Source organism: Mesocricetus auratus, unplaced genomic scaffold, assembly GCF_017639785.1.
Source record: "Mesocricetus auratus isolate SY011 unplaced genomic scaffold, BCM_Maur_2.0 Super-Scaffold_100008, whole genome shotgun sequence".
Lineage (NCBI taxonomy): Eukaryota > Metazoa > Chordata > Mammalia > Rodentia > Cricetidae > Mesocricetus > Mesocricetus auratus.
Window position 1 is genome coordinate 60,203,737 of NW_024429192.1, and position 143,404 is coordinate 60,347,140.

At 46.4% G+C, this 143,404-nt stretch overlaps 3 protein-coding genes and 1 pseudogene across 9 annotated transcripts; 2 read left to right on the plus strand and 2 right to left on the minus strand.

Moving 5' to 3' along the window:
- Window positions 1-32,472: 32,472 nt before the first annotated feature.
- Fam43a (family with sequence similarity 43 member A) lies at window positions 32,473-35,610 on the minus strand. Its single transcript, XM_005071578.4, has one exon. The coding sequence runs from the start codon at window positions 34,572-34,574 to the stop codon at window positions 33,300-33,302; it is 1,275 nt and encodes a 424-aa protein (XP_005071635.1). The 5' UTR covers window positions 34,575-35,610; the 3' UTR covers window positions 32,473-33,299.
- Window positions 35,611-47,994: 12,384 nt separating this feature from the next.
- Window positions 47,995-75,241, plus strand: Lsg1 (large 60S subunit nuclear export GTPase 1). Its single transcript, XM_040750980.1, has 14 exons — window positions 47,995-48,164; window positions 49,794-49,920; window positions 54,984-55,104; window positions 55,668-55,754; window positions 57,203-57,289; window positions 62,733-62,793; window positions 63,944-64,108; window positions 65,913-66,305; window positions 67,821-67,922; window positions 68,005-68,148; window positions 68,802-68,925; window positions 71,429-71,508; window positions 71,974-72,147; window positions 74,793-75,241. Exons 1-14 carry the CDS (start codon window positions 48,060-48,062, stop codon window positions 74,970-74,972), a joined length of 1,950 nt encoding a protein of 649 aa, XP_040606914.1. The 5' UTR covers window positions 47,995-48,059; the 3' UTR covers window positions 74,973-75,241.
- An 8,979-nt stretch (window positions 75,242-84,220) lies between these two features.
- Window positions 84,221-119,042, plus strand: Tmem44 (transmembrane protein 44). Of its 7 annotated transcripts, none has more exons than XM_040750982.1 (11): window positions 84,221-84,449; window positions 86,962-87,088; window positions 88,782-88,875; window positions 89,830-89,996; window positions 90,155-90,241; window positions 92,482-92,652; window positions 93,780-93,923; window positions 95,916-96,020; window positions 108,072-108,230; window positions 113,823-113,852; window positions 118,177-119,042. In XM_040750982.1, exons 1-11 carry the CDS (start codon window positions 84,313-84,315, stop codon window positions 118,285-118,287), a joined length of 1,332 nt encoding a protein of 443 aa, XP_040606916.1. In that variant the 5' UTR covers window positions 84,221-84,312; the 3' UTR covers window positions 118,288-119,042. The 7 variants fall into 7 exon arrangements, with proteins under 7 accessions (XP_040606916.1, XP_012970020.1, XP_005071636.1 ...); XM_013114566.3 differs by having other exon boundaries at window positions 84,222-84,449; window positions 113,820-113,852; XM_005071579.4 differs by lacking the exon at window positions 113,823-113,852 and having other exon boundaries at window positions 84,222-84,449.
- Window positions 119,043-132,424: 13,382 nt separating this feature from the next.
- On the minus strand, window positions 132,425-132,852 carry LOC101824614 (annotated as a pseudogene).
- Between the last annotated feature and the right edge of the window lie 10,552 nt (window positions 132,853-143,404).

Sequence of the window (143,404 nt, forward strand, 5' to 3'; positions counted from 1 at the left end):
TTCAAGATCCAAAGCCTAGCAACAGGGTTGTGCTGAGCTGAGGATGAGGAGTAAAGAAAAATCCACCAGGCTCTGCTCCCAAGCAGCATACCTGTGGGGCTCTAACTTCCCAGAGAAGGTGTGTTGGTCAGATGCCCACAAATGTGTGGTGTGGGCTGGTGCTGACTGCGCAGCATCTGCCAGATGGTAGAATATATGAGGGCATTGACCCTGTCACCTGAAGCTTTCCAAAGAACCGTTGGACATAGAGCTGAGGATGCATATTGGCCATTGTTCTTCCAAACACTGATTTCTTGCATGAGGCTCATAAACTCTTCACATACATCACAGTTTTTTCTTGTGAATGAATATACATAGAGTAAGTTGATGAGGGATGTCCTTCTGTATATGTGTTTCTCTTATTGGTTGGTGAATAGAACACTGTTTTGCCAGTAGAGACAGGAAGATAGGCGGGACTAAGCGACGAGGAGAATTCTTGGGAAGGTAGACAAAGAGAGACCTCAAAGAGACGCCATGTAGCTGAGGAAGGAGTAACAGGTCCGGACCCTTCTCCCCTAAGAAAAGACCATGTGGAAATACATAGATTAATAGCAATGAGTTAATTATTAAGACAGAGCTAGCCAATGAGAAGCCCAAGCCATTGGCCAACAGTTTTATAATTAATATAGCGTCTGTGTGCTTATTTGGGGCTGAAGGGTGGCTGTGGGGCCAGGTGGGACAGAAACTCCAGCAACAGTAAGTGGCAGTGAGTGAGGAGCCATAGCTAGAGATGATCGTGCTGGCTTTAGCTAATCCCAAAATAAATATGTCTCCATATTAGAGAATCTCTCGACTGGGCTTCTAACCAAAGGCTGGTCAGCTTTGTACAAACAATGAGTTTCCAACATGGGCATGGTTGCTTAGAAAGTAAATAACACTTCCTGGGTAGAACAAAGACAAAAGGCTAACTGTAGTGGCTGTTCTTGGTTGTCAACTTGACTACATCTGGAATTAACTAAAACAGCTGTGTACACCTGTGAGGGATTGGTTTCTTAATTAAATCATTTGAAGTGGGAAGACCAGCTTTTAATTCAGCTGTTTTGAGGTGGGACCATCCACCTCTAATTTGGGTCACACCTTCTCCTGGCAGCCTGTATAAAGGACATGGAAGAAGGAAGCTTGATCTCTTGGCCTGTTTGCTCCCGTTGGCAAACTTATTTCTTCACTGGCATTAGAGCCTACTTCTTCAGAATTCTAGTATATACTAAAGACCAGGTGAGACACCACCTCATGGACTGAATTACTACTGGATTATTGAACCTTCGGTTGATAGATATCCATTGTTGGACTAGTTGGACCACAGCCTGTAAGCCATTCTAATAAATCTCATATGTATGTATGCATGCATGGCCAGTTCTGTTCCTCTAGAGAACCCTATACATTAACCAAGGACTCATTTTTCCAAAATAAGGGTCCAAGATCTCAGAGCATAGTTGGCATTCTTGTTTTCAGTTCCAACTTCAGTGTGATGCAAGGCATTGCGACTCAATCTTGGTACCCTTCCCCTTAATGTGGACTTGATCTCAGAGCCATTTTCAACCCAGTGATCCAGGTAGCCACAACCCATTTGGCATACATAGTTAAATATAACTGGCTGCCCTTCTAACTAGTCTCCCACCCTTTGCTTATATATAATCAAACGTGCATAGTCAGAAACAGGAAAAACACAGTATCAGAGATGCTACATCATGGAAGTGAGCTTCAAAACCCACTTACCTCCTTCAAGACAGTGGGTGTCTTACCCAGCATCCTCCCCTCCCTTAATTTGTGTTCATGTAGCTCCTAACAGTTCTTGTGAAGATGGTCAATTCCTACCCTTTTACTAAAGTACATTGCTAAAATGTGTCTTAAGTGGATTGTTTTCTTTACGTAATGATGGGATAATCAGAGGTTTTGTTACTAAGAAAGGACTTGGCACCAGATAAATCACAAAGATTGACAACAGTTCGCCATGCAAGCAAAATCACCAAGCTTAACTTCTGGAATTAGCCAGAGCATAGAACTTTAAAGGCCCCCACCAAAATGGATCTAAACACACCACACACATGGATTATTCAGTGCTAATATGATGCTTACGCCCCACTAAAAGCAGTCAGTGCCACTGATTCACTGGCTAAGCCGCCTGAAACAAGGGTTTCTGTAAATGCTAATTAACTAATTAAAAAGAATTGGGCTTCCGTGGGAATTAAGAAGGTTTGGGGGATAATGTGATGATCCAGATTTATTTAGAGAAGGGAAGACCTTGCCAAATGTATTCTGAAAAGGGTGGCACTGGGTGGTGTTTCTTAAAGCCTGCTATGTGTTTGTTCATGTGCTGGGGGTTCCAGTGGACAAAGCCAGTCAAATTCTCTCCACCCATCTCAAAGCTGCATGGATTGGGACCATCCCTTACAAAGGCACTGGCATGTTTTTTTTATGTATTTGAACATCTCAGCTCAGAGTTTAGATACAGCCTGGTTGTCACCTTTTTATTTGTCTTTGTCTTTCACACGTATGTTAAGATTTTTGTTAATTTGTGTTTTCATTCACACGGTCATTTGAAGGTGTCATGCCAATGGCCTGCAATCCACACCTGTCCATCCCGCTATACATGGATGTCTGTTCATTAGAGTCACCTGATGGCCAGTGACAGTCCACAGGTTAAAACAGGATCCCTGTTACTCAACCAAGGCATCAGTAGATTTCAAATGTCCTTAAGTGCCTGCACTGTGACCCAACTAGACATCACTGCCAAGCTCTCTTTATTTAATAGAGGCAAGCAGGTATCTCTCCTGACTGTCCCCACCTGAAGGAAGCTTCCTTGTGCTCTGCACTCGCCTGTCCTTTCGTCCAGACAGTACCACAGTGCTTGAGCCATTGACAGATGGGAGGCTGACTGAAGTCTTCATCAAAGCGTACCTGAGGAAGTACGAAGAAGAAAAGTCTATCCCCAAATTCCTTCCCATAGGAACTCCCCAGAAGGCTGCACAAAGTGCCACACACTTGGTGGCTTTAAACAACACAGATAAATCTTTTCCATCCATCTGGAAACTGGAAGTTCAAAATGAAGGTGCCAAGAAGACTGCCATTCCTTCTAGAAATACTCAAGGAAAATGCTTCGTTAGCTCTTCCAGCTTCCAGTGGTGGCCATTGACCTCTGTCACTCCTCAGTTTGTAACCTGACCCTCTGCCTCCTCTGGCAGGTGACTTCTCCCTGTGTCTCTATGTGTCTCACTGTCTATGAGGATACCCAATAACTCGATTCAGGATTCCCCCAAATCCAAACAATCTCATATTAATTTGATTCCATTTGCAACAAAACTATGAATGAGAAATAGCCCCCATAGGCACAGGCTTTTGAACACCTGTTACCCAGCTGTTAGCACTGTTTGCGAGCATTATAGAAGTTTAGGTGGCACAGCCTTGCTGGGGGAAATGCATCCCCAGATGCAAGCTTTGAAGGTTATAACCCAACCCCACTTCTAATTCACTCTCTACCGCTTGTGTGCAAATGGAGCTGCGATCGTTCGGCTTCCTTCTCCAGTGGGCAGCTGCCGTGCCTCCCCCAGCATTATGGACTCCCCCTCTGAAACCATAAGCCTTAACAAATCCTTCTATGTGTTGCCCTGGTCGTGATAGCTTATCACAGATATAGAAAAGTAACTAATACAGATGCTCTTCTCCCAGATAAGACGACATTCACAGGTCCCAGGAGGTCACGTATTCAAGGGGACAGATTCAACAAGTCAAATGTAAGCCATCTGTGAGCAATTCTTTACTGCTGCTAGAGACGGTTATCTGAGGTGACCTGCAAATCTAGTGAGATATATAATCCTTCTGCAGGTTGGTAAAAGTGAAGTTGTCTATCTGTGGCTAGAAGGACATGGCATGGCTAATTAAACTTTCAGAAATGTTTACGACAGAGTTGTTTAGGGTTTTTGTTTGGTTTGAAGTCAGACGTTGTGAGGTTTGAGGTTTTTGTGAGGGAGGGGGTGTAATGGGATCTGCATTTTTATTTCATGTTTCTGGCCACCAAGGTAGTTCTGTATCTGTGTAGAAATAGCAAAGATTTGTTTAACATATAATCAGCTTTGGGTTTTTGTTGGTTTTGGTTTAGCTCTAATGAGGGTTGGCAGGCTATCTGGTGCACAGATTTGACTGAAAGTCTTTGGCTTTTTCTAGCTTAACCTTGGACCTACTGATGCAGGTGGCCCAGAAAGCACTGGGGGGAGTCCAGGCCGATGGTCAGAAATTCGTGTGAGAAGATCTTTTCATAGCAGCCACTTCCGCTTCCCCTACCACCCCTTTGTACAGAACATCAGGCAGCTTTCCCCGCATCTACTGTTTGTTGCTGTCGGTCCCGGGTGTATGTACAGACTTAAACCATGCTAGGCTTGGAGGAATAAGAAGAGGTTTTTATTTAAAAAAAAATCTTCCAAGTCCCCAGGGTTCCTCACTGTTCCTACTTCCGTTTCTTCCTACCATTTCAGCTGTCACCTTGGAGATGTCATAACCCATATGTGCTTCCTTCTGTGAAATGAGGCCCACGCTCATTGGCTGCGGAGCGCCAGGGGAGCAGCTAGAGCAGCCAGGGGATGTAAAATTACCCTCGCCCTCAAGCCATGCAGGTCTTCGCTAAGCAAAGCAGGAGGAGGCAGGTCACTGAAGGTGGAAAACAACACAAGGGCTGCAAGCACACTGCTCTGCGTTGGACCACCCGGGTTTAATCATACATCCCTCTTTGGGAACAAGAGTCTGAACTTCTTGAAGGCTGCTTGCTCATCTATAAAATAAAGATTTGACAGCATCTGCCTCAAGAGTCGTGTAGAAGAAACACAATAACAAACATGGTAAGCACAGAGCACACAGTAAGTGCTCAGTAGATGTCTGCCCTCACCGCCTTGAGTGACAGTTCTCTCCAGTGTTTGCAGTTGTCTGGACCTTCAGAGGTCCCACTCAGGCCCACTGGGAATTAATAAACAGATAGATTAGTGATGCCCACTGTACTGGCTGGTGTGTGTGTCAACTTGCCACAAGCTAGAGTCGTCAGAGAGGAAGCAGCCTCGGTTGAGGAAATGCCTCAATGAGATCCAGCTGTAAGGCATTTTCTCATTTAGTGATCAGTTGGGGAGGGCCCAGCTCGTGGTGGGTGGTACCAACCCTGAGCTGTTGGTTCTGGGTTCTATAAGAAGCTAGACTGAGCGAGCCATGAGGAACAACCCAGTAAGCAGCACTCCTCCATGGTCTCTGCATCATCTCCTGCCTCCAGGATCCTGCCCTGTTTGAGTTCTTGTCCTGACTTCCTGTTACCTACAAGATGTAGACTCTCAGCTACGTCTCCAGCACCATATCTGCCTGCATGCCGCCATGCTCCCCGCCATAATGATAATGGACTGAACCTCTTAAGCTGGAATCAAGCCACTCCCAATTAAATGGTTCCATTTATAAGCATTGTCGTGATCATGGTATCTCTTCACAGCAATAGAAACCCTAAGACACCTGCTTTGTATGTGAACTAGAAGATGGTTTCTACCAGAGCTGTATACAGTGGTAGCCATTCCTGTAAGAACCATGCTGGCTTCATTTCTTCTTCCCAAGATCTCATTCCAGGGTTCTCCACGTATAAGGCCCTCGTCAAATATGTGGTTAAATAACCTGTTAGAATTCTTGGTGGTTGATGTTAGGCAACAGGAGAAGGGGAACAAAAGAATGGGAACCAAAAGCAGCTTCCGAACCATATACAAAAATCCCTCTCATCTCCATGAGCTTGATATCACCCTTTCATAGACCAAGGATTGCCAGGACTGAATAATCTTAGCAGTGGGTAAGTACTAGCTGTGAAACTGACTGGGCTGGTAAGCACTAGGGAATGTAAAAACCCCAAGTGCCATGTCTGGTGCTAAAGAACTAGAGACAGTGCTATAGCGGTAAAGTAAGGGTCATGGCTAGTCCCAGCTGCTCAGAAACTCCGCCCACAGCCCATTGCTAAGCACCTCTCTTCCACTCAGCTCTCTTACCCATTATACAAGGATCATAACAGGCACCTGTGAGGCTTGAGAGCCGAAGACACAGCATTTAGCACAAAAGGTTATTCTGGAAGAGTAGAAAAGGAAGGAAATGCTACCTACTCACCAAGAATCTCAAGAAACATTAAATATATATCACAGTCAATTGTTTACATTTTATTTTTGAGACAGGGTTTCTCTGTGTAGTTGCTCTGGAGCTCATTCTATAGACCATGCTGACCTCAAACTCACAGAGATCCACTTGCCTTTGCCTCCTGAGTACTAGGATTAGAAGCTCGAGACCACTTCCCACCCTGTGCTAAGTTTTTCCATTGATAGTTGGTACTTCCCTGTCTCTTCTATCAAGGACTCTTCTGCCCCTATCTTTGGGATGAGTGGGTGTAAATGAAGATATGACTTTTCTTTTTTTGTTGTTTTTTGGGGGGGTTGTTTTTGTTGTTGTTGTTGTTGTTTGAGACAGGGTTTCTCTGTATTGTTTTGGAGGCTGTCCTGGAACTCGCTCTGTAGACCAGGCTGGCCTTGAAATCATAGAGATCTGACTGCCTCTGCCTCCCAAGTGCTGGGATTAAAGGTGTGCACCACCAACATCCAGTGGATATGACTTTTCTTTCACAGCCAGTTCTTAGGCAAATACCAATGTAGACTTAAGAATGTGACTATCCCATTTAACCATAAAACAGACATCAGCCATGCTGCACATTGATCAGCTAATGCTGAGGGAAGGGAAGTGACTCTAGACACAGCCTTGCAACCCAGATCTCTAGAGACATAGGAGCTGATGCCAGGGATTCCAAGCATTGTCTACCAGGCACAATTGTTTCTGGACTGCCTGGGTTCAAATCTTAGCTCCTTCCTTGGAGAACAAGACACCGACCTGTTCAGAGCATGGTTACTCCATGGCCACAGCTTTGTGATCTTGGAGAAGTTTCTTCTATTCCATCAGCAGAGAGCCTATTGTCTGGAGTTGGGTGCGCTAGCCTAACAGAAGACCACAGCTCCTGGATTTTCTGGATCCTGCACTGCTGAAGAGTCCACAGAGCTCAGTGAAGGCAGAGGAGGAAGATCATGGGCGAATGTGGAAGATTCCAGAAAGAACTGCAAATGCATGATGTTTACAAAGATCCACAGAATACCAGAGCATCATTTTCTTGAGCCACACTCATAGACTTTTGGGTGTGGAGAAACCCAAATTAACAGGAAACATCCCATATAGTCTTCAGAGCTAAGCTATGGCCATGTATAAATGGATTTGATTTTGTCTGTTCACTCCAAATCTGTGGGAAATGAACAGTGAGACCCCTTGACAGGCAAGATGATAACTGGGTCCTAAGACCAGGAAAATGGATGTAAATATGAGAACCTGGGAGGAAACCCCATTTTCTCTTCAAGACAGCACAGGGATTACTTTTTTATGCCTACCTAACAAATTGTCCAAGGTAAAAGTAGAGGCGGACTGAAAAGAACTTGTTAATTGGAAAATGTTTTCTAAGAAAGAATTGGAGAAATGGAATCAAGGAAAATGTGATATCTCTCATTGTTTTGTTTGTTTGTAAGACAGGATTTATCTACCTTTGTTGACCTCAACTAGCTTTGTAGACCAGGTTGGCCTTGAACTCACAGAGATTTACCTGTCTCTGCCTCCTGAGTGCTGTAATTAAAGGTGTGCTGTCTCTACTCTTTGTTAAGATGATGGGAGCAGTCCAAAAGAAAACTGCAGCACGCCCTGTCACTCTTGGGGGTGCAGTTGTATTCTCTGGAGATGGACTGGAGCCTAGAAGACAGAGGGTTTCGTTGCCTTTGCTGTTGAGATGATGTCTTTCTTTTTCAGCTCCCTGGGGTTCTGAGGTTCTGCAAGACTGAGCACCATTGGAAAGTCTTATCCGAGGTGGAGGCTGGGACTCAGGTTCTGTTGCAGGAATTGGGAAGCTCAGGGTAGTCTGGAAGAGAGGTTCCTGCAAGAGAGGAGTAGTGGAAGATGGGGAGGTGGCCAGGTGGGAAGAAACTACCCCGAGCCCAAGGCCTGATCATTAATCACTGAACTGGACCTTAGAAAAAGTGAGCAAATGCATTCCCTCATACTAGGCAAACCCAGCCGGCTGGTTCCTGCACTTGTAAATTTGATGAATGAGGTATGTCTTCTATAAACATGACATCACACCGACCTGAAGAGCTGTGGTAGCCCTTTACAGGGTTACGAAAGGCAGGTTTGAGAGTGGTGTGATGTGCCTCAAGTCATTTCTATTTGCTGGCTGGGGTTCTGAAGTCACTCTTCTGATGCCAGGCAAGGGCACCAGGGAGATAACTCAGTTTAGATTTTCTCAGAATCTTGGCTAGCCAGAACTGAGCACATTTTATTTTACAAAGATTGGAAAAGATGGGGGAGACAGATTAGTAAATGTAAAATAAAACCCAGAAAACAGAGGCTTCTGTGAACTGAGCATCTGGGTAAGCTTGAGAAAGATCAAACAAGAATCAGAATTTCCCATCTTTACGAAAGTGGTAGGCATGAGCCTGCACTGTGTGACACAAGCCCTGACACAGAAGGATTAAAAACCCCCGAGAAGGTACCCAGGAGAGGGCTGAGGACCCCTGCTCCAAGGCAGTCCTGGTCTGAAGCCTTCCGTTGTAGGGTGTGGTCAGTCCATCATGATGGGGAAGGCGTGGCTGCAGGGGCTTGAGCCTGCTGGCCGTATAGCATCATCAGAGGCAAAAAGAGGTGGATGCTGAGAGGTACTGCACTTGCCTTCCCTCATCTTCAGTGCAGGCTTCAAGCCCACTGAAGGGTAATAGTTAGTTGTCTTTTTTTCCTTCCTCTGTCCACAGAGGAAACAGCTCTCAGAAATTCAGTTCTTCTTGTGTACATGCATAGCAGTTTACAGGTACTGCCTCTGTAGAGATCCGTAAGTAATCAATACAATCAATATTAGTACAGTGTTTTTAACTTAATAGAATCATCCTGTAGGCCTGATAGAAATTCATATATTAATAAATGAAAACAATGTATGTGTATAAGAAAATGTGCTCATATGAAATATTATGTGATGAAACCAAACTGCTATTTACTGCTTACTTAGACTTTTGCCCATGTCTTGCTTTGGGACCTATCCATGCCAATGTCAGTTCACTTATGCATTCTACTATATAAAAATACAGAAATTCTCCTTTTGACAGATAGGAAATTTTTTCAATGTCTTGCCAGTTTTTTAGTGTAATAGATGATGTTTAAACAAATATTCGTGTGTGGTTTACGTTCTGTACCCAGGAGTGGAATTGCTGTGTTCTGAGCACTGAATCAGAGGGCCCCAGGCTCACCCCCAGTATTCGTGTCTTGCCTGTTCCCTGCTGTCACAGGGATTCCTCGGGTGTGGCCATCTCTGGAGCCCAGGGTGAGGTCAGAAACTACTGCCCACTGACATGAGCTGACAGACTCGAGCCCTCAGGAATAAGGAGGCTTGGTATACTTATCTGTGTGGATCAGCCAAACCTAACCCAGGTCTCCTAGAGATACACCAATAAATTAAAACAATATGTTTTATATTATAAAAGTAGATAAGTCAAACTGCAGAATTCAGGCCTACCAGTCCCACTGTAAAACAGGCCACTGCTCTGCCTTTCTTCGTTGTGGAATACTGAGTTGAAGATGTGTTACATTCATCTATGTGTGGCATATTTAATGATGCAATGATGTGTTGCATTCTTTTATGTGGCATTTGTTTAACTCTGTGAAGCTGTGTTGCTTTGCCTGCCTAAAACACCTGATTGTTCTAATAAAGAGCTGAATGGCCAATAGCTAGGCAGGAGAGGGACAGGCAGGGCTGGCAGACAAAGAGAATCAATAGGAGAGGAGCAGAAAGAGCACCAAGAAAAGAAGAGAGGATGCCAGGGGTCAGCCACAAAGTAAGAAGGACAGAAAAGTATATAGAATAGAGAAAGATAAAATCCCAGAGATACAAGGTAGATGGGATAATTTACTTTAAGAAAAGCTGGGTAGAGCCGGGCAGTGGTAGTGCATGTCTTTAATCCCAGCACTTGGGAGGCACAGACAGGTGGATCTCTGTGAGTTCTAGGCCAGTCTGATCTACAGAGTGAGTTCCAGGACAGTCAAAGATACACAGAGAAACCCTGTCTTGAAAAACCAAAAAAAGAAAAAGAAAAGAAATGCTAACTAGAAATAAGCCAAGGTAAAGCTGGGCATTCATAAGTAAGAATAAGACTATTTATTTGGGAGCTGGGTGACAGGCCCCCAAAGAGTAAAAATTTAAAAAAGCAACTACATTTCTTTTTCTTTTTTTTTTTTTAATTTCTGTTAGGAATGTATAATTTAGTTTCTCCCGTACTGTTAACATATAACGTGTTCTTCATGCACATTTTAGAAATTTTAGGGAGAAACATGGAAGAAGGGAGTTGAGACAAATCCTCAAGTATCCCAGGTTGGCCTGGAACTTTTGAACTTCCTGTTTCTACTCCCAGCATGCTGGAATCATAGGTGTGAGCCATACGGCTCCAGAACATTCCACTCAGAGGAGCTCTCCATTCACAGGTTAGTCCATCCTCTAGCTGTCTCCCTTACTTACTTGTTATGTTATACTTTGAGCTTTTTGTTTTGTTTTCTTAGTTCTTTTTTTTTTTTTTTTTTTGAGACAGGGTTTATCAGTGTAGCCCTGACTGTCTTGGAATTTGCTCTGTAGACCAGGCTGGCCTCACACTCAGAGCTGCCTGCCTCTTGCCCCCAAGTGGTGGGATTAAAGGCATGTGTCACCACCACCTAGCTTGTAACTATAGTTTTTAATGACTTCGGATAATTGTTCTGTTTTAGATTTCTGTTTCTACCTAGTTAACTATTTCTACCCATGGAATATCCAGACTACGGGTAATTTTGGTTCTACTGATAAAATAGAGTGGGTGTTTGGCATAAACCTTTGGCGGTCTTTCAGATATTAAGTTTATAATTCTCAGAGAGCATTTTTAAACTTTGATACCTAGGATTAAGGTGACTATAAAATTGTGCTGGCTAGTTCATGTCAACCTGGGGACACCTCAGTTGAAGAATTCCCTCCATCAGATCTTCCCGCGGGCATGTCTGTAGGCCATTTCTAATGATGGATGATGAAGATCCAGCCCACCCCACCCTCAGGCAGGTGGTCCTGGTTTGCATATGAAAGCAAGCTGAACAAGCCAAGGGAAGTAAGCCAGTAAGCAGTGTCCCTCTGTGGCCTCTGTTTCAGTTCCTACCTCCAGGTTCCTGCCATGAGATCCTGTACTGACAAGCCTCCATGATGAACTGTAACTTGTAGGGTGGAATAAACCCTTCCCTTCCCATATAGCTTCTATTCAATATCTTATCACAGCAATAAAACACAAGACAGGACAAGAATAGATGGCTGGCCTGCTTCCGCCCACCAGTGAATTGTGAGATCTCTTTGCACTGTGTCTCAGATGTGGAGAGGAAACCTTTAGAAGTTGGCTCACCCCAGAGAAGAATGCCTGGCTTCCTCCCAAGCCGTTTGCATGAAGCTGCTTCCTTCCATGAGAACAAATAGGACAGCAAAATAGATGGCTCACACTGTGGGAAAGGCAGACTTCACAATGAGACTCTTCGGGTAAAGATAGTTGAAACGGGCCACTGGGACAGTAGATGGTATATTGCTTAGCATTCTTCACATGGACCAATAGTAACAATCAAAAAGATATTGACAAATTTAAACAGAAAAAAGAGTCAAACTTACTAGGGATAAGGCTAAACACTTTGGGAAGGTTGCATACTGCACAACGGAGGCATGTGAAAACCATTCATTCCATGTGAATGGCACCTGCTGGCTCAGTGGAGCAGAACCCTGCCTGTACAACCACACATCAAGCCTTGTGGAGTATCCCATAAAGCCATCTCTCTAACTGTTTGTGCTGAAAGACCAAGTTTTTAGTATTGTCAGTGCTTGGGCCCATTGTGGCCCAGGACATTGGTTTAAAAAATAAAAAAGAAAGAAACACATTGCTAGAAAAATAAAATGCCGTTGACATGTCATCAGTGTGGGTCTCAGTTTGGAGAAACAGCCTTGATGCACAGACAAAACTCTGAATAGCGTGAGAGATCTTATCCAAACTGTACAGGAATGAGGGTGAAGGTAGGCACACAGAAAGAAAAGTCCATCACATCTGGACTCTCCTCTTCTCTGCCTGTCGGGACTCCCAGCCTCTGTTCAGAATAGGGATGGTAAAAAGTACGACAACGTGTTGTACTTTACAGCCTAAGTCAGGGGGAAACTATTGGTTGCAAACTTTAAAATTCCAGAGGAAGGGCTTAGTAGCCCAACCCAGGTCTGGTATCACCCTTAAGAGGAATGAGGGGGTAGTGTGAATCAAGGGCAGGATGCCAAAAACACCTCTAAGTTGGGGAGATGGCTCAGCTATTAAAGTGCTTGCTACTCAAGCAAGAGGACCAGAGTTCAGATCCCCCAAACCCACCCAGGACTTTCCGCCTTAGAAGGCAGAGATGGGAGCTTTCACCAGTCATGTTGGCTAGCTCTGGGTTTAAGAGACCCAAAAGATAACCTGGAAGAAAGATGAAGAAGAATTCCTCCACAGACACAGACTTGTGCATCTACATGCTGCGTGATATTTTGATTGAATTCTGACAGTAAAGCTTGTGTTGAATCAGAGGGTAGAGCTAGTCACTAGTCGACCAAAATTAACCATGGAGGCTTCAGAGGACTGAGGACAGAGAAACCGGAAGCAGTAAGTCAGGACTTAGAGAGGATCTGAGTCCGTTTGGATGGAGGAACCAAAGAGACAGGAGGTCACTGGTTGCTACTCTGCCACTTCTGTGGTCATTCGGGTTATTACCCTGACATTAGACTCCCGATTTTTTTATTGATAAAGAATAATTAGATAAACACATTATCCACACACATTTGAACACACCCACATACCACACTCATGAAATAAAAAACACCAGCTCCTTCAGGGACCGCATGAGTGAGGCTGGGTACACATCTCAGATGCGTGGTGTTACCAGAAATAAGCAGATCTCATAGGCAGATGAGACAGTAGGTTTCAAAATATTAAATCTGTGTTTTCTTACATCTATTTCCCAGTGACTACATCATCTGAAATATGCCTCCCCACAAGGTTTATGGATCAACTAAATCTGGGGAACAATTGATTTCACACTCCTAAGGAACTGGAAGGTATACTAGCATTGAAAGCTCCTGAGAGGCATGCAGAAAAGAAACTTGTTTTGCTGTGTTCAACCCAGTGTTTCCCAAGCTCACTTGGTCACTAAACCTGTTTTAATGTAATGCCAGTAACCCTCTGGGGTTTGTGTCACAGCACATTTTGGGAAAAAAACAATAAAGCATCCTAAGTAATAGATATTCTCCAGAAAGATTTGAGTCAGACTCATGAAAGAAGAAAGCAAAACAAACAAACAAAAAACAATCCCGAAAGCTGTCTATTTATAGAAACTTCTGGTAAGCTGTGTGGAAAGAGTTGTTTTAAAGTATAATTTTAACATCACCCAAGCTATTATTTTCTAGGCTCAGAGTTTTGGGTGCTTAGAGTTATGCTTGTTTTTTTGTGTTTTGTTTTGAGGGAGCAGGGTTTCTCTGAGTAACCCTGGCTGTCCTGGAACTCACTCTGTAGACCAGGCTGGCCTAGAACTCAGAGATCCACTTGCCTCTGTCTCCCAAGTGCTGGGATTAAAGATATGTGCCACCACTGCCAGGATCAGAGTTATGTTTTTTAAGTGGGGTATATCTATACAGCACCAAGTCTTCCCTTTCAGGAACATTCCTTTCCCAGGTTGCCCTAATACTTCATGTGATGTCTGGTACCCTGGTTCCTTTGGGATAAATTATATCGGTGTCATTATGTGATTGGCTACTACAGGTCACAAAACCAACCTAGTGGTATGGGGACATCTGTTCTGTCCTGTGTGTCTGTGTAATAAAAGGCCCCAGTAGGATGAGCAATGAGCTTGAGAACAGTGTTAACAGTGCCTCACATCTGGGGAAGCTTCAGGGTTGGGCCAACATTAATTAGTATAATGAAGGTCTTCACCTCTCTAATAAGGGCTTAGGATTTCATCCCAGATCAGTCAACTGGATTACAGGTCCAACTAAAGGGCACAGTGAAGTGCATGGGCATCTGAGAACAGGAGACTGATACAGGCTACCAAGTCTAGAAATACAGGCTATAATATAATAGATGGTTTATTGATATCACATTATGTATGGCAATATAATATCTATGTTTCCAGACTTCGTGGCCACGCTGTAGCAAACACTATTATTTACATCAAGCAGTCCGGTGTCATGGATTGCCATTAATGGTGCATTACATGCCCTACCTAAATGAATCCTTGAAGCCCTATGAACTGGAAACTGCCATCATTTCCATGGGAATGGGTCAGGAAACTGAGGCATAAGGAATTTAGTATCCAGTCCACATTCCTCTGTTGGTAAGAAGAAGAACCAAGCCTCCAGCCTGGAGAGACGTGGTCTAGAGCCCAGCATGCTTTAGCTGCCTTTTCAGGAGGACCAGAGGTCACAGTGCTTCATCAAAGAGCAGATGAGCACACATTTGGGGTGCTCTATCTTACTCTTTTTTTTTTTTGAGACAAGGTAGGTTTGGAGACTGTCCTGACACTCTCTTTGAAGACCAGGCTGGCCTCAAACTCACAGAGATCCGCCTGCCTCTGCTTCCCAAGTGCTGGGATTAAAGGCGTGCACCACCATCTCCCAGCTATCTTACTCTTTTTTAAAATCACACAACGTAATTAGCATCTGGACAGTCATCCCTCGGTATCTGAGGGAAGTAGTTCTAGCCTGCTCCTCTCTGGGTACCAAATGCTCTCATATGAAACAGCGTCATATTTGTATGTAAGCAGGCATATATCCTCTTGGGTGCTTTAAATTGTCTCTAGGAAATCTACAATACCTATTGCTATGTCAATTCTATGTAAATAGCTGTTGTGTCATTTATAGAATAATAAGGGGAAAATGTGTACATGTTTCACACAGGTACTTTTTCTGATTTTTCTTCAGTCTGTGATTGGTCATTTTGCTGGGATGGGATTGCAGATGTGGAGTTCTGACTACGCTGTACCAAGCAGCTGGCCAACCAGGCAAGGGCAATGACTCAATTTTATATGTGAAAAAGCTGAGCCTTTGACAGAATCCCTATCTACCAAATAACAGGGCCAAGTCTGCTGACTCAAGGGTCACTTGAATTCAACTCATTGCCTATGTTAGGCTGCATGAGAGCTAATACTGAAGAAGGTGCCTGATGCTCTCTGCCTTTTATATTACTTCCTCCTGCACCTGCTGTGACTTTTGTGTAATAATTTGACTCCATGGAAATTCTGATAGATGTCTTCTGCAGCTAGGTCATGAAAGGCATTAAAATTTCGGTCTGTCTTAATCTCTTGGATTGTCACTTGTGGGGAGCCAGCTATCAGGTTGTGAGGACACTCCAGCAGCCCATCAATAGGCAGTGAATACTTCTGTCAGCATACCTCAGCCAGAACTAATTTGCCAACCACACCAGCAAGTGCCGTTGGAAACAAGCCTACCACCCTCACTCAGATGATCGTGGACCCGGCTGACACTTTGACCGCAATTCCATGGAGATCTCAAACCATGTCCACTTGAATAAGTCACTTGTGAGTTTCTGACTGACAGATATCATGATATGGTAAATACTTAGAGAGTTGCCTTAGCTACTTGAAAGACTTTTAGCTGTCTGTTGTTGCTGCTGCTGCTGTTAGTCTGTTTTAATGGGAGAAAATTCATCATGGTTCCAGCTTCAATCAATGACCTAGGACTCTAACTGGAAATATGATCTTCAGAAAATCTTCAACACATCCTCTGGAACTCAGTTTACTTCCATGCTGAATAACAATCTAAGTCTACTTGAGAATCATACTCAAGGTAACTGATAAGCCATTACATCTGGGTTCAGAGAATGCCTGCATAAAAATGGACTCCTGGTTTATGAAAGCTCTCTCATTGATGCCCCTGGGACATGTGAGTATCCAAAGAGTTCTTCATTTGTGAATGTAGCCTGTCAAGTCATGAGGGCCTGATTTAGGTCCATGGTAACAACAGCCCCCAATGGTTACTGAGTATCACTTATGTTCCATGCCAAATTATCTCAAAAGAAGTGCCTTTGCAATACGCTGATTAGTTCACTAGCAATGCCCTTCCCTACTCCCACCCATCATCTTCATTCATCCCTTCCTTGTCCTAGGTTCACTTCATGCCACAAGACACTGCCCTCTGAACAACCCACAGTAGGAGTAGCTTCAGATAGCTGGCCGAGGTGTGCCGTCAAAAGTGTATTAACCAGCTCTCTATAAGGGAGCATCTTGGTCAGACTTTTCATTGTTACATTATAGACTATGACATAAGCAACTTGGGAAGGAAAGGGTTTATTTCAGCTTACAGTTCTACACGGCATCCATCGCTGAGGAACATCAAAGCAGGAACTAAGGAACCTGGAGGCAGGAGCCGACGCAGAGGACATGGAGGAGTGCTGCCCACTGCCTTGCTCCTCATGGCTTAACCACTCTGCTTACTTACAGTACCCAGGGCCACCCACTCTCCAGGGGTGGCAGCACCTACTTCAATCATCAATCAAGAAATGTACCACAGGCTAGCCCATCTGGTGGGAACATTTCCTTAGTTGAGGCTGCCCCTTCCAAAATGACTGGAGCCTGTGCGAAGTTGACATAAAACTACGAGCACGAGAGAGAACTCGTTATTTCTGTGTTGTCACTGCTTCCACCATCAATGATTAGATCAGCTGCCAGCCTCACGCCCTGAATACAGAATGGGGAAATATGTGTGGTCTGTTCTTACACCTCTGTTTCCAGCACTTCTCTCATCCTCTTGTCTTCTTGACTGTTATGAAATATCTTTGGGATGTGACCTCTCACCCACAGTGTCTCTCCTTCAGCCTCAACCTCCTCCACCATTGCTCGGTTATTGCAAGAGGCTCTACTCCTTCTCTGCAGATCCTCCTCACTCCCATCCCTCTTCCGCAGTCTCATGCACGCATAGCCTGCCATCATCTCCTGCCACAGCACCATCCATTCTGAGACTCATCTAAGCCCGAGGTAGTCAATGGAGCTGTCAAAGTTATTAAGTATATGATCTCTTGATGGCCCAACCCCTGTATACTTCACTCACCTACACACACACACACACACACACACACACACACACACACACACACACACACACAGTCCCAGCACACCTCTCTGATCAGTCATGCTTCAGCTTATGTCCCCATGGCAAGTTTATGCCTGGAAATCCCTTATTCCCAGTCACAAATCTCTCTCCCTTCTCTGGATGTGTCACTATTGTCTCCGTCCCTGCTAAGTACCACTTCCCCCAGTTTCCTTGTTTAATGATATGGTACAGGGGGTCTCAATTTCCTTGATGGGCTACTTCTCATGGAGTCCTGGCTGGTTCCTTCCCAAAGCCACAGACTCCTCCAGGCAGCAGGACTCTTTGATGAGTCTCCCATTCTTCCATGCCTAGCTCCATGCCCTGGCAATAGAAGAACCTATTTGGATCCAGAAAGGGCAGAGTTGTGTGAGAGGAGGACAGTGGGGTGAGGTCATGGAAAAGAAGTAGTCAATGTCCTACTCTGCCTAGGAAGTCAGAGAGGTGTGGGTGGCTGAGAGGGGGATGGGAAAGGGGACACTAAGGGACAGGAGCCCATCTAGAGCCCTCTACCATGGTTCAGACTCCTAGAACCACCACCTCCCCTCAATCCAGTTTCTCTGTTTGTCTCTCCAGAGTGAATGGCCTACTCTCAGTCGTTAAAATTCCACTCTCGAGGTTCTGTGTCTTATATTGCTTTAAACTGGATAATTATGGACTAGAAACAAGCTCTTGTTAAGGGCTGTGGTCTAGATCTTAACTCAGAGAGTGGAGGGTAGTCAGTTCTCTCTCCCCAGTAACATCGAAACTTAAGTCACTGATTAAATGGACCATGGTTTGGATCTCAACTGTAAGAAAATGCCCTTAACATGTTAGTTCTGGCCCACTTACTAAGGGCTGAGCAAGTCTCCTCATTCCGGCTAGTTTCTCTATCAGAAAAAAAGAAAGAAAAATCTGTGACCAGAAAGGTCACCGCTAGCTCTGAAACTGTGACTCTTAGTCAATAACCCCTCTTTGTAAATAAAAATAATTATCTCTGTCCAAAGCCAGGTGTGGTGGCTCATGACTATATTCCTAACACTAGGCAAAGGCAGAACAATTGCCAAAACAGTCAAGTCCACCCTGGTCTTCATAGCAAGTCATTGTCTCAAAATAATAACAATAATATAAAAATTAACTTCTACCCATCTCAAAAATGTATTTACAATAAAATGACATAATGGAAATAAAAATGCTATGGTAAGCTGTAACTTTGCTTTATTAGTTTTCATAAGTAAAACAGTATATGAATACTGTTTTATTGATGTTTCTGAGTTATCTAAGTCAATTTTACCATGATTACGGACATCATGGTGAATGTTAATTTAAGACAGAAGCAAGAAAATACCAAAGGCGTGTCCTCTGAAGTGGGTGCTGTTTTCGTGGCTGAACCAACTCAGGAATCACAGGCCAGGTATGGTGGCCTGCATCTTAACGACAGAGAGGCTGAGACACAAAGACCTAGAGTCTGGGTTGCATAGTGAGTTCTAGACCAGCCTGGCTTGTCCAGTAAGCCTTGTCTCAGAGACAAAAATCAAAGAAGCAGCAACAGGAACTAAACCTTGGCTAAGCTATGGACGGGCCACGAGCCAAGCCTGTGTCTATAGTTTTCTGATTCCTCTCTCATTCACAGAGTTCTATTCGAAGGACTGGCCAGGTAAATCCATGTTTATTCTTAGGCCATTTAAATGCATGTTTATTCTAAGGCTTGTCCTGAATGTTCAGTCAGCCTGTTAACAAATGTGCTGAGGGGAATTAAAGTAACTCATGCCTGTTTGCCTTTCCCAGGCAGAGCATAACTAGGCCACCGTGCTGTGTCAAAGCCTCTTGGCCGTTGCTATCACTCAGCTGCTAAAAGGCAAGGTCAAGATTCAGAAGTAAGACAGGTCTCACTTTGATCTTCAAGATCACGGCCACACTCTGCCCCAGAAGCCTGTATCCTTGTGTCTCCAAGCACAATAAAAATATGACTAGGAAATCTTTATAGTGTCCTTGAGCGTCACTATACCCAGAATGAGTGAAGCCATAAGACAATATAACTGAATCACTGCATTGCTTTTACCTAAAAATGGTTGCCCACCACTACTCTATGCTGAAGCTATGGAATTAGCCCCTCTTTGTCTTGCTTCATAGAGGAGCAGAGACCCAAAGACAGACCAGTTATCGGGGCAGCTTTTGTGGGTGATACTGGAGGTGCAGTTCTTATTTCAGGAGTGTCATTTGATGCCTAGACTGCAATATCAATCCCTGTGCGACTCACTCTTCATTAGCATACAGGTATGTGACCTACACAGGTGGACAGGAGCAGATGGGCAGGTGACCAAACCATGGGTGACATATCTATCTTGTAGTGACATGGAATCTTCTGCTGATGGGAGACCCTGAATAAAAAAGCATGGCTTACTTTTGTCCCCACCACAGACATAGTTAGCCAGGGCCACCACAGCCCAGGAACCTCTCTGTATCTAAAACATGGCCTGCTGGAAAATGGTATGAAAGCAAACCCACAGATATTTTGTGACCTAAATCACATTAACGATATCTAACGCAAAGCCCTCGATATTTCTAAATTAATTTACGGATAAAGATGTGCATTTCTCTTGCCTGCCATCTCCTAGGAAAGCCTTACTAATTAACATAATATTGAATTATTCCAAATCTGTTAGAAAATAGCCATTAGCCCAGACTCCTCCACAGCGGCGTCAGGCTACTGTGTCTCCTCCGTGAACCCTTCAACTCCTGCATTCACACACGCCCATGATCTAGCTACTGAAGAAGTAACACTTAGCTAAGCAGAGGACCCACGCCAGGACCCTGTTTGGGCCAATGACTGTTTAGACTGGGAGTGCCCACACTCTGCCGTGTGCCTAATCCTTGGCTATCATTGTGGTTTTCTATACTGAGTCACTTGCAGTCAGTCATTCAGGGCACTGCTGTTCACACTTGGGCCACTAGGTCTGGCTAGAAGGGATCCCAGCATAGGGGTGTAAGTCATGAGTCCCAGCATAGCCGCAGGGTAAATGCCCAGAGCCTAGGCAGGCCCTGCTTTAGCCCTAGGGTAAGAGTAGGAAATGGCCTCTGTGACTAGCACATAGTGTGGCCTCCTTCCCCTCAACTGTGCCCCAAAGCCCAGTGTGAGGTGCCTTTTAAAACCCAGAAATAATAACACCTAACAGCCGTATGGGCAAGTCCTTAACCTGCTGTCTGTGTCCACATTCCCTCAGCTCAGTCCAATGGAGAGAGGTAATGACCTACCCTAGGTTTAATTAACATCTGGGCCCTGCAGCTGGGAGAGTCCCAAACCCACTTCTCCCTGTAATTGCAAGTCTTTATTTATTTGGGCACTTTGATGACAGTCACACAATAGAAGTGATGGCCCCAACCCCACCCACTCCCTTGTACTCACCAGCTGCCATCCTCCCCATTATTCCCTTCCCATCTTCCCAGGGCTCCTTAGCCATCCCCTCTGGCCTGTGCCTTTTCCCCCTCATTGAACTCTTAGAAGCAGGAGTCTTGGAGTCCAAGCCTGGCTCTGAAGCCAGCAGTACTTTGCTGTGTACAGTATGTGCCACCTTGTTCTTTCTGCTGCTCTCTATTCTTTACTACTAGGTCTTTTACCCAAAAGTTGAGTTATTAATACTCCCCTGGCTGTGCGACTCGCTGGATGACTATGAACATCAGAGAGAAGTTAGCCAAGAGCATTGCTGTTAGGTCAAATGTACTATGCACACAGAAAAGTGACTTCCTCGGCATGGGGGTATGGATGTGGGGACCACTGACTACAGGATCTGACCTTTAATATCACAAGTTCCCAAGAAAACACTTCTTGGGACATTGTGGTTGCAGCAGGAACTGAATGAAACAGAGAAGATAACAGCGGTCAGAATCCCTCTCTGGCATCCTCTGCTCCCTTCCACCATGCTGAGTCACAGCCTTACCTGGCAATTCCATGAGATACAGCTTCTGTTCATGGTTTCCTTCGAACTGAACAATGTCACAGTTCTCCCTATTTACGAATGATCATGAGATAGACGCCTCAGAATTGCATCACTTGGGACACGCAGAGGGAGCCACAAACAGCCTCTGAATTGCTAGTGTGCTTCCCTTCTGGGTGTTGAGTACACCCAGCTTGTTTACTGGGTTTTCTTTATTCTTTTCTCACTTTCTTTTTGTCTCCTTCTTTCTTGACAATGACACCTTAACTTCAACTATTTACAGATTCATCACTAAAGTTATTAAAAGATAATAGCAAAAATCTCTTCAATAGTCAATTTCCCAGATATCCTTTAGGAACTATAAGCATATTGAAATATTGAAAAATATGCCAGGCTAAATCAAAGTATTCCTAAAGCATATTGTGTGGTTTATTTTTAAACTGGTGTTATCATATGCTAATAAAAAAACAAAACTCCAACCAACACAGCATAGTACGGTCAAATACACCAGATAATGATGTTTTAGTCAGTGACCAGGCACATTTACAAGTGACAGTATAGCCACCTGGGTTTGTGTAGGTATGTTCTATAACACTAACACAATGACAAAAACCTCCTAACACCACCATTAAGTGATGCATAATTATACAAAAGTTTCTTGCACACTCAGGTAAGTTCTGACTGAAGGCAGTGAGCTCCACATTGCTGGAAATTGAACATGGATCCTTGAGGATAGTGGGCAAGCACTCTAGCACTGAGCTACAGCCTCAGTCCAGTGATTAGACTTTTCCCAGACACCATGTGGGGTCATGGCAGGAAGTGGGATTTATTCACGGAAGTGGTTCACAAACTTCCAAATGCTGTGGCCCTTTAATACATAAACTATCTGCCTATCTCCACATGCCACTTGCCCGTTCCCTGACACTGTGCTAGGGGTTATAGGCATGAGACCACGCCCAGCTTTTTATGTGGGTGTTGGGGATGACCCAAATTCAGGACCCATGCTTGCTTAGCAGGAAATTTACTGAAGAAGCCGTCTTCCCAGCCAAGGAAGAGAACTTTTAATATTTGGACTGATTAAAGTCCTATCTTTCAATATTAAAATGTGATCATATGAACAGACTTGCAAATGGTTAGCCATGACCCCTTTCTGCATGTTATAGTCTCTGTCTGTACCTCTCTTCTCCATGTCCTTTTCTGTCCTGGTTTTACTTATTGTTGCTGTTATCAACTTGACACATGCTACAACTGGGAAAAAGAACCTCAGTTGGAGCAATGCCTCCACCAAGTTACCTACAGACACTTGTCCGTGGGGCATTTTCTTGATTAATAGTTGATATGGGAGGGTTCTCATCTGTAAGTTATGCCACTCCTGGACAGATAGCCCCCAGGCTATATAAGAAAGCAGACTCAGCAAGCCATGAAGAACAAGACAGTAAAAAACCACTCTTCCCAACCTCCGCTTCAGTTCCTGTCTCCAGATCCCTGCTTTGGATTCCCATCTGGCCTTCCCTTCACAATGGACTGAGCTGTACAATGAGATAAACTTTCACCCCCAAGTTGCTTTTGGTCGTTGTCTTTATCACAGCAGTAGAAAACCAAACCAAGACACTGTCCCTCATCTTCTAAAGAACACAGACTACTACCCTTGCACTGACAGGTACAACTCAGTTCTGCGCTCTAACCAAGGAAATGTGGCTTGACCTATTAGAGCCTTGTAAATGGCCATGACCACTATAGGAGGCTCTCTGCATGGATGCAGAGGAAAGAGCTCTTGCGTCTTGGAGTAAGGGTCAGAATCTTTTTATGTGAAGCGTAGGGTAGCAACCTTTCAGGCTGTGGGTTGCATAGTCGTGTGAGTTCACTTTCTGTCACTATAACAAGAAGAACATACAAGACAACTCATGAAAAGAAAATTTTTGTTTTATTTTGTTTTGAAGAGTCCACAGTTCACAATTTTGGAGAGTCCAGCCCATGCCACATTGTCCCCATCACCCTGAGTCTGTCATGAGGCAGCTCGTTGTGGCAGGAGGACATAGAGAGAAACCACTCACCTCATTAACAGGGAGGCAAAGAGAAGGGAAGAGTCCTGAGGTCCTACAGTCCCCTTTGTGACTCTGTCCCCAAGACCTAAGGACCTTTTACTATGCCTACCTCGTAAGCATTCCTCCAAAGCTTTACACATAGACCTTTGGTAGATACTTACCCAAATCATAGCAACAGTATTGCAATTATAGTCAGTCCTTTATATACTAAAGCTTCACATTTATAAATTCGACCTGCCATGTAAAAATGATAATAAATAATAATAATAATACAATCAAAATGCAAATTAAAACAAGCGTATGTCAACTACCACAGAATTTACATTTTAATAGTTACTATAAAACAAATACGGTTTAAGGTATACTAGGGGACCTGCCTAAGTTGTACCACAAGTAAATATCATTTACACAAAGGACTTAAACACCCTCAGATTTTGTAATCTGTGAGGGAGTCAAAAGGCACTCCCAGAACCAAGTCCCCTAAGATACCAAGGGATAGAATATGTTAGACACCACTTTTGTGGTGTACGAGCAAGAATAGGAAATATGCAAATGAACAGGTGTGACTGTGTTTTACCAAAACTTCACATACAAAAACAAGAGTCTTGTCTGAGAAAATGGTAGAGTCACAACGTAGAAGGAGATTGGGTCCCTGAATGGCTGACTCCCTGGCAACCAGAATTCTTCATATTTAATGTCATCTGACTTGTTAATGTAACTAGTATCTTTTACCCCATCGGTCTGCCATACTCTCTTTATAGATGCCATGTTTGTGGATGGAAAAGTGGAGCAAAGAGGAGGGAGAGAAATTAAGTGTTCTTCTGGAGAAGACCTTAGCAAACACTAGAGGGCCAGGAACTTAGCTAGAGGAGAAATTGCCTAAGATGCACCCCTGTTTGATCCCCAGTTCTGCATTGACTTGGTGTGGTGGCCCATACCTGTAATTACAGCACTCAGAAGTGGCCACATGGGGTTCCGAAATTCAAAGTTGTTGGGGAAGTCCTGTGTATATGTCAATAAATTACTGCTGGCCAATAGGAATCTAGATAGGTGGGGCTAGGAGTCCAGGAGGATTCTGGGAAGGAGAAACACAAGAGAGTTCGAGATGTAACGCCATGGGGTAGGAGCCCGGAACTATTCTCCGGTAAGAGACATACTTAGATTAACAATTATGGGGTAATTACTTAAGTCAGAGCTAGCCAGTAAGAAACAAGCAAGGCCAACAGCTTCATAATTAATACAGCATCTTGTGTGTTTATTTGGGGACTACAAAGCGGCAGAGCCCAGGCAACTGGCGGAAGATAAACCAAAGCGGCTAGCAAAGAAAAAGCTTCTCTTAACACAAAGTCAACTTCCTAGTGAGTTCAAGGCTATCCTGAACCACACAAAATCCTGTAAAATTTTTTTTCAATAAATTAGCTAGAGAAATACTTCAGTGGTACTAGCTCACTTACTAAGCCCAAAGCCCTGTATTCAATCCACAGCACAGAATAAACAATGCCTACATGCCTATAATCCCAACACTTCAAGGGTACAGCTAGGAGGAACAGAAGTTCAAAGTCATCTTCAACTACATTGAAGTTTAAGGCTAACCTGAGATACACATAAGACTCTGTCTAAAAACAAAACAAAACAAACAAAGACACACTCTGGTACCCAGGCTTGGCAGCAAGCATCTTTATCCCCTGAGCCATAACCCCCTCTCGTCTTGGGGATACCACTTTTCATGTTGAAGTGGTATCATACACTTGGCACACAACAAGTGTGCTTTCAGAGAGGGAGAGAACCAGAAAGAATGAAGGCCTGCACCCACTCAGATGGAAACGGCCTAGCTTGCAGATGGGCAGTAGTATCATTTTGAGAATGGAAGGTGCTTTCACTATAATTATGTGAGGGCACGTGGTACTTGCCAGGGCTGCCTTGAGCAAGCTGCAATCTGAGGCAAGTCTGATGATCCAATGCCTTTGGAGTCATGGTCTTTGGCCACCTAAAACATTCCCAGGGGGAACTGGTGGGTTTTGATCAGCACAAGGACCCCTTAATACTGAAAACACAAGTAGAAATTGAGAGCATAATGGAGGAAAGGGTGATGTGGTTTGAAGTTTTTCTTGGCAGGAATCTAAGAGAGATCAGCATGGTGCTCTCACTGCCCATTTCACACCGAAGCCAACCACAACAGCTGGAGTGTGCAGCTTGTGTTCTGAGCATCGTTCCGGCCATGCCCACCCACAGGGCACGCACATGTGGACAGGCATGTGTGCACACTTGTGCACACACACGCACCCCCTCCCATTTTATATTCACAGAAGAATCCTAAGAGGGCCTGCATGGACTCTTTTCCAGTATATAATGTCTCCGAGAAAAACCTCCGGCCCTCCACACTTCTGTGTCTCTCTCTTCAAAATTGCTTCAAAAGAATCTATGTGCATCTCAGAGACTTCTAAGAGGCAAATATTTATAGGAGGACAGAGAGAGAGAGAGAGAGAGAGAGAGAGAGAGAGAGAGAGAGAGAGAGAGAGAGAGAGAGAGAGAGAGAGAGAGAGAGAGAGAGAGAGAGAAAGAGAGGAGAGGGGCATTAATCACACCAGCAATATTGATCTAGAGCAAAAATCAAATGCTGGTACTGCACCCCATTACATGGAACAAATACAAATTCATCCAGAGAGCACAGAGCGGTGCTACACTCCTCTGCCACAGCTGATGGAAGTCACTGGTGTAGAGATGGCGCAGAAGCCATGTAGGCACCTAACATTTTGGGAGGAATGTTAGCCTGTAAACTTTCCCTGTGCCGTGTTAATACTTACCTACAGTTTCCTACTCCTAATTCATTGTGTCCTCATCTTCATACATTTGCCCTCGATGGGCACTGGAACACAGTCCATGGGAACTGCCCCTGTCTGTGGACTCACTTGGTGTGTGGGAGCCCCACAGAGGCGCTCAGGCCAATTGTCATTTCACCTGACTGCCATAGCAGCAACGACTCCTTCCCTACACGCACTTTATCCAGCGTTTACACAGCCACTGGTTAGGTTCCCAGCCCAAAAGCAATCAAAAGAATTTTCTGTCAGGTTTTAGTGTTTCTATCCCACATGAAGAGCTGCCCCAGTGGAAAGTTGCCCTAGGCAAAAGAGCTGTTCTGTGTAAAGCCAGGGCTAGAACTAGATGAAAAACTCATTTCCTCTTTAGCTATACTTTACAGCCTTGCCCACAGAAACACCCCCACCCAATCTGATGGCTAATCTTGGACATTGGCTAGGATCAAGGGAAGGGAATGGAAGGTTTAGGGCACATGACTGAAGTCATGTAATCTCAATGGTGTGAGCATGTCTAAAGGGGCTGACTGGTCATGGATTCTGCCAATTCCTTCACTTATGAGCTACCTCCAATGCGAGAATGGGCCACACAGGACGTGGTGTGTCTGTAAATCTCTTCTGGACAAGCAGTGTGCTTTTGCCTAGGCAAAAACAGCGGCTCTTCCAAAGAATCCGTGCTCTTCTCCTGGAAATCAGATGCACAGATGCCCCTGCCATTCAGGACACCAAAGTAGAGGTGACCCACAAAGGATAGATTTCCCTTCAGGGGAAGCCTCAGGAAAAGATACCAGCACTGTGGCTAACTACTGCTGGTTTTCTTGGTCTGTAGGTGGTGTCTGGGAGTCATTTGCAAGCCCTGACCTGTCACACAGAGCCCATAGTGTGCTGATGCAGGACCTGGTGGCCCTACCACCCTCCTTCTTTGAACTCATGTGACCTTGGGAACATCGCTTTCTCTTTCTAGTTCAGTGCAAGGCTGGCACCTTTAGGGATGTGGAATGTGGGTATAGGAGAACATCTGTGATGTTATGAGAACTCCCTGCAACAAAACATGCCCTAATACCCTCTCTGTTCCGCCTGTCCTTGTTCCTGAAATCTCCTTATCATTAGGAAAGAGTGCAGGATGCCCACTAAGCTTAAGGAGACCAAACTGGGTACTTCAGCAGTTGGAAGGGGGTGACACTCTTATCCCTGATACATGCAGCTGACACTTATTCTCAATTCCATGGGACTCCTCATTACTGCTGCAGGGTTCTAGAAGAGGGTTGTAAGACAACTTGGAAAGAGACTGGGGATGAAATTGCCCTCTGAACCCTAATCTGGGCTCTACTATGAACTTTTTGTGACATGTGTTTAAAAATCCTTCTTGGCTGGGCGGTGGTAGTGCAAGCCTTTAATCCCAGAACTTGGGAGGCAGAGGCAGTTGGATCTCTGTGAGTTCAAGACCAGGTTGGTCTACAAGAGCTAGTTCCAGGACAGTCTCCAAAGCCACAGAGAAACTCTGTTTCAAGAAACCAAAAAACAAATCCTTTTTGGCCTCAGTTTCCCCATTTATAATATAAAAGGATTAGAGTCTGAGGGTTGGTGTGACTCTCAGAATTAGAAAGGACCCTGGAGGTGAGCCTAAGACCTTGTCAGCCAAGGTTGGATCACGCTGGAATCCCAGCCAGGGAATCATACATTGCTGGGGATGCAGAGTTAGGAGTGGGTATGGATCCAGGAGAGGAGAGGCCAGATGTTAGAATGAACAATCACCAAGACAGCCAGATCCTATGTGTAGACTTGGCTGAGGTGGGTCATAGATTCTGCTGTGACCAAAGCACCCTGCTGTCAGAAGCCCTTGTGGTCCTGGATGGCATCTGTAGGCTTTGGTGAATTTCCTCAGACTGAAATCCAGCTGCTTCTGAATTCATGTACACTGTGATGTGTGTATGTAGTCTAAGACCTGGACTCAGACACTCAAAATTCTGTTCTAATTTACCAAGTGATCTTAGACAAGGATTTGAGCAGTATAATGCACAGAAGCAAGATACCTATTTGTATCAAAGCCAATTCCAAAAGAACCATCGTCCTCCGAGCCAGAACCACCACTCCTTGGATGGCTGAGGAAAAATCATGGGAGCCAAAGCTCAGGTAAAAGTAAGAAATGGAACCAACTTCCCACCTCACCCAACACTGGGCTCCGAAACTTGATTCCCCTGCCTAGGTGGTGACCTTGAGACTTTGCATGCTCTAATTCTAGCCTGGAGTGGAACGACATCTTCCCTCCCTTGGAGTATTTTCTGAGTACCTACTAGATACAAACCTCTGTGCTCTGTAGAGTGAATCAGAGATGCCTAAGACATGTGCCAGAGAGGAAGGATACAGGTGATTAATAACCGTGATGCCATGGAAAGAACTCCCCGCTCTTGCCTTAGACCTGCTCTTCCAGGGCGGGGTCTGGCTAGACCAGCTCTCAAGGGTGGAAGAGCAGATCAAGCTGCCCTGAGAACTGCCGGCCACCCCCCCCCCACCCGCAGTATTCTTCTCAGGAAGGCAGGCACTTGTCCCCTCTCACCTCACTGTGTATCTTGTTCATATTCGTTCACATACAGTGGTGGTATGCTAACCGACATCAAAGACATTTATCAGTTAGCGTCTATATACTTGAAGGGTGGGGAAGCTTCCAGTTCTTGCTATCCAGAGGCCAGTGACAGAACTTTGTCTTAGGACTTGGACCCTGGGGCCTTCCTGTGTGGCTTTGGCCAGGATAAACCCTTTATAGTCCAAGTTCTTCATCTCTTGAATGCAGGGCCAGGGTCACAGAGGGGGCTAAAATTTCATGAGTAGTGATGACTGATAGCAACATGCTTGCCTTGCTTTCCCTTTAACATTTGTGGGTTTTATTTTGCTTTTGGGTAACTGAATTGCTGAGCATCTCTGTGGAAAGATTGGAAATGAAGCCAGGACTGGGTTCAGACTGTAGCAGTAGAAGCTGTGTGTGTACAGTGGGAATAATGCATTCACAGAAGGAAGCAGGATTGGAGAGCAATAAAGAGGGAGACAGAAATGGAGTCTGTTGAAAGGGCCACTGTCCATGGCAGTTAGAAATAAAGACTTTCATTGGTGCCATTGGATACCCCAAGGCAGAGGAAGGAACAGCTGCCACCTAGCCCTTCAAACCAACAAAGTGGTGACTAGTCATGGCTGCTCAAGTTGGGTTACCTCAGAGCTTGCAGAAAAATATGGTGGCAGGGACCTTTGGACTATGAACAGAGGGGAGCCGGCAGGAACAGAAAAAGCCCTGACTCGAAGTAAAGTCAGATCCAGATGTGGCCATGTCCACCAGAGCCAGGAGCAGTGAGTTCAGCATGCCCCAGTCTCCACCTGCCTTCAGCTAAGTAGTTTCCCAGGCATCTGATGTGGCACCTGGCTCCTGCAGCCCATGTTCACCGACTGGCTCTGTCGCACATCCCCGTCAGCAGTTACTGGGACTATACTGATGCACATAGGCCACACAGAGGGAAAGGGCCTACTGATTAAATCAGCAAACCCTATTAGAAAACAGGCCAAGTCACTCCTAATAGAATTTTATGCTTCTCGTGATCTTCGATGACTCCTGTGCCAAGGTTAGATTCTTCCCAAAAGTTCATTCTCTTTCAGGGGCAGAACCCTCACACACAGCTGTGTCCTCTGGGGAGGAAATGTGCTCTCTCAGTAAACCAGAGCCTTCCTAATCTGCTTGAGAGTCACTGTGCTCCTGGTGGGGGAGTGCAGTGAGAGAGCTCTCCTTAAGGAGGCGCAGTGTGGGGGTGGGGTGGGTGTTCTCTGAAACTATTAGTTGAGAGTGCCTGTCATGCTATCATTTATTTTATGCCGTCCTACTCCTCCCTCATTCTCCCTCAACATATACAACGCATTACAGATACCAGCACGGAATGTTTGCACTGAAAGAAGCTGACAAATAGCCGGGCCGTGGTGGCGCACACCTTTAATCCCAGCACTCGGGAGGCAGAGGCAGGCGGATCTCTGTGAGTTCGAGGCCGGGCTGGACTGACAGCCTCCAAAACAATACAGAGAAACCCTGTCTCGTAAAACCAAAAAAAAAAAAAAAAAAAAAAAAAAAAAAGAAGAAGAAGCTGACAAATGCCTGCTCCAGGAACTCAGCTGCCTCCTCTCCCACAAGCTTTCCTGCCTCCAGAAGTCTCGAGTTTCATGCAGTCAGGATCGCACCTTTGGGCTTAGAGCAGCATGAATTCAACTGCGGTGTCTTGCTGCATTTAAAACACCACTGGCTTACATACATGGAGGAGAAACAGGCACCTCACCTTGCAAGAAGGAAAACGTCAATTTGATGACTAGCCCAGACTTTAGGCCTTTCTGGGTTGTATTTTTTCACCCCATGGTCTGAGTTGACTTTTGTCACACCATCCCAACACCCCCAGGTACCAGAAACAAATGAAGTGTTGTTTGGTTTTGTTTTCATTCGGGCATTTCTCCTTTCTCTAGTGATATCATCCCTGGAAGACCGAGATGCAACAGGAGGTGAGTCATGTGTCACTTTGCATCTCTTCTAGAATTACATCAGCCAGGCGCCCCGAGGAGCAGTGGCAAGAGCCAAAAAGCCAAGAAGAGAAAGAGTAAGGCAAGGGCAGGCTGTGGAGGAAGGGAGCTGGTTCTTTTTCTGTCTGAGTTTTTATTTCATACTCCCCAGACCATCCCCTCCCTGCTACTCACAAATCAAATATGAAGGAAAAACACCAAACTTTAAAGAGATAATTGCCTGGTACTTCTCGGTGGCATTGGCTTAAAAATCTTTGTCATGTCTACACCCATCACTGATGAGAGCCAAACTTGGTATGTTGTCTGGCTAACACTGCAGGCCCCCCCTCCCAAGCAGGAGCCATACCGTCTCCTCTGTCTTATGCCTTTATCTGTTTTGTTCGGCAGAGGAAGTGGGCAATGTGGAAATTATTAGAAATGTGAACTCTATTAGACAAAAGAATAATGGCCCACACAGCTACCTGCTGGGGGTGTTGACATGGAAGGTCCCAGGCTGGTGGAATGTCTTTCCTGACCTCTACCTGGACATTTAAAAACTTCATTCGACGATACACATCTGCTAGAGCGAACGAGAACTCTACCGAGTCAGAATAGAAGATTAAAGGGTGTGGCCTGTGACCTTAAGAGGGCAGTGAATATTTTAAAAAAATATTTCCCACCCCCACCTCTTTGCTTTTCTTTTTAAAAGATAGACTTATTGTTGAGCCACTCCCATTAATTAGGAAGAAAATTTCACCCTCCCTTCCTCTCTGGTTCCAGTGCATTCCAGTCTCCTTGAGCTCCTTGGGCCTAGCTGTTCAGAACATATTTATGAAGAAAACAAAGCAAAGCGGCCTCGGGACACCAGGGAAGGCCAGGATGAGATCCATTTCTACAGCACAGGAAAAGAGGCCCGAGGGGGCAAAGGGAGGAATAGAATGATAGGCAGAGGGCAGTTTGGCAGCATCGTATTACCACTTGCAGCTGATTGGGTGGAGCCCAGCCTGAGACATCTGGTTGGAGTTCACAACAGAAACAAACACAGAAAGCATGAACACTCCGCAGCACACACACCCACACCAAGTCAACAGCTCCTCTGCCTTCTTCCCTGACGGGTTCCCACTGAGCCAGGCTGGACTGTAAGGGAAGGAAACGGAACCGGGCTGCTAATGCTGTCTCCCCCAACCCCACCTGCACCATGACTCACTCCTGGGTATCTGGAACCTACAACTTTTCTATTCGCTTTTTTTTTTTTTTACTGAGAGAAAGGCAAAGCAGACCTCGCTCCACAGAGTCCCTTTTAGAGTGCTAGTCAATCTTCAAAGCACTGTGGCAATCTGCAGAGGAAAAAGATTATATACATTATGCTTATACTTGATCATTAGGCTGAACCCCAGGAGGTGGTTAAAAAAAATAGCACATATCAAGTCAACTCAGTAAACAGCCATTCCCATCTAAAGAGTGTGGGCAATTGAGTTTACTCTAACCTCTCCAAAAATTAACTTTAAAAAAAAATCCATATGGCAGCATAGTGGTTCACATCTTTGACCCCAACACTTGGGAAGCAGAAGCGAGTAGATCTCTGAGTTCAAAGTCAGCCTGTTGTCTATATTATGGAGTTCCAGGCCAGGTAGTGTCCCTGTCTCAACAGCAACAAACAAGCAAAACCCCACACATACAATGAGAATATGAAATATGCATAAGGCTGATCCAAAGCACTCTAGGAGATGGGTAATATGGTTTCACTGTCTCCTTTCCAAGCCCCATCAGGACCACACTGTGGGTGGAGGCACAACCCCCTGCCGCCTCACAGCCAGTCATCCTCGGCAGCATTTTCAGAGGCTGTTCTGACAGCTTTTCCTCTTTATTCTCACCCCACTGACATGCAAAGGGAGCCAAAACAAAGCTGCTCAAAAAATAACAAAATGTTTTATACACATTTCCGTATATACAACTGAACAACATTTTACAGCTATCTTTTGCACAGCAAAAGATATATAAACATTCAGCTCTGAGAACAACAGTTATGTACAAAAAAAAGTCAAAAATACTTCACAAAGGTGCAAAACTATTTTACACAGCATCATGGAGTATACGCTCTTTGGGAAAGGAGGAAGGTGTGTGTTTCTAAAGGAAAAATCCTTTTTTTTTTTTAGATATTAGATGTCTTTAACTGTAAACAAAACACAACTTTCATACCCTGCCCTCCCCAGTACAGTTATTTGAGAAATTTGGCATACTTTCAAGAGTTTTTAGTCTGAGGTAAACAGTCCGAGTTCTCATAATGAAAAGAGCTGGGGGCAGGCAAACAAGTGCCAGCAGAGCCTCCAATATTATCAGAGTGACTCTGTTAATGAGATATTGATGAGAGAGAGGCCTTCCAGTCAGGGGGTCTGGAGAGGAAGTTACCCCTCCTTCCCAAGCCCCAGCTGCCTCACAAACAGGAAACTGGCTGCTGGGCACCTCTAGCCCGCCCTTGGCCGTTTCCAACTTCAGCCAGCTTTCCCGTTTCCACAGTTTCACCCACCCCGAGGGCCTGTCTATCTTTCGATTGTAGTGCCTCTCTCTCCTGAACCATCTCATAGCCAAAAATGCTGGGGCAAGATGGGAGAGAAGCAGCCCCTGGGACCTCCAAACTCAGGTCTGGACCTCGGGTGCATAAATGTCCCTTTCCTGGAGGTTAGGGGGAACAGTACTAGACTGGGGTGCCAGGTGCACAGAGAAGTTTTCTGGGAGCTTAGCCGGAGTAGGGCTCATCTAGGCTGGTGCTATCAGCAGGACCCGACGGGTTGCCAGAGGTGGCAGAGGGGGCGTCCAGGCCTCCGCCCTCGATGGAGCTCTCACTGCCCGTGCTCTCGCCCGACAGCAGGCGTGTCACCCTTAAATCGGACTCCAGGGTGCGCACATCATTGCCAAAGCTGAGGTCGCCCAGGTCACTAATAAGCTGTGACAGTTGGGCCTTCATGTCGGAGGCACAGCCCGGCAAAGGAGGTGATGTCCCGGAGCTGGGGCCCAGCGAGACTTCGTTGCCCCGCAATGCCTCCTCGTGGCCATTCTCCAGCGGGTCCAGCAAGTCCCCACATTCCAAGTGCATAGCCACCACCAGCGCCCTCTGCGCCTCGGCCTCTTCCTCTGCTGGGTCCCCATCCCCCACATGGTTCTCTTCTTCCTCCTCCTCCAGGCAGTCCTCGAGGTGCTCCTCTTCTTCCTCCTGCAGCTCCTCCTCCTGCTGTTCCCCAAGCAGGTCCTCGGTGATAGAGCCTAGCTTGGGAGCGCTGCGACTGCGCTCCACTGGCGGCTTGTAACAGCAAGGTCCGTGCAAGAGCAGCTTACGCAGCGGCACTAGCGGGATGGTGTGTGCACCCACCAGCTCCTGCTGCTGGTGACGCGCATCGTCCCGCCGCTTTAGACGTTTAAACTCTGCCAGAGCGTTGGCAGACGTCTGGTAGAGCAGCAGGGCCATGGCCTGAGCCTTCTCGGGCTTGGATACAAGCACCGCGTGGCAGCGTAACATTACCGCCTTGTGCTTCAGCTCATGCCGGTACACCCAGGCGAAGACTTTGGGCAACCGCGCGTCTGCCACACAGTAAGTGACACGGTGCAGCAGGTAGAGGTGGCCCGGGCGCCGCAGCGCTCGCTCCTCGGCGTGCACCATGCGGATGCCTTGTGCGCTCACCGTCAGCTTCATCTTCGTTCCTTGACGGCCTGCCTCGCTCTTGCTCCAGATCTTGCCCACCGCTAGGTCCGTGCAACCGTCGCCGCGCGCTTGGATGGTGGTAGCATTACCCAGGTAGAGCACGGTGTAAGTGGGGTCCTCACTGGTGATGTGCAGCTTCTTGCGCTTGGAGCGGAACATGCTGCCCACCCGACTGAGCGCGCCTTCCGGGCAGGCCCTAGCCAAGGAGCTAAGTGCGGAGTAGTGCAGGCTCACAGCGTAGCCCTTAGGCTTGGACGCCTGCCGCGGCGGCGCCTCGGCCAGCAGCTCGAACTTGTGCTTCTTCCACGGCAGCATCTCCGGAGGACGCCCAGGAGCGGCTGGGCGGCGGCGGCCGAGCGCGGCGTGCGAGCCCCGCAGGGCCACCAGCCCCGGCTGCGCTTAAATAAAACTCGAGCTGGGAGCACAACTGGGACAGAGAGAGGGAGGCAGCAGGGGCCAGATAGTGTTTGAGAACACCGCAGTGGGTGTGGGAGAGGGGTATAGAATATTAGAACGAAAAAAAAATTCAGGAGAGAGAGAGAGAGAGAGAGAGAGAGAGAGAGAGAGAGAGAGAGAGAGAGAGAGAGAGAGAGAGAGAGAGAGAGAGAGAGAGAGAGAGAGAGAGAGAGAGAATATTTTTACAGAAGCCTAGATGAGGACCAGGACAAAAGTCTCAGACAAGCAACAAAATAAGAGAGCGGAGCGGAAAATATTTTAGAAAAAAGCCATATGAGTGCGTGCAAATAAATAGAAGCGGGGGGGGAGACGGGGGGAGCTCGGCCAAAGCACACAGGGTGGTTAGAGAATAAGCAGGAACTCTTCTTCAGCGAACGTGACACACACACAAGTCTTGGGCCAGGGCCAGGAGCCGCGGAAACTACAGCAGTGCGCCCAGGAGCCGGGGCTCCCCACCCTAGTGGGTGCAGGAGAGGGCGAGCCCCTCGGTTGGGCTGGTCCCGGAATAAGCAGCTTGCCCTAAGTGCTGTCCGAGTGGTCCGGCTGGCCGCGGCGGGCCAGGCACAGCAGTCCCGCGGCTCACTGCATCCTCGCTCCGAGGGGACACCCGGGACTAGCGCTCAGCCGGCTTGGCCAGGGTAGCGCGGGGCTCCGGGAGCAGGACGCGCGCATTGTCAGTTCCAGGGACTGTCGCTACCTCATTGCTTCCCTCCGGGGGCGTCCGACTCCGCTTCGGGGTTCTCGGCGGTCTGTAGCGCGCCCTCTGTGGTCGTACACGCGGTGGCCGGCTCGCTCGCCTCACATCATTGCGGTCCGGGAGGAAGATCTCGGGTTAATATAGGCCGGCGCGAACCATTCGCCGCGCGGACAGGGGAGGAGCACCGAGGAGGATCCACAGGGCTGCGACGCCGGACGCATTTCTGGCCTCTTAAAGGGGCCGGGTTACAAGCACTGGTCCAATCAGGCAATCCTGTCCCAAATTTACCAGCATCTCTTTTATGTATAGAAACTACAAAGACCTGGAGTTACCCGGTAGCAAAACTTTGACACTCCACCCTAGGCTAAATTGCAACTCACTGAATAAATGTATGTCTAGATCGAAACTTCTGGAGGAGGTGGTGGAAGATGTGATTGTAGACTAATTTCCTGTACAAAAAGGTTGGGGAATTTTTTTTTCCCTCTGAGACAACTTCAAGTGAATTTTCAGGCTCTGTTCTCTGATATTCTTTAATAATCGTCTATTAAAGGAAACACAAGAGTCAAGGACTTAGTTGTTATTGTCTTGGTTCCATCTGCAAGTATGAAGAGAAAGTGGCAAGATGACTGGAGGGAACGATGTTGAACACAATGGTGAGTGGTCAGTAAGTTATGGGCTTCCAGTTCCTATCGCGACCCAATAATACCCTCTCCTGCTACAGACCTTCAGGGTGTGGGGCACTTTTCTGAGATATACGACATTTCTAGGTAAGGCTGTGCTGCTGTTTGTAGAGCCATCGGTCTTATTAAATCACTCATACACTTTGGGTGAGAAATCTTAGGGAAAATTCAAATGACATTTTTCATGCGCTAACTGAACAATGTGGGGTTTGTTTGTTTCCCCCTCTTTCTATTTTTTTCCCCGTCCTTTGAGACAGGATCTTGCTTTCTAGATCAGGTTCGCCTCCAAGTGGGATCCTCTTGCCTCCAATTCCAGAATTACAGACATGCATCTCCATGCCTGGCTCTGGATAAGATAATTTTAGTCACCCACCAGCTTGCCCCTCTACCAGTAAGTTATTTGTGGGCCCTTGAAGCAACCTACTGACACTAGGGACCATTCAGTCCAAGCAAAACAACTTCTATTTGATGAGTGAGACATACGAGTGAACAGAAATATTTTTTGCAGAGCTAAATTCAGCCAGAAAAAAAAAAAACACCAAAGTCCCCTGAGAATCCGGGAGAAGAGTTCACTGTGACTAAGAAAATCAAAAAGACACACAGAGGTGTGATGTTTGAAAGATGATTTCACCAAACAGGAGGAGAATTGGAGGGCTTTCTGAGAGTGACAGCTTACAGAGCGAAGATGGAAGCACTTGTGTAAGATACGATGAGAACAATAAATGAATGTTTCCCTATCAAAGAATTTTCTGACAATGGATTAAAAACGCTTCTCCTCTCTGGAACAGTGGTTCTCAACCTTTCTAACACTACGACCCTTTGATACGGTTCCTCATGTTGTGGTGACCACCCCCACACCATAAAATTAGTTTTGTTTCTACTTCATAATTGTAATGAATTGCTACTGTTATGAATTATAATGTAAATATCTGGTATGTAAGACGGTCTTAGGTGACCCCTGTGAAAGGGTTCTTTCAAACCCCCACCCCAACCCTCCCAAGAGGTCATGGCCCACAGGTTGAGAGCTACTGCTCCGGAGAAAGGAATGACCCTTGCTGGCATGGCTGGCTGGGCCTGTGAAGCCTCTTAATTAGGGTCCTACTGCCTCACTTCCTGACTGTGTGGGGTTTCCAGACACCTCTTTGGAATGAACTACAATTATAATAAAGCATCAAACCATCACTGGCTTTTCTTTTCTGCTAAAATGGCTAGAATATCAGTGAGTGACAGTCATGATAGCTTACAATCCATAGGACAAAAAAAAAAAATCTAGAGGAAGCATACTGACATAGCCTCAGATGAGTGCTTTTTCCTGATCTATAATCCCAAAGTTTAGATTCTAAAGTAGACCCACACTCAAGCATTTCAACATGGCTGGGACATCTAAGGGCCAGAAGGGCTTGGGGGAAGAAGAAGAGGTCCAAGACGGGTCTCACAGCTCTCAAGGCATGGCCATGAACTACACACAGTGACCAAGAAATCCGAGAGATAGTAATAAGGAAGCTCCACTAGCTACCACAGCTCTTGGTAACAGTCAGAGTGTCAGCACCAGATGTTCAGGCTGTGTCATGCCTAGCTATCTAACAAGCTTCTTTTGATCTTGGGAGAGCAGAAAGGTTCTAATGAGAGTATCCCATGTGTGAGTCACATCACGGGCTTGTGCTCTAAGGCCCAGGAGGGAAGCCTGGCTATCTAGTTTCTCCAGGCCAGCCTCTGGGGCCTGCCTACCTTGCCTTCTGGAGAACCCAGCCACCCTTGCAGAAAGCACCCATCACAACTAGGCTACACCTCCTCCGTGGGAGGGGGGGAATAGGAGACAGGCCAGCATAGGATACATTGTAACATTTGAGATCCAGGGCAGCTAGTAGGAGAGTATCTCCAAGAGTCCATTGAGAAACTGGTTAGACACTACTACTGTACTTTTAATGACACTGCTCCATCTACTGGTGGCAGACGAAAGTGCCATTTTCTCCTAAAGCTGGACAAGCCAGTGATTGAATCAGTAGAGCCAACGCACAGTTGGAAGGAAACACTGCCCATAGGAGTGCCAGGCTCGCCTTTGGCATTTGAGAACCAGCCTTTTATCTCCTGGAGGGCTTTGGACAGGCTTTCTGTCACCTTGTGTTTTGCATAATGCTCCGCCATCGCTATCCTCCTCCCCTGATGGATTTCCCACTAAATGGATATTGACTTCAAGGGAGACAATGGTGAATCTGGAATCTTTGAGTCCTTCGAAAACTATTTGTTGAGAGTCTGCTGTGGTGATGACGTTTCTGGGAACGAAGCGGTAGAGACGTCTGGGGTGTTTGTTTTCCTGGGAGTGACAGCCTGCGGAGAGGCAGATAAGCAGCTAGTGATACGTCACTGGTGAGCAGGTGCACGACTAGGACTGAAAGTGGCCACTTTCAAAGCAGGAACCCTGAAACCTGAGAGAGCCAGGCACTCGACGGTGAACACTGACCTGCACCAGCCAGTAAAGTTGCCATATGGACCTGTTGAGCACCCAGAGGCAATTGGCTCAAGTTGAAGTAAGGCACTAGCATGCTTTTGATGACTCAGTAAGACAAAAAGTTATAATAGTTTCATGTGAATTTTATGCTGAATGACAGCATTTAGGCCACAGTGAATTAGATCGAATGCATTGCATTGAAGTTAGCTCTGCCTGTTCCCTCCATCCTCTCTGTGGCTATAGGATTGCACACAGGCAGTACTGGCCTAAGTAAAAGGCACAGCTCACACGAGGGCCTTTAGGATTTGAAATAAGATCAACCGACTCAAGGAATTCCAAGCTTCTTCTTCCCCTTCCGTAATCCTAACGTCTCACTCTTCAGGCCGTTTGTCCTTGACTTCTGTCACGTCAGTTTTCAGTCTTTGCATGGTCGCTGCCTCCTTCGCTAGCATTGATGAGAGGCCATCGAGTTATTGGAGTGCTGCCCTCAGAGAGGTTACCACGGTTTGTGGGGGACGATTTACTAACTTTGACCTCTTCAGTATTTTTAACTGCAAAAATAATATCTGCCCAGATCCATTTCTCTGGAAATATTAAAAAGTTAAAAAAATGAGGCTAAATATATAGTTTTCAAACAGAAACCTTGGATTGTAAAGACAAACAAAACAATCAAACAAAAAATCCCACATACTTTAGGTAGTTCTACTCACAATAATCGTAACCAATGATGACTAAATATGGTGGTTCATGTGATAAGAGAGCAAGAGATGGTCTTTTCAATTTACTTGGCAAAAGCACTGCCCTGTTGTTATCAGCCCAGGGACTCTTTCTGAGGCTGTCCATATGCACTCTCTGTTTTAGATCCTGGGGTATATCACAGGGTAGAATGAAGAAGGGCACCTACCAAGGTTAGGAGGATGCTGGGCACCTCAGGGGCCACTAGCCATCACCCACTCTGGTGCTCAGACTTGACCAAAAACACCCTGATGCAAGTATCTAGCCTTTGCTCAAAGGCTACTTCCTGTGGCAGAGAGCACACCACTTTCCAAACCTGCCCTTGTCAGCCTTGAGCCACTGATTGTAAGAAAGTTCAGAACAGGCTGGAGAGATGGCTCAGCAGTCAGGAACACTGGCTGCTCTTCCAGAGGTTCTGAGTTCAATTCCCAGCTGTCACATGGTGGCTCACAACCATCCATAATGAGATTTGGTGCCCTCTTCTGGCCTGCAGGCGTACATGCAGACAGAACACTGTATACATAGTAAACAAATAAATCTTAAAAAAAAAAGTTCAAAACAATTTAAACCTCAAACTGTGATTCTGGTTTCTACCATGCACTCTGGTTCTGTTGCCCTTGCATCCCCTTAGAACAACCTTCTTTCTTTCTTTATGAGTAGAAAAGACCATAAATAGAAATGGCCCAGCATGTCCTCCATGTATGGTCCTACAGCATAGACCTTTACCATTATCCATGATAGTGTATTTAGGGTGATTTAAAAGGAGAAGTCATGGAGACAAAAAGAAAATGCTGGTATGTAGGGCCTCTTGGTAGAGTAGGATCTACCTGATGATTCATTTTGTGGCTCCATTGCTGATTGCTGAATGATTGCTACTAAAATGAACACTCATTCAATCAGGAGCTTGTCCAAGGCTGACTGTCCAGGGCCTAGTGATCAATAAATTGATGGAGGAAATAAGTAAGTGAGTGGGAACAGCCTAGCACTTTCTATCTGTAAATTTTTGATTTGGTGATTACCAACCCTATAGCAGACCGTTCAACTTTGATTAAACTATTCTACACTTTCTGTGACTTTTAGATGCAGAACAATAGAACAATATCCTTCTTACCTGACCGCTGAACAGGGAAAAGTTAATTTTAAAGTCATTTGTGAGTAAGACCACAGATACTTCGCATGTAAGAGTTGAAGTTTTAAAAACCCATAGGTGTAAGAGCTGGCAAGATGGCCCAGGAGTAAAGGCACTGGCTACACAAGCATGGTGACCTGAATTGAGTCGTCAGAACTTTTGTAAAGAGGCAAGTAAAAACCCTACTCCACAAAGTTGTTCTCTACCCACTCCAGGAGTGCCTTGGCACACACATGCATGTGCACACTAACAATAAATGCTTGGGTTTTTTTAGATCCATAGGCATATACACAATTCACAGAGGATCCTATAGCTGTTGTTTACTATATATGTGCAAGAGATATATGTATGTATATACATATAATATCCTTTACTATAGATTTAATCAAAATAAGAGCCTCTTGATGCTTTTCCATGTATGTACAACTTACACAAGGCAGACAATCAATGTTTAATTGCAATGACTCAATCATTAATAATAACCACCAATAAATGTCTGCAAAATTATTTAAACTCACTGGCATGTGAGAACTCACCCATTTCCAACAAGGATAAACTGAGAATGACGGATAATAGGAGGGAGTTCCCCCACTGATTCATTGACACTCCACAGAGATGACCAGACTTCAATTTTCACAACTCTCAGGCTTACATAAACTGCTTTGCTGTTCCTAGCTGTGAGAGATGGAGAAATGGGGCTCTATGCTTACCTAAAGAAAGTGTCAGCCACTCACACATTTTGGGCAAAGCAGTGATAAAACTCAAATAGAAGCCAATCTGCTTTCTTTCTCCCTCTCTTGACAGATGTGAAACTCAGGAGTTCAGCAGCGTAGAGCTGGTTTGCTGAAAGCTATTCCAAGATTTGTTCCTGGGTGTGAGTATCAGGGCTTGTAACTACCGATTATGCAACACCCGGAATGAGGAGCACTCCCTGTGCTGCTATTTGGAAGGTACATACAGACTTCCAACCCCAAATCAATGCAGCCTTCTCCAGGAATCAGCCTCTCAGAAAATCTACGGAAGGGCTTAACTCTGGGAATTGGGAGACTCTGACAACTCTTCAGATGGAAGTCTGGCAGATGAGCACTTCCAGTGGCATGACAAAGCAGTGATGGAGTTTGGCTGGGCTGAGTTGCTCCCTAAAGTGTGTGGGTGGCATAGCTCCTGCAGTCAGAGGCCAGGGACCTGGGCTGATTCATCATTGCAAGCCCCTCCTCTGGCACCAGCCAGCACCTTCTCAGTTCTTCAGCACCATGATCATCTCTCCTCTCAGACTTGCACTTTGTTCTCCTGACTCTGGCTCCTATGCTCTTGCCTCATCAGCACCCTCGATTGCTTACCTCTTTGCCCTTGTCCCTGAACAATGATCTAGCTGGGTTCTCACGTATATTGCTCAGTTGGGCTTGGGAGATTCAGCTGTGCCAAATTAGAGTCTCCATAAACTTGAGGAGCCTTCTGGTCTCTGTGTCATCAATCCCAAAACCCTCTGCACATTCTCGGATACAGGCTGCGCAGCGGGCACGGCAATTGGAGGTCCCACCGAGATGTGAAAGCGAGGTAAGTGGACAGGGTCGTCCCTTTTGCCAGCCAGGGATGGATTGGGGAAAATAGGAAAAGAAATGATGGGAAATAGTCCCTGGAAGTTTAAATTACAGTATTAATTAAAGTAACCTTTTTACTTGAAGAACAGTCAAGGCTAAAACCATGGAAGGCTTTCTAAAATGGATTGAACGAGTGAGTCCATGGTTCATTACTGGGGGAGGCTTAAATGTCCCAGATTGAGAGGAGGTTTGCTATGATCTTCAGAGAGTCGGGTGTTGGTGGCATAAGCCTTTAATCCCAACACTCGGGAGGCAGAGGTAGGTAGGATCGAGGCCATCCTTGTCTATAGAGCAAGTTCCAGGACAGCCTCCAAAACGATACAGAGAAACCCTATCTCAGAAAAAAAAGGTAAAATAAAAATAAATAAAAAATCTCCAGCCTTTTGCCTAATCCACTGAGGTCAGGAAAGTAAAGGGGAACTGAGAGATCTAAAAGGCTGGCCAGCAAGTAAGGCTATGAGGATGTATTAAAAAGGGGTACCAAACTAGCAGTACCAGATTAAATCTCCAGGCCTTCTCCCGACAAAGGTCAGGAAAGAAAGGGGAACCTGAGAGATCGCCCTCAGTTGGTGGGTGGATTGTGTAAATCTTAAGGCTTTTGCCTGAGGGAACATCCTCAGTTGGAGGATGGATTGAAAATGGGTGAATAGCCGGGTGTTGGTGGCATAAGCCTTTAATCCCAGCACTCGAGAGGCACAGGCAGGCTGATCTCTTGAGTTCAAGGCCAGCCTGGTCTACAGAGTGAGTTCCAGGACAGCCTCCAAACAATACAGAGAAACCCTGTCTCAAAAAAAATATGGGTGAATCAAAAAAATTGGTGACAGTAAACAAGGTACTGGTATTAAGTAAAGAAAAAAGGAAAAGACAAAGGTATATAGAATGGAAAAATTTTGTTTGCATTTAAGTTCTATTTTGTGAGTCATCTCTAAAAACTTTTGGCCAAAAGCCTGACCTCTCCACCTTGCATCTACAGAGTTACAAGGAGTATGTACAGCTGTACCCCATGACTGTAACTCAAATGGAGGACTGATGAGGGGCATACAGGACTTTTTAACCTTTTTAGTTCAAGGATTGGCTGGAGTTGTTCTGTTACAGAGATTTCAATTAAGGAAGTTTCATTTCAACAGACTAATCATGACCTAGGGAAAAAGGATGACTGAAAGATGCATGTATGTTCTGAATGTATGGTGTGGCCACACCGGTATATATGAAATGTGATTGTGAATGCGTGAGTGTGAACTGCTTATATGATTAAAAGAATACTTAAATCCCTTCAAAAATAGTTAAAAAGCTACCTAAATTGCTTTAGATATAGCCAAAAGGAACATCCAGCCAGTCGGTTAATGTCTTAACAGAAAAGTTAAGATATAAATGAGGCCCTGTCAGCTAGTGAGAGCTCTACCAGTTAGATTGGAAAAGACTGCTCACAGACTTCAAATAATTTTCAAAAGTTATTTGGGACACAATATAGTTTACAATCTTTGAGTGATTTTCAGAAATTTTGGGGAAATACCTAATGTATATGTCCTTTTTAAAGAGCATCTATTAATAATCTAGATAGTGATCCCAATTCACCTAGATAGTTAACTAAGGAGGGTAGACAAATCCTTCTATTGTTATGGTCCAGCTTCAATAGTTCAAAAAAATTTAGAAAATAAAAAAGGGGGGAGTAATGTCCCCAGTCCCCACATGACTCATCAAATAATACACTCCTCATTTAAAAAATGTTTTAAATGTGAATGCCAGTGAGCAATCTGCTTCAGACAGACTCTGGCATGATGGAACTTGAGCAACTATTGCTCAGGTCAAATGGAGACATTCATGCACTAGACAGTGGAGAAGACCCTAATTTGGGGTCGAGATCATGTTTGTGTTTTCTTGCAGGAAAAGAGTAAAGTTTTGGCAGCTGTCAGAACATTTGGTGAGATGCATGGAGCAGAGAAAAACTGGACCTGAGACCATGGGAGCCTACCTAAGCCAGTTTGAGTGAGATCTCCTAAATCAGTGTTTCTGACCCTTGATGTCATCGAATCTACAGCCTGAGAAAGAAAGAAAGAAAACAGTCGGTTCGAGATTTCCAGTTTCTCAACAGGCCTGGTGCATCAACTTCCCGGACCTGTGAGTTTTCATCCCGAAGCCAACAGAGAACTGGAAGATTAACAGTCTGCCCTTGACACACCTTGAAACAACAGAATTCATTTTGCCAGTTTTTCCCTTTGGGAAAAAAAGGACCTATTTAAAACATTTGGACATTGGTATGGACTGTAATGAGTGGCAAAAGCCCCTTTTCAGTATTTGAACAGGATAAGGTCACTTGAAATATATCAGCCTTGGTGGCTCCTGTTTCTGGAATCGTGCCTATGCCAGTGCATTTTTCTGGAGAAATGCAACTTGTCCTAATGAGACAAAAAGGAGACTTTGGCTCAAGTCGCATATTCAGCTGACAAACTGCTATGTCAATGGGGGTCCTGGAAATGGTGGCAGTGGGGGGTAGGCATTCTTGCTTTATGCCGAGTTCAAACGTGCCTTGTTCCAGAGGCAAGAGATCCATCCCCAAGTATTGCTCAGCTTAGCCCATGGCAATCCCGGTAACCATGAAGTCTGGTTACAGATGATTTAAGGATGAGGTTCTTCGATGATGGGCAACCTGTGGGGAAGACCCCTCCCACCTAAGACAGGGGTCACCAGGTCCCCAAGGACAGACAAGGGAGGGTGACCCTACTTGACCTAAGACAGGAGTACCTCATTAGAAAATAAAAAAGGGGGAATTGTGGGGACAACAGACCTTGGCCAGAGACCCACTTCCCCATCAGCCTGGGAGTAGGCAGCTGTAAGACAATGTTTACTAAAAGCATGTTCACTAAAAACAATACAGTGCCCAGGGCAATAAGTTCCTGAAAAGGGCTCGCCCATGAGAAGACCCTGACCTCGACCTTTTCCAAAGACTAACTGCCTCTTTTAGAACCACCCACCACCGCCTCTGGTGTCAGGGTATATAATAACCAGCCAGAGTAGGAATAAAAGAGAGCCTTCTTGAGGAGCCTTCTGGTCTCTGTGTCGTCAGTCCCAACACCCTCTGCACATTCTCGGATACAGGCTGCGCAGTGGGTGCAGCAACGTTAGAAACCCAGAGTGGTGGGCGTAGTGCCTATGATTCCAATCACTTGGGAAGCAGAAGTAGGAAGATCTGAGTTTGAGGCTTGATGGGAGAAGTCCTGTACATTTGTTAATAAAGCACTGTTGGCCAATAGGAATCTAGATAGGTGGGACTAGGAGTCCAGGAGGATTCTGGGAAGGAGAAACACAGGAGAGTCAACATGTAACCGCCATGGGGTAGGAAGCCCAGAACTATTCTCCGGTAAGAGACATACTTAGATTAACAATTATGGGGTAATTACTTAAGTGAGAGCTAGCCAGTAAGAAACAAGCAAGGCCAACAGCTTCATAATTAATATAGCGTCTTGTGTGTTATTTGGGAACTACAATGCGGCAGAGCCCAGGCGGCTGGCGGGTGATAAACCAAAGTGGCTAGCAAGGAAAAGCCACCCTTTACAGAGGCTAACCTAGATTATGACGAAAACAAACACCTGAGTGTTTGCTTTTTCAAAAGCCCAGGAAAAGGAAACTAAGGTGAAGCATTGAGTTATCTGCTAAACTCTAGGAATGAGATGACCATTTTCTCAAGACTGTTGTTGTTGCCTTTATTAAAATGCATGATCCTTTTCATTTCCTTGAGTTGGGGTTATTGTTAGCAATGCCAGAAGCTCTGTCTAATTCTGTCACGGTGTCTTCTCCCTATCTTCTTCATAGAGATTTGTAGAGAGATTTTACAGTCATGCTTCTAAGTTGGGAAATGGAGAAACCATGCTCTTTTCAGAGAAAGCATTCCTGCTCTGGCCTGTTAGCACTGCGTTTCCCAACACCTTTCAAACTGCTGCTGGGTTTGTCAGCTCCCCGAAGCTCACTCCAGTTACAGAAGAGTCCAGTGGAGGGGCAGCACACAAAAAGGATGTGACAAAGAGTCAGAAGTGAGTGAGTGCTGTGGCCCCAATTCTGCCTGCTGCTAACGTGGTATGAATGACCTGTAGTTAGTCCACCCAGTGTCTCTTCTGCACCAGAAAAGAACGGGCTGTTCTTGCTAAAGCGTGGTCTGTGAGCCTTTCGCATCCTTGTTACCTGGAAACTTGTTGGAAACAGACCCTGACCCAAAGCCTATGAGTCAGCCAACCTGTTAAGGAGATTTCAGTGTACATTAAAGTTGGAAAAGTATTAGAGCAGGTGACTTCTTGATTCTTATGATTTCCCTTAATTATTTTAACTGACAAATATAGTCATATTTCAATGTTGTACATAGCTTAATAAAGCTAGTTAACACAAATGAGCTATCTTGATCCTATGACTCTACAAAACATGTTAACCCATAGTCCTCTCAATAATGCATGGAAAAGTAGCAAGACTTGAGTTGGATTCCTGGACACTGCGTATCTTTGATCTACGGCTTCCTTGTCTGAGTGGCCCATCGTAGTGGTCTCTCTAGCAGTGAGAATGTTGTTCGGCACACACGTGAGTAAAAGCTGATATTTTGGGAGGAAGAGGAGAGAGTCCCAGACAGGGTTTCTCCGTAGAGCTTTAGCTATCCTAGAACTCGCTCTGTACACTCTCTGGCCTTGAACTCACAAAGATCTGCCTGGTTCAGCCTCCCGAGGAAAGGCCTGCACCACAACTGCCCGACTGTTTTCTTTGTTTTTTTTTTTTAAACAGGTCTCACTGTCCTGGAGTTCGTGTTTATATGTAGAGATCTGCCACCCTCAGCCTCCCATGTGCTGGGATTAAAGGTGTGTGTCACCACCCCTGGCTTAATCCGACTTATTCACATTATATGGAAAGATAACGATTGGTGGGAGCCACTAAATATCTATTAGTGGAGCCCGTTCACTATTTTTGCTTTGATTTTAATTATAGGAAAATATTGATACAATGCTCACTGGAACCAGTATAAACTTTTTTTTTTTTTTTTTTTTTTTTTGGTTTTACGAGACAGGGTTTCTCTGTATTGTTTTGGAGGCTTTCAGTCCAGTCCGGCCTCGAACTCACAGAGATCCTCCTGAGAGCTGGGATTAAAGGCATGCGTGCGTGGGATTAATGGCGTGCGCGGGATTAAAGGCGTGCGTGGCATTAATGACGTGCGCCGGATTAAAGGCGTGCGCCACCACCGCCCCGCCTGGTAAACATTTTTTTACTTTCTCTCTCTCTCTCTCTCTCTCTCTCTCTCTCTCTCTCTCTCTCTCTCTCTCTCTCTCTCTCTCTCTCTCTCTCTCTCTCTCTCTGTCTCTCTCTCTCTCTGTCTCTCTCTCTCTCTCTCTCTCTCTCTGTGTCTCTCTCTCTCTCTGTGTCTCTCTCTCTCTCTGTGTCTCTCTCTCTCTCTTCCCCCCCTCCCCCTCCCTCTCCCCATTCCCCCCCTCTCTCGGCTTTCGTTCTCCCCTTTAAATTCTGGAAATGCTTTTCAAATGCTCATTCCAAAATGAGCAGGTGGGAACTTTTCTCCCGCTCCACAGCTAAAGAATACTAGAAAAACAAAAACTGATTTAATTGCTGGGCGAAAAACCAGCGTCAGGAACCTCCAGCCACCTAGAGTCACAGAGGTTCCCTACACCGAGTCCCCTCCTCCTCCTCCTGACGAAAGCAGCTGGGAAGGTGGAGTTAGTCCTGTGAACCGGAGAGGTCGTATTTTCCAGTTGTTCCAGTTTCCCACCGAACTTTAAACACTGACGTACAAGTCTGGAATGTACCATTTTCTTACGTAGGTCAGTCTATCCAAAATTGTAACGGTCGTAGGAATATCCACAAGGGGGAGTCCCCAGAACAATCTTAACATTTCTTCTCTATAGTATTTTCAAGCTCTAGATCTGCCAAAAACGTTCGGAAACAAGTCTTTCTATTCCCCCAGCCAGAACTACTTGGACTCGCTCATACGTCACTTCCTGATTGAGAGGCCTAATAACCAGAAACGTCTCGGGCTGCGAGCAGAAGGTTCCTACCGCTTTAGAGTTGACATGGGCCGGAGGAGAGCGCCGGGGAGCGGGAGCGGGTCTCTGGGCCGGGTACTTCTCCGGCATCAGACTCAGCGAAGCCGCAGCCACCGCCATACTGACTCCTGGGTAAGAAAATCCTTAGTATCCTTACCCTTTCCGTCTCGTTATGAGCGCCTCCATGCTACAAAAGTTGGAGCAAAGTCACTCCTGAGCAGGGTTTCGAAGCAGGTCCCTGCCGGCGCAGGGCCCAGAGGAACTCATGTGTGGTGAGGTGGGAATGAAAACGTGTACAGCCTTTCATGTCAGAACGTCTGCCGGTGTTTCATCTTTGCTCTAGAAGCCATGGCGCTCTTGGAAATTTCTAAAGAGAACATTATTTGTTATCTTAAAATTTTTTGAAACAGTCTCCGCATGCAGCCCAGGCTGGCCCAGGACTGTCTTCCTCCTGCCTCTGCCTGTAGAATACTGGGATTACAAGCCGTGATCACGCTTGGCTGGACCGATCGAGAACCGATTGGTTCCATCAAAAAAACCAATAACTCCGATCCCTGCTTTTCCTTGTGCTTCTCTCAAAGAATTAACGTTGTCTCTAGAAGCTTGGGGAAGAGCGTAGTAGAAGCCTTAAAAAGTAAACGAATGTAGAGATTATTTTAATTGCAGCACTCAGGAGGCAGAGATAGGCAGATCTCTATGAGTTCAAGGCCAGCCTGGTCTACATAATGACTTTAAGGTCCACCATGGCTACTGTGTTTTAAAAAAAAATGAAGTGGTTTGATTTTTTTTGTTGTTTATTGTCACTTTTATTCTCCAGAATATTTGAGAAAGTTCTGAGCTCTCATTAAGATCTTGTGTTGAAGTTATTTGTCGCTGGTGCTAATGTGACTTATGTCAGTCACACTATCCCATTTTCCAACCAGCCTGATAGTCTGAGGAATACACTCATGCTTCTTGGTGTTCAAGTCTGGACATTTGGCTATTGGTCGTCTAACTGACTTCATGGTGACTTATTGTTGTAGTAGACTTTGTGGAAGAGAGAGGCTGTTAACCTCTAAGTAAGCATATAACCAGATAGTACTTGTCAAACTCTGGGTTGTATGGGAAAGTCAGTTTAATAGTTTGCAACTAGATCTTTATTTTTAATGGTCATCCCAGCCAATCCAGACTTCCAGCCCTTGGGGTTTTAGGGTAGAGGAGACTAAGGATAAGTGGGGAATAGAACTCTAACACAATTCAGGATGGCGCTTAGACCTGTGGTCTCTGTGCCTCAGCTCCTGTGATGACAGCATGCATCACCCTGCCCGGCTTCAAAATATTCCTTCTCGTAAGTCCCTATGGAAACTTTTCAACTAAGTGGCTGGCAGAGTCAGTACATTCTGGGTTCTAGTTCTACCTCTCTACTCTAGACAAATTATTTTGCCTACTAAATAGTAAAATGGGAATGCAATAAAATTCAAAAGAGTCTGAAGATGACACTGAATGGTGGAAGGGAAGTACCCTTGCTGAGGTAGGAAAGTGTTCATTTAAATATTTGATCTGGGACTTTTACATTGCTGGATGTTGTTGCCATTGACAGCAAAGGTTTGAGTATTCTACTGAGCTATGCCCCAGCCTAACTGTCCTTAATTATCAGTAATGTACATTCTAGCAGTCAAAGCAACTTGAGGACATAGACCAGGACCAGCAAAGTTTAGCGCTGATTGGACGCTGAAAGTGGAGGAGAGCTGCTTTAATCTTTCTCCTGTGTTTTCCTCACAGTTGCACACGAGTGAACTCAATGATGGCTATGACTGGGGTCGTCTTAATCTCCAGTCAGTGACGGAACAGAGCTCCCTTGATGACTTTCTTGCAACTGCAGAACTTGCAGGGACTGAGTTTGTAGCTGGTAAGTGGTTTATTACTGAGTGCCTGTGACACTGGTATGAATGTCTGTCTTTAATCCAAAGGAAGTATGGGGAAGTTCCATGGTTGTGAGGGAAAGTCCACACTGGTTTTAATTCAACTCTAAAGAATATTTCAGATGTGGCCAGGGGTGCTGGCACACACCTGTAATCTCAGAACTCTGGAGACAGAGGTAGGCAGATCTCTATGAATCCCAGGCCAGCCAAGGTTACACAGTAAGACAGAACAAAAACCACTTCAGATTGTACATCCTCACATCAAGCTCGGTGCATATTGTTGCTGCTGTCAGGTACTGTGGTGTGGTGTACTTAGTCCCTGGTATGTGTGTGTTGGGGGGGGGGGCTGCGTTCTAAGCACTTAGAAGAGTAACCGACAGTATTGGAAGTTACTGCTCTAACTATAGTAAATGGCATACTGCTTAGCAAGTCTTTCATTCATTTGTTCAAAATGCCTTTATTTAACACCAGTTACTCTCAAACATTGTGCTAGCAACTCAGAATAATGTTAAAAGGTAAATTTATTGCTTTTAAATGTTTCAGAAGAAGTCTATAGAAAACAATGGGCCGTAAAAGATGGAACTCATGACTGGGTGGTGGTGGTGTATGCCTTTTATCCCAGCACTCAGGAAACAGAGGCAGGAGGATCTCTGTGAGTTCGAGACCAGCCTGGTCTACAGAGCAAGTTCCAGGACAGCCTCCAAAGCCACAGAGAAAGCCTTTATAGGTTTTTAGACAAGTAATGACATGGTTTCAAGTGTTGTTTTCTGTTGTGTTTTGTTTGGGGGGGTTGTTTTTGGAGGGTGTTCATACTTCCTGCCTCCTTGCTTTATGTAGTTATGGTACACGATATGTCTTAACATACACACGGGCGTACAGGTGACTTTCAAGCTGGTTGACAGATCTGTCACTACACGAGGTTCTTGTGTGTGGTAAGAGAGTCTAGTCTCTTGGTAGATGTCAAGTGACAGTCCACTATTCCTAGGTGAGGTCATCATGCTAATCATTACCTTCTAGAACTCCTCCTGCCTCATTACACTTTGCACTCTTTGGCCTTCTTTCTGTTTTTCCTCATCACTCCCTGTTTCTACATGCTCCGCCTTTTCAGTTGTACATAGGAGTGAGGCCACTTTCTCTGTGCCTAGCTTATTTCCATTAGTGTAATGTTCATCCACATTACAGATGTCGAGATTCTCTTGTCTTTAAAGGGTAAGAAATGCTCTTTTGTACATAATGTGCAGTTTGTTCCTTAGTATAATACAACTGTCCCTCAATGCCTGTAGAAATAGTCACAGCATACTCACCCCACCCCATTACACAGGTTCTTAATTCCCTTATATAAAAGGTCATAGCATTGTATAGAGCCTCTCCATGGCCTCCTGTATGGGGTGTGTGTGTGCGCACACGAGCACCTGAGTGTTTTACCTGTGTATGTATCTGTGCCCCAGGTCTACCTGGCCATGTCCGGCCCTTATGTCTATTTTTTAATTTTTTTTTTAAGACATGGTCCTTACTATAGTAGAAACCAGCCTTGTGCTTATTGTGTAAGCTAGTCTTACCCAGGCTTGTGATCCTCCTGCCTCACCATCCTAAGTGTGGGGTTGTAAGCATGTGTGATCCTCCTGCCTCACCATCCTAAGTGTGGGGTTGTAAGCATGTGCCACCACCTCAGTCCTTTGTTTGTTTGTTTGTTGGTTTGCCTATTTATTTATTTGAGGAACCTTTTTTCTGTTTTCTATAATTGCTGTTACAGGACTTCAATGTTGTAAAAATTGGCTGGTGGCTTTAAGGACAAAAGATGAATTAGGAGACATGTCTTAGTCAGATCTGGAGGAAGGAATGGGGACAGGAATGTTGGGTGCAAGAATAAGGCAGGCCAGCTGGGCAGAGTTGGTGAAGAGCAGGGAGTTGAGGGTAAACTATTGGATTTCAGCCTGGCACATTCACCTCACTCACTGCCCTTGCTGACATTACAAAGTTGATAAACAAATGTTGGTGAGGCTGTGGAGAAATTAGAACCTCATACATTGTTTATAAAATAGTGCAGCTCACTTAAAAGCTATGTTGGCAGTTTCTTAAAAGGTTAGAGTGAAATTGCCATGTAATCCAGCAGCTTCACTATGGATATATAACCAAGATAACCAAAAACATGTCTATGTAAACACTTGTACTTGGATGTTCTTAGTTGTATCATTTGCCAATAAAAAACAAAATGGAAGCTCCCTGATCTCTATTAGCTAATGATACACAAAATGTTGCACATCTATGCAATAGGGTATTATTTGACCACAAAGAAAAGGAAAGTTTCCTTTTCTGAATGTAGACTACTACATTCAGGACCTTTTAAAACATTCTGAACTGGGAATATAATTCAGTGGTAAGGCACTTGCCAAGCATGTGGAAAGTCCTGAGTTCAGTTCCCAGCAGCAGGAAAGAATAAAAACATATGATTCTATTGATATGAAAAGTCCAGAGTAGGCATATTTATAAAGACAGGATAGGGAATGGGAAGTACCTGGTAATAGATAACCATTTCTCTTTGAGGTTTCTGGCTGAATGTGGATTACCTCCGTAAAGTTAAATTTTAAAAGGTTCTTAGTACCCTTTGCCAGACAGAGCATTTGCATGTGGTTGTAGGTGGGTGGATGTGTGGGAGGGAAAGAGTGAGTGAATCATAGTTTGTGTTGTATGGATTGAAAAACAGTGCACGCCTTTAATCCCCATATGGCAAGTGGATCTCTGTGAGTTGGGCCAACTTATCTCCTAGTGAGTCCAGGACAGCCAGGGCTATACAGCGAGACCCTACTCCTCTGAAAGGAAGACTGTTGGGTTTGCAAGTTAGAAGAGGGGCAAGTTAGTGAGGTGAATGTGCCAAGCTGAAATCCAATAGTTTACCCTCAACTCCCTGCTCTTCACCAACTCTGCCCAGCTGGCCTGCCTTATTCTTGCACCCAACATTCCTGTCCCCATTCCTTCCTCCAGATCTGACTAAGACATGTCTCCTAATTCATCTTTTGTCTGTGAACCAGCACACTGCTCCGAGGGGCTCTTCTTGTGTTACTGGGCATCAATGACTCAGAGACCTTGTTCATAAACACACTCCTGACTCTGAATCTGCACTGGCGTAGACAGGCTGAACTATTGAGCAGCAGTTGAACGGAATGGATTTACTCCAGCTCTTAACATGAAAGATCTCCAAGGCCTATTGTCAGACAAAAAGACTAAGTTGTAGGCGGGTGCATTTCGTGTGGGTCATGAAAAGTACCTGACCAGGCTGCAGATATGCCTCAGAGGATGAAGCACGTCTGCCAACCCTCACACCCTGTGTTAGGTCCCCAGGACCCACATGGTAGAAGGAGAAACCCAACTCCATCAAGTTGGCTTCTGAACTCTACATGTACCATATTCCCCACCCCCATAAATAAAAATAAGGTGTATGTGACCAGCCTATGTATATACATGAATATTAGAAAAAGCTATTTGTAAGGTTACATGTTTAATTCAAGAGAGAGTCTTGGAGTGGCAGGGATAGAGTGAAGGCTGGAGCTCCCTCTGAGGCAGAAGGGAGGGTACTGAAGGAGTGCACATCTAGGGACCTGTGGAGCAATGGTGCCACCTAGCAGGCTTTGGTTGCCCCTTCATGGAGCTGATGACAAGGCTACCCTCAGGAAAGGGAAGGACAGAACAGTTGCCGCTTAGGGCCTGGAGCAGGTTAATCGAGCGCTAGAATGAGTTCCTCCTTCCATGAGAAGGCTGGGGTCTTAGCCTAGCCATTGCCATTCCAGGTAGCCATAGTCTGGTGTCATTTCCTATAGCAGTATACATCTCATGACACATGAGAAACAAAAACAGGTAAGTAGAGGTTAGTGTACAGTGGTGTAAGGAATCCAGCAGTGATTGAGTGCATGTACTTCCAGTTAATCAGCGAAAGACTTAGCTTTTGGAGGTGCCCAGTAGACTGAGTAAAAGGGCAGGAATCAAGGGGCTAAGTGGGGGTACAGTGGGCAGTCACCATCAGATGGAGATGCTAACTTTCTGTGGAAGGAAGCATCGGGGATGGGAAGTGGCTAGGGTCAGTTGAGCCTTATATGGGTGAGAGTCCGGCAGGTTAGCAGCAGTGTAGGTTACAAGAGTGCGGGATCTTACTTGGTGTTGTGATGGTTTGATGGTAGCAGGCTGCGGTCCTTGCTCAGGGTGAAGAGGATTGCTATGGAAGATGCTGGCTTTGAAATAGAGCTTTCACTTGCCACTTCAGGAGGAAGCGCAGTGCCTTCTCAGGTCTCTGCTCATGCAGTCTGGGTGGTAACTGAGTGGTGAAACTGGCTGCTCCAGCAGCCAAGGGTTAGAGCATGCATCTCTCCATTACTAGTTCACCCGGGATCAAGTCACTAATAATGACCATTAATACATATCTGTGTAAATTACAACCATAATAGTATGCTCGTTCTAAATGGAAGGAATGTCTTTTACTAAATCTTTGCCTCTACTCCTTTTAACATAAAACTATTCTACATATGTAAAATGAGGAAACTGTTACACTAATTCTTTATAATGCTTTCCCATTGTTACTGTTTCTATTTCCATGAAATCCACTCACCACATAGAATTTTGTAATGTGGTACCCAAAGAAGTCTTAGCATTGTGGAGGTTTTAGTGAGGTAGTGAAGATCTTTCTCTTGCAAAGTTATCTCTGTAGAAAAAAATTAATTTAAAAATTAACCCAAGAAGGCTTAAATTCTGTTTTAGGAAGTGGTTAGTGTTCAAGCTCATCAAAATGATCAGCGTTCAGTACTCTAAATTACCTGTTTTGGATTTGAGTCAGATTCTCATGTAGCCCAGGCTAACCTCAAACTCAGTTTGAATTCCTAGCTCCTGATCCTCCTGCCTCTCCCCAGTGCTGGGATTGCAGTTGAGGACCACTACACCCAGTCATCTGGTGCTAGGGGTGGAACTCAGGGCTCATGCCCTCTAGGCAGGCACTGCAGCATCTGATACATCCTCAGCCTCCAGATTGCATCATGACGAATAGCACTTTTCTTTTCTTGAATAGAGAAGCTTAATATCAAGTTCGTGCTCCCTGAAGCTAGAACTGGACTGCTGTCTTTTGAGGAGAGCCAGAGAATTAAAAAACTCCAGGAGGAAAACAGACAGTTCTTGTGTATACCGAGGAGGTACGTTGAACAAGAATTTAGATCATTAGAGGGCATAGAATGGGCCAGGCAGTAGTAGTGCACACCTTTATTCCCAGCACTTGGGAGTCGGGTGGATCTCCAAGTTCCAGGACAAAGTTACCTTGTCTCAAAATCACCCCCCCCCCAAAAAAAAAGACAGAATGGGGCTGGAGAGATGACTCGAGGTTAAGAGCACTGGCTGCTCTTCCAGAGGTCCTGAGTTCAATTCCCAGCAACCATATGATGGCTCACAACCATCTATAATGAGATCTGGTACCGTCTTCTGGTGTGCAAGAATACATGCAGGCAGAATATTGTATATATAGTAAATAAAGGATTAGATTACATGGCCGCTCACAGCTGTCTATAATTCCAGTTCTGGGGCATGTGATGCCCTCTTCTGGCCTCTGCAGGCACAAACAGTCAATACACATAAAATAATAAAAAAAATTATTAGTTGTTCATAATTTCCTACTTCTCAGCTGCCATTTGCATCCAAATTCTCTTTTTATTTTGGTAGATTATATATATATAAAATTTCTTCCCTTGTACGATTGTTTCAGACCCAATTGGGACAGAAAAACTAGCCCAGAAGAACTGAAACAGGCAGAAAAGGATAACTTCCTGAAATGGAGACGCCAGCTTGTCCGGTGAGTACTGGACTCTGAAGATTTGCCTGGAAGCCCTGGGTTTAGGCATTTTAGCTTGCACTGCCATTTGCCTCCTGAAGTTTTGATTCTTTTGAAGGGTAATACTGGGCCTGGTGAGATTACTCCACAGGTGGAAGCACCTGCTGCCAAGCTCGATGATCTGAGTTCCGTTCTCAAGACCCACATGGCAGAAGGAAAGAACCAACTTCCCCAAGTTATCCATTGGCCTCTAAACATGCACACTAAATAAATAAAGAAAATGCAATTTCAGGTGTGGGGAGGGTGGTAGTGTCTATTACAGGTGGGTTTGGGTGTATATATAGACAGCATTGCTGGGTGCATATGCAGCTGTGCACAAAGGTGCTTGGTGGTTATTCTGCTATATTCCTAGTCTTTTCTTATTATTTATTTTGTGTGTATGTGTTTGCCCGAGTGTGTGTTTGTGTATATGTGCACCATGTGCATACATTGTTAGAAGGGGGCATCAGATCCCCTGGGACTAAATGCTATGTGGGTGCTGTTAACTGTAGCTTGAAGTCTATAATTATTCTTAATAATGAAAGCCCAAAGACAGATTATTGGGGTTAAAGTTGAAGATCAGAAAAGCAAAGCAGCCAGCCACTAGAGTTCTCACCTCTACCAATACTCAGACCAAAGGGACGATCCTGTCCTCAGACTGCATCTCCAGACTGCACTGCTCCCCACACTGCAATAAGCTCCTGTCTCCTCCTGCCTTATATTCCTCTCTAGTATGGGATTAAAGGCATGGGATCCTAAGTGCTGAGATCACCTTTGTGTGAGCTCTGTTTCTCTTTTATACTGGATCAATTCCGTGTAGCTCAGAGCAGCCTTGACCCAACAGAGCTCTGTCTGCCTGTCTCCAAAATGCAGGGATTAAAAGTGTGTGCCACCACTGCCTGGCCTCTTTGGCTAACTCATGTGGCTAGCTTTGCACTCTTGATCTTCAGGCAAGCTTTATTTGTTAGATCATAAACAAAATATCACCATCTGTCTGGCCCCTTTTAGTTCCCTTCTGTGGCCCAGAGGTGCTCCTCTGAACATTCTTCTAGTAAAAGTTGTGGGAGAGAAACTCCTGCGGTATAAGGATAAAATTTGTGGAATATGACTAAGTTTTATTCTTGCATTGACTCACCAATGGGTATATGAAAGTGATTGGGTGGAGCCTGGTCTGGTGTGTAGGGCTGTAATTTCAGCTACTCAGAAGGCGGAGAAGGAAGACTGCAAGTTCTCAAGGCCTTCCTAGGCTACAAAGAGTAAGGGGGACTGGCATGTGGCTGAGTGGGAGAGCACTTGCCTGGCAAGGACCATAAACAGCAATAACTTGTAGTATTCGTATATGTATCTTCTTAACGTACTGAATTTGAGTGTTTATAATTCTTTAAAACTATTTTGATCAAGCAGAGACGTAACCTTCTCATTCTAAACAGGCTAGAAGAGGAACAGAAGTTGATATTGACTCCCTTTGAACGAAACTTGGACTTTTGGCGCCAACTCTGGAGGGTCATTGAGAGAAGGTAAGTAATATTTCCCTTGTTTAATGAAGACATTGCAGTGTTGTTTCTGAGCCTAATGTTGACTATGTTCCCAGCTCTGGATCCAGCAGGAGGGAGATTAAATTGCACATTGAGCTGTTGAGAACCGTGAAAAGCAGAAAGTGGTCCTGGCTAAACTATAAACAATCACAAAGCTAAACCACATACGTCTAAATCTGGGAAAGGAGCTTGTAAGGTGAGGGAGGTGTTCATAGCTGGGATGGAACTGAGAGAGGGAGAGAGAGCATAATCAGAGTGTACTATATGCAAGGATGAAACTTTTATAGGATGGAGAGATGACTCAGCAGTTAAAAGCTCTTGCTACTCTTTCAGAGGATCCAAGTTTGGCTCCTAGCACTCACATTAGATACCTCACAACCACTTGTAACTCCAGTGGCAAGGATCTGGCCTCCATGGCCACCTGTATACACTCACATAGACACATACACACAATTTAAAACACGTGTCTTTACGTCTTTTTTTGTTTTTAAGAACCTGAAAATATGATACTATATTTCATTTAAATTGTAGTGGGTGTTTTTGTTGTTGTTGTTTTTTAAGGTCTGGGAAGTAGTTGAGTTTTAGAACACTTACCTAACATGTGTAAGATCCTAGATTCATTCTTCGTACCAGGGGATAGATGAATGGGGATATGTATGCACACACACACAATCAGATGAGTACATTTGACAAGTGTGTAAGAATAGTGATAGGCCTGAATGATGACTCAACACTTAAGAGCACTTGTTGGACTTACAGAAGACCTGGGTTTGGTTCCCAGCACTACATGGCAGTTCATAGCTATCTCTATTTCCAGTTTCAGTGGAGCCAGCATCCTCTCCTGGCCTCCAAGGCATTGCAGATGCATTGTGCACAGACGTACATGCACCCGAACACTTACACGCATACAATGAAAATAAATAAGTCTCAAAATAAGTAAGTGAATAAATGAGTAAATGTTTGTATGAGGTGAGTTCTGGAGTACCTGTGGTTACTTCAGCCAATATACATTGAATGTTGTGTTCCTCCTGATAATATGGAAAACAGGAATGGAAAAGCTCAGCTTCTGAAGTATGTGCTGTGAGAGGAGACTGCTCAGCCAAGCTCCAGAGCAGTCCTTAAGCTCAGCACATGGTGCCTAGTGAAAGACCAGGGGCGGTGTGATTGTAGAGCGAAGACAGTGGGGTTAAAGCATTAGAGGGCATGATTGATAAGGATCAGGTTTGTTTTTGTTTGTTTTAGGGATAGGGTTTCTCTGTATAGTCCTGACTGTCCTGGAACTCACTCTATAGGCCAAGCTAGCCTCTGCCTCCCAAGTGCTGGGATTAAAGGCACCACCATGCCCAACCAAGGTGACTTTTTTTAAATTGATTTTTTTTATGAGTTGGGGTGGAAGGAAGATTCATTCTTTGCCTCATGCCACCAAGGAGAATTCCTGGATCATCATTCTCTATTTCTCTTCTTCTGTCTGGTTAGAAGACCATGTTCTTAAAAAGTTGTTTAATTACTTTCAAGGATTTAATAAGAGATGTTTGAGTTGTGTTTATTTCAAGTCCAGAAAATGTGCCTAGCAAGAACAGTCAGAAACAGGTTCATTTAATAGGGATTTGACTTTAACTTGTAAAAAATTGCATTTCTTTTTTGAAAAGAGTTAGATGGTGGCAGAACTTTGTGAATATTCTTAAAACCATGGAAAGGGATGAGTGAAGCCTCAGCTTTTTAAAGCCCCCGTACCTCCCACCCAGCAGAAGTTTGCTGCTAATGGCGGGTTCTGCAAAAGCTCCTCTTATGCTGAGTTTGGAGATCCTGAACTCTTCCCCTGGGGAGCTTTGGCTGAGCAGAATGGATTTGTGTCCTTCAGAGCAGTTGAGGATGGGTGTTGCTTATTTCCAAGGAACAGTGGGCACAAGCTCTGTAGTATACCCTGTTGACCTTGATGGAAGATACCAGTGCTTTCTACAGTTCCTTTTTCTGTTTATCCTGGCTTCTTCTGTTTACATATGAGGCTTCCTGAAATGATTGACACTTGTTTTCCATTCATATTTTATAATGAAGTATTAGAAAACTGTTTAGATGAAGTTTGCCTAGTGGTGAACATCTCTGTAGAGAGACTGGGCAGGGATCAGATGCGTTTGTTTGGAATACTCCCAGATGTTAGTATCTTTATATCTTTCCTTAGCACCTGTCAGGGGTTGTTGTTGTTGTTGTTTTTCTATACTTGTTTATTGTGCATGTGTGCCACATGCGTATGTGGTCAGAGAGCAACTCCAGGAAGTTGGATCTCTCTTTTCTAAAGAATTGAAATTGTGTGCTCAGGCTTGATGTCAGCACCTTTACTCACTGAGCCATCTCACCACACCCTGTGTGTTTCTTACAGTGAGAAGAAAGACAGACAGGGAGGAAGGAAAGATAAATTAAACACAGCATACCCAATCTATGGGAAAAGCCAATTCTAAGTGCCCACATTAAGGAATTGGGGGAGGGGAGCACAAGGTAGCAAATATCTTTAGTCCCAACTCTCCAGAGGCAGAGGTAGCTGGATCTCTTGAGTTCATGAGTTCAAGACCAGCCTGGTCTACATAGTGAGCTCTAGGTAGATTAAAAGCAGTAATTAAAATCAGGGCCAAAATTAATGGAAATAGAAAAAAAATCAATGAAATAGAGTTGATTCTTTTAAAAAATGATAAAGATGAACAAATTCTTTGCCAAATCAAATGAAAGAGAGAAGACTCATCAATAAAATTAGAGGCAAAGGGGGAACCATTATGACAGATAGCAATGAAATTTAGAAAATTGTTAGAACATACCTTAAAACTTATTGGAAAAATCTAAAAATGAATGAATAAATGAATTTCCAGAGCCGTGTGATGTAAACGAGTCGGGCATCTTCACAGGTCAATTTATGTTTAATCCCTCCTCTTAAACACCTCCCTTCCCCATCTTGTCCCATGCCCAAGTATCAGTTGGAGACGCTGCCAACCAGCCTGGGTGCTCAACTCTTGCTTGGGCCTCTGGGGTATAAACAGTCTTGCTTCTCACTGGTTAGACATTTCTGATGGCTGGCCATCATTCTTGCTCTTTAATGAGGGTCGTTACTTTTGTTCTTGTAGATTGTGGGGGGGGGCAAAAGTAACTATATATATTCAGTCTTCCATGACTAACAAACTTGTACTGTGGTTACTTTTTATGGCCCTAAGTTAACATCTGAATTCCCCAAAGTGAGTCTATTCATATTAAAAACTGGAGATTTAATTGGAGTACAGTAGTACTTGCTGAACCATTAGCATGTTTCCTTTTTAAAGTTTCCTATTACATTTAACTATTTATGAGTATCCACATGGTGGGGACAGACATTGACTGCCATGGCACACTTGTGGGAATCAGAGAATAACTTGTGAGAACTGGTTCTGTCCTACACCACACGGGTCAGGGTCTAACTCAGGTTATCAGACTTGACGGCATGTGCTTTTACTGACTGAGTCATCTTGTCAACCCATTCCTTAATAGAGCAGTATGTTTTAATCACACAATATGGGTTGTATCACATAGCAATAGACCTGAGTTATCCAAAAATATTAGCAAAGTGACTACTGCCACATCATTAACAGGAAATATTTTATTGATGTCTTCACTATAGCAGATGTCTCCTGTTTGCTAACAGACTGACTGAGCCATCTGTCTCTTTAATTTCAACAGCGGTTATCAAAAAAGATTTGATATATAACATGGAAGAAATGCAGGAAAGTGGGCTCAGGGCACGGAACATTCTCTTCCAGTGAGGTATTTTCACTGAGACTGTTACCTGATTGCCTCCAACAGTCTACCCTGGAATGTCTCCCTCCTGCTGATTTGAAGCTGTTTTTTTCCTTCTGTGTGTTGGTAGATAGAGCTAAGGTTTATTTGTCTAGTTGTGGTTTAGGCTATTAGTTTTTACAGTCATTTAGCTTAATTTGGTTTGAAAGTGAGTTTCACCCTGAAGGAGATACTGAAACTAGCTTAATTAGATAAATTTAAAACAGTCTGTTAAAAATTAGCAAATCTAAGCCAGCACATGCCTCTACTTGTAAGATGAGCACAGCAGATCCAGTTCAAGACCAGCATAGTGAATTCTGTGCCAATAGGATGAGGCCTTTGTCTGAAGAAACAGCAGTTGGCTGACCAAATTAGGATTTGGTGAGAGCACTATAGGATGATGTATCTTTTCAGTGGTAGCCATACGCCCTGGCCATCTTCCTAGCCACAGAGGCTGAAGGAAGAGAGGGAGTCTCAGAGACAGGAAGTAAGAGTTCCAAGGAGGAAATGCTGCAGTGTTGATCATGCTGGCTGTGTGTCCCTTCTACATCCAGCTGAACCCGAGGGGCTTGCTGTCAGCTGCAGAAAGCTGTCTTACTCTTCCTGTCACGTCTTACATGTATACTGACATCCATGCTTCACTGTGGCACCTTAAGCTGACACCTAGTTGTGTTTTATTGATTAAACACATCCTCTGAACCTATGGGTGATCATTGGCTAGGTGTAAGGTTTCCTCTTTGGCATCTTGGGTTTAAACACAATACTGACTTATAATGGGAGCTGTCAACAAATGACTAGTGTGAATTCAGATCAGACTGAGTACTTAGTAAACTTCACCTTGGGGTGGTTAGGATACTCCTATATGACCTGAAGTTAATAAAGGTTATAGTGGCAGGTTTAGCAGCACAATGTCATTCAAGCCCTCTAAACCAAATGAGTAGAATGAGGAAGAGTGTGGCCTCTGGTCCAGACAGCCTGGATACCCATTCTGGCTTCATCACTTACTAGCTGACTTCTGGCAGATTATATAAAAACTGAATAATTATGCCTTAAGGATTTAGTATGTCAGCTGCTTAATGTATGGAAAGTATTTCCCATTACCATTAATATATGGCAGTGGTTCCTTTTTTAAATATTTTTCTAACTTGAGGATTTTATACACACAATTTTTTTCTTTTGATAACCCGCTGAGTCCTATTTGTGCTCATGGGTATGGGAACCTCCACTGGAGCAAGGTTGGTGAGCCAGGAGCCACAGTCGTAAAGAAGACTGGCCCTCCTGAAGCCTTCATGTGAGCCCCTGTCCTACTCTAAGCTGGAGTGGGGACTGGGTTGATCTTGCTCAGGTCTCGTGCAGGCAGCCACACTGCTGAGTTCATTAGTGCACTGGTCCTGCCATATCTAGAAGACACTGCTTCACCCTGGTCCTCAACTTCTGGCTTTTACAGCCTTTCTGCCCCCTCTTCCTCAAGGGTCCCTGGACATTGAGGAAAGGAAGTGGGATGTGGCTGAGCATTCCACAGACACTAATTCTCTGCACTTAACCTGTTGTGAGTTTCTGTGCTACGTACTGTGTCAGTCAGTGGTCACTTTTACTTTACAGTAACTGGATTGTCTCACCTTTTCCCCCCCAGTGACATTGTGGTCCAGATAGTGGATGCTCGAAACCCACTCCTGTTTAGATGTGAGGATTTGGTAAGTAAAGTTTGACTTGGATCCTTGAACGGTTAAGAGAGGGCAGCATTGCTCACAGCAGTACCTGTGAGCAAGCATTCTGTCTTCTCTGACTTGTTTACTTAGTCTTCCCTCTCCTTGCAAGGTCAGGAGCCTGCATAATGCATTGCTTTAGACAGGTTTGCTCCAGAAGTAGTTTTCATCTGTAGAAAGCACAGAGATTTGCATGCCATGCTCGAGTTGCTGGGCTAGAAGGTACTTTATTGCTAGTCATTTGCTGGTCTCTTGCTTTTAGAAAACAGCAGTGAGGATGGAATTTTGCTTTTATTTAAGATATTCTAGTCACTTTAATCCACCTCACCAAGTTCTCCCTTTTTACATCTTATTACACCTATGCTATTTTACAAATGAACTAAGCTTATAAAATACAGAGTAGTACTAAGGCATAAAGATTAGTTAAAATGATGTAATACGTGAACCCATGACACTGTACATATGAGTGGTGTACATATTTTCATTTGAAGACTGTAAGGGTTTCTCTAAATTCATGAGTAACAAATCTTAGTGGTTCTTTTAAAGTTCTTTTCAGAGCTCACACAAAGGATCAATTAGTAGGATGTATCAAAATTTCTAATCTTTAAATTAGAAAGTGATTTAAGGGCTTCTTTTGAAGTGGTTCAGCAGGTCTAAAGGCACTTGCTGCACAAGCCCTGGTGACCTAAGTTTGACCCTTTGGACCCATGTAAAGGTAGGCCAAGAGAACTGACTCCTCAGTTCTCCGTTGACCTCCACCTACATGCTGTGTCATGCATGTGTGCATTTATCATTGTGCACACAATAATGAATACTTTTTTTAAGGATTTAAGCATGGTGTTGGCAGTGGCAGCACACGCCTTTAATCCCAACACTTGGGAGAAAGAGGCAGTCAGATCTCTGAGTTCAAGGCAAACCTGGTCTACAGAGGGAGTTTCAGATCAGCCAGGGCTACACAGAGAAACCCTGTCTCAAAAAACTCCAGAGAGGGAGGGAGGAAGGGGAGGGAGAAAGAGAGAATGGGGGGGATTTAAAATGGAGGGAGGCTATAAAGGCTTGAATTGGGAATCTCCAGTGTAGTTAACCTAGTATTTGTCTTACTTGTTTGAACAGACTGGAAATGCCTTTGTCTTTACAGGAATGTTATGTGAAGGAGGTAGATACCGCTAAGGAGAACGTTATCCTGATAAACAAGGCAGATTTGCTGACTTCTGAGCAGCGCCTTGCCTGGGCCTCGCACTTTGAAAAAGAAGGTGTGAAGGTTATTTTCTGGTCAGCTTTGGAAGAAACCCTTCACTCTAAGGTAACTGTCTCAAGGTGGATTTCAGTGATTACTTTGATTTGATTAATGTGCTTTGTTTATATTATCAATTTGTAAGAATTACTTTTGTATGGTGATTCTCCTCCCTCTGGTGCTGTGATTATAGGATAGCCTATAGAAAATACTTAGAATCTTCAATCAAATCATACTGAGTCTTTGTGATTTCAGATAATTGGAGATGTCCAGTGTCACATCTGGGACCTTAAGGAAGTTTCATAGTGGTTTTTTACTTACTTGCTTTTAAGAGAAACTTCTCAGTGCACACAGTAGAGCTCAAGGGTGTAGTAGTTTGTCAGGGTTTATCAGGATTTGAGTTTGTTTTTAAAGCAAACTCAATTTGAATTAAGATATATTATGCTAGTTCTTTTATCTTTAACCCACATTTTGCCAGAACAACTTCAAACAGTCATGGAATCTTTAATATTTAGAAGACACTTAGAGGTAATATTTTCCATCTTCTTTTTATCTATCAGTCATCTTTTGACTTTTTGATGGGTGTTAATGTAGGTACTATGCAGACTCAGTGTTGTTTAATCTCAGAGTAGTCAGAAGTATCTCTCTAAGTTCAAGACTAGCCTGGTCTATATAAAGAGTTCTATGACAGCCAGGGTTACACAGAGAGACCCTGTCTCAAGAAAAATTAAAAAATAAGTTCTGTGAATACAACCCTTTCTCTTGAATGAGCTCATAATTTACTGAGCTCTAAGCTCCAACTGAAAGAGGAAATTCCTTCCTCCACTTCCTGTCAGGTGATCATGTTATCTATCTCCCACTGACTAATTCTGGCTGAGGGTGTAACTCAGGAGAACAATGTTTCCTATGCAGAAGGCTCTGGGCTCTAACTCTATGATAATCATGTCAAGACCAGCCCGGCAACTCAATGATTTTTAATCTGTGACTTTGGAAAGTTCTTCCCTTCAGTAAAGCTAAAGTTAGCCCCCGATCTTTGATCTGAGAATTTATGCTTTGTCTTCTCAGTTCCTTCCTATACAGATTGTTCATTTTTTGCCTTCACGTGTCTCATACACACCATTTTTGGGGCTCTCATCTTGGTGCTTATCTGTTTCTTTTGGGACTACCACTAAAATTGATGGAACCTAATTGAACATATTTATTCCATGTGTTGTCTGCTAGGACACATGTGGATAATTTAAATTTCTAGAGCTGAGAAGATAGCTCAGTGGGTAAAGTGCTTGCCTTCAATTGTAATGGTCCCAGATAAGTGCCAATCTTGGCCAGCCAGGTGTTTTGGTGCATACCTTTAATCACAGTACTTGGGAGGCAGAGGCAGACAAACCTCAGTGGATTCAAGGCCAGCCTGACCTACATAGTAAGACCCTGTATTTAGTAGTAGTCGTACTGATAATGATAATGAAAATGAAAATAATAATAGCCAATTTAAGATGAAATTTTGCTACTTCAGAATTTCATACACAGGAGCCTACTTCATAGTACTTTTTGACTTATTCAAAGCATTTATAAAAGCAAAGCAAGGTTGGGAGTATAGCTCAGTGTTATAGTCTTGCTTCATATGCAGAAGCCCCTGGCTTAGTCTGAGCACAGCAGAAACAACAGCCAATGTGAAGATCTGCCTGCTGCCCTCCCTCGCTGGGGCACTCTGGAAATAGTCGTCCGACTATGTGCTCACACTGGACAGATTGCTGTGCTGCACCCATGTAACCACATGTCATCCAGCATACTTCCTGTTCTCCTTCAGTAGCTAGCCCCCTCAGTGAAAAGTACAGTTACACGGGTCTGAAGTTCTGGGTTTCTGTTATTTCATCAGGACCAAGAAAACGGTATTGCTGACGAAGCCAACAGAACTGAGTCTGAAAGCTCCAGTTTGGATGAGAATGAAATTCCCCGCAGTGATTTGCTCTCACTTAGTGAGGAGTCCGCCAGTGACGAAGGTGGCAGTGAGTATGAGGACTGTCAGGAGGAAGAGGAGGAAGACTGGCAGACATGTTCAGAAGAAGACAGCAGCCCTGAGGAAGAGGAAGGCTGTGGTCAGGACTGCAAGGAACAGTGTCCTGCCGATTCTGAGGCTCAGAACAGAAAAATGGAAAACCAGCAAATGAGCAATTGTAGCCACCTGGTATCGAAGCAGGAATTACTGGAACTTTTTAAGAAGCTACACACTGGGAAGAAGGTGAAAGATGGACAGCTAACTGTTGGGCTGGTAAGATGAAGTAAATCATAAAGCTGGCACCACATCACAGTCAGGTTTCTACATCATAGGGAACGTGCCCTCTGGATCCAACTCAAAGGAAGCATTTCTGAGTTTATATTGTTTACATACATGTTTCTAGTGAATGTATCTTACGGTCTTCTTCCAGTGCAGGTCCTTGTCACATCAGTTACTGAGAGACAAGAACAAGAAAGTTGTTGATGTTGTTGCCAGACTTCAGTGTGGTGTTCTGTTGACACCTGTGGTCCTTGCCAGCTTATACTGTTTCATATGCCATTAGGGAGAATCCCTGTCTTGGCCAGACAAAAACTGTGACAGATACTTTCATTGCATAAACATAACAAAAAGGGGGAAAGTAGATCACACCCCAACTAACTATATTACCTGATTTAAAGGTGGCTGTGGAACTGCCACACCCCAAGGAGACAATGTGGCTCTAGATGGCCCTTCTTTAGCTGGGGACCTGTGAGGGTTAGAGAAGGCATTTATAATGCAGTTCTTTCCAGGGAAACCAAACAGGGGAAGGAGGTCACAGCAGTAGTCTCTCAGCTTTTAAGTTAAAGTTAGGTGTACTAATCCTGATTGTGTCCAGCCTCTTCTGCATCCCACCACCTAAAATAAAGCAGCAGGCCTGTCTTATTATTAAATATATTAATCAATGTAGGATCTAAAGAGATGACTCAGCAACCGAGAGCACTGGCTACTTTTGCAGGGGACCTGGATTTAGTTCCCGGCACCCTCATGGCAGCTCACAGCTACCCATAATTCCAGCTCCAAGGGATCTGACACCCTCTCTGGCCTCTGAGCATGGCCTGCATGTGATACACACGCATAAATGAAGGCAAAACACCCTTACACATAAATAAAAATAAAAATCTTATTTTTAAAAAAGTGATGAGGCAAATGGGTTTTACTGTAGTGTACTACTAACTAAAGACCTGCGTTTGGGTTAGGCAGACATAGTCTTCCTAAATTTACAGTAGAATTAACCTGAACACAGAAGGTTTCTTAATTTCTCTGAGATTTAAGGCTATGTTCTCTGCGCCAAAAATTCATTTCCATGTGTATCAGAAAGCTGGGTTTGTCTATATATGCTTTGATGTCAAGAAATAGCGTAGCCTCCATTGCTCTCTGAGTTTTTTAACTGTGGGCATCATTCTGAGCAAAGCTTAACTTCCTGTTCTACAAACAACTCTGCATCGCCTGCCACATTTCTGCTGGGTGCTGACAGCTTTAGATGTTTGAAAGTCAGCTTCACCCCTTTGTTAAAGAAACAGCAAAATACCTACAAATGGAGCGTGGTGGGGCAGGCAGAGGGGATGAGACTTATTGTAGGGGCAACAGCAAAGTCCACAGAAACAAACTTCCTGAGTCAGACATGAGTCTATGAAGCTGAGAGACTTAGAGGTGAACAAGCAAACAGAGCATCTTTAAATCACCTTTCAGAGCAACCAAGCACTTTGGATAGTATTTCTACCACTCAGGTAACTTCCGGTTCTCTTCTAGGTGGGCTACCCTAATGTTGGTAAGAGCTCAACCATCAACACTATCATGGGCAACAAGAAAGTGTCTGTGTCTGCCACGCCTGGCCACACCAAGCATTTCCAGGTATTTTGAAGTTCTTTGCCACAGCATTACTCTTCCCCTCAATTGACATGTGCCCGTCATAACCTTGTTGTGTGTCTTTCAGACCCTGTATGTGGAGCCTGGCCTCTGCCTGTGTGACTGCCCGGGCCTGGTGATGCCATCCTTTGTGTCTACCAAAGCAGAGATGATTTGCAATGGGATCCTCCCAATTGACCAGATGAGAGATCACGTTCCACCCGTATCACTAATATCCTTTCTGTGTCAGCACCACTCTGGTTGTTAGTGTGTGCTAAGTAAGGCTTTGAGGAGATGTGAGGTATTGCCTTCTAGCAGCATCGTTGTAGGCATCAGAAACAAAGATATGATCCTTTGTAGCTCCATTGGGATATTCTCTTAGAGCTAGAGTTTGTTTACAATATTATTCCTTAAAGTTAATGTCTGTTTCAGAGATAATTGTTTTTAGATTTATTTATTTTTATTTTATGTGTGTGTTTGCCTGCATGTATGTCTGTGCACCACTTGCATGCCTTGTACCCTTGAAGGTCTCGAGAGAGCACTTGATCCTCTGGAACTGGAGTTACAAGTGTTCTTAACCACTGAACCATCTTGTTGTTTTTCAAGACTTGGTTTCTCTGTAGCCCTGGCTGTCCTGGAACTCCCTGAGATCCACCTTCCTCCACCTCCCAAGTGCTGGGATTAAAGGCGTGCACCACCACCACCCAGCGCCTTGTTATTTTAAAGAATGCATTTAATGTGATCACTGGTGTATAAGGCTGTTTAAATGGATAAGTAGTGTACTCTGTTTAGAAGGAGAACGTGTGTGAGAAGCAGCAAAAATAGTGTATTATATGCTGTGGGTGCATAGAGTCAGTTCAAGAGTGGATTCCTTGACTGGTTTACGTTTGCCAGAATATCCCACGACATGTTTTGGAAGCCACCTATGGTATTAACATTATAAAGCCTGGAGAAGATGAAGACCCCTACCGACCTCCAACCTCAGAAGAGCTGTTGACGGCCTATGGATGTAAGTTGTCATTGTAAATCACGGGCAGAATGGTTCGTAGAAGTTTGGAGAGGGTCACTAGGCATCAAACCCAGAGCTGGCATGAGCTACATTCCCCCGGTTTCATTCTAATGGCCTGTGCACTGATTTTCATCTGATACTTAAGATCAAGTCACTATTTCCTGTTTGTAAGAACAAACGACCATACATGTACAGTTGCCCAGACTACTGTCCAAACAAAGCTCTGGGTAGAATACAACCTCTAGCCATGAATTTTAAAGGCACTGCCAATGCCAAGTTCACTCCAATCTTATTTTGCATTTCTCTTTTAGGATGCATTATATTAACTGTGTGTGTGTGTGTTTCTCTTTTAGGATGCATTATATTAACGTGTGTGTGTGTGTGTGTGTGTGTGTGTGTGTGTGTGTGTGTGTGTGTGTGTGTGGTTATGTGTATGTGAGTGCTGGTGCCTGTGATAGTCAGCCATTGGAGTCCCTTGGAGCTGGAGTTACCTGTGCTTGTGAGCCGCTCAGAATGGGCGCTGGGAATCCAACTTTGATCCCTTAAGCCCTCTGCAGTAACGGCTCATGCTCTTTGCTACTGAACCATTTCCAGTGGCTACTTTGTATTTCTTTAATTTTGTCTTTGTTTCAGTTGGTCTCTTTATGTAACACTGGTCAGCCTGGAATTTGCAGAGATCTCCTGCCTTTGCCCCCTGAGTGCTAGGATTTAAGGAGCCCCAACACTCAGCTACTTTGTCTGTCTGTCTGTCTGTCTGTCCGCGTCTTCCTTCCTTTTTATGATTTTTTAAAGTTTTGTTTTCTATGTATGACTGTTTTGCTTACATGTGTGTCTGTGCATCATGTGTGTGCCTGGTACCTGAGGAGGCAGTGGATGCTCTGGAACTGGAGTTACAGACAGTTGTGAGCTGCCATGTGGACGCTGGGGATTGAACTCTGGTCCTCTGGGAGAGCAGTTAGTACTCTTTACTGCGAGCCACCTTTGCAGCCCTACTTTGTATTTCTTTAAATGCTGGTGAAGTTGAAACATTTTTTAAAACTTTTTACTGATTCTTTGTAGATGTCACATCATGCATCCTGATCCCTTTCATCTCCCAGTCCCTTCATATCCAGTCTCTGCCCTTTAAACCCCCCAGAAAATAAAATTTAAAAGAGAAAAAAAAGCAAAGACAAAAGTCTCAGCATGGAAGCTGGAATGTGACACAGTATACCCTTTAGTCTGTACATCTGCCCTTGCAAGTGTTCGTTGCAGTGAGTCATTGGTCTGCTTGGAGGCCTCTGGTTTCTGCTACACCCTTGATACTGGGCTCTCACTGGGACTCCTCTTGAATCTCCTGTTGTTGCCTTGTGTCATGGAGATCCTGCAGCTTTGGGTCTGCAGCTCTGGCCCCTTCACATGCCCCAGTGGTTTGTAGATGAGCTGGATGTTGGGGTGCAGTTGGAACTTCTTTGTCCCCAGGTTTGTTGGCCTTTATATACATGGATTTGGTTGGTTGGTTTGTCGGCTGATTTTTTTTCCCTATGCTTTGTCTTTATTTGTAAAGCTTGTCGTTTTCCCTATATGTAGCTAATTTCTGTGTAATCCTCCCCACCCCATGCCCACCTTCCACCATCACCATGTGCCATGCTTGCTTTCTTGGGCTCTATAAAGGGTGCAGTTATAATGCGGTATTTTTCCTTTGGGGCTAGCCTGTTTGGTGTTTTACATGTGGGGGTCTTCCTTGCTCCCAGAGAGCAAATGTGTAATACTTATTTTAACATTTAATTTTTTTAAGATTTTATTTTTAATGGGGGTGGGCTGCATGTGTCTCCATAGGGGTTGTGCCCTCAGTGGTCAGGCGCAGGATTGGAATTCCCTTGGGCTGGAATTCCAGGCAGCTGTGAGACACTGGACATGAAGCTGAGACCTGAGCTTGGGGCCTCTACAAGAGCAGTGCATGCTCTTAACCCTCTCTCCACACCAGCATTTAGGGCTTTTAGATATTTCTAAACTTATTTTTGTGACTGATGGGAATTAGGGTTCTAAATCTTTTCTGTTAAATTGAAAAGGCCACTATAGCTAGCATGTGCTGGGGCTGAGTTTTAAGCCCAGCATTTCTGCAAAAACAGCTGAGCTTTCTTTCCCCTTGCTACTCATTAAGTGAGATTTAGAGTGACTTCTTGGTGTGTTTGGAAAGCAGAAAATCAGATGTAGTTATTAAATTAGGGCATTTGCTGTGTTGCCTTTTGTTTTGCAGATAATATTCTCCTGCGGGTAGCCTCCATGGGTTAGATCAAGGGATAGAAGGAATAAGTGATTGTAAGAAACTGAACTTGGCTGTCACAATGCTAAGTGCTTAGATACTAGATAAACTGCAGAGTGTACTGTGTGTTAGCAAACATTGATGGTGCAACCTGTTTCCCAGTGAGGGCTGTGGGAAAGACCCCAGTGCACACCAGCTCAGTCGCTCCTGTTGTGATACAGCCTCCTGACTGAGCTCTCACACGGCTGCTTTCTCTCACAGGCATGCGAGGATTCATGACAGCACATGGACAGCCGGACCAGCCTCGATCCGCACGTTACATCCTGAAGGACTATGTTAAAGTAAGTGAACCTGTTCCCATTGCCCGCGAGCCAGTGAGTGAGCGAGCTCTCTTTTCTGTCACTGTGTCCTTAGCTCCTGGCAGCCTGTTGAGATATTTCTGCTGAGATGGGCTGAAACGCAGGCTGACTGTTTCTAGTGATGCTGGCGCTTGACCTGTGGGCCTCACACATCCTCAGCCCCAGCCCCAGGCCTCAGAAATGATCTTGATTTCAGACTCTAACCTAGTGTTCTTGGGCTCTGTGTCCTGACGTAGAAGAACACTGAGGACTGCTTGGTAGAATGAAGAGCATGTGAGGAAGTCACAGAGGAGGAGGGTCATTGTACACTCAGGGCTCTGGGGGGGAGCTGGGGTGTCAGGAGTTAGGACTCTGCAGTTGCTGCAGACCAAACTCAGCTTGCCAGAAAGCTGCTTCAACCTCTGCCTGGTTGGCACTTACCTTGAGGACTGTTGCTGTTGTCTGCAGGGGAAACTACTGTACTGCCACCCCCCTCCTGGAAGAGATCCTGTGGCGTTCCAGCATCAACACCAACAACTCCTGGAGAACAAAACAAAAGGTGAAGAAATACGGCTACAGCCGGGCAGAAACCAAAAAGCCAAACAGATTGAAAATGTAGTCGACAAAACCTTTTTCCATCAGGTAAGAAAAGGAGTCTGTAATTAATTTTAACTTCTTATCTAGTACATTTAAAAATTCAAAATGTTGGCTGTTTTAAAAGCAACTGGTGGACTGGAGAGGTGGCTCAGTGGTTAAAAGCACTTGCCACTCTTCCAGAGGACCTGGGTTTAGTTCCCAGCACCCACAGCACGAGGCCCACAGTCCCCTGTAACTCCAGCTCCCCGGGATCTAATACCCTCTTCCGGCCTTCATGGACACTGTAAGTTCACATAGCGCCCTTTTTTTCTGTGCATATGATGTTTTGCCTGCATCATGTGTGTCTCTGTGGAAGTCAGTTGAGGGCATGGGGTCCCTGCAAATGGACTTACTGATGGCTGTGAGCCGCCACCTGGGTCCTCTGCCACAGTCCCCACTGAGCTCTCTCTGCCCGCTCTTTTACTTTGGGTCTTACTTTGTGCCTCAAGCTGACCTTAGCTTCCCTGGTGCTGAGGTGACAGATGTGCATTGTCACATCTGGGTCCACATACAGTCTTCAGGTGTGCAGTAGTTTATGGTATATCCAGAGTTGTGTAGCCATTGTCAGAACCAGTTTTAGAATTTTATCACTCCAAAAAGGAACCCATACCATTGACATCTGCTCACTTGCCCCTCTAATCTGCTTTTTTCTGTGTGTGGGGTTGTCTGCTCTGACATTTCCCATGGGTGGAGTCATGCTGTGTGATCTTCTGTCCCTTTGTTTAGCTGTCCAAGGATCACCTGTGTTCTTTCATTACATATAAGTAAGTGTGAAGAGGTGCCAGAGTTCTTTTTCCCACTTACCAACTGATAGACGTTTAGGTGGTTTTCACATTTTTGGGTAATATGGTTAGGTCTAGGTGTGCATGTGTATGGTGTGTGGCCTCACATCTGAGATTTTATTTTAAATGGGGAACTGGAGTGCTTCGGTCGTTTGTAAAGCTGTGCTCTTAGCTTGTGCGGTGCAGCCAGACTCTCCAGAGTCTGTATGCTCGCCAGTAGTGCTGAGGGTTTCACAGCTCCACGCCTGTGCTGTGCTTCCCATTGCTGGTGCTGTTTCAGCCGTCTAAAGTAGTCTCTGGTTCAGCCTTTTCTTTCCCTGGCGCTTTCCACGGGCTCCCGACACCTTCGTGTTTTCTCTACAGAAATGAATTGTATAGCCATGCACTCACATGCTGAAGACTGTATCACTCCAAACAAGGTGTGGTGGTACACATCTGTCATCCCAGGACTTACATTCTGCTCCAGCATCCACACGTATGCAGCATGCACACAAGTACATAAGAAATAAGTGAATCAACATTAATAGTTTCTAAATCACCTCACCATAGTTGGTAGCTTTTGCCTTTTTTTTTTTTTTTTTTTTTTTTGGTTGGTTGGGTTTTGTTGTTATTTTTGGTTTTTCAAGACAAGGTTTCTCTGTGTAACATCTCTATATAACAGGTTATTTTGGAACTCACTCTGTAGACCAGGCTGGCCTTGAACTCACAGAGATCCACCTGCCTCTGCTTCCTAAGTGCTGGGTAATCCCCACCACACCCAGTGGCTGATAGAATTTTTTTCAATGTCAGGTTTATGTACATCAGTCATTTGGTTGTGTTTAATACACGTTTTCAATATTCTTTTTTGGATTTTTCGAGTCAGGGTTTCTCTGTGTAGCTTTGTATACCAGGCTGGCCTTGAACTCAGAGATCCACCTACCTCTGCCTCTGCCTCCCATGTGCTGGGATTAAAGGTGTGCACCACCATTGCCCAGCCATTTTCAATATTCTTTTTTTTTTTTTTTTTTTTTTTTGGTTTTATGAGACAGGGTTTCTCTGTATTGTTTTGGAGGCTGTCGGTCCAGCCTGGCCTTGAACTCACAGAGATCCGCCTGCCTCTGCCTCCCGAGTGCTGGGATTAAAGGCGTGCGCCACCACCGCCCAGCTCCATTTTCAATATTCTTAAAACAAATGGTTCAGTGGCTAAAAACATATGTTGCTCTTGCAAGGGACCTGGGTTTGGTTCCCAGTGCCCACAACTGTCATATGGGACATTCAGTTTGAATTTTCTAATGCTTGCAGATTTATTTCTGAAGGCATTGCATGAGAAAGCTGAAAGTTGCATTATGAATAATGTATTTTCAATAGAAGGGAGGGGGGCTGAAAGTGTCACCTTCACTTAATGTCCTATCTAAAACTTCACCCCTAAGAGAAATATTTTACTGTGTATGACAGTGACGGGATATTACTTTAAAATTCTCACATTATTAAATTGTATATTTCTTGAGCATCAGTGTCTAATGTGAGCTGAAGCAGCTTGAATCTTGACATCCATGGAGATTCAAGCTCTATGTGGTGGTTGAACACCTACAGTCTCAGCATTCAAAAGGCAGAGAATCAGGAATTCAGGCTTGCTTGGGCTGCACATTAAGACCTGACTCAAAAAAGAAAAATTCCCACAATAGTTTGAATTATGAAGGTTTTAGATGGTTTTAGATGACACTGGAAGCTATTGAACTAAACAGTAGGCAAGGAAGGCTGGGAAAGAGGTGAACTAGAGGCTGCTGGGAAGCCTAGTGTGAGGGATAGGGTATGGACAGGAGCCGAGGAGAGACACGTGCTGAGTGATCTGCAAAGGAAGCCTGTTCATGTCTCCTGTGTTTCCTCTAGGAGAATGTCAGAGCGCTCACCAAAGGGGTCCAGGCTGTGATGGGCTACAAGCCGGGGAGTGGCCTGCTGAGCGCCGCTGCTCTGAGTGCTGACAAGGTGACTGGGAAGCCCTGGAAAAAGCATGGCAACAGAAATAAAAAAGAGAAAAGTCGCAGGCTCTACAAGCACCTGGATATGTGAACTTGGCTCAACAGAAACGGCACCTGCACTGTGCAAGCGGACAGAGGCTAAACCACTGCTGCCCAAGGCGCTTTCCGGACACTGACGCTGTGGAGTGCACCTGAAGTCTGGACAGCTGACAGGCAGACTCCGTGGAAGCACCGATTCTGGCTGCAGTAGTCAGTGAGATGCCCCGAAGTCTCCAGAAAGCTGATGGAGTGTATGTAAATGTACATACAAGTGTATATTAACTTTGTTTTTGAAAGTTATTAAAATTAATTTGCCACTAATTGATGTTTTTATTGGCTTAAATAGGTGAACTGCCATTCATACACTTCATGTTATAATTTTAAATTTGCTAAATGTGACTAGGGGAGGGTCCGGAGAAATGGCTCAGCAGTTAAGAGCACTGGTTGCTCTTGGACCTAGTTTTTGTTCCTAACACCCACATGACCGCTCACAACCATCTATAGCTCCAGTTTCAGGGGATCCAATGACCTCTTCTGGCCTGGATGGGTACCAGGCACACACACATAGATATGGTTCACAGGCAGAGAGAGCTGACTGAGAATGGAGTGGGCATTAGAATCCTCAAATCCCACCCTCAGTGACACGCCTCCTCCATCAAGGCCACACCTAATCCTCAAACAGTGCTACCAACCCGGGACCAGCCATTCATATATATGAGCCTATGGGAGCCATTCAAACCAGCACTCAGGGTCTCCTCTATGAAGCAGAGAAAGCCCCAGTAAGTGAAGTCCTGAGGGAATGTGTGCTATGTAGTGGGCACACCCATTCCAAGGACCTCAAAGCCTTTGGCGAGCCCGTGGGCCTCACCCCAGAGGCTTTCCTTGTGATCTGTGGGAAGATATTGACAGTGATATAAAAAATGTCCACAGTAGCTTTCTCCTTGTGAACAGTTTACGGTTTGGAGGCTGCTCCCTTACTGAGACTAACTAAACCTGTCTCCTTGATCCAGCCTTTATCATAAAGCCCGCCTCCTCGATCAATAACCCTTCCTCTCTGTTCAACTCTATACAACAAACAGGATGAGCTTCGAGGCTGCTGTGGTTTCTCTATCCACCCAGCTCCAGTTTTCTGTGTGAATGTACCTGTCATTTCTTCATTCCCTCAGTGCCCCTGTCAAGTGACCAGAACATACCTTATACTCGGACAATCCTCACCTCAGTCTCCTAAGAGCTGGGCTCACTGGTGTGAGGTACCACACCCAGGAAGAAACTACATTTAGCAAATATTTATCCACCTTGTAGCAGGAAAACAATTTATAAAGAAACCAAAGTTGGAGGGGGAAGGATTGTAGGAGCCAGTGGGGTCAAGGAGACCACAAGAAAACCCTCAGAATCAACTAACAGGCTCATAAGGGTTCACAGAGACTGAACTGACAACCAGAGAGTGCATGGGACTGACCCAGGCCCTCTGCACGTATGTTACAGGTGTGTACCGTGGTCCTCTTGTGGGACCTAACAGAGCAGGGGCCGTCTCTGACTCTTACCTGCTTTTGGGGCCCTTTCCTCCTACTGGATTGCCTCATCCAGCCTTGATAGGAGAGGAGATGTCTAGTCTCGCTTGATATACCATGACTGACTGATAACCCTGGGAGGCCTGCCCTTTTCAGAAGAGAAACAGGAGGAGGAGTGCGGGGAAAACTGCAGTTGGGATGTAAAAAATAACAAACCAAAGTTTGGGAAGCCCTGTATAAGGAGCAAGCACCAAGCGCCAGTCTGGAAGTTAGCCATAACCAGATCCCTTGGAACCCTGAGTCCTAAAGGGATTCTAGGTGTGAAATCTCAGGTCAAGCGAACAACAAACTGCATTGTATTCTGGTTTTAAATAGTGAAGACCTGGGCATAGGTCACCTTGGAGTCCACCGAGGATGAGAGGTTCCAGGCATCTCAGCTACCCAGAAATAAGTGAAAACTATGTGTAAACCTGTAATCCCAGCACTCAGGAGGCTGAGGCAGGAGGGTAATGAATTCTGGGTAACTGAACATGACCCCACCTCAAAAGAAAGCAGTAACGGTAAAAGTGAATTCTTCCCAAAGTTCAAGTAGACTTAACCCCAAACTATAAGTCACAGTATCCATCTCCTGGATGGAACTTGCTTCTTGACAGGCTTACTCTATAGTTCAAGCTTGCAGCTAATTCTTAACAATTCTGCCTCAGCCTCCTGAGTGCTGGGATTGCATGCATAAACCACCACACCTGGTTGTTTAGAACAGAAGGGGAACAAGAGTCAGAACGTGAAAACCCTGGCCATCTGCTGAAGGACATTGTTGTGGGATATTTTATCTTTGCTCTTGGCCTTTTTGACTCTTTGGGGGGCCCACACCCAGCTCCCAAATAAATCACACACAGGTTTGTTCTAAGTTATGGATGCCCGGCCTTAGCTTGGCTTGTCTCTTGCCAATTTCGCTTAACTTAAATTATCCTGGCTACCTTCTGCCTCTGGGCTTTTATCGTTCCCTATTTCTGTACACCTTACGTTCACGCTTACTCCGTGGCTGGCCCCGGGGTCCTCTCCTTGTTCCCTCATTGCTCCTCTTTCTCATTTCTCCTATTTGTCCTCTGCCTGCCAGCCCCACCTGTCCTTGCTCCTGCCTTGCTACTTACTGGTCAGCTCTCTATTAGGACCACCAGGTGTTTTAGACAGGCACTGTAACACAGCTTCCCTAAGTTAAACAAATGCAGCATAAACAAAGGTCACACACCTTAAAACAATATTCTACCACAAGACAGAAGTTGATACCGATGGACAAAGCCTAGAGTGACAGAAAAACTACACCATTCAGCTTACTGGTTAAAAAAAGCATACAACCTATGAGTTTAACATAGTTAGAGTTGTGCAACTATAGTAAGTTGTAGAACATTTTTATCCTTCCATCCCCAATAAAGAGCCCAACCCATCTGTGCTGGCTAGTTTTATGTTACCTTGACCAATCAGTTATTTTGGGAGAAGCCTCAATCGAAAAAAAAAATGCCCTCACCAGATTACGGAAGTCTGTGGTGCATTTTCTTGGTTGATGATTGATGTGGAAGGGACCAAGCTGCTCTGGGCAGTGCCACCCTTGGGCTGTGGTCCTGGGTGCTTTATTAAAAAAGGAAGCAAGAAATGGGCTGAAGAAGCCAATAAGCGGCATTCCTTCACAGCCTCACTTCAGCTCCTGCCTCAAGGTTCTGCCCCGGCTTCTGTCGGTGATGGGCTGTGATGTGGAAGTGTAAGCAAAATTAGCCCTTTCTTCCCCCAGTTGCTTTTGCCCGTGGTGTTTTATCACAGCAATAGAACCCTGACCGAAACCCTACTTATCCCAGATCTCCTCCTTACCCTAAGCAACCATTACCTATTTCAACTATGTTGTGTGCAGGTTGCCTAAATGGGCACGCCGTATAAACTTGATGGAATTTGGTAAGGATGAGGGCTGGTACCTCAGCTTCCCTGTCACACAGTGGGCTCATTCTACATGTTCTTCAAAAGATACCCACAAACTGGGGACATCTCATCGTTCACCCTGCAAGACTTCTCTCCTTTGCCTCACCAGTCTCCACTTCCTCGGCTTCCTGCACTTAGCCCGCAGTAAGGAAATGGTCCTGAAGCCATGCTTGGAGTCTGAGGAGCCTGAGCTCCTGACAGGGGAATTCCCATCTTGACCTTTGCTTCTGAATGCATCTCATTAAGGCTTTGATGTCTGTCCATGTGGAGGTTTGTGGTCTAGCTTTATGAATTAGTCATAATCATCAACACTATCACTTTCCAACATTTATGAATGGTAACCCTGCTCTGCATCTGTCATCTGTTGACTTTCAGGAAATTAAAAGGAAACTGAGGTTTTCCCAAGAAGTCAATAGCCACTTATGTTTGGGTTTTGGGGGTGGTGAGGAGGGTGGATAAACTGGAAAAATTGTCAACAAGCCAGAAATCTACTAAGGCACACATTGCTTTGACAGATTTTTCTCTTGTTTGGTTTGGAAGTGAGAAGAATCCTCCAAAAATCTCACCCAGTATCCACCTGCCACGTGTTGTGTTCAGCTTGTTATATCCACTTAAGAATGGAAGACACTAGAAGGGAAGTTTCCTTCCATTCACGCCCTGTATAAAGGGAGAACAGTTTTGCACATGCAACAAGCAAATGACAATACGCAATAACCATGTAAAGTGTGGTCCGTGGCAGCCTGACTATGTTTTTACTTTTTTGAGATTTATTTTGGTTTATGAGAGTAATATGCCTACAAACATGTCTGTATACCACTTATATGCCTAGTACCCTCGAAGGCCAGAAGAGAGCATTGAATCTTCTAGAACTGGAATTACAGAGGGGTGAGCTGCCATGTGGGTGCTTGGAATTGAATACCCAGCCTCTAGAAGAGCAACCAGTGCTCTTAACCTCTGAGCCATCTCTCCAGATCCCTAAACTGGATTTTTAGTGTTCTACTGAAACATACTCTGTCTACCAAAAGTGCACAAGTCACAGTGTACAGATGAGTAGCACCCTGGTCATGGCGCCTAACCTGACTCAGCCCTGGTGCCTCCCCCTCTTTCTGTTCTGACCTTCCCTCTGCCTTTCCCTCCCCCTCTTTCTGTTCTGACCTTCCCTCTGCCTTTCCCTCCCCCTCTTTCTGTTCTGACCTTCCCTCTGTCTTTCCCTCCCCCTCTTTCTGTTCTGACCTTCCCTCTGCCTTTCCCTCCCCCTCTTTCTGTTCTGACCTTCCCTCCGCCTTTCCCCTCTGAGTTGTCTCACTGGCTGGCATGGGCTTTTAGACTAACACTTACTTAGTGAATAAATTACACTTGTGGTGGATAGATGGCTGATGTCACCTAAAACAAGACATCAAAGTTGGCACCAGGGAAAGTGGCAGCAACTGACGCGTGTGACAGGAGTGCACACTGCCACCAGCTATCTTCACAGACATGTCTGGCCTCACCAGGCCCATAAGGGAACCATTATACAGTCCAGCCTGCAAGAGACCTGGTAAAGGACACACTACCCAATCACTGAATCTCGTACTAGGAAAACCATGCATTATTAAAAACAAGTGAGCAAATTTTCATGTGGATTGCATATCAGGTGGCATTGCCATATGCATGGAATGGAAGTGACTAGAACACTATGTAGCCCAGGATGGCCCCCTGTTATGATGATGAATGTGCCTCCCACATGCTTAAACTACAGGTTTTCATTCAAACTGAACTTTTAAAAGACGAGAGAATCAATAGAATATTCAAAACTTTGCAGAACCACAAGCTGAGGTGACGTGTCATGAGAGTCTCAAGTGGCTGGGGGGTGGCAAATGTGGCAAAATATTAACGACTGGCAACGCCAGCTGGCATCCCTTTGCCTTTCCTAAAGATTAGACTTGGTCCAGAAAGAGAGAGGGGATGTGAAAGCATACGTAAACTACCAGACGAACTCAGGAAGCATCTTTAAAAGCAGACAGGAGCACACCAGCAAGCCTGGTGTGGGGGCCACACAGCCGAAATCCTAACTCCTGGGAACTTGAGGCAGAAATCTCACAAGCCCAAGTCCCCGACTCTAGAAAACGACAGCATGGAAAGAGAAACCGGGTGCCTTGCTTCTGGAGGCTTCTGCCGGTGCCTGTGTCTCCCTAGCAGGGAAGGCATCTGTCGGACGTTTGTTTCGGCCCTGACTGGTCACAGGGCTGTTCACAGCCACAGCCCTTCCTCTCCCGGATGCACTCTGCTAGAGGCTGACAGGAACCCGGTGCCTCAGCCAGGGCTCTCACCAAAAGGAAAGCTGCTGCTGGAGGCCCAGGCTCAGCCCTTCCTTCTCTGCAGGACAATGCCTGCCACCGCCAGCAGGAAATGCCTGGGAGAAGCGAGGTGGCCCACTGCCCGGGAGAACAAGAGGTTCCGGCTCCAGTTAGGCTTTCTTTTCAGCTGGGCTGCTGCGGGACTCTAAGTGGCCTGGAAAAGGAAGCCAGGAGTATGTGAGGAACTTCCAAAGAGGGATGAAGTTAGACTACCTTCTACACTGCCAGACATGTTCTTCTCAGGCACAGACCTCTCCTGACTGCTAGCTGGCATCGCCACCTAGAGCCCCCATTTATCTTTCTCAGGAAGCCATTCCCTCCTAGTTTCTAAGAGGCCTTTACAAGGCTGGAGCTGGGACTGCCCCACCCCACCCCACTCCGCCCCAACCTCCCACCAAAAGCATGAGATGGGTGGCCTGTGGTCTGCCACTGTGGTGTTTTTACCTCAGTGACACGAAGTGCAGGCTGGAGCTCTGGGAGGGAAAAGCAACAGTTTGACTGTGAGGGTTCCATTAGACACAACTGGAAATAGCAAACAGACAGCTGAGCGCGTGAGTCTAAAAAATGAGAGGTCGATAACCCAGAGGAGAGAAACAAACCCCACAACTGCAGCCTGCCAAGGCTGCATCAGGAAGAAACGGAGTCTGGGCAACAGAGATGAGTAGTAATTCCAAACCCACTCACAGAGCTGAGTCCTATCACATCGGAGAGCCCCGCGTGGTGTCCACACCTACGGTCCCAGTGCTGAAGCAGGACGGTCACTGAATCAGAGGGCAGGCACACTCTACGATGTGCACCGAGTCGCCAGCCAGCCTGGGCTACAAAATAAGACCTTGTCTCAAAGAGAAGCAAAAAGTAAGCTTGGGTGCATATCTTAAATCCCAGCACTGGGGAGGCAGAGACAGATCTGTGAGCTCAGGGCTAGCCTAATCTACATAGCGAGTTCTAGGTTAGCCTGGCCTACATAGTGAGGACCTGCCTCAAAAAAAAAAAAAAAACATTAAAATTGAGCTTGGAAGGGAGGTTTAGCAAGAGATGAGCGTGTAGGAGATACAGGAACAGGGGTAGCCCAAGGTAGTGGGGAAGGAGAAGGGACCATGTCTCCCTGCCACCAGCTCTCAGTTTTCTTCACTGTCTTCGAGCCCGGCCTCCTTAGGATGACAATAAGCAGATTAGCTTTCACCACTGGCTGTGTCACTGCTTGAACCGCAGGATTTCTGGTGTCACAAGAACACTAAGGCAGGTGCCACCATCTCCTCACTTTTACTTTTTGTTTCTTGAGACAGGGTTTCTCTGTGTAACAGTTCTGGCTGTCCTGGAACTCATTCTGTAGACCAGGCTGGCCTCGAACTCACAGAGATCCACCTGCGTCTGTCTGCTGAATGCTGGGATTAAAGGTGTGCACCACCACTGCCCAGCCATCGCCTCACTTTTAAGTAGGAACAGCGTACAAGTGCTCCCAGGAGCAGAGAGTAAATTCCAGTCTAAGATGTCAGGTCCACAGCCATGCGCTGACAGCTCTCTCTCTCTCTCTCTCTCTCTCTCTCTCTCTCTCTCTCTCTCTCTCTCTCTCTCTCTCTCTCTCTCTCTCTCTCTCTCTGTGTGTGTGTGTGTGTGTGTGTGTGTGTGTGTGTGTGTGCTCATGAGGTCGAATCTGAACACATTCAGGTGACTCAGAGGACAGTTTGTGGGGTCAGTGTCTTAGTTCGGGTTTCTATTGCTGTGAAAAAACACCATGACCACAGCAACTCGTAAAGGAAAACTAATTGGGGCTGGCTTCACTTTCAGAGGCTTAATCCACCATCATGGCAGGGAAACATGGGAACATGATTGCAGACAACATGTTCCTGGAGAAGGAGCTGAGAGTGCTACATCTTGGTCTGTAGGCAGCAGGAGACTGTGCTACACTAGGTGTAGCTTAAGCAAGTGCGACCTCAAAGCCCACCCCCCACAGTGACACACGCCACACCTATTCCATCAAGGCCACACCTCCTAATAATGCCACTCTCTATTCAAACACATGAGTCTATGGGGGCTCTTCCTATTCAAACTAAGGTCAGTGCTCTCCTCCCATCAGATGGGTCTCGGGGATTGAACTCAGGTCTTCAGGCTTGGCAGCAACACTTTCACCCAGTGAGGCATCTTACTGGCCGTGTGTGCCTTTTTTGCCCTACTCTCCTCTGAAGACAGAGTTTCACTATTTAGCCCAGACTAGCCTGGGACTTTGATCCTCCTGTGTCAGCCTCCTGAGTGCTAGGATTACAGTTCTATGCAACCACACATCTCAGAGTGACTTGCTTATACCTATGTATGCACACACACAATAACTAAAATTGTTTAATTTGGCCCGCTGGTGGGGGGCCATATGCTAAGCCTAAAGGAAAGCTTTAATACAAAGGAAACCATGTAGAACTGGGTGTGGTGCCTCGGGCAGGCCTGTAATCCCAGCACTTGGGAGGTGGAGACAGAAAGATCAAAAGTTCACACCTTCAACTACTTAACAAATGGAGGCTAACCTGTGCTACCTAAGATCCTGTCTTCATAGCAGAAACAGAGACAGTAAGGTGTTCCCTACATAAGGCTTTCCCACCTTGATGCTGGTGTGATCATGACACTGCGAGGGCTCCAAATTTAGGAAGACGGCGAATGGAGGATCTCTGGTTTCCCCAGAGAGCTGAGGATGGAGCGCCCGCAGGCTAGCACCAGACAGGATTTCTCTGTGTAGCCCTGACTGTCCTGGAACCAGGCTGGCCTCTGCATTAAAGGCGTGGCCACCAGCATTCCACTTTGCGATTAAGTTTCAATATCAACGGAACTGGAGGGGACACGAATGTTCAGACCACAGCGACATCTCATTTTGTCCGAGCAGTGGTCATCACTGTGGACCGTGCTGTAATCCCAACACCAGGGAGGCTGAAGCGGGAGATTATTGAGTTGGAGGCCCGCCTGGAGGCTACACAGTGAGGAAACTCCAGGCTAGCCGGGTCCGCGAGGCAAAACCCCTGCCTCAAAGGTAAATAAGCAATGAAGCGACAATCGTGTCGTGCTTTAAACAAATTTACTGAAACCAGTAAAGACTTTGAAGATATTCTAATGGTTCGCGTTAAAGAAAAACATTCTTTTTTATCTAATTGTGTGGCACTGCGGCTGGATGGGAGCGGCACGTTCCAAAGTTAACCCTTCCCTGGCTGGATCCAGAGAGACTGGGTGGCACAAGGCATGCCCTTGACAGCTTCAGCCGAGTGAAAAGAGGAAGCAGAGGCGATCTGTGCGCCCTCCGTCCCCCACCCACCCTTCTGTGGTACACCTTTTTTTTAAACCAGTGACCTCCAGCCTCACAGTCATCCCACCACCACCGCGGACGAGCGCTTGGCAGCGCCAGAGTATTGTCTGGCTTGGCAACGGGGATGACCCCGCTAAGGGACCGGGCTGGCAGAGCCCTCCTTTGTGCGGCGGCTGCGCGCGGCTCCACCGCTAGGGGGCGGCCCGCTCCCCGCAGACCTCGACAATAGGCGAGGCTGGGGAGCCGTGCAGTCCCGGAACTTTCCCCGGGGTCGGCGGGAGGCTGGCCCGGGCCATGGAGGAGGGGGCTGGCGCCGCGTCCCCGCTCTGGAACTGGGACTACCTGGACCGCTGCTTCGCCCACCGCCGTGTCTGCATCTCCTTCGGCCTGTGGATCTGCGCCGTCTGCTGCTGGATCGCCGCCCACGCGCTGTAATGGGGCCGGGACCCGCGCGAGGGGTGGCGGGCCACCCGCGGGACAGATTGGGCGCCACTCGCCTCAGCTCTTCCAGGAAACCTAGGGCAAGGGGAGCAAAGGGGCGTTCAGGAGGCAGCTCAAGTCCGAGGTCAGATCTGACATTGCTCTATGGACTCAAGTGGAGTCGCTTCTGGATTCCGAGCACGGGGAAGCGGGGCTGTGAGGCGGAGGCAGGAGGCTGGGTGGTGCAGTGGATGCGGCTTGGGTTGGCATCTATTGTCAGCCTTTCCTTGCTGACTGGTGGGGAGCAAGCAAGGGCAAGGTGTGAGTCTTTGGACCCCCTGTGAATGAGGACATGCCTCATAAAATGAATGTGAGGACTAAATGAGGCACGGCAGGCAAAGGACTTAGTAAGTGCTCACTAAACACCGTTACCGTTCTGGAGCTGCCACCCACCCTAGGGACCCTAATAAGTCCCTCGATATTTTCTAGTTTTAATTTATCCAAAGCTGTGGCAGTGGTAATCCGACTCTGGCCACCGTGTGGGTTTTTGTCTGCCTTGCCGTGGTTGGGCCAGATAGACCCTGTCGCCTGGGTCCTGAGAGTGAAAGCCTCCAGGTCTTCAGCCACCCTGTCCCATGCACAGAAATCCAGGGTCAGTTTTCAGGGCGGCGCCACCCAAGTATACCGAGGCAGGAGAAGGAGGGTGTGTCATCCCTGTATCCCCACTGCGGTAACGGGCTCTCCTTAGTGTCTAGGGGATAACCCTCAGACTTTCCATGGTGGTTGAGTCTTCAGTCCCATAGCCTAGTGACTGGAGTCCGGGAATGACACCCTGGGCCGGGGTTGCGTTTCTTCACGCTCTTGGTCCCTGCCTGCCCCTGTGGTAGGTTCGGATGAGGAGCCTGCTTACTGAGTGGGCAAGACCCTGTCTGTCACACAGGCGGGCTTCCGGGATTGGGCTCTCCGGGTCAGAGGGTGCAAAGGAAGAGGGTTCTGCTGCACCCTCTCCTTTGTCAAGGCATCCTCTCTTTTGTTCCTCAGCCACCCTGTGCCACCAACACTGTTAAGCACGCTTGCCCCGGAACCAAGACAGGTTAAGCGTTGTTCGAGAATGCCTGGCTGTACAGGCTTGAGAAGAAGGCATTTCACCCTGCCTTAGGCTAGACATGGCCCTCTGTTCTCAGGACTCCACCACCCCTGAACCGTCTCCCTGCGTCTGTCTGCAGAGAATGGATTGCCTGGTGTGGTGTGTGGGCTAGGTTAAGGTCAGTCCAGGAGTCCTGGCCCCTGAGAGCTTGGAGGACATGCCCCAGAGCAACAGGGCATAGGGCAAAGGCCCTAGCATGAAGCCAGAGAAGCCTGTCATCTCCTAGCCTGGACACCCAGGCTGCAGGTTCTCCTCTCTCAAACGCAGATGAAGTATTGCTAATTCGGTCCAAATCTCTTCCTAGACTCTTCACCCCTTGACCTTAGAATGGTTTTAATAGCCTGGAGCGTAAATGTATAACCAATGATAACACTGAGCTTCAGACTTGGGGCTGGCAGACCAGAAATATTTAGGCTGTTGGCTGTCTTCCTTCCTTCACTATGATCCTTAGAACTGATGCTCAGAACCGAATCAATGGAGTAAAAGCCAGCCACCCTGCCTGAGTGGATAAAGCCAGAGCCGCTCCCAGCCCGTTTCCCTGTAGAGACCAGCAGGGAGACATCTGAAATTCAGTGTGGTGGAGACATCGTTGGTGACACTGCCAGAGGCTTCTGGCCCCCACTAGTCTGCCCTGCCCTGCCCTTTGTACGGCCCGGGTAGGCCGAGGGCTAGAGGGAGAAACCGAGCAGTTTGGAGAGCTGGGGAGAGGGGCCTGGAGCACTGTGCTGCAGCTCCGTTTTGTTTGACCTGCATTATGAATATGCACAAACTGCTCAACTGGCGGAGTCTGCCACCCACTGCACAGATGGATTGCGCAGATTTCACTCTAATTTCAAAGACACAAACTGCCTCTTAAATTTAGGCAATTATCCGCTACAGTTAGGTGCGAGGGTGACTTTTAGAATTTGCTTCCCTTTCGGGAAATAAAAATCCAACAGCTAGCTTGTGAGAGAGGAGAGGGGTCGGAACGTTGACCCAGTCAGATTTGGAGAAGGCCCTTATCTTTTCTTAAAGATAAGACCTACTGTGGGGTGCAAACTGGCCTCAAACTCAAAAGCCCCTGCCTCTGCTTCCCAAGTGCTAGGATCACAGGTGTTTGACAGCATGTCGATGCTTGGTAGAATCTGAGGTACCAGCTGGCCCCCCCTTTTGTAGAAGCCGATGGTATCTCTACAAGGAGAGCTCCAGTCCCTGGCATGGCCTCATGGCTCTTTTGGTCTTCTCTTCCCCACCTGTGGACTAATCCAGAAACACCTGGGGGCTGGGGAGACGATGCCTCATAGAACAGAGGTCACAGCTACCTTTTCTTGGTGTCATCTCTGGCCTCGCTCCCAACTCACAGCCCCTGTGTTCTGTTTGCACCCCTATCGCCCCAGGATTCTCTACCTCAGATGCACAAAAAGGTGTGGCCAGGACCAGTCGACACTGTGCGCTGCCTTCTGCCTCCTGACCAGTCTGTGTGACACAGTGGGGGCGATTCTGGCCAGACAGCTCACGATCCAGGTATGTCCAGCGCAAGCGTGGCTTCTGTTTCTCTGTGACAGCCATGCCAACCTCTGTGTTTCCCCAGCCTGCGGAGCAGTTTCCTCTCAGGACGGGGTCCCTTCTGTCTTCTCAAGGGCTCTTTCTCTCAGTGTCCACACGGTTCACCGTCACCTTCTAAAGCTTCCTGGGGTGGGTAAGAACATACACTGTTCTTCCAGAGGACTAGAGCTGGGTTCCCACTACCTATGCCGGGTAACCTCTAACCGTGTGAACTCCCGTGGCTTCTTCTAGTGTACCTGTACACATGCGGCATGTATACGTACTCGCACACATTTAAAAAAGCCTCCCCTGTTTGAAACTGTAGCACATCTCTTCCACAAGTGCTTCAAGCTCCCTTCTCCTGCTGTGTCTTAGTTTACCTTTCTTAGCTTACTGTGTCTTAGTTAATTTCCAATTGTTGTGATACATATAAAAGAACACATTTAATGGGCTGATGGCTTTAAAGGGTTAGACGTCATGATAGCAGAGCAAAGGTGTGGTGGCAGGAACAGCTACGAGTTCACGCCTTGATCTGCAGGTAGGAGGCAGGGACATTGGGAAGGGCATCCGTCTTTTGAAACCTCAATACCCACCCATTCCCAGTGACACACCTCCTCCAACAAGGCCACAGCTCCTAATCCTTCCCAGACAGTTCCACCAACTGGGCACCAAGGATTCTAACATATGAGCCTATGGGGGCCATTCTCATTCAGTCACCACTATGAGTCACCATCATCAGAAGACAGAGACTCACCGCTGTATTGTCACTGTACACAGCTCATAGTAGATGCTCAACAGATAGTCATTATCATTACTGTTTGCAGGGCTGAGACTTGGCAGTGGCTGCCGAGTCCTTCTCCAGGTGGTGATGTGGGATTTGGCATAGGGAAAAGCAGTTCCTAGTTCTCCCAAAGTGTAGCCCCTCAAATAAAGGGCTCTAGCCCTAAATACATATCCCAAGGAATGTTTTTTGATCCCTACTGCAAGGAACTCATGATTTTACCTTTGTGGCTACCCAGGCAGAGATAAAGGAGGGCAGCCTAGTGGTCAGAACACTGATTCCAAGGTTTGAACTGTTGAGAGCAGTGCAGTGCTGGCTTTGGAGCAGACTCCCTTTCCCACTGGCTTGTGGGATACAATGAGGCTCTGTTCATGGCCAATAGGGATGGCTGGCTGGAGTTTGTTAAATATTTAACTGCATCCTTGGCGCTAAGGTCTCCTTGCATATTAACTCATTTGCTCCTGTGAAGTGAGATCCTGTCATTGTTCATTTGCTACAGATGTGGAAACCGAGGGGCAGGGAAGCTTTTGTAAGCCCACCCTCTAATATTTACCAAGGCCAGGATTCCAAAGCCACCCTGTACACTCTTCCCATTGATGATGTTCTTGTCTCTGGTACTGTTGGCTCTCTCTAGGTCCCGGTCCAAATAATTGTCTCCAGAGATCTACATAGCAGTCGTCGAGGGAGACCTGGTTGTGTGACAGTTTTACAGATGGGGAAACTGAGGCTCAGAGAGCTTCCATGTCTAGGATGTAGCTCCACAGCAAAAGCTACCCATACCACAGATGTGCTGCCCCAGTGTAGCCCACGTGATGGAGGGTTGTAGGGGGAGTGCTGTGGTTCCTGGGCATGGTGCTGGACCCCCCAGACTCCGTCTCCCTTTGCTTCCAGGTGTTCACTGGAGCCTACCTAGCAGTTGTGGACTTTGTGAACTTCATGTCCGTCCTCTTCCCAGTCTGTGGTTCCAAATCCAAGTTGAAGTCTGGTGAGTGTGCTCATGTGGCCGTCCCTCCGCCTTCCTTCTTCCACCCATCTGTATTCTCAGTGCCTATTCCTTATCAACCCTGAGCCAGACAAAGGAATGAAGTCCCTGACCTTAGCCACATGAGAAATATGGGGCCCTAAACAGTTACTATAGCTGGCGCTTAGGGGACAGACTCACAGGGACAGACGAGATTCAGAGATAGGAAAGCATGGGACACCAGGACAGGCAACCAGACCACAGTGAGCCAAGGCCAGGAGCTGTGATGGTATATCGCTTCAGGGGACAGTGTGCAATTCTGACTGGCCAAGTCAAGCTACACAGTTTCTGGAAACGAATGGCAGAAGCAGGCATGGATGACCTTGGCGTGAGCGGAGCTGGAGGGACCGAGATGGGGTGAATAGCCCTGAGTATATAGGACTGGGGGTTCCTGAGAAAAGTGCAGGGTTCTTAGACTCTTGTCCAGAGGCAGAATGATCACCTCGGTGGGTCATGTAACATGCCCTCAACCTAGTCTGTGTAGCTCATAAGTATTCTCTAAAATGCTCATAAGAGTGTATGTCCTGTGTTCTAAGGAAACCTGCAAGGATGTCCTCTCTCATTGTTGTTTCTCCTGCTCACAGAGTAGGTGGCTTGACACACAGTCACTTACTTATCCGTGCCAGTGGCAGAAATGATTGGAACATGGTCATTGGGAATGTGAATTTAGGAGAGGTGCTACTGTCTACACAGATACTAGCATTAAAAGATTCCTTCCAAGGAAGCCGAGCAGTAGCCACTGTGGGTAGAGGCTGTTTCTGGAAGAGGAACTTGACCCCAGGGCTTTGAAGGGGGTCAGTAACTGCCATAGCAAGACATGGGAGCAGAGGCTAAAGTCTGCACCAGCTTCTCCCACACCAGACGTCTGGTGGATTCTATGATCCAGGAGCATCACGGGGGCTCTGGTGTTTCCCGCAGGTCGGGGCAGCAGGGAGAGGAGGAGAAGAGGGCATCTGAGAGCCAGTGTGTTTGCCCTGGCTCTGCCGCTGTGCCTGGGTCCAGGCTGGGCAATCTGGGCTGCTGTCCCCAAGACTTCCGCCCCAGTCCGAGGGCCACAGCGGAGGCTGCTGGGAAGCCTGCTGCAGGTAAGGTTGAGTATAGGAGTATGTGAGGATACGGGGGGGGAGGGGGTACAGGTCACTTTCCTCCTTGAGCATCTACTTGGTGCCCTGGGAGAGGGAGAGAGTTCTTGCACTGGAAGGAGGAGCCTTCTAAAAGCAGAGACATATTGGGTTTGTTGCAGGAAAACCCGGAAGTCTTCGGCTACCTGCTGGGTGGCATCGCTGCCTTTGGCTCCTGGGCATCCCGGATCCCTCCATTCTCCAACATCGTGAGACTTGGGTGGGGCTGGGGGTATGGGTCATGTGACCATTCTTGGGGCCTCAGGAGACCCTGGGGGTGTGATGTCCCTGTGTGGGGAGCTAGTATACAACAGCAGTGAGGCGTGTCTGTGTGTCTGTGTGTCTGTGTGTGTGTGTCTGAAGGGCCATGGCTGAACGGTGGAGACCTGAGACCTACAGGAGCCTTCCCAGAAGTCTGAGTTGCTTCTCCCTACTTCCTGTAGCCAAGGAAAACAGAGCAGAAAAGGGTCACAGGGGTGGGACAAATTAGAGTATCACAAGAACAAGAAAGGCACGGAAATCCACACTGTGCATTACCCAAGGTCTTATGGCAGATATTTCCAAATGTCTGACCCTGTTGAGGCCAAATGGGATTTGTCTTTGGGGGAACTCTTAATCCCATGGAAGACTCAGATGGTACCGTGAGAGATTTCCCTGATCCCTGGGAAAGAGTGTTTGCTTGGGAAGCTGGAGAGAAGGTCCCTGTGCTGTCAGTGAGTGAGGGTAGAAACTGTTACAGAACTCAGCTGCAGGTGGTCTTTCATGGTGGTTCACAAGACATGGAAAAGCCACCACACAGGACAGTGCCTGAGCGAGCTCTGGGACTGGTGTAGAAACAGCCCTGCCAGGTTTTCTCTGGAAGATTCTGCTGTAGTGCCCCTGCCTCGGTGGCAGGGTGAGCGCCAGCCCTGACACCTGAACGTGTGATGGACCTGCCTTTAGCCTGAAGACAGCCACTTTCCCAGGAGCGCCACAGTTTAGCAGCAGGTCCAGAAGAACAGGAGGCAGGTGACTGAGACTGCATGAAGAGCTGTGCTGCCTGGGTCTTGAAGTCCTGGAGTCCTTCTTCAGAAATGCCCAGGCTGGCTGCAGCAGCCTGTGGGGGAGTCTCCAGGAAGGCGGTGGGGCATCACATGTCAGGGAGACCTTCCAGGGAACAAGGGCAGTATCATGACTCCCTTTTCCAGTTCTCTGGGACCTGCAGCAGGGTAGTCAGGCTTGGGAACTCACAGACCATTAATGGCTCTGAGAATGTCATCACCCTCAGGCTGGGTGGGAGTCAGGGTCCAGGCCCAGGCACCCTCACACCCAGGCACTCCACAGGGTCAGGTCTCTGTCCTCACTGGCCGTCTGCAAGTGGCAACCAGAAGAGAGGCTGGGGATAAGCCCAACTGAGCTACAGGCATGTGTGGCATTCCTGGCTGTCTTTCATTTGTGCAGCACTGAGCTTTTAACCCAGTGCCTCATGTGCACTAGGTAATCACTCTACCCCTGAGCTACATCCCAGCCCATCTGAGCATTTTGGGGGGATTTAAAACAAAATGAGAGAAACATCAGCCAAAATACACTTTTCCCCTGAAATTTGTTCCATTCCTTAGCCAACACCTAAGTCTTTCTAAACACTGTCCCCTAATAAGCAAACTAGATTATACATATTTTATACTTGCATATATGTAAACTTAAATATATATTTTCAGATTAGTATGTAGTCTTGTGTATGCCTGTATAAATGTATATATAAAGAGACTTTTTGAATATTTTTTATTTATGGGTGTTACTATCAGGAGACAGCTTGCCGGAGTCACTTCTTTCTTCCTATGATGTGGGTTCCAGGGATCCAACCTAAGCTGTAGCAGCAGGTGTCTTTACCTGCTGAGCCACTGTCTCTAAAGTGGCTTATGCCCACGGAGACGCCTTACATAAATATCGAACATGTCCCTTTTCTGTGAGCCAATGTCTCCATTGTTCGTTCTCTCAAAATGTCCCCTTGGCTTCACAACTTCCAGAAGGTGCTCTCTTATTCCCTGACCTCCCAGGGGAAAAGCTGGGCAGCGGCTCTATTATAACTCACTTTCTCTCATTTTCCTTGGCATTCCCAAGTTCCCAGCTACTGACAGGAGTTGAGTGATGGAATGGGAGGGTGGCTGCTCTGCCCCCAGGAGTACTCTGAATGTGTAAATTCTTCTTGTCAGAGGGACGTGCCAGGTATGACAGGGCCTGAAAGAGAGCCAGTGCCCCATAGGGTGGAAGCAGTGGGAAAAGCTTCCCGGTGTTAAGATTAAGCCAGATTCTGAGGAATGCGTAGGAGTGTGCCGGGCAAAGGCAGCCATTTGAACAGTGGAGGCTGACAGAGCCCCCTTTGTGAGCAGCCAGTTGTAGAGGGCTTGATATGAGCGCTGGGGTCTCAGATCCAGTGTCCTCCTGCCCAGCCCCTCCTCTCTCTGCACAGTGCCGGGGGAAGTCATTCTCCTACATCCACCTGTGGACTCGGTTCCTGTCAGCTCTGGCTTGCCTCCTCTACGCCTCAGCCATTGTGGCCCATGACCGGCAACCTGAGTACCTCCTCCAGGCCACACCCTGGTTCCTGATTTCCCTGGGCAGAGCTGCGCTGGACCTCGCTGTATCCCCTCAGGCCCAGAGAGGCCGGAGAGGCTGGATTGCCTGCACACCATGGCCTTGTCCTACCTCCTGCTGGAGACAGCCACCACGGCCGTGATCTGCAGTTCAAGTCCTTTCCTAGTTCAAAGATGATCATCTTGCCCAGAGCCCCCCAAAATAGCAAGGGAAATGGCAAGGCTCTGAGCCTTGGGGTTAAAGGCCCAGCTCGGTCTGCTTTCTACCAGGCATCTCTGCATGGATCCTGCCCTCCCCGGGAAGGAGTCTGTTTCTCTTCTCCTGCCAGGCCTCTCTGAGAGGACTCCTGTCACACAGGCTCATTCTGCTCTATTCTGCTGGTGCAGAGATCAAAGGTGACAAATGCCTTCAGTGGAGCAACCACCCACAGACTCCTGGGGCCTCAGGGGTGCTGCCTGATGTGCTGTCTGTCACCTAGGTGACCTTGCATGAGCCTTTCAAGGGCAAGGGAGGCTGAGCTGGTGGCAGGAGGAGAGCCTCTGAAGGTGACCCTGCTGTGGTGGCAGTGGGAGAGTGTAAATTACCCAGAAGTCTAAAATCGAAGCAGGCCACTCTCAAGTCACCCCCCCAACCCCCTGCAACCCCAGAAGCTGCCCTCATCCCTTCTGATGACCCCTGACCTCCAGAATTCTTTAGCTTTATAGTGTTTTTCCTTTATGAGACAAGTTCTTCGTGTGTAGCTAAGGCTAGCCTTGAATCCAGATGCCCCTGCTTGTGTGCTGCAGTGGCAGGTGCGGCCACCACATCTTCCTCAGCCTTCCTTTTTTCCTGTGTCTCTGCATGTCCTCCCTGCTGAGGACCCCAGGCGCTGTCTGCAGGCCCACTTGGGCTTTGTTTTCATGTAGCCCACACGTGTTCTCCCCCACTACATGCGCTACCACTGTAAGGCGTGCCCAGGGAAAGACGTCTGTCTCACAAGCAGTTAGCGGGGAGCAGAAAGACAGAGCCAAATTGATCAGCCCTGGCTTCAAGATGTGCTCTGTCGGCCTGGGGCAGCACCATTCCGGGGAGGGACCAGGGCAGGCTGCTGGGGCAGCAGGGGTGTGAAGAGCACCACCTGCAGGCTGACATTCTCCACTTCCGCTCCCATCTACCTTAACTTCCATGTCTCAGATCATCTTTCTGTCCTGTGTGGCGAAGAGCAAGATGAGACGAGTCTTTGGATTTTCTCCCGAGGTCAGAGAGGCCTCCGACATGCAAGCCCTTTTGACCTGCGCAGAGAAAGATGACAGCCAGGAGGCCGGGACTGAAGACAAGGTCTCTCTGGGTGGAAAATGTCTGGTTTGCTGGCTGGGTGCACAGAGGTGGGAAGTACTGGGGACAGGGACTTCTTTCCATTCTCTCTCTCTCTCTCTCTCTCTCTCTCTCTCTCTCTCTCTCTCTCTCTCTCTCACAGAGATCCACCTGCCTCTGCCTCCCGGGTGCTGGGATTGAAGGCATGCGCCACCACTGCCCGACTCTAGGCTTGGTCTCTTAAAAAACGACTTTTTTTTAATGTCCAAAGCTTACATGATCCTGAGTGCAATTGAGATCCTCTATTTTCCCAGTTCCAAGAATTCTTTTAGGTTTTCTGTTGTTTTGCTTTCGTTTTGTGACTCAAGGCATTCTTGCAGCTGTGTCGTTGGATAGTCAAATAGACACTGTTGTTATTCAAATAATTTACTGACAGACATACACATTCACACGCTGTCTAGGTTAGTGCCTTAATTTTAAAACAGTGTGGGTTTTTCTACTCTTAGTTCATAAAATCGCTTCCCCACTTTCCCATGCGTCTTTGACGTCATCGCCACCTCCGGGCAATTCCAGAGTAAACTCATTCCCGTCTTTGCACGTCTGTGTGACACTGTTTCTGGAAAACTGTCCCAGATCACAAGGGCCCATTTGTATTTGAGGCCACTGCAGTTTAACTGTCCCTGCTGGGAGACTGGTCTTGCTGACTGCTCACCTGGGGAAGTGTTGTGATAATGTCCAGCATTTGCAGCGATAATGTGCCACTAGTGAGAGTCGATATGTCTGAGGTAAGTGTTTGCAGTGCTGGGGATGCAGCAGGGCCTTCTGCCCACTACACAAACGCCGTCTCTGCACCACACCCTCAGCCTCCTGGTCACTTTTTGCGTGATCCAGACTGGTGACATCTATGGACCGACTCCAACGGGGGCAATTTGTCCCCATCAAAAGACTGTCATGTCGCATCATTGTGGAAGCTCATAGGAAGTTTAAGCTAAGCAGCTCCGCTTTACACATTTTGGAAGTCTAAAACAGTGTCACCTGCTCCTGGGCTCCTCAGCACTTCAGGTCCTTCTTACAGAGCAGGACATGAAGGAGGACGGGAATCCCTTTACTGAAAAGACGGGAATAGGAAGAGAGGGGGTGAGTGAAAAAATAAGAAGTAAAACTGTTCCACAGAACATTCTAGGCTCAGCAATGTAGCATGAGCTGACAAAACCTGAAGGGACTGTGTATAACAAAGAGCGAGGTGGCTTGTTTAGCTCTGAGTTTGCAGGAAGGCCCTGGCAGGGAAGTTACTTCCTCACTCTAGCAACTGTAGTAAAGTTGTACCTCACCAGGGAGCTGGCAGTACAGAGGTCTGTGTGACTCCAAACAGACAAGGAGAAGCCCTTGGGTATCTGCCATGGTCCTTGTAGGTGTGTGCAACATTTTGACATTGTCACCCACTGTTGTCATCCACAAAGTTCATGCTTGAGAATCACACAAGTTACAAAACAAAAACAAAAACCCACACAAAAATAAATCTGAGTTTTAAGTGAGCTCATGATCTTGGGTTGGGTCATATTCATTCATAGTGATTGTGTGGCTGGCGAGCTGTAGATTGGACACACCTACTGATGGCAAAAGTTCTCAAAGTGAGGGCTCCGGACCAAATGTCCCTACTCTAAAGCCAAGGTGGCCTCGAGCAGGTTTTCCCCAAATCACATCAAGTCGGAACCACTGCTTTGACTCAGGCCCTACTCAGTGCCTGCCGTGATGGCTCCCAGACTCTGAGCACACAAAAATCTCTGGGGAGCCGCTTCTTCTGAGGCAGGATCTCACCAAGTATTGCTAGCTGGCCTAGAACCCACCATGTAGACCACTCACAGAGCTCCTTCTGCTTCTGCCTGAGTTCGGGATCAAAGGCATGCACCATCATGTTTGACTGAAGGATTCTTCTGAGAGAATGAGACCTTCCTTTTAGAACATGCCTCCTGGCTTTATAATTCTCCTTGTTACCTCTCTGCTTCCATTTCAAAGAACTCAGATTGGGTGCCTCTCACCAGCCTGCCACACTGCAAGCCCCTGGGGACAATGACAGCCATCAGCCGCTACATGGAGCTAACCATTGAGCCTGTACAGCAGGTGAGTGGTGCTGGGTCACAGCTGAGTATCCAGATGGTGAGAAGAGAGCAGCCCTGGAAGGCTTCCTGGAAGAGACGGTACTTTAGCTGCTGGGGGCCAGTTAGCGTTCTCCAGCATTACAGTGGAGGGGGGCCCACGGGAGGAAAAGTTCTTTTCCCTCTCTGCTGTCTTAGGCTCCATGGCTGAGGACTGGGAATCGAACTCATGAAAGAGAAAGAAACCTTTTAGTTACATCTACATGGGTGTTTACAAAAAAAAATGTGGTCCAAGGAAGTCTCCATAGGGTTGAGGCTTCATACCATCTCAGGCTGCGGGGGGGGGCGGGGGGCAGGGCTCGGGCTGTGGGGTCAGGAGGCAAGTTAGGAGAGGCAAAGGGAGGGAGTGTGGTTTCTTATGCAGTGGGTGTCTCGGGTGACGGCCAACAGCTGTGTCTGGGAGTAGCTCACCTGGCAGGGAGGGGAAAAGGTTTTCTTTACAAATGGGAATCACCGTGCAGAAAGGAAAGTGTATATAGTAGGTCTCTGTTTTTTTTCTCAGCACTTAGGGAAAAATTAATAATAATAACACACAGAATACATGGACATACACATGTGCAGCTGAGAATGGCCTTTAACTCTTAAGTCTAAGAATTACAGATATTAGGCACCATGTCTTGCTTCTTATGCTTTCTTTCCCAAGAGAAGGCATGACCCATCCAAATTCTTGAGACGGTTACATAATGTCTGAGCAAATAACAAGTGAAGTTACTACATCATAAAGCTAGTACTTCTTCTAGGAGAGACAACTGTATCAGTGTGTCTAACAACTAGAAAATATATTGAGAGTTCTTGAATTAAAGTACTACACAAGGGGCTGGTGAAACAGCTTAGCAGCGATGAACACTTGTGGCTCTTAAGCAGGTCTCTTTGAAGATTTTAGTTTGTATTTACTTAGATGCTTTTCGTTGTATTGTTTATCACAGATGGTTCCTTATTACCTAAAGATATTCTCAGCCTATACACTGTATATATGCTTATGTTGTAGGTATACAGTGTGTTCCCCACCCTATGATTTCTTAGTACTTCATGCATTGCTGAGACAAAACAAACAGCTTCAGGGAGATGGGGGTGATTTGGGCTCAAGTTCGAGGGTACAGTCCATCTTGGAGGGGAGCTTGAGGTGACTAGTCATGTGGCATCCTCAGGCAGGAAGCAGGGGACGATGGGTGCTTGTGTGCAGCTTCAGGACCCAGCCCCAGGATTAGTGCTGTCCACTCTTGGGGTAGACCTTCCCTCTAACCTGACCCGCTCTTCACATGCTTACCAAGAGCCTGGTCTCCTAGGTGACTCTTGGTCCTGTCAAGCTGACAGTCAGTATTATCCATCATACCACCCTCTGCTTCCTAGCTCTTTTCTTTCTGCCTCCTCCCCTCCCCCTCCCCCTCCCTCCCCCTCCCTCCCCCTCCCTCTTCCCTTTAGTTCACTTGGCTTTCTCGGACAGTGTCTTAGTTAGGGTTTCTATTGCTGTGAAGAGACACCATGACCCTGGTGGCTCTTTAGGAAGACATTTAATTATGTGGCTGACACTTCAGAGGTTTAGTCCATGGTTGGAAACGGCGGTGTGCAGGCAGGCATGGTGCTGGAAAAAGAACTGTGGGTCCTACATCTTGGTCCACAGGCAGCAAGAGGAGTCTCTGTCCTGCTGGCCAGAGTTGGTAAGACCTCAAAGCCCACCCCTGCAGTGACACACTTCCTCCAACAAGGCCACACCTTCTAATGGTGCCACTTCCTGGGCCAAGCATTCAAACACATGAGTGTCTGGGGGGTCGTTCCTATTTAAACCACCTCAGTCAGTTTTACTTCTATGTTCATGTCGTAGACACTTACATATTTGTGTCTGATATAAAATCAAGAAACCACACAGGAGAGAAAGCATGTAATAATTTATCTTCTGAGAGTGGTTTAATTCTCTCTCTCTTTTTAAAAGATTTTATTTATTATGCATAAGTATTCTGCCTGCACATAAACCTGCAGGCCAGAAGAGGGCACCAGGTCTCATTATAGATGGTTGTGAGCCACACCATGTGGTTGCTGGGACTTGAACTCAGGACCTCGGAAAGAATAGCCAGTGCTTGTAACCTCTGAGCCATTTCTCAAGCCCCTGGTTTAATTCTCTTAGTGTGATTATCTGGAGTCAACTCCGTTTTCATGCCAATGACCTGGCAGTGTTTTTCTTTAAGCCCATTCCATTATGTATGTAAGCTACACTGTCTTTATTTATTCTGTTGTTGGATACTGGGGTTAGTTCATAGCTTAGCTACTGCACGTATGGGAGGGGGTCTCTGTGACACATTGACTAGGAGAAATCCTTCCAGTTCATACCCAGGAGTGCTATCTGGGTCATGTGCAAGATCTGTTTTTAGTTTGGTGAGACTTCTCCATACTGACATCCCAATGGCTAGACTAGTTCATTGTAAGTGGAGCTCTTAGTTGGTCTAAATAATAAAAACCTGGAGTCAGCTATAGAGGGAAATGCTGAGAGATCAGAGAGAAGGAGCAAGCCGCTGCCACACCTTACCTCCTAGCTTCTCAGCAGATGAGAGAGTGAGTTCCTGTTTCTCCCTCCTTGTATCCTCTCTCCACCCAGCCATCTCATTTCCTGTCTGTCTGTACAGACCTCCAAACCTCTATGGTTAGCTAGTGGCAAGTTCCATTCTCTGACCTTCAGACAGGCTTTATTTGTACAAGCAAGATATCACTGCAGTTTATATTTCCACCAGTAAATGTGTAAGGTTCCCTATGGTGTGTCTTTGTTAGTATTTATTGTTTTCTTTTTCATTCTCTGTCACTATCTCTGCATCTCTGTGTCTTTCTGTCTCTGTCTCTCTCTGCATATCTCTCTGTCTCTCTCTCTTTGTCTCTGTCTCTGTTTCTCTCTCTCTCTCCACCCCCTCTGTGTGTGTGTGTGTGTGTAGGCCAGAAGAGGATGTTGGAGCTAGAATTACAGGCAGTAGTGAGCCATGAGATGTGGGGGCTTGGATCTGAGCGCAGGTCCTCTAGAAGGGCAGCATGTGCTCTTAGCCACTGAGTCCTCTCCCAGACCTGTTGTTTGTTTCCTTAATGACTGCCATTCTGACTGGGGTGAGATACAATTTCAATGTATTTTTTTAAATTAAGATTTCACTGATGGGTAGTGAAGTTGAACACTTTTTTGTATGTTTATTGATCAGTTATATTTCATCTTTTGTGAACTGTACATTTCATTAGAATATTGATTGAGTTGATTGGTTTCTTATTGTTTAGTTTTTTCAGTTCTATGTTTATTCTAGATGTTAATGTCAGATATATAGATTGTTAATATTATTATTATATAATCCAGAAAGTAATGTTAACGAGCAAAAATTTCTCTCCTCTTCCATAGACTGTCTCTTTATTTGTTTAACTATTTCCATTGCAGTTCAAAAGAGACTGGAATCCTGGTCAGAAAATTCATGCCTATGCCTGTATCTTAAAGTATTTTACCTACCTTTCCTTTAATAATTTCAGAGTTTTGGGTGTTACATTAAGGGTTTTGGTTCATTTGGAGTTGTTCTTCATCTTGTTGTTTCTTGTGTTTGGTTTTTGTTGTTGTGTTTTTATTCATTTTTTCCTCCTTAGCTTACTATGTAGCTCTAGCTGGCCTGAAACTTGCTACACAGACCAGACTGACCTTGCACTCACAGAGATCTTCCAAATCCTACATAAGGGGCTTTGAGCACCCTGAGTTTCACTATCCTTGGCAGCCTGGAAGGGGTCCCCACTCTGAGGGATGACTGTATTGTTAGGCAATTATGAGGTGGCAAAGAGTTTCTCCTGTTGCTGTTGGTTTTTACTTGTCTTTAATTTAAAATAATCTGCATACCAAAGAGACATGATTTGGTCCCTCCTAGAATGCCATGTGTGTAAAAGATGGAGAGGAGACAGGGGACCAGGTGTGATATTCAGCTGTCATCCTAAGGGTAGTAACAGCTGGGGAAGCTTTGGGTCTAAGCTCAAGAGCACCTGTGCATGTCTGAACTATCATTAGGCAGCAGATAGGCAGGGAGAAGTGACTAGAAGCAGGTGGTCAGCAATGGCTGCTGTAAGTCTCGGGAAGCTTTGGGCTAAGTCTGGAGTAGATGGAAATGCAGAGAGTTCTAGACAGAGTTGGGGAAGGGACTGCAGGGCTCTGGACTCTCTGGGTCTTCAAGAGGGAGAGAGCTGGGAAGGAGATGACAGAAAGTTCACCCCCCCCATCCCACTACTCTCAGATTCCTGGGACAGCTCACCAGCTGAGTCCTCGTCATTTCTGTCTGACATTCCCTTAGCCTCTGGTGCTGACTCTCTGGCCCCAACCCTGTTTGCTTGCCACCTTTATACTCACTGTTAGCTTGCCCTTAGAGCAGGATTGCCTCAATCCTCTTGGGGAGTGCTCCCTCCTCTTGGTGTGCTCTTGCAGACCCTAGTCCCACTACCTACTCCTAGCTCATGCTGACTCCCAGGATGCATCTGTCCCTCTCCTTACTTCCGTCCCAGATGCCCAGATGCCTGTTCACAGCGCCACATGGCATCAAAATTTTACTTCATCCACACAGAGCTCAGGCTTCCCCTGCCCAGATGGGCTCCTTCTGCATCAGGGAAAGTGGCATCCTCATCTGTGCAGTCGCTCAAGCCCCAGAGTCCCCTTTGTCTTCCCCCTCCTCCATCCCCTTCCTATCCAGTCCTTTTGTTGGTCCTGCAAATGCTTCTTTTAAAATAGCTAATGAAACCTGTAGTCCCATGCTGGAGAGGTGAGGCAGGGGATTGCTCCAAGTTCAGAGTCAACCTGGGCTACACAGTGAGTTCAACACCCAGGATATAATGAAACCCTTCAATGAACAAAACAAAATGATGCCTGGGCTTTGTATAAGCAACCCAGGCAGCACACAGACACTGTCTCAAAAAGCAGGGTGGGTGGGAGTTCTTAAAGCAGACAGCTATCCACTCGGCTGCCACTCCCGCCCCGTCCTGACGTCTACACCAGCAACCATGAGGGTTGTTTTGCTTAGCTTGGGGTTTTGTTGCTGTTGTTTTGGTTGTTGTTGTTTGTTTCTTTACGATAGACTCTGTAGGGTTAGCTGTCTTGAAACTCAGCTCCTACCTTGGACACTGTGGTTGTAGGTGTGTGCCAACATACCATGTGGAAAGCTCCTTTGCAATTATAGCTTACATCTTTAAATTTTATTTATTAGTTGCATGTATGTGTGCATGTATGTATATGCACCACATGTGTGCAGAAGCTCATGAGGTCAGAAGAGGGTGTCAGATCTCCTGGAGCTGGAGTTTTGGTGCCGTGGTAAGCCACCATGTGGGTGCTGGACTCTGAACCTGGGTCCCCTGTAGGAGCAACGAGTGCTCTTAACCACTGAGCCATCTCTCCTGTCCCCATAACTTACATCTTAGTCTGCCTTTGTTTAAAACACTTCTCTGGCTTTCTCTTTTGCACAGAATAAAATCTAAACTCCTTCCAGGGACTCCAGGCTTCCCAGGCTCTGGCCGGTCCTTCCCTGGCCGTGTCCCCACTCAGCACCTGCTCAGAGCTCCCTGCCTCTTCTAGCCTGCCCCCCCCGCCCCGCCCCGCTGTGCAGGCCTCTCTCTGCTCCTCTGCTTCTCTCTCAGACTGCAACCGGGGTGTCACCCCCAGGCCTCCCCAGCCCCCAGGGAGAAGTCACCCCACTCTCTGTCCTCTTCCTTGGCTCTCTTAACTCTAGAGGTTCTCAGCAAAGCCCTGCACGCTGATTTCCTTTCTGCACTGCCCTCTCTTGCCTGGCTTTCTCCTGGAGCCTAGAACTTGCAGGTTATGGGTCGTCAGTACAGGTGCTTTTCATCATTAGCTCAGCGGTGTGGCCCCTGCACCACCATGTGGTGGCCACCGGTGCTGGGAGGACACGGTGCCTGACAGCTAGGCTTGACCCTTTGCAGGGTTACTCGTTGGTGACTCCCTCTGCCCGTGATAAAGTTCAGAGAGAATCAAAGCAGGACTTTATAGTGAAGAACCCACTCAGCCATGAGCGCATTCTCCGACCAGAGGGAAAGAGGGGGAGGGAAAGAAGGAGAGACCCTCGGGAAGGACAAGTTTTAAATCACAGCATTTAGAAAAAAATGTCTGGACGTTTTCTGGGGTGGGGTCCGGGCTGTGACTCCCTTCTAGAGGGCTTGCTTAGCATGATCTGTGAGGCCCCGGGTCCCACGGCCAGCACCACAGAAAAGAATTGTGTTCCCCTTCAGCCGCCTCATGCCTCAGTGTCCTATGGTCAATACTAGGGAACTGCCCTCCCTACTACCCCTGTCTCCAGCCCCTTACCCCCTCACAAGGGGTGTGTGCCTCCCTCATTCTCCCCCACTGAAACCTCACCACCACGGTGTGTTTCACCCAGCCTCTTCCACCTGTGTCCACCAGAGGTCGTGAGGGACCGAGGTCATGTGGACCAACAGCTCCACCCTCAATAGAGAAATTTGAAAACCCTGGTTCATCTGTTGATTTAGGTGTGGACCTGCTCCTGGGGGATTACAGGGTTTATTCTGTTGCCTAGAAGCCACCTGCTTCCCCACACCACCCACAGGCTGCTATTTCATCTCCCCGCTTCCGAGGGCAGCGGGGTGGTACCTTACCCATGTTTCAGGGCTGCATCCAGAATGTGGCCTTTGTTCCTGTGTGGACTGTCTCCACCTGTCCATTGACTCATTTGAAATGGCGCAGTCCACCTAGGACTGAGCCCTTGGGGCCAAAGCATTTACATCAGGCCCCTTTTTCATTGCTGAGATCACCACCCTGGTTGATTGACTGGGAAACGAGACCCAAAGAGGACAAATTTCCATAGGAGGTGACACAGTCGGTTAGCAGAGAGCTTGGGTGTAGGCTGTGTGTGACCGAGCGGTTGTGTCATTGCCATGCACATGACTTGTAGGCGTCAGTTCTGACCTTTCCACCATGTGGATTCTGAGGGATCAAACTCAGGTCACTGGGCTTGGTGGCAAGCACCTGTTGAGTCGTGTTGCCAGACCCAGTATACAGCCCAGGCTGGCCTTGAACTCACGATCCTCCCACCACTTCCTCCTCAGTATATCCCACCAAATGTGTCATTCACAAACCCTCTCCTTTTTGTTATTGTTGTTGTAATTCAAAGAGGGGATCTCTTGCAAGCCAGGCTGTCCTGGCACTCACTATACAGCTGGGTATGAGCCGGAACTCCTGATCCCCCTGCCTCCACCTACTAAGGGCTGAGATTGAGGGCACACTCCACACCCTGGCCAAAGCCCAGAGTGTTGCATGGTTCTGAAAGTCCTGCAGATGGAGCTTTTCTGATGGCTAAGGAGACTCCCACAGTCCCTGTGCTCTGTGGAGGATAGATAGGCTGGGTAGCTTGAAGATAGGCGGTAATAGATAGCTCCCAGTCGCCGAACGTCTTCCCCCATGGCTCCCAATTCTCCCCACCCCTCCTTCACGCGCTGCTCTGGTGTGAGTTGACAAGGCCTCCGTGGGATGTGTCTTACATGTCCAGGTTACAAAGAGACACCCCCTTTAATCCGAAAATTCCTAGCGGTTCTCTGAGTACCCAGAAATCTTAGCTGTGTTTGTTGTTTTGCTATTGTTTCAAGAAAACACCATGACCAAGGCAAGTTACAGAATGAGGGGTGTACTTAAGCTTACGATTCCAGACAGTGAAGGAATTCATAATGGTGAGGGCAGCAGACATGGCAGCTGGAGCTGGTCACTGGAAACTGAGAGCTCACACCTAGAGCTGCAGACACGAAGTAGAGAGAAAAAACTAGCAATGGCACGGATCTTAAAGTATCAAAGCCCACCACCACTGAGGCACTTCCTCCAACAGCTGCACGCCTCCTAAACTGCCCAAACAGAGTGACCAGCTAGGGACCTAGTTCTCAAAGGCCGGAGACTATGAGGGACCACCTTGCTCAAATCCCTGCGCTGGTGTGACTTACTATGGTCAGTGAGGCTGGAAAAGCAAGAGATTTCAAAGCCCTGAGTACCCATCGTAAAGGTATGAACATCCATACTGCTACTCTTAACAACCCCCCATAGTGTGCCATATAGGACTATGTCTGAGGCATACTGTCCCGTCTGCCGCGCAGCCTGTGTCTGAGAACGTGCGGAGGGTGTTGGGGATTGACAACACAGAGACTTGTTCAACGATGTAAAGAAAACTTTAAGCAGGCCCCAAAAAGGTTCAAGAAAACTTCCTAAGAAAAGCTCCCACCAGAGAAGCTTCTGCTCTCTCCTCTACCCTGGCTGGTTCTCTCTCTGACACCAAAAACTGATCTGGGCGTGTCAGAAGAGGCGGTTAGTCTTTGGACAAGGTCGAGGTCAGGGCGGTTTCTGTGGGCAGGCCTTTTCTAGGAACTTATTGCCCCCGGGCATTGTATTGTTTTTAGTAAACATGTTTTTAGTAAACATTGTCTTACAGCTGCCTACTCCCAGGCAGAAGGGGAAGTGGGTCTCTGCTCAAGGTCTGGTGTTCCCACAATTCACCCCTTTTTATTTTTAAATGAGGCACTCCTGGCTTAGGTCAAGTAGGGCCACCCTCCCTTTCCCGTCCTTGGGGGACCTTGAACCCCTGTCTTAGGTGGGAGGGGTCTTCCCCACAGGTTGCCCGTCAACAGAGCGCCCCAACTTTAAATCATCTGTAACCAACCTTCATGGCTATCGGGATTGCCATGGGCTAAGCTAAGCAATACTTGGTTACGGATCTCTTGCCTCTGGAACAAGACACGTTTGAGCTCAGCATAAAGCCAGAATGCCTACCACCACTGCCACCATTTCCAGGACCCCCATTGACATAGCGCCTCTCCATCACCGTACCCATCACCAGATCTGGGCCATAACATTCTACCAGCCTTCATCTGTTACAAGGGTAACATGCACGTGATTTACATTCTGTTACAAGGGTAACCCGCATGTGATTTACATTTACAATTTGATAAAGTTACAATTGTTCCAAGATCTGCTCAGGAAAGCATTTAGAAAGTGCACTTGCACAGATACATTAGGTACAATCATTGATGTTACACATGTAGCATTATGAAAAATATGAACAATAGGCTTGTTGCACTATCCACAGAGCACCAATTTGTTCCTGTGGTGATGCAGTTTGTTGATTTAACGTCAGCTGATTATGTGACTTGAGTCAAAGTCTCCTTTTTGTTGCATTAGGACAAGTTGCATCTCTCTAGAAAAATACACTGGCCTAGTCGTGATTCCAGAAACAGGAACCATCAAGTCTGATATTTCAAGTGACCATGTCCTGTTCAATTACTGAAAAGAGGCTTTTGCCCCTCATCACAGTCCATACCAATGTCCAAATGTTTTAAATGGGTCCTTTTTTCTCTATTGGCTTCACGATGAAAACTCATGGATCCGGAAGGTTGATGCAGCAGGTCTGTTGAGAAACTGGAAATCTCGAACCGACTGTTTTCTTTCTTTCTTGGGCTCTAGATTCGATGACAGCAAGGGTCAGGAACACTGATTTAGGAGATCTCACTCAAACTGGCTTAGGTAGGCTCCCATGGTCTCAGGTCCAGTTTTTCTCTGCTCCATGCCGAAGCTTTTATTCTTTTCCTACAAGAAAACACAAACATGCCCTCGACCCCAAATTAGGGTCTTCTCCACTGTCTAGTGCATGGATGTCTCCATTTGACCTGAGCAATGGTTGCTCAAGTTCCATCATGTCAGAATCTGTCTGAAGCTCACTGGCATTCACATTATAAAATTTTTAAATGAGGAGTGTATTATTTGATGAGTCATATGGGGACTGGGGACATTATTCCCCCTTTTTTATTTTCTAAAAAAAAATTTTTTGCCAGCACTCGGGAGGCAAAGGCAGGCGGATCTCTGTGAGTTCGAGACCAGCCTGGACTACCAAGTGAGTTCCAGGACAGCCTCCAAAGCCACAGAGAAACCCTGTCTCGAAAAACCAAAAAAAAATTTTTTTTTGAACTGTTGAAGCTGGACCATAATAGTAGAAGGATTTGTCTACCCTCCTTGGTTGACTATCTAGGTAAATTGGGGTTACTACTTAGATTATTTGTAGATGCCCATTAAAAAGGACATATCCATTAAATATTTCCCAAAAACTTCTGAAAATCACTCAAAGATTGTAAACTATACTGTGTCCAAATAACTTTTGAAAATTATTTGAAGTCTGTGAGCAGTCTTTCCCAATGTAACCTGTAGAGCTCTCACTAGCTGACAAGGCCTCATTTGCATCTTAAATTTTTCTGTTAAAACATTAACAGAATGGCTGGATGTTCCTTTTGTCTATATTTAAAGCAATCTAGGTATCTTTTTAACTATTTTTGAAGGGATTTAAGTATCCTTTTAATCATATAAGCAGTTCACACTCACGCATTCACAATCACATTTCATACATACCGGTGTGGCCACACCATATATTCAGAACATACATGCATCTTTCAGTCATCCTTTTTCCCTAGGTCATGATTAGTCTGTTGCAATGAAGCTTCCTTAATTGAAATCTATGTAAAAGAACAACTCCAGCCAATCCTTGAACTAAGAGGTTAAAAAGTCCTGTATGTTCTTTATCATTCCTCCATTTGAGCTACAGTCATGGGGTACAGCCGTACCTACTCCTTGTAACTGTAGATGCAAGATGGAGAGGCCAAGCTTTTGGCCAAAAGTTTTTAGAGATGACTCACAAGATAGAACTTAAATGTAAACAAAAATTTCCATTCTATATACCTTTGTCTTTTTCTTTTTCTTTACTTAATACCAGTACCTCTTTACTGTTACAATTTTTTTTCACTCATTTTTTTTTAAGTCAGGGTTTCTCTGTATTGTTTGAGGCTGTCAGTCCAGCCTGGCCTCAAACTCACAGAGATACGCCTGCCTCTGCCTCCCAAGTGCTGGGATTAAAGGCGTGTGCCACCACCGCCTAGCTTGTTACCAATTTTTTTTTCTCTGTATTATTTGGAGGCTGTCTTGGAACTTGCTCTGTAAACCAGGCTGGCCTTGAACTCAAGAGATCTGCCTGCCTGTGTCTCCCGAGTACTGGGATTAAAGGCGTGTGCCGCCAACGCCCGGCTATTCACCCATTTTCAATCCAACTTTCAACCCAGGATGTTCCCTCATAAAAGTGTGTTGGGATTAAAGGCGTATGCCACTGGGATTAAAGGCATATGCCGCTGGCAATCTCTTGGATTCCCCTACTTCCTGACCCTGGTATCAGGCTTAGGAGGGGGAAACTCAGAATGTCTAGTTTCTGACTTTTTAATCTCATTGGTGGCAGCTGCTCCCAATGTATTATTGGTGTTATAAAATTTGATGAACAGGGAGCTGGAGTGACTAACTGGCATCAACATGGGGGGGAATCCTCACCAACGCCCATATTTCCCTTACCTGAGTGTTCAGCAATGGTTGGATCATCTTTATCATGGTGAGCATTCCTAGTATCCGCAGTAGTATTGGGGTCGACATGCCTGATGCACCGTTCGGGGACCCAAATAGGCTTCTCACTTCCTGGAGGGAAAACACAAACAGCCCCTCGGACCCTAGCTAATAGGGGGGTGGGTGGCTGCCATTTTCCTGTAATCAAATCCTTCCATCTGACCCATTCCATGGACTGGGAGGGTTTGTTCCAATGTCTCTCCATAGCAGACAAATTATTACGGTCTATGGTCAAAAAATTTAAAATGTAAAGTATGGTGGATAACTGAATATTGGGGGAGGTAACATACTCCCCCTTTTTTATTTTCTTAAAATACTGTTTGAGAGTGGCATGGGTGCGCTCCACAATAGCCTGTCCCGTGGGGTTGTGAGGAATACCAAAAGAATGGACAATGTGATGTTCCCTGCAAAAGGCAGCAGCATACCTTAAGTGAAAATAAAAGTGTAAGAGACCATAGAGTGTGTCACTGTTGGTGGAGTAAGGGTCCAGGGACACTGTAGCACGCACATTCATGCCTTTGGAATACTGAAGCGTATGCGTGCTTTGAATGCTAAAAAGGGAAGTAAGTCAAGTGTTTCCTTCACTCCTTGCAGGCAGGCTGTAGTGCCACCAGGCTACCCGGTGATGGACAGATGAGTACGGAAGATGCCTCCCTGCAGGAGCCACCCTCATACCCCCCCATTCAGGTCATCCAGGCCAGAGTGTCTTCCGGCAGCTCCTCTGAGGTCTCCTCCATCAACTCCGACCTGGAGGTACAGGGCCGGTGGGTGGGCACATGGGCGTGTCGCCTCCCAACACTTGCTGGGGTCTCCTTGAAATTGACCTGCTTTCTAACCTCGCCTTATTAACCTCAAAACTGCTAATCATGAATGACGCTCTGCATGGCTCCCGCGGCCTGTGGAGAAGCTTTCAAACTGGGACTCCAGCAATGCCATGGTTGGGTTGATCAAGGAAATACTGAATGCTGGGGTCCATTTCCTATAGACTGCTTGCATATTCAGATCCTTCCTACATACAAGAGTAATAAATCTCTTAAAAGCCTCCATGATGTGGTTTAGGATTGATGGCTTAGGCTGGTTCCAAACAAAGCAATAAATTAAATATATATAAATTCTTAGAGTCCAAACTAAGCAAGTGGCTCTGGCTGGGTCTGCCCACATTAAAAGATAAATTTGTAAGCTGCATGGTGGTGGCGCACGCCTTTAATCCCCGTACTCAGAAAGCTGAGGCGGGTGGACCTCTGTGAGTTTAAGGCCAGCCTGGTCTACGAGAGCGAGTTCCAGGACAGCCCGGGCTAAACCGTGTCTCTCGAAAAAGTAAACAAAGCACTCATCCTTTCTATTTCTGTATTGTTTTGTTTACTGCTGGGGACTGAACCCAAAGTCTTGCCAGCCTACAAGAGCACTCTACTGTGGAGCCGTATGAGACCTATGTCTTTTAAAGATTCATACAGTATCTGTGGCTATGCTGAGCAATAATGGTTCCCATAGGTTCATATAAGAATGCTTGGTTCCGCCGGGCGTTGGTGGCGCACGCCTTTAATCCCAGCACTTGGGAGGCAGAGGCAGGCGGATCTCTGTGAGTTCGAGACCAGCCTGGTCTACAGAGCTAGTTCCAGGACAGCCTCCAAAGCCACAGAGAAACCCTGTCTCGAAAAAAAAAAAAAAAAAAAAAAAAAAAAAAAGAATGCTTGGTTCCCTGCTGGTAGCACGGGTTAGGAAGGGTTAAGGAGGAGATGTGGCCCTGGGGATGGGCTTGTGTCTCCCTCTGCCTCATGCTTATGCCTCAAGATGTGGGCGCTCAGCTCTGCCCAGCACCGTGCCAGCCTGCCTGTTCCGTGAGACGTCATGCAATACACATGCGGGGCCAGAAAGCTTGGAAAGCATGAAGAGAGTAAAGAAAATCCAAATCAAGCTCCTGGCTCACTAACCAATGGTCACCTCCTCTTCTGTTGGTTTGGGGGGCCATGTTCCTTGAAGGTTTGTTTGCTACCGAGTGAGATCAGGAAGGTGTCTGTTAGCAGATGACGTAACCGTATACCTCACTTGGGCATCTGGTCAGTCATCCCACAAACATTTTCTGAGCGTGGGCATTTGAAGGAAAAATACAGGAGGACAGAGGGACTGGTCTGGACCTGCCCACAGGCAGGCAGCCCCAGCGCCTCGTGGCCACAGTGACTCAGATCTTCTGCAAACACCTTCAGATGGGAGCGTGGGGTTAGAGTCAGGACTCCCTCTCTCATCCCGAAGCTGGCACCATTCACATACTTGATGGCGTCCAACTCGTACATCCAGGGCATGTCTCCTCCCCCTTGAGGTGCCTCTGCCCTGTCCTGCCCCTCCTCTCTGAATGCTACTGAGTGAGTGCCCTTCCCCCATCTCCCTGGCTTGAATCTGTCACTGACCACATGGGCTTCTGTTGGATCCCATTTAATGCAATCTAGGAGGGATGTACCTATTCCGTCTCTCTCTGGCCAATCTGAAAATGTGGACCCTACCAAGTCGAGTACCATCTTATGTCCCTGGTCGTGGGGACAGTCACTTCTCCACAAATATAGGAGGAAGAAGTTGGACAGATGGCCTCTTGGTTTGAGAAGCACGAGAAAGCATGTTTTAGGAAGTTTGTGAAGTGAAACACGGTGTACTTTGGTTCACTGACTCATGGGCCTGAAAATAGCTCAAGAATGCATGGAGTCAGGTATGGTGGCCACGCCTGGAGGTCCAGTCCTTGGGAGATGGAGGCTGGCTTGAGTGACGTGTCAAGACCCTATCTCAAATGAGAAAGACTGTGGACATGTTAGTGTGTGCAAAAGGGAAAAAGGATTGGCACGATTTGGTCTTTGTTTGTTTGTTTGTTATTGCTGTTTTTCGAGATAGGGTTTCTCTGTGTAGCTTAGCTTTGGAGCCTGTCCTGACACTCATTCTGTAGACCAGGCTGGCCTCGAATTCACAGAAATCTTCCTGCTTCTGCCTCCCCAGTGCTGGGATTAAAGGAGTGTGACACCAAAGTACGGGCACAATTTGATCTTATTTCAGTGTACATAATATATGCATATGGTATCATTATACATACAGCATGACTGTGATAATTGTTTCCAGAAGGTTGTTCTGTAAATGTTGAGAGGGAAAATCTCCCACGGATAAAATATAGAACATGTGTATATATGTGTGTACTTTTAAGTATGTATTTTTATTTTATGTGTTTGAATGTTTTCCTGTATATGTATGTATACCATGTGCATGCAGTGCCTGAAGAGGCCAGTAGAGGGCACTGTGTCCCCCAGAATTGGCGTGAACCACCATGTTGATGCTGGGAGTCATACCTAGGTCTTCTAGAAAAGAAGTTAATGCTTTTAACTGCTGAGCCATCTCTTATTCTGGGGTGTGTATGTATTTTGGGGAGTCTTTTTTAAAGAGTCTTATGTAGCCTAGGCTAGCTTCAAACTAATATGTAGCCAAGGATCGCCTTGAGGACTTCTGATTCTCCTGCTTCCTCTCCCCAGTGCCAGTTGGGGTGTTTTGTTTTTTTTAATGTTTTCGGTGAGACATTTTTAAAGTTTTTCTGTTTTTTTTGTTGTTATTTTTGAAATAGGGAAAGAACTAAAACATTTTATTTATTGTTAGTCTTTTGGAAGTAGAAATTTCTGTTACAAAGGTTTGAGTTAACTGGGCTTAAAATGTTGTCATCATTGACTCAAAAATGATAACTTAAAACGGGTGTGGTGGTGGTGCATGTTTGTAATCCCGGCACTACAAGCGGAGGCAGGAGGCGTGCGGGTTTGAGGTTAGTTTGATCTACATGTAGAGTCTGTCTTTTAAAAAAAAAAAAAAAAAAGAATTAAATAACAACAAAAATTCCCACCTACTTCCAGCAGAGGGCGCTCTCCTCAAATCTCATACTCTCCCTGGTGGTGGCCGCTTAGAATGACTGTCAAGGTTTCCGTTCCACCCAGCTGGGAGACTCAAGCCTACTTACTTGAGTTTTCTTGGCTTTAAATGAAATTTAAATTTAAATGGGAATAATTTTGGATGTACAGAATTTTTTTCAAAATTAGTACAAATTTCCCATTTGCCCTTTTCCGCCCAGCTGCCTCTGTTCGCATCTTACGTAACGAGCTACATTTAGCAAAAGCTCAGAAATGAACCCAGTACATTTCTACAGCTGGACTCCAGGCTCTGTTTGGATCTCAGCAGTTTCCCACCGGCTGGATTCGGCCCAGGACAGCACACTGCACTCTGAAACGATTCTTAAAGAACCGGGTGCACCAACTGGAACACCGCAAATTGCCATTTACATTCTGTGGGGATGTCTGTATATTTCTAAGGAAAAGCAAAGGGCTTCTGAGTTTAACTTCCCTTCTTCTTCCCACCACACTCTAAAGTTGTGGAGCTTTCTCAGGCCCTGCCTTCTATCAGTTTAGTAGCTCATACCTCTTCTGATGAAGTTTTCCACTTACATTTCCCCCAGAAGAATGCCATTAAAAAGTGGATGGGGCCGAGTGCCCTCATCCCAGAAGCCCCTGCCAACTGGCTGCAGCCTATCTGTGCTATCCATTTGCTTCCAAATGTTTCCTCTCCACTTAGAAGAGAGAAAAACAAAACAATAAACAGGAGAACGCTGGCAGAGAGGGGCAGGGAAGGCTAGGACAGGACAAATACTAGCAACAATGTTATATATGTAGTCCAACTTAAAAAGGAAGGTGCATGCTAGCCAGCCGTAGTGGTACATGGCTGTAATGCCAGCACTGGGGAGGCTGAGGCAGGAGGATGACATGTTTCACACCAGCCTCTCTGATACACACTGACAGCCTGTTACACAAAATTGATTAATTGATTGAAAAATAAAAAGAGGAATGGCGGCTGGGGTGCAGTTCTGCAGTTCTGGTAGAATTAATGCTTAGGCCAGGTTTGGAGTATCACACCTAAAACCCCAGCTCTTAAAACGGCCACATGTTCAAGGCCAGCCTGAGCTACAATCGGAGACCTTATCTCAAAAAAAGGAAGGAGGGGCTGGAGAGATGGCTCAGAGGTTAAGAGCACTGACTGCTCTTCCAGAGGTCCTGAGTTCAATTCCCAGCAACCACATGGTGGCTCACAACCATCTACAATTCAATCTGGTGTATATGTAATAAATAAATAAATCTTTAAAAACAAAAAAGGAAGGAGGGAAGGAAGGAAGGAAGGAAGGAAGGAAGGAAGGAAGGAAGGAAGGAAGGAAATTCAGGCTTAGCATTCATGAGGCCCTGGGTTTCAGGATAAGCGCCCCCTCCATGCAAAACAAGATGACCATTAAGGACTCTGCACAGAGGTTAGCTGGGGCTACACGGAGATTACATTACAATTAGAATTTACCTATGGAAGCATTCTAAGTTATTTGCCAAAAAAAAAATTATTTACTTTAAAATACCAAACTAGAAGATAGAGGAGCAGGCTGTCTCGCTGGCCTTCATTATCCCCTTGCTTTTGCATATGACTAAAAACCCTATCATTAAAGCTTTTAACATTGAAAGCGCTGAACAAGCTAGGCAAGTCATCACTTGCTGGTAGTCCAGCATTTGGAAGGTGAAGGGAGGAGGATCGAGGCCAGCCTCAGCTATGCAGGGGACCCAGTCTCAAAAACAAATACACAGAAGACTTGAGCAGTAGAAGTTTTGTTTTCATGCGCCAATAACCTTACATCCAGTGGCTGCTAGGTTGCTTAATAGACATCCACGGATAGGCTATCAGCACAGATTCCTAGCTCTTGTGTCAGAAACTCAAGTCTCCCGGGCAGCGAACGGAGAGCTGGAGGAATAAGTAGACCGTCTGCACTTCTCCAGCATCTAGGGGCAGGCGTGCTTGAGGCTTGGAGTGGAACCAACCATGCAGTAAACCATGTCAGCTGCTTGGCAAACCCCACAGGTGGAGATTTTATTTGCACCTCTTTCTTAGTTTTATGAGTTTTCATTGGATCATCTCAGCTATGTGGTTAATAAATAGAAGATTTACTGTTATATTATCACTATTATTAGAACTACTACTACCACCCATAATTTCTAATTATAGTTATTGTGAAGTGTCTGAGAGTCATTTCTCCCAGGACCCTGCTCTGGATAACATGGTTGGTTCACTTTATTTTATTTTATTTTGATCATTTAACTAACTTACTAAATTAATTATGCTGCTAATAGTGACTGCCTTCCTGCTTGCTGGAATGTGAAGTTGACCTCCAACCACACCCCACCCAGCCATCCAAGTCTTTGACTCCTGGCTCACTGAGCACAGGGACTGACTCTGGGCTCTCCTCTGTGGCCCGGGACGAGATCTGTTCAACACTCTCTATCTCTCTTTTTTATCCTACAGCAGAAGTATTGGGAAGCCCTAAACTCGGAGCAGGTATGGACAAGTGTTTGGTCTCTTTCGGGAGGGACTTCTATGGCTTGATTTTCCATGTCTGTTTTTATTTGACCCCTCTTTGATGGAGGACAAGGCAGTTTTTCTGGTTAAAGGAAAAGAATATGAGCTAGAGATGAGGTTCAGTGGAGAGATTGCCCAGCACTGCAGAGCAGACACAAGACACAAGAAAGGTCGGGGGGCAAGTGTGGGCACATTTGGGTGCTCTGTTCCCAGGTCTTTTCTGCACTGGGAAGTATTCGGAACCAATTGGCTCACCTTGGAAAGAACTCAGTGTAACCCAGTGAAGAAGCGCAGTTTGTCGCCGTCTGTGAGCCCCGGAGTAGCTGCGGGTCACCAGGGGTATGTGGGGTGTGGCTGCTGCAGTTATGAGGAACTGCCTCACACGTTGGCTGTGTCTTTCTGAGACCTCATGCAGCTGGCAGTCTATAACAGATAAGCATATTTTGTGACAGTTACCTGTGCTTGTCACCGCCCAGGATTGTTGTGACACAAGAATACATCGTCTCTCACACAAATTAGTTTTATAATTTCTTTCTCCGTTCCTTCCTTCCCTCCTTCCTTTCTTTCTTTCTTTCTTTCTTTCTTTCTTTCTTTCTTTCTTTCTTCCTTCCTTCCTTCCTTCCTTTCTTTCTTTCTTTCTTTCTTTCTTTCTTTCTTCCTGTGTGTGTGTGTTTTGTTTTGAGACAGGACTTCTCTGTGTAGTCCTGGCAGTCCTGGAACTCACTCTGTAGGCCAAGCTGGCTTATAACTCACAGAAATCCACCTGCATCTGCCTTCTGAATGCTGAGATTAAAGATGTGCACCATTACCACAGGTTTTATGCCTTCTCTCTAATTATGTTTTTTATTGCTCAGAGAATCTTAGAACATTATCTTATAGATCTCAGCACACTGTCCTATAGATCTCAGCACACTGTCCTATAGATCTCAGCACACTGTCCTATAGATCTCAGCACACTGTCCTATAGATCTCAGCACACTGTCCTATAGATCTCAGCACACTGTCCTATAGATCTCAGCACACTGTCCTATAGATCTCAGTACATTGTCCTATAGATCTCAGCACACTGTCCTATAGATCTCAGTACATTATCCTGTAGATTCTGAAAACAGAAACTTTGTATGCCTTCTAAGATGCAATCTAAAGGGTTCACCTGCTCAAAGTGCCAGACTGTTCCTGTTCACGGGCAGTTGACTCTGTCAGGGTTAGCAAGAATAACTTACAAAGTGTTCAAGGAGTTGGAGCAGTGGCTTTCAAACATCAGAGCATCTAAGAAGTACTGTGTGACTCGTTAAGATGTCAAACTGTGGGGCTGGAGAGATTGCTCAGTGGTTAAGAGCACTGACTGCTCTTCCAAAGGATCTGGATTCAATTCCCAGCACCCATATGGCATCTCACACTGCCTGTAACTCCACGATCTAACACCTTCACACAAACATACATGCAGGCAAAACACCAATGCACATAAAAATACATACGTTTTTAAAAATTAAAAAAAAGATGCCAAACCATGTGTCTCACCCCACCCGCAGTGGCTGCAGAGCCCCCAGCGTCAGCCCAGTGACTACTGGCTCGTGCTTCCCACATTGTTAGCCCAGGGCATGTTCTGAGATATCTGATCTAGGACCTGGGTCTGTGCTTGTCTACAGTATTCATCAGAAGCGCCCAGGGGCCTTAGAGGACAGAACAGGCCCCTGCTCCTGCTACTGAGCACATGACTCTGAGACTAAGGGCCACTGAGTTATTTTATGTAGACTCTTTCATGTCTGGAAAGAATTTGGTTAAAGGTGCCAAGTTTGCAGCCACAACTACACAAAAAGTTTGCACAACCCCAGACAGGTACAGAAGACTGGTCTGTATAAACCAAGTTACCTTAGTACCAGGTCTGCAGGGTCACTGGGCTGCAGTGATCCTTTTAACATGGTGCGTGCGTGTGTGCGTGCGTGTGTGTGTGTGTGTGTGTGTGTGTGTGTGTGTGTGTGTGTGTGTGTGTGTAGGGTGGTACAGAATGTCTTGCACTCATGGAGGCCAAAGGAGAGCATCCTCATTTATTACTCTCTACCTCATAGAGGTGGAAAAGGTCTTTGAATAAGTGGGTAGGGTCTCTCTGTAAACCTAAACCTTGTCATTTTCGGCTATACTTGCAGGCAGCAAGCCCCAGCAATCCTCCTGTCTCTACCCCTCACATCACTGGGGTTACCGGGTTCCAAACTCAGGTCCTTGTGGTTGTGCAAAAAGCACTTTTAACCACTGAGCCATCTCTCAGCCCATTGTGGGGTCTTTAATAGCCAAATAGAACTTGGTTCTGTTGTGTGGGTGAATCATTAATTGAATTATGTTCTTTATTCAAAACAGAGCAGAAATTAGTGTTTTAGAGCTGATATGCTCTGGGCACTAGATGAAAGCCTTGACGGTTTTATGTGGGACTTCTCAGAACTGAGCTGTGACACGGGTGATGATAAAGTATCTTTCTCTGAGTGCATGTGTGTGTTTGGTTCTATGATCCTGCCCTAATAGATCTTTCAGCCCAAGCTGACCTAGCTCTCATGATCATTGCTTGTTTCTATGTTTTTGTCATTGTTTTGTTGTTTGTTTGTTTGGTTTGGTTTGTTGTTTTGGTTTATTTGTTTAGTATTTTGGTTTTTGTTTGGTAATGGTTTTGGTTTTTCAAGGCAGGGTTTCTCTGTGTAGCCCTGGCTGTCCTGGAACTCACTCTGTAGACCAGGCTGGCCTCGAACTCACTGAGATCTATCTGCCTCTATCTCCTGAGTGCTGGGATTAAAGGTGTGAGCCACCACCGCTTGGCTTTGTTTTGTATTTTTGTGACAGGCTTTCACTGTATATTCCCGATTGTCTTGTAACTCTCCACATAGATGTCTATGTAGGCTGCCTCTGCCATGCTGGACTAAAAGGAGTGTGCCACCATGCCCAGTGATATAGTTCTCCATCTTCAACCATGGCTCTTTAAAGAGTATTTTGCAGACAGCTCCATCTACACTTACAGGCCTATTTCTTTTTTTTTTTTTTTTTTTTTTTTTTTTTTGGTTTTTCGAGACAGGGTTTCTCTGTGGCTTTGGAGGCTGTCCTGGAACTTGCTCTGTAGACCAGGCTGGCCTCGAACTCACAGAGATCCGCCTGCCTCTGCCTCCCGAGTGCTGGGATTAAAGGCGTGCACCACCAAACGCCCGGCACAGGCCTATTTCTAATCCCTCCTCTCAAGCCTTTTCCAATTTCAAGTTGCCATTCTTATTGGTGTTGGTGATGGCAGTAGCCACCATCCTGAACTGGCTTTTTTAAATTGTGTGTGTGAGAGAGACAGCTCACATGTGGAGATCAGAGACCAACATACAGGAATGAGTTCTCTCCCTCCTTCTTGTGGGTCTTGGGATCAAACCCACACTTCTGGACTTGGCAGCAATCACCTTTCACCCACTGTTTTAGTTTTATGTGTATGGAAACATTTTTGCCTGCGTGTGTGCCTGTGTATTACATCCCGAATTGCCAAAGGATCCAGAAAAGGGATAAGATCCTCTATAATTAGAATTACAGATGGTTGTGAGTTGCCATGTAGGGGCTAGGAACCAAACCCGGGTCTCTTACCCTGAGCCGTCTCATTGGCCCTGAGCTGGCCTCTAAGAGTTCACTTTAGGCATGTCCACTGAACCTGGAGCTGAGAGGACAGACTATGAGGGGTCAAAGATCCACTGTACCTGCTCCTTAGGAACTTGCGTGCCAGGAGGGCCAGGTAGATGTCCAAGGAGAGACCAGAGCTGTCGTGTGCCGATACAAACGAGTGGTGGGGGCAATACCACGTGAGCTGCTGGACTAAAGCTCCTGAGAATCACACCAGAGACGCTGCCTAGGGCAGGAAAGAGGACTGAGTTCATCTGCTCTTTTCTACCAGCATTACACATCAAGATTCCAGGGCACGGCTTGGCGAGGGAAGGATTGGAGGAGACGGAAGGGGAGGCGGGCCTAGTCTTCTCAGATAGCTACTCTCTCATTCTGTGAAGTAAAGCCACACTGTGTGGGGATGCTGATGCCAGTGTGGGGACAGGAACTATAACTCAGTGGTAGAACACTGGCCTAGCATGCTCGAGGCCTGGGTTCCATTCCCAACACCACCAAAGGTGATAAAGCTATATTCTCTCGAGATCTAGAACACATGTGCTTGTGCTTACTGACTTTCCCTGTCTTTGCTTGGTCACGAGACCCAGGACTGGGCTGTCTTCTGGGGGTGGCTGGGCTGAATTGTTGGAAAGGATCTGTCACACCAAGATATCTTTTCTGTCTTTTTCCACAGTGGGACCCCGAAGATGTCAACTTGGAAAGGAACAAGGACAGCGTGGAGCTCCTTAGATCACAGAAGCACAGGGGCTCTTTGAGCCCGGTGGACTTGACCTCTGACGACTGACATCATTAGGAGGCAGTTCCTCAGCTCAGAACTCAAGGTTAGGCATCTGCCAGTGACTAGATGGGGACCAACCTACAGTGCCTCCCACAGCAGAAATGGAAGCTGCTGCAGACGCTTCCCAAGTAAGGAACGTGGAACAGTCACTTAGCTTGGCTAGTCTACCCCATGACTCAGAATGGAGCTAAGGCACATGCCAAGTTTCCTCTGGTGATGAGAAATTTACACATGAATCCTGTTGGTAAGCTTACTCCCAAACGACATGGGATCTATTGCCATGAGATTCCAGCAGAAATATTGTTTGCTAAATAACAGGATCGAACTCACCAAGAGTGAGTTCCAAGATTTGGATCTCAACACAATGCATTCTTCGAGAATCAGCTAAGGCCAGATGAAGGAGTGGGCCCACCAGCGAGGGGACCTGGGCACACACACAGGAACTGGCCTCTGCTGTCCAGTCGTTAGCATAGCTGCCACACGTTACATGGGACTGCCTGGTCACCCAAATATTTGGAGGATCACTGTCAGGGCAAGGGCTACCTGATCTTGGTGACAGGGTTCCCTCCAGCTTGGCAGAGTCTGTGCTGGGGCTGGGTTTGCACGTTATGGGGGCCTTCTGTGCATTAGGGGTAACTGCAGGCATGCAGTTTCAAGTATGGCTGTTTGAGGGTGATTTTGATACTGTGGCCGTGAGTGAGGGGAAGAATGAAGGGAATGGGCAGGAGCAAACCTGCGTGAATAAATTTTGGTTGAGTGGATTAAAATATCTCATAGGGAGTACAGGAATAAGTCTGAATCCAGTACAGAAGTCCGCCACCAGGGGAACTGGGAGAAATGCCAAGAGGCACAGCTCTGCTCCCAGCTGGCCCGTGACCACCTATGACTCAGCTGCGGCTGCCCAGTGTCTCCTGAGAGGCGGTGCAAGTGCCAACAGTGGGAAGCATGGGGCGCCGGTGGGGGCCGGTTGGTTGTGCAGGTCTCTGCATAGTGCCTGGTTCCCTGGTGACCTCTACACTAGAATTCAAAGCCACTTTATCTGCTTTGAGGTTTTAGTTCTCTTGTGAGGGAGCTTGCTGGAGTTTGCTTTGCTCACTGAAACCACTTTGAGGAAAGAGGACCACGGGGCATGGGGTGACGTGGAGCATTCCAGCCCAGAGCATAGCAAACTAGAGGCAGGGGAGGCCGGGATCCAGCCAAGGAAGGAGAAACCTGACTGGAGCCACGTGGTTTTGAAAGGAGAGAGCTGGAAAAAAACCAGGCTATGGAGACTAGGGAGTTAGTACTGAATGCTGTAGCCACGCAAGACACCAAAACAGAAAGGTTTTGCTCAAGTAGGCTACAGTTAGTGTCTCTTAACCGCTGAGCCACCTCTCCAGCCCTAATTAGTATGTTTCTTATCCCACACTTTTCATGAAGCAGAAGTGTAGTCATGGGTACAGAGTAAACATGAGACACATGCTTAGAGTATATTCCTTTATTAAAAAACAGAAAAATCAGAGACTGTAAGAAGCCAAGATAGCCTCAAAATCATGACCCTCCTACCCCAGTTTTCCAAGTGCTGGGATTACAGGCAGAGCCACCATGCCGTCTTGCACTTTTTAAATAAGGAAACATGCCCAAAACAGTAACCAAAGCATCAGTCCCACAAGCAGAAGTGACCATAGTAATGACAGTGCAGGCCCCGCTTAAACTCCTAGAGCCACAGTATGCTATCTGCCCTGAAATCTGTCTGATTTAGGGGGTGCTCTGATTACTAAATTCTCTTAACAGCTTGCCTGGAGGGCCGTGGCTCAGGTGAGTGAATGCCTTCCTAACATGCGCGGGGCCCTGGCTTGTCTCTAGTACAGCATGAAGGAAGTATAATGAATGATACACACCTGGAATTGGGAGGTGGAAGCAGCAGGATTAGAAATTCAAGGTCACCGGTCTTTAGCTACACAGCAAAGGTTAGTGTGGGACATAGGACACCTTGTCTCTAGAGAGGAAAACAAAATAGTATAGATCTCGAAGAACCAATCACGTTAAAGCCATCCAGGGGTCACTCCAGAATGAGGTTTGTGCGCACAAGGACCATCTGATGATGTGTGCATTTCTGTTTCCATGAGAAATGAGTTACTATTCTAAGGAGGCTCTGGGCCCAAGAGCCTATTCCCAGGGTCAGTCTCCTAGTCCCAGGTCTGAGGCAGTATGCTGTCATTCCTCTTCCTGGATCAGTTTCCCCATCTGCAGCATGAAAGACCAAGCGTAGGGACTCACACTTGTTAGTCCCACACTTGGGAAGCTGGGACAGGAAGATTTCCACAAGTTCAAGGTCAGCTTAGCTATCAAGACCCTGTTTTAGGGAGGCAGAGGCAGCGGATCTCTGTGAGTTCAAAACCAGTCTGGTCTACAAGAGCTAGTTCTGGGACAGCCTCCTCCAAAGCCACAGAGAAACCCTGTCTTGAAAAAAACAAAACAAAACAAAAAACAAAACAAAACAAACAAACAAACCAACAACAACAAAAGCCGGGCATTGGTGGCCCAGGCCTTTAATCCTAGCACCAAGGAGGCAGAGGCAGGTGGATCTCTGTGAGTTCGAGGCCAGCTTGGTCTAGACATTAGAGTTCCAGGACAACCAAGGCAACAAAACAAAAAAACCAACCACCACTGACCTGGCGATACAAGTACAGCTTGCCTAGCATGCTTGGGCCCATCCCCAGCATGAATAGAAGTTTTTCTTCCTTTTTTCTTTCATGAATATGCCAGTCAGCATTTCACATGTAAGACTGACGTCTTTGCAAACACTCAGAGATGTTATATGAAGGGAGGTTTCATATACACCTTGAAAATAGCTATCATTACATCATAGGATAGACTTCTGTTTCAATTTAGTGTGTGTGTGTGTGTGTGTGTGTGTGTGGGTGTGTGTGTGTTGCACCTGTGCCAAGGAGCATGCATGGAGGCCAGAGTGACCACCTGCAGGTGTCAGTTCTCTCTTTCCATCATGTGGGTTCTGGGACTTGAATCAGGTTTCAGTTTTAGCAGCAAACAGCTTCATCAGCTAAATCCCACCCACACCCGCTTAAATTTCACTACCCATTTAAGAGAAATACTAGGGTTAAGATGTACTGAGTGGTATAGAAAACGCTTGGCATGAGCAAGACCCTGGGTTCAAGTTCTAGCATCAAAACCTTCACATTACTTCCAGAGTTCTCTGCACATTTCCCTCCTGATCCTTGACGGTTTGCCATTTGGGCAGACTGTAGGCATTTTGGTCGGATCCGGTGGGACAGGTATTCTGGCACTCGGGAGCCACCGAATACTGAATGTTACAGAGCTCAGATGGAAAGGTATCCTGGAACTCGGGAGCCAAGGACTACTTCAGGTTGCAGTAAGCTTAGCTGCTTACAGCCTTGCCTCAGGGAAAGGCTTCCCAGTGTATCTGCTCTGCTCGGGCAAGAGAGGGTCTTCCAGCTTGGGATGTTTGCCCAGTGTAGCAGTTTTGCTCCAACAGGAGGTTTCCCGGGCCAAGTTGCTACAGTTCAGCTCAACTCGACTCTGCCAAGGGAAAGTTTCCTGGGTAGAAGTGTTACAGCCCTGCTTGCTTTGCTCTGCCCAGGGTGGTCTCTGCTCTGTTGCAAAAGAAGGTCTTCACCCAAAGCTCATCCAAGGGGTTTATTGGGAGGGAAGGATCCAGGAGAGCAGGGTTTATATAGGGCTTCCAGGGTAGGGATTGGTCAGATTTCAATGCTGAGCTCCTGCCCAAGAATTGGTTAGTTTTCTACACAGGATTAGGGTCAGATTTGGCTCTGGTTTTAGGGCCAAAGTGTGTTTCTCTGGTCCTTTTTAGTTTGTTGGCTTCAATTTTAGGGCCAGGGTGTATTTCTTTCACTGACTCTGATTCCAGGGACAAAGTGTGGTTTTTTGGCACTGGTTTCAGGGTCAGGGTACATTTCTTTGGTTCTGGTTGCAGGGCCAAAGTGTTTCTTTGGCTGGTGTCTTTTCCCTACACAGACACTGATCTATACTCTCTCATTCATCTTTTCTGAAGTCCAAAAGCATGGGCAGAGGGGACTCTGCTTCAAAAAGACAAAACAACCAAACAAACCAACAAAAAACCCAGGTATACTGTAGTGTTCCAGAGCTCCTTAATTTCTGACAAGCACAAGACCAATGATACAGAGCGCCTAATGGCAGGGACTGGTGACACTGGCCTGTAATCCCAATTATTCCAAGCCAGGGCAGGAGGGTGGCAAGATCGTCAAGCTCAAGGCTAGCCTGGGTAATTTTGCAAAACCCAGTCTCCAAGATGAAAAAAATTTTTTTTAAATTAAACAAGCTGGAGCTCAGAGGCAAAGCGCGTGCTTAACACGCGCTATGGCTCAATGCCTAAGAACATTTAATCAGCTAATGCCTAAGTCTGGAGTCGAACACGGTACTGGACACTTGAAGCGGCTGTTTCCGAGCAGGGTAGTTAAACTTGTGGGTCCCTGCTCCCGTCGCTCGGGAACCCTGCCGGCGGCTGCCAGTGTTGGAGGTGGAGGCCGGGGCGTTTCTTAGTATCCCCCGGAGTCTACACGGCTCACCCTCGACGGCCCTGGCGCAAGAAGTGTCCTCTGGCAGCCGGACCGCACAGAGCAGAACTGAATCGGGATAACTGCACTGTGGGGCACTTCCTGGAAGAAAGGAAACGCAGTTCTTGCGCATGCGCACCCTGCTGCCACCGCCTCTGCGAGCAACGCAGACTCCGCCCAGTGGGCTCCTGTCCTTTGCTAGGGCGTCAGTGGTTTAAAAGTCTGTCCCCACTGAGTTTTTAAAAGATAGTTACCAGACCGTTCTGTCGTGCATTTGTGACTGTCCAACAGCCTGAAACTGCAAACCATTCTACCTAAGTACATTCAACTTTTTAAAACACAAAAGCGCAGGTGCATGATTTAACAAAAGCAGATCCTGCCAAAGTTTATTAGGAAAACAACAGCTCTGATCACAAGTCTCCAACAGCTCCACTTTCATCTTCCGCTGGGTGTTTTGTTTTGCTGCCAGAAACAAGACACTCGTGTCTTTGCACAATGTCAGAGTTGATTGCATAACAGTAAATTCAAAAGTCTAGATTTCCCTTGGTAGCGGACAGCTAACAAAACACAAGTTCTTTTATTTTGATCTTAATTGTTAATACTAACTCTCAGAGCACGCACTGCACATCACCATGTAATTGTACATCTATTGTATGAATGGGATACAGAATAGCTACAGAAATGTTAAAGGGGCGGCAGAGTCAGGGGATTGCTGGAGGCAGATGCAGAGAGCTGCTGCCTATGCAGATTACAGCAGGTGGTAGACAGAAACCAACAAGCACAGTCTGAACATTGTGCTAAAGGCAGAGAGCCAAGCCACAGGATCACGATGGACCAGCCTAACTGCAGAGGATCAGGACTATGGAGGCGAGGGTAGGACCGGATTTGGGCAGATGGACAGACTATGCAACTCCGGTAGTGGAGGCTGAGCTAAACTGAAACCCTGGGGACAGTAGAAAAGTGGGTGGGGTCATTAGTATTGCTCTGTTAGGTGTCCTTTCTATGTGGTCTAGGCGATGGTTTAGTTGATCTAGTGAGTTTGATAAGTTATTGGGTCTGGTTTTACCGATAAGGGTTTAATTACACCCGTGTGCTCTTCCGTTCCTAATGTACTTTGAAAAAATGTATGTGATACATTTTTACTTTTGGGCATATGCTCTTGGTAAGTCTGTCCCTCATGGGTGTTGCTGGACTCATGACAGTATCCTCATGTACACCAAAGTATAGAGTCATCCTGCCTCTGCATAAGCACTCATACAGTGGAGCCAAACGATGCTTGAAAATGGAGTTACATAAGGCAATGCACAGCCTGAAAGTCGCTGTTTCTCACACTGTGGGGTGATCTAGAGCAAGGCACAGCACGGTCTCCACTCCTGTACCTTCTAAGCAAGCACATCACCACTTAGATATCCCCAGACCGACTCCAAGCTGCTTTCCAGCTACAAGTGCCCAGATTTTCACTTTCTTGACTAGATTATCCCCAGCTCCTGCTGAGCACCAGTTAAAGAGTCAGTAGTTAGGCAGGGGACACTGGCAGATCAAGAAATGGAAACAAGTAGAGTCACTGAGGAGACTTCCCACCAGGACCCCCTGGGTATTCCCTATCTAGAACCCAGCTTCTGAGTTCCCAGGTCATGTGGACCTGAGTCCTCTCCAACTATATGCAAACAAAATACTCATACACATAAAATAAAAGTAAATAAATCTTTAAATTTTTAAAAATAAAATAAAAAACAAAAAGTAAAAACTAGTCAATACAATGTCAAAAAACAGAAGTCGAACACAAGAGAGCACACGGCATCACTAGCAATTACGATCGTGGATTCATGTAGTTGTGGTTTCTAGGCTGTGGGAGCACCTAAACATGTCATAATTAAAAATATAGCTCCCCAGGCTGGGGGTGTTGCTCAGGGATTGCCTAGTCTGTGTGCTGCCACAAAATATCTCCCAGTAAAATTCTTTTGTCTTCAAAGTTTGTAGTACAAATACCTTCTGTTCTATTTCAAGAGAAGCCCCTGGGCTCAAGCAGATGCTGTAGTTCAGTTCATTGCCAATCATGTCTCACAAGACTCTAGAAAGAGAATAGAAGACTGGATAGAAACTATTCCCAAACTGGAGCCCCTGGGAAACAACAGCCAAGTTGCCAGTTAAAAGCATGGGGGTGGGGGAGAACAATAGAGGAGACTCAAAACAGAGAAACAGTCTATTGTCTCTTTTGTGTTTGCTTGTTTTGCTTTTTCAGACGGGGTCTCCCTACATAGCATAGCTGTCCTACATTGAGCAGGCTGGCCTCCAAGTCACAGGGACCCACCTTCTGCTGCCTGAGTGCTGGCATTAGAGGCGTGCACAGCCACCCCCGGCTCTTCCTAGAGATTGACTTTTTTTCTAAGAAAGCTGTAGGAGAAAGTAAAGATTTAAAGAAAGGCTGTCAGTGCTGGTCGTCTGAGAAGGCTCTCTGGGACATCAGTCACACCTGCCCCCAAGTCACTAAAGTCCTCAGGCTCCCTGAAGGGAATAAATGGCTAGGGGCCACATTTTTAGCAGCTTCCCATGTGTGGCTGGGTGCCAAGCAAAGCAATAGTCAGGCCAGGATGGGTAGACAGATTCCAGTTGGTGTGGCCCTGAGAAAATTGCAGGCCCTGTGACTTAGACGAGGTTCCTGATGCGAATCTGATAAGGTGCCTCTATGGCTGGAGTAATGCGGGCGCGCTGGCCTCAGAAAGCAGGACAAACGGAAAGCTGGAGCGTCCAGACAAGGAAATTCTCTCCCTGAATTGCCTTTTCCTATTGAGATAAGATAATATACAATAAAACACAGGCTATGAAGTGCTGCCTACACGCCCAGCATAGCAGCCAGCACTCAGGCCTGGCTGAGGCATGAGACTGTCTGGTGTGTGTGTGGGTTCTCCTGCTGGCTCTGGCCTGCTACACAAAACACAGTCATTGATGTTAGACCCCAGAAGGCAGGTCCTAATTCCTACCACTCACCAGTTGTGGAATTCTGACTCTCTTTCTTTCTTTCTTTCTTTCTTTCTTTCTTTCTTTCTTTCTTTCTTTCTAGGTAGAGTCTTACTGTGTAATCCAGGCTGACTTCAAATTCACTATGTACCCCAGGCTGGTCTTGAACTCTTGATCCTCCCGTCTCAGCTTTCCCATTGCTGGGATTATAGGTGTGAGCCACTGTGCCTGGCTGTCATTATTATTAACCTCACATGTATGTCCACCTCTTCTGCCTGCTAGGAAATCAAAGACTCCTAAGGAGCCATGAGAGAGCTCTTCAAGTACCTACATATGGTGAAGAGAGATCAGTTGTGTCGCCTTACAGCACAAAGGGTTTCATTTATATAGGTTTTCCCACTTTCGGGACCAGATACACGTCTTCAAACTCACTTGGATGTCTTTTAGTGCCTGGGCACGCTTTCATTACTCAGCGATGACAGTGGTGAGCAGGAGAGACTGAGAGGACTCGGAAACATGTGACCACAGTAGCAGAGTGTATCACCCTGTTCATGGAGCCTCGGGCAGGAAGTAGATCCTGGTAGGCAATCTAGTGACTCACCTATTGTCCCAAGTGAGTCAGTGTCCCAGGAGGGCCAGCGCCGGCAGCTGCCAGCGAAGATGGAAGGCAGAGTCTAGGTCTGTACTGGATCAGTGGCTCTTCTTGTCACCATGACCAAATGACCAAACGAACGGTCTTGAAAGGAGAAGGGAAGGGGAGGGAGCAGAAGTATGTGGCAGCTGTTCACATTACAGCCACAGTCAGAAGCCCAGAGGCATAAATGCTGGGCTCGGCTCAGTTTCTCCTTTTCATTTAGTCCAAGACTCCAGCCCACAGGGATGGAGCCAACCACATTCAGGGAAGGTCTTCCCTACTCAGACCTTTCTAGAAACACCCTCCCGACTCTCCCTGAGGTGGGTTGCCACAGCGATTCTAAATCCAGTCCAGCTGATATTGAAGAATAACCATCAGTCTGAGATGTTGGCCTTAATGGCTGCACCAGGGAAGCGGAGTAGATCCCATTGAGTAGAGAAAGAGCCGATGCCCTGTGACTGCTTGGAGAGCGCCCTACCCCTGAGCTGCACCCCAGCTCTGTTTATTACCTTCCTTAGTTTCCTCGGCTGTAAAACGAGATAATTAATATCTTCAGGTCACGCAGGGTTGTGAGACAACAAATGTTTCTAAGTAAAACGGTAATTTCACCTTTCTCTGTACTCACAGTTCCCGGGAGACAGGCCAGTGCTTCAGCTGGCTCTCCTGCTGCAGAACAAAGGTCGCATTCTCTCAAGGGGCCAGCGTTAAATCAAGCTTCACTAGTTATGCTATGAATGGGGGCAGAAATGTGACCCTTGCCTTCCCTATCCCTTCATCTTATTGGTCTTCCCTTCCTATATATCCACTCAGCTAATGCTTTCTGAGGGTTAGTGTGTGCAGGCCATTCTGCTGCATCTGGGAAGAGCATAAAAATACACCCTGTCCTGGCCTGTGTTGATGGTACCTAGGCGAAAGGTTGGGAGGTACTTCTGCTGCCAGAGTTTTTCTAATGCTAGAGCAGGGAGGCATTTACCAAGGATACGACCTTTGAGTCTGGCTTGGAAGAGAAGATCATGATCTCCCGAGGTAGGGGCAGGTCAAGAGCACAGAGCGCATAGGTACATACATGCCTTGCCCATGTATGACTACAACTCCCTGTCCCTTTATGACAGAAAGGCAGTTTCAGGTACGCTCTGCCAGCAGCTTCTCACTAAGCAGGAGGATTTAAAAACCAGACAGTTCCTGGAAACAGGACTGCCTGTTATTTCTGGGTTGTGACCATGACTAAATTAAGGTAACAGTCCCCCACCCTGACGGTGCTCCAGGATTACCTGTGGGTTAAGCTTGGTTTGGGTTTCATTCACATTTCCTGGCCTCACCCTTCATGTACTCTGATGTAGTGACTGGGTTTGGAGCCCCATAACTGCATTCAGCTTTTGCAGATTTTGAGGGCAGAAATATTGCTTCATACTTTTTTTCTGGGTCCACACTAGAATCTGAACATGAACCAGTGTGGTGGTGCTTGTCTGCAATCCCAGCTCTCCGAAGATGGAGATAGGAGGGTCAGGGGTTCAAGGCCAGACTGCTACATAGCAAACCCCCTACACTAATAATATAGTAAATGAATATGAGTCACATAAAATATATATGCTGACAAGAAAGTGTATACCTCCAAACACAATGCACTAATAAATAAATACAAACAACCAAAAGGCACACAGTAAGGGTTAGTAAGGACATGGGAAGTACTCCACAGTAAGGAAGAAATACTAGTTGTCACCTCTCTGTGACAGCTTACTGCCTCCAGGTGTCACTGTCGACACTGGTCCCCCTGTGTCTTCAGCTGGCTCCACCAAGGCTTTCCATAGCAGTCAGGACAGCTTTCACCTTTGTTGACCTTGGCCCACTCTTGAGCTCACCTACAGAGGCTCCGCCCAGTGCACCAGCTGCTTGGGAATGTCAGGTCAGACCTGGTTCAAGCCCTGTCCTGCTCTCTGAGTCACTCCTTCCCCTCCATGCTTCTCCTCCCCAGAGGGCCACCTGAGGGATTGCAGCTTTGCTTTGACTACCTTGGAGCCTTAGGGTGGAAACATAGCCATTTTCTCAGACAGTGAGACTGTCCTTTTAAAGAAACAGTCAGTTCTGACCTCTGCTCAGAAGGCTGTACTTGGTGGCTCCCACTACCCTCTAGATCAGTGGTTCTCAACCCTCCTAAGGCTGCAACCCATTAATGCAGTTCCTCAACCTTCCTAAGGCTGCAACCCTTTAATACATTTCCTCATGTGTGGTGACCCTAACCATAAAATTATTTTCCTTTCTATGTCATAACTGTAATTTTGCTACTGCTATAAATCATAATGTAAATACCTGTGTTTTCTGATGGTCCTAGGTGACCCCTGTGAAATGGTTCTCCCCTACACCCTAAAGGGTTACAATCACTGCTCTACAGCAGTGGTTCAAGACTATCAGCACCTACACTCCTGGTGAAGCCAATACCAGGAACCCCAAGACAGGTGTCTGCTTCATTAGGGAAGGAGAAAAATCCCCACATGCCTAATCTCTGCTTGGAAACCATATGATGTGTGGATTATCCAAAACCCAGCCAAAACCTCGATGCCGCCAAGAAAAAGGATCGGTGGGACAAGAAGCTTGAGCCTTATCGGGTGTTGGAGGTCACCTGTAGAGGTGGGAGACTGTGTGCTTATTCATTTGAGGCTGCAGGCACAATGGAACTACATCAAAGATGCGCTAAGTCAGTTCTCAGATGGCCTGCTGACTGCCTCCCCTGAGCAGCAGAGTCTCTGCTGGTCACACTCACAGCAGAGTCACCAGTAACACTGACTGATTCAGTGACATGGGGTGGGGGTAGAGGAGTGGGGAGGAACCCCAAATCCTAGTAAGAAGTCACAGAGAGACAGAGAGGTCTTAGGCAAAGCAGGAGGACTGCCCACATAGTCGTGCCTAGCTGGGGGCTTGCACAGCAGGAAGGGCAGATAGAGTCCAACACATCAGAGCCGTCAGCAAAGCTGGGAACCAGTTGCAGTTTCCAGATTAATCTTATATCTCTCGACAAATAATACATTGCCTATCTGACTGTCAGGTCATAGTTTGAGATGGAAGAAAATCTGTGGTAAAGCCCCTGGGAATCCAAGCAGGAAGACAATTGTGGCCAGTGGTCAGTGAGGAAAGCCTGGTGCTCCGATGACCTCATGGCTCTTTGCTGGACACTCCCTTCCCTCCTGCCCACCTCCACCCACCGGCATATCAGACAGATGACCGCATGAGCAGAGGGGAAAAGTGTTCCCCATCGATAATGCTCGTTCTCACGTGTGGCTGCCCACCCCCTGCCTTGTCCCCCGAATGTCCCCTGACAGCAAGCTGAGCAAGGCTGAGTGAGGCCAGTGGGAACGCACGCACGCACACATGCTCTCAGCCGACCCAGGAGTGTTTGAAGATTGCATAAGGGCAAAGGCCTGGCCATGCCTTGAATTCTTTGTGTGAAACTTTCAGCTCTGACAACACAAGTCACATTTTGTTCCCTGGTTCGTGACACGTGCTTTTTTCTTCTGAGGAGTGGTTTCACGTCTCCTCAAAGTGGCTGAGAAAGAGACGAGCTGAAGAGGCACACTGACTCCAGTCTCTGGAGCCCACACCTCAAACAGAGCCATCCTCCCCAGCAGAAAGGTAGAGACTGCCCCTGATGGTCTGCGTGCTACCGCTGTAGTTCCTGTCCTTCGCAGATGGAACCAGTATTTATACCTGGTGCGTGAGTGGGCTTTGGGAGCCCAGTCTCTATGAAGGGATACTCTCTCAGTATAGACGGGGGGGGGAGCTCCGTCCTACCACAAACGATGTGGTAGACTTTGATGGTTCCCCGTGGGAGGCCTCACCCTACCTGAGGAGTGGATAGGGGGTGAGATGGGAGGACAGGAGGGACAGGGAACTGGAACTGGTATGTAAAATAAGATTTTTAAATTTTTAAATGAAAATTAATTACAAACAAAAACTAAGTTAGTGACAGATAAGTGGTAACATAAGCCCTGAACCCAGAGCCACCCCCCCAACCGTGTCACCACAGAAAGAAAATAAATGCAAAGAGATCATCCACACGAGTGCTTCAGACCTCTCTGCTCTGTCAGGCCTGGTTAAATATTTGGGAATTGACACAATAGCTTTTACTAAAGCTGGGGTGGGCAATTACGTGGTGGGAAGTCATGTGATTGTCCGAATTGAACCAATTTGTCAAAGACCATTTTCCTCTCACCCCCCACCACACCCCACGATAAGATAGGGTCCCGAGAGCACAATAATCTTTTCCTGAGATACAATTTAGAGGCTCCCAAGAAAAGAAACAACAGGGAGGCTAATTTTGGCTTTTCTGAGACTAAAGAAAAACACACAGGCAGGCGCTATCCTGCCCCAGGAAAACAGGGTGGGCCCCGTTTTGTCTCTCCAGGGTATCTGTTCAGATCACCAGAGGTTTGGGGGAACAATACTGATGGGGTGAGGGGAAGATGGGAACAGTGTCTGGCCCTTGAAGAATGACCATGACCGAGCTTCACTGGGGCTCCACGCAGATGCCTGTATTTCAAGGTTAACATTTTCTTGAACTGCTTATTCCTTACCATTCCTCCCCCAACTAAAACAACTAATAAACTAAGAGTTGGGATTCCTTGAGGCCCAGCTGTGGCTGTGATGCTCTCTGGGGAATCCCATCCAGGCTTCACTAAGTTGGTACGTACTTACCTTTTATTTTCCTTGCCATATTTGACTTTCTTCTGATTCTTAGAGAGATCCATGGTTAAAAACAAATGAAAAAGCCCAGTGAGCTTTGTCAACGCTGATCAGATTCCAGTGTAGCTTGGAGTCTCCCATTCCTATTACAGTAGTCTGGGTGAGGCTCACACATCTGCCTGAGTTCAGGGTGACACCCAGGCTGCTGGTCTGCAGACCACAGTGGTGTGACAAAGCCAGGGGCAGGGGTGATATTCACTCCCCCTGAGCCTGTGTGGCAGCCACAGCCTCCTAACTGATCTCCAGTTCGTCAGTTCAACTCCAGTCCACTCCTGTTGCCCCCAGAGGGGTCTCATAGCACAATGCCAGTGTCATTTTCCTCCTTCCTTAAAAAGCTTCTGTGATATGACTGGAGAGAGGGTTCAGCCATTGAGAACACATACTGCTCTTCCAGAGGACCCCAGTTCAATTCCAAGCAATCACATCTACTCGCTCATAACCATGGGATCTGATTCCTTGGGTCTCTGCACTCACACGTATAATAACTGTACACACACACACACACACACACCACTTAAGAGTAAAATAAGTTGGGAAGTGGTGGCCCATTCCTTTAATGCCAGAACTTGGGAGGCAGAGGCAGGCAGACCTCTGTGAGTTTAAGACCAGCCTGGTCTACAGAGCCAGTTCTGGGACAACCAGGGCTACACAGAAACATCCTGTCTCAAAAAAATGAAATTAAAAAAAAGAAGAAAAAATAAATATTTTAAAAAGTCTGTGTTATAACTCCATTCCATTTTCCCCACTGTATAGGAATGGGAATAGTCATACTGAAAATAAGGTGCAACTGAGCCAAGGGCGTGTATACAATGTTTTCAGCCACAGGTTTTCCCGTGCTCAGGAAGCAGAGACAAGTGTGACTAATCCTGACATGTTCACTGTTCCCTGCTTAGACCATATTCTTCCAGGATGCTTCATTCTTTCTGTGGGGAGCAGATTTTCTTGTAGAGGTGACTTTTGTTGGCCATTTCCTGTCAGTTGTCCCTGAGTTTTCAGCAAAGCTGTGCGGTGAGTTGAGAATTAAGAACTCTCTGGCCCAGCATTGGTGGCACACATCTTTAGTTCCAGCACTCAGGAAGCAGAGGCAGGAGGATCTGTGTGAGTTCGAGGCCAGGCTGGTCTCTAGAGAGAGTTCCAGGACAGCCAAAACTGCATGAGATCCTGTCTGGAAAAGAAAAACAAAACAAACAGCAGCAACAACAAAACCCCAACTCTTTGTCTCATTTGACATTTAATTCTCTGATTGTTTTTCCATGTCTTTTTATTTATTCACACACAACTGCTTGTCTTCTGGTTTGTTGAGGCAGTAAGTCAGACAACACTTGTCACAGTAATGTCTGTCAAAATGGCTAACCATGAAAACTCCAGCACTGCATTCATCAGATGGACACTCCCAACGAAGGTGACTAATTTTGCCATTGCCATCCCCTTTCTCTTATGCTTATTCTTCTTGGGAGTGGGGTACGACGTCTTCTTCCTCTTCTTCGCACCACCACGTCTCAACACAAGGGGAAGGGTGGACTCCTTTTGGATGCTGTAGTCAAAGTACGGCCATCTTCCAGCTGCTGACCAGCAAAGATCAGCCTCTGCTGCTCAGGAGGAATCCCTTCCTTATCCTGGATCTTGGCCTTTACATTTTCTATAGTGTCCGATGGTTTTCCCCATAAGGGTCTTCACAAAAATTTGCATCTTGGTGGCGGTTCCACCACGGATGGCAGATTGGAAAGCTATTTTCCTGATTATTAATACTGCCCAAGGGCAGGTGATTCTCGTTGGACATAAGTGATGCACACCTACCTATAATCCAGTACTCAGGAGGCAGAGGCAGGTGAATCTCTGAATTTGAGGCCAGCCTGGTCTACAGAATGAGTTCCAGGACAGCTATGGCTATATAGTTAACCATTCAAGGTGTTTCTTTTGGATCTAGACAATATGTATATGTCCAACTATTGTGCCTATTAACACACCAAGGCTCACTCAGTACCTGTGGCTGCTCTTAACTCTTCTCACCCACCCCTCCCTAAACCTTCTCTAGCTCATGAGCTTCCCTGCCCCCAGCTTCTCGTTCTTATATAACCCTTCCCTTTCATCTGTGTGCTCTCTCTTCTTTTCCTGTCTTCTCTTCCTCTCTGACTGCCCCTTCTCATGGCCCGGTCCAGTCTGCTGGCCATGTTTAGTCTACTACTTTCTCTCCCTGCTGTGGACTCTTTCAGATTCCTCTGGCTGTCCTCTCCCTCAGACCTACAATAAAAACCTTTTCCAACCATGCCTTAATGCAGTCATGTCCTTAGTTTATACATCTGGTGCCAAACCCCCACTTTAGATACATATCACACACACACACACACACACACACACACACACACACACACACACACACCACACACATACACACCACACACCCATACCACACACACACACATACCACACACACCACACACACACACCACACACACACACATACCACACACACCACACAGACACCACACACACACACCACACACACACCACACACACACCACACACAACACACACAACACACACACAACACACACACACACAACACACACACAACACACAGACACCACACACACACCACACACACCACACACAACACACACACACACAACACACACACATACCACACACACACCACACACACCACACAGACACCACACACACACACACACACACACCACACAGACACCACACACATACACACACACACTTATAAGCATGTACATACCACACACATACACAAGAATACACATACCATACACACACATGCACACATGAGCATATACATACTACAAACTCGAGCATGTAAATACCACACACACACACATATTAGTGCACATACACAATTTTTGAAAGTATTTATTCTTAATATCCAATTCTGCTTCATACTGATTCATCCTAAAGTTCTTTTCTGTGGTGAAGGCAAGAGTCCTGGCTTCCCCAGTGCAGAGATCTCTGACAGTAACTCTTCAGTCTCTCTAGGCAGCTAACATAAGCTTTATAACCTACAGACAGGTAACTACAGGTAGGAAGGTTGAGCTTGTTCAGGGCCTGCGGGGCAAAAGGAGCACAGGCGGCGCCATAGAAACCAAGACCCTTGCTCTCCCGAATTAAAAGTCCCTTCGTTTCTGCAGTGACTTAAAGTCCCGAAGCAGCGTGTCTTAGCTGCAGAGTTCCATTTGGCACAGGTTCACTGCTGCCTAAGGTGGCTTCTGCCCTCTTGCCATCAGCGGAAGAGCAGACGGTTTAAGTAACATTTCCTGCCTAATGAGGCAGGTCTGGACCTGCGTGTCCACCCTAGTCTCCCTCGTGTGTTTACCAAACCCTTTTACACTCTGTTCCTTGGCTTGCCCAGCGTTCATGTCCTGCTTCAGCTATCATTGGTGTCCTGGCTGCACCATTCCATCCGGAATGCAGGAATAGCAGGAAAGCTCCCGGCGGGGAGGGGAGGAGGTGATGAGAAGGAAAAATGTTTGGCTTCCAGTTGTCCTGTGGGTGAGCCAAATAGCGGCAGAGGTGTTCCAGCGGGGAGCCAGCGCGTCACAGTGGAGAGCCCCGCTGCGGACAGGACAGCCTGCATCACCACACAGCCTTTCTGTTTACAAAGAGGATGAAGACCATTTCCAGGCTGGAGGCATAGCTCAGGGCAAAGGCCCACAGCAGAGGGGAAGAGCTGATTCCCAAAAGTTATCTTCTGACTGCCACACGTGCTCTATGGAGTCACATTGGACAGACGGACACACACACGCACACGCACATGCACACGCATACACAATCACACATAAAAAACTCACGATTCTGAAGTAAGTTTATAATTTATAGTTGAGCAACATTTGTGTCTATCGTTGGCCCATGGGTCACAGATTGAACATGTTTCCTTTAAGGAAAAAAGTATGCAGGTATAACTAAGGATATCTTCCATATTTATCTATCTATCTATTTGAGAGTCATTACATAGTCCTGATGTGATGCTTTGAATGAAAATGGTCTCCATAGGAATTATATGTTCAAACATTTGGGCCCCAGTTGGTGTAATTGTTTGGGACCATTAGGTGTGGCCTTGGAGAAGGTGTGTCATTGGGGTGGGCTTGTTATTTTAAAAGCCACTCCATTCCCAGTCTCTCTCTCTCTCTCTCTCTCTCTCTGCTTCATACTTGTGGATCACGTGTGAGCTCTCAGTCACTGCTCCAGTGCCATGCCTGCCTGTCTGCCACCATGCTCCTCGCCACAGAGATTATGAACTTTAACCCCCTGGAAGCTTGAACCACACACAAATTAAATGCTTTCTTTTATAAGTTGCCTTGACCATGGTGTTTTGTGCTGACAATAGAAAAGTAACTAACAGCCGGGCATTGGTGGCGCACACCTTTAATTCCAGCACTCGGGAGGCAGAGGCAGGTGGATCTCTGTGAGTTCGAGGCCAGCCTGGTCTACAAAGCGAGTTCCAGGACAGCCTCCAAAACAATACAGAAAAACCCTGTCTCGAAAAACAAAACAAAACAAAATAAAACAAAAAAGAAAAGTAACTAGCATACCTGGCTGTTCTGGAACACCAGATAGACCACTGGCCACAGACTTGCAGCAACCCCTCCCCCCACTGCCTTCCAAATACTGGCATTACAGGCATGAGCCACCATTCCAAGCATGATTACAGTTTATCTTGCATTGTGCAAGGAGGCCTTAAATGCAGTCACACACATCCCTATAAGAGAGGCAAAAGGTGATTTGATACACGGAGAAAAGGCAGCATGTTGTAAATAGAGAGACATGAAGGTGCTGGATATGGTAGGGCTGGAGAGATGGCTCTGAGGTTGAAAGCACTGGCTGTCCTTCCAGAGGTCCTGAGTTCAATTCCCAGCAACCACATGTGGCTCACAACCACAAGCATGATGTACACAGAACAAATAAATAAATCCTATCCTCCTGAGCCTAGACTCTGCATACATCTTGTCGCCACTTTGACCTAGGCCCAGTGAGACTGACTGGACTTGTGGTTTGAGACCTACGTAAGGTATAATAAGGATGAATTGTTTCTGCCACCGGCTTTACTGGAATTTGTTGCAGCAGTGTGAAGAAGCTGACTCAACCTCTACCAGGTGTCGACATTTTAGTCTGGCTTCTCACCCTCAGGTGTGATGACAAGTAGCTTCCTGGGGGACAGGACTCTTTACCTGGGCACACTGTGTTCATTTCCACGAGCCAGGCCTGGTGGCTTACACCTTGAACCCCAGTACCCAAGAGGCAGAGGCTGGCGGATCTCTGTGAGTTCTAAGACATCTGGACTTATATAGTGAGTTCCAGGCTGACCAGGGCTGTACAGAGAGTGCTTGTCCCTGCCTGGCTCCTGTCTCCTGGTGTCTTTCTATGTCCTAGCCTCCTTGTGTTGTGGTTCATCACTAAGTCTCTGCCTTAACCTCCTGCCTCTCACTCAGCTTCCCATGGCTTTTTTTTTTTTACCTCTGTTGCTTATTTATTTGTATCTGGCTTTAAAAGTTGTTATTACAGGTGACTCAGTGGTTAAGAGTACTTGGGACACTTGGGGAGGACGTGGGTTCAGTTCCCAGCTCCAAATCAGGCGGCTCACAATGGTATGCAGGGACCCATTGCCTTCTTCTGGTCTCATGGGCAGCACTTACCCTCATGGACACACACACACACACACACACACACACACACAAAGTAATTTTCTGCTGTTTTTTGAGACCAGGTTTCGCTGTGTCTTGCACCAGTCTTTCTACCCGTGCCTCCTGGCGTCACAGAGGGAGCCACCCTGCCCAGTCCCACCCCTTCTTTTCTTCTACTTCCTCCTCCTCTTCCTTCTTCTTCATTTCTGAGTCAGGATCTCATTCCTGGAGTTCACAGCAGTGATCCCACCTCAGGCTTCCAAATGCTGAGATTCAGCACATGGGCCATCACACCCAGCCCAAGGCTAGACGTTCACATAGGAGTGTGGACAGCACACGCAGGTCATAGCACTGCAGGAGCCTGTCCACGGCGTTATAGCTTTCCAGTCCATCGGATGTGTTCTCGCCTTCCTCGCGCCTCCTCCTCACTTCTTCATCTCTGTTAAGCACACTGTCTTCCCCTCCCTCCCCTCCTCTTCCCTCTGTTTTTGTTACTTAAGTACAAGAAAGCTATCTTCTCAGTCTTTCTTTCTTTCTTTCTTTCTTTCTTTCTTTCTTTCTTTCTTTCTTTCTTTCTTTCTTTCTTTCTTTCTTTCCGAGACAGAGTTTCTCTGTGGCTTTGGAGACTACTGGAACTCGCTCTTGTAGATCAGGCTGGTCTCCAGCTCACAGAGATCCACCTGCCTCTGCCTCCCGAGTGCTGGGATTAAAGGGCGTGAGCCACCACCGCCCGGCTTCTCACAGTTTAAGAAAGCAACCATATCCAAGATGAAGGAGCCAGCAAGGTTGGTCTCTCCTGGGGGTTCTGTCTGTGTTTTGCAGGTGGACCCATGTTTTCCGTAGCCTTCTGTCTCCATTCTGGACACAGAATATGACGATTTCTAAAGAAACTTGGTACATAACAGCACACTTTCTACCAGAATTTAGAAGAAATAAAAAAATCATGAGGGGGAACTGAGATTGGAATGTAAAAAATAAATTAATAAAAATCATATACATAAACATGAATGATCATGCATTTCCAAGGTACCTGAGGGGTGAAATGACATTTTTCTGTGCATTGACTTGGCTGAGCTACATTCACTGCTATTTAGTTAAACCCGAGTCTAAGTGGCTCTGAAGACACTTTGTGTGTTGGAATAAAGGCCCTCTTTGGCAGACTTTCAGCAAGAGGGCTTATCTGATCATCCAGTCAGTTAAGGGTCTTACAAGCAGAAGTGAGATTTCCCTAAAGAAGGAAGTCCCTACCTGACTCAGTAAATTCCCTAACAGTTATACAGAAATTAAATCTCATTCACACACATACACACACACACACACACACACACACACACACACACACACACGCGCGCGCGCGTGCGCCTGCTCAAAGCAATACAGCTAAAATGTCCAAGGGCCAGCCTCGAACATGCAACTTGCAGACATGCTCCATGTTCTTGGCTTAACAAACCTGCCCGGTAATATCTGAAAAGTTCCCCAGGGAGGGGGGATGGATAATGGAAACAATTAAACTTTGACAAATGGCTCCTTCTTCAGATATGATTTAAACACAAAGCGCCATAAGGAACTCAAGTACTGAACCCCCTGATAAGATCAAGGGAAGGAGTCATTTCGCATAAATCCTGGGGATGATGTCATCTAAACACATGAGTGCTTAGTACAAGTTCCAGCTCATCATGGAGGAAATGATTCTTATAAATAGTTTTGATACGGAGATAGCGTTTGGCGTCTTAAGAATCAACTCTGGAAATAGGAAGAGCCACCATGGAAGTCATCTGACCCAGGGCACACTGACCCTGCTAATCTCAGGCAGGGGAAGTCCCTCTCTTAGCTGTGTTTCCCTGGGATCCAGTGCTGTCACCACTCCAGCATTTTGCATGTTCAAATATAACAAATGGAATGGGAATTTATTGCTCCAAGATGAAGGTGGGGTTTTTTTTTAAGGGATTAGTAATGCACATGGTCATTGTAAAAACGTTGGGTACTACAGTGGGACATGGGAGAGCTTACCAGAGATCCTCCACCCAGGGGTAACTGCTGCTAGCATTTGGATGAATCTCAGTAATTTTTCCACACATACATGTTTATAGTCACACACCCGTGGTTTAACAAAACTGGGGCAAGATTATAAATGGGGTCTCCTGATCTTCTTTTAACTAAACTCTTTGGAGACCTTTATAGTTTCCAGTTCAATGGTTGCATGTTGTCTCTCTGTCTGACTAAATCTTAGTATCAGTTGAGCTGTGTCAAATGGACCAGGTGGGTCCTGGTTTTTCCTTCATTACAAAGAACGTCTCCTTGATGATCCTTGGGAGGACGAATTGTCCTTGGAAACTAACTGCAGCTTGCCTCCTCCAGTGTGGTTCAGGAGGCAACTATGGAGCTGGGACACCCTGGAGAATCAACGGGTGATGGGAAGGTCCATCTTCTCCTACAGGAACGGGGAGCGAATGGAGTACTGAGTAGGGTAAGGCTGCAAGCTTGTGTCCTTGTGTGGCAACTCTCCTGACCTTGTGCAATTTCCAAGTCTTCTTGCAATCTTGCCTTTACAGTTCTACCCCCTGCAAGAGCAAGACAGGATGGGACCAGCCCCCAAGTCCAGGATTGAGTCATCCAGGCAGCCTGAGATTCTGCAACCGGGTCCCCACTTGTACCACCAGCAAAAGGCATGGCTGTCTAATCATTGGTTACTGCCTGAAGCCGACACTCACTCACTTCTGTGCTGGACAGATTACCAAAGCAGCTGGGATCCCATCACTGACCCTTTCCTTTACAATTCTAGTAAGAGATTCTGTTCCATCAGTGCTGCCTGAGTTGGAGACGGAGAGGCTCTGGAATTCACCCAAATTCTGGGAACAGCCTATGAGGTAAAATTACCATGGTCACTGCCTCAATGGCTGTGGTGAATGCCTTTAAACATATGACCTTACATGCTTTTTCATCTAACTCCTTTAAGTGACATCTTGAAGAAACACTGAGATACCTGGAAAGGGCCCCTCATCAGCTCCAAGAATACAACAACTTGCTGTAAATGTACCCAGGTCCAAAATCCAAACTTAAAGGTTCAGAAATTCAATCCTGTTAGCTCCTCAAGGTTAATGGGACTCTGAAAGCTGACTCATTCGGAGGAGGCTGAAATAGAAGGCCACAGGAAGCCACATGACCATCAGGAGGTAATGGGTGGCCCTAGACTTAAGCAAGGGGAGTTAATTTGGTGATCTGAAAGACGATGAGCTGGTCTCACTTATCAGGGGGAGCTATACCTCTCAGGTGACAGTGGCTACAAAGGAAAGCCAAGTGAGCTGTAAGTATAGAACCTGTCCCACGGCTGAGGTGAACATCTAACCCACAGCATCTGCAGCCCTGGTTCTGAGCACACAACCAATGCACTTTGAACTGCATGTGCCACCGATGCCACCGATGCCACCAATGCCACCAATGCCATGATACATCAACAGATACTGCCTGAGCTCTCAGCTCAGATCTGAGACTCCCGTGGGTTTTGAATTGCAGTATCTTAACTGCGAGTGCACAGTTTTCTGTCCCCTTTGAAATAGAGTGGTTTAATTACGAAGAAGATCTGTGCTGGTTAGTGGGTCAGCCTGACACAAGCTAGAATTATTTGGGAAGAAAAAACTTTAAGGAATCGCTTCCATTAGACTGACTCACAGGCAAGTCTGAGGGAGGGGTGTGGGGCTCACCCCTACAGAGGGGTGTTGTTTTCTTGATTCATAATTGATGGGGGAGGGCCTAGCTCACTGTGGGAAGCGCCACACCTGGTCAGTTAGTCCTGGGCTATATAAGAGAGCAGGCTGAGCAAGACATGAGGAGCCAGTGAGGAAGCAGAGAGGCTGTATGGCCTCTGTCTCAGTTCTGTCCACCTGTTCTTGCCTTGAGTGTCTGCGCAGACTTCCCTTCATGATGGACTCTGTAAGCTATACGTTGAAATAAACTCTTCTGTATTTGATTTGGCCATAGTGTTTATTATAGCAGTAGAAATCAAATTAGGATAACAAACTCAGCACATGAGTATAAGGCCAGTGTATCTTAGGGCTTTTGTTGTGATAAGATGTTTGATTTTAAAACTTGCTATTTGAGTGCCGGGTGTAGAAGCAGAGGCAGGTGAACCTCTGTGAGCCGGAGGCTGGGTTGGTTTATACAGCAAGTTCCAGTACAGCCTGTACTACGTAGAGAAACGGTCTTCAAAAAACAAGCCACAAATATTGCTATTTGAGTCACTGACTTAAGGTCCTAAACAAAGATGATTAAATGAATTTTGGCTATGGAACAGGGCAGAGACTCTAAAACTTTCTACAATGACCTAAACATGCTTTTGCTAATGTGTACTACATATTTATGCAAAATGGATGTCCCAATATTGACAACTACAAAAATAAAACACCATCCACAGAAAAGATTCTGTGTGTCTTGAATTCAGTTGAGATTTAATTCTGTAAAATTCTTGTTTAAAGCTTGTTCAACTCATGAATATGCAAATCTCTGTGGCCCTCAGTAAATGGTAAAATTATAGGTATATCAAAATAGTTTTTAGATAAATTATTTGCGATTTATTATCAGTAAACGCTTTATTTGTATACCTACTTTGTAAATCTATAGGCCAGGGGTCGCATAAAAATTTCTTGGGTGAAAAGGGACCATAAGTAGAAAATGTGACTTAGCTCTTATTCAGAACCTCTCTCTCTGGGGTCTCTAGACCTCAGGTGTACAGCTTTTCTTGCAAACGGGCGAGGTACGTATGGGTCGGATCATGCCGTAGAGCCTGGCTTCCTCTTTCTTTCTGCTTGTTCGGTTGGTTGGCTTTTGCTGTTCTCTCAGCTTTATGACCTAATCTGATACCCAGTGGTCAGCACTCATCTGCATTGAGTGACCTGAGCCATCAGTCACACCCAGAAACGAGATTTATAAACATGGAAACGGGGGTATAGTGACTGAAGTCTAGAGCATATTGGTGACTCCTCCTCTTCTCTGTGCTTCCTGGACAACCGCTCTTCACAGACATATGAGAAATCCCTTCCTTTGGTGTAGACAGCCTTGCCAAGCCTGGTATCAGGGCGTGTCTGAGGCCCTATCTCTCTCATGGCAAACTGCCCAATGCCTTTGATCTCTTGGGCATGTGTCTTGAAGCCTACTGGATGGCCACACTTACGAATGTGTCACCACCCCACTGGAGCGTGGCTCTCTTTACTACTCTTCTTTGTAGGAGCCATTGTATCAGACACAGGTTGAAAAACAAACCCTATTTTAAAGATAGTTTACCAGCCGGGCGTTGGTGGCACGCGCCTTTAATCCCAGCACTCGGGAGGCAGAGGCAGGCAGATCTCTGTGAGTTCGAGGCCAGCCTGGTCTACAAGAGCTAGTTCCAGGACAGCCTCCAAAGCCACAGAGAAACCCTGTCTCGAAAAACCAAAAAAAAAAAAAAAAAAAAAAAAAGTTTACCTATATCTTCCTTTTTCTATTCACTTAACATAAAATGGTGGAAGTGCTTAATTATATGGAAAGAGTAACAAGAAAAAGAGAAGATTCTTGCTACTGTGGTGTTTCTGTTCTAGTGGGGAGAGAAATACATGGATATATGTGAAAAGTGTTTTTAAAAATCCCTGGTTTGGGGTTTCTCCACCAATGCAATAAGCCAAATCAAGTCAAATCAATAATTCCTGGTTTAATAAACAGAGCAAAGCAAGTCCCGGGTGACTCCCAGGAAGGTAGGAGAGAGTTCACGTGGCAGGTCTAGCAATTAGGTGTGGTCTTGAGCAGCTCCAGGGGAGGAGCTAACCCTTGGCAGGCTTTCTGAGGGATGGGGTCTGGAATGGGATGATTGGGGCTGGGTTCTCAGGGGAACATCTGGGCGTGTTTTGGCATGAGGGAGAGTGAGGCTGGAGCAGAGCTTCCAACTTTCCAACTAAGCAATATAATAAAAAAGTGCATAATAATTGAGGAACTAGAGAACGGGCTCAACAGTGACGAGCACTTACTGCTCTTGTTGATGACCCGGGCTCAGTTCTCAGCAACTCCAGTTCCAGGGGATCTGATAGCATCTTCTGACCTCTGGGGCACCTGCATGCACAACAGTACACATTAACATATGCGCGCACGCACACACACACACGCGCACGCACACACATACACGCACACACACACACACACACGCACGCACGCGCGCGCACGCACACGCATGCGCGCACACACACATTTCTTTTAACATGAATATGACATCAATTAAGTAGGACAATTGTTTTTTTTTTTTTTTTTTTTTTTTTTTGGTTTTTCGAGACAGGGTTTCTCTGTATTGTTTTGGAGGCTGTCCTGGAACTCACTCTGTAGACCAGGCTGGCCTCGAACTCACAGAGATCCGCCTGCCTCTGCCTCCCGAGTGCTGGGATTAAAGGCGTGCGCCACCAACCCCCGGCAAGTAGGACAATTGTTAACTGTACAATTCTACAGGTAATCTGGATGGTGCCATTTGCTATGAAAAATTAAGAAGCAAGATTGGCAAGATGGTTCAGTGGGTAGTGGAACCTGACACTAAGCCTGGCAACCTGAATTCAGAACCCTGGAACTTACATGGTGAAAGTAGAGCA

Coding starts and splice junctions, on each gene's coding strand:
- Fam43a (XM_005071578.4), bottom strand. CDS start 34,574: ATGCTGCCGTGGAAGAAGCACAAGTTCGAGCTGCTGGCCGAGGCGCCG.
- Lsg1 (XM_040750980.1), top strand. CDS start 48,060: ATGGGCCGGAGGAGAGCGCCGGGGAGCGGGAGCGGGTCTCTGGGCCGG. Junction 48,165..49,793: donor ACCGCCATACTGACTCCTGG/GTAAGAAAATCC, acceptor TTTTCCTCACAG/TTGCACACGAGTGAACTCAA. Junction 68,926..71,428: donor GCTGTTGACGGCCTATGGAT/GTAAGTTGTCAT, acceptor TTTCTCTCACAG/GCATGCGAGGATTCATGACA.
- Tmem44 (XM_013114563.3), top strand. CDS start 86,747: ATGGTATCTCTACAAGGAGAGCTCCAGTCCCTGGCATGGCCTCATGGC. Junction 92,653..93,779: donor GAGCTGCGCTGGACCTCGCT/GTATCCCCTCAG, acceptor TCCATGTCTCAG/ATCATCTTTCTGTCCTGTGT. Junction 93,924..95,915: donor AGGCCGGGACTGAAGACAAG/GTCTCTCTGGGT, acceptor TCCATTTCAAAG/AACTCAGATTGGGTGCCTCT.